The sequence below is a fragment of the Pseudochaenichthys georgianus genome, chromosome 17 (assembly GCF_902827115.2).
Source record: "Pseudochaenichthys georgianus chromosome 17, fPseGeo1.2, whole genome shotgun sequence".
NCBI lineage: Eukaryota > Metazoa > Chordata > Actinopteri > Perciformes > Channichthyidae > Pseudochaenichthys > Pseudochaenichthys georgianus.
In genome coordinates, this window is record NC_047519.1 from 4,005,490 (window position 1) to 4,149,668 (window position 144,179).

The 144,179-nt window shown below is 42.9% G+C and overlaps 2 protein-coding genes across 3 annotated transcripts; one reads left to right on the forward strand and one right to left on the reverse strand.

The window, feature by feature from the left end:
- Window positions 1-16,313: 16,313 nt before the first annotated feature.
- On the reverse strand, window positions 16,314-51,158 carry tmem68 (transmembrane protein 68). 2 transcript variants are annotated; one of them, XM_034104511.2, is made up of 9 exons: window positions 50,260-51,158; window positions 49,250-49,384; window positions 47,685-47,858; window positions 37,069-37,168; window positions 21,636-21,803; window positions 21,062-21,255; window positions 20,151-20,211; window positions 19,864-20,003; window positions 16,314-18,993 (listed from the first exon to the last, which is right to left on the reverse strand). In XM_034104511.2, exons 2-9 carry the CDS (start codon window positions 49,307-49,309, stop codon window positions 18,889-18,891), a joined length of 1,002 nt encoding a protein of 333 aa, XP_033960402.1. In that variant the 5' UTR covers window positions 49,310-49,384; window positions 50,260-51,158; the 3' UTR covers window positions 16,314-18,888. The 2 variants fall into 2 exon arrangements, with proteins under 2 accessions (XP_033960402.1, XP_033960403.1); XM_034104512.2 differs by lacking the exons at window positions 47,685-47,858; window positions 49,250-49,384; window positions 50,260-51,158 and adding an exon at window positions 43,517-43,857 and having other exon boundaries at window positions 16,315-18,993.
- Window positions 51,159-54,786: 3,628 nt separating this feature from the next.
- tgs1 (trimethylguanosine synthase 1) lies at window positions 54,787-87,575 on the forward strand. Its single transcript, XM_034104971.2, has 15 exons — window positions 54,787-55,027; window positions 56,776-56,840; window positions 60,488-60,627; window positions 60,744-60,825; window positions 61,119-61,187; window positions 62,505-63,014; window positions 63,459-63,579; window positions 64,123-64,290; window positions 66,656-66,812; window positions 78,724-79,054; window positions 79,157-79,321; window positions 82,765-82,911; window positions 83,792-84,008; window positions 84,995-85,073; window positions 87,235-87,575. Exons 1-15 carry the CDS (start codon window positions 54,915-54,917, stop codon window positions 87,349-87,351), a joined length of 2,481 nt encoding a protein of 826 aa, XP_033960862.1. The 5' UTR covers window positions 54,787-54,914; the 3' UTR covers window positions 87,352-87,575.
- The last annotated feature ends 56,604 nt before the right edge of the window (window positions 87,576-144,179 follow it).

Here is a 144,179-nt window from a genome sequence, read left to right on the forward strand (position 1 = left end):
TTCGTTTATCAACGCTACAACATAGCGTTTCGTGAGTCGGTTGTCATTGTTGGGGGGAAGGCAAACAGCTGTTTGCTGCTCGCGATGTGCTCCGCAGCAAACAGCTGTTTGCTGCGGAGCACAGCGCGAGCAGGCTCCCGTGAGCGGGAGGGCGCTCCTTCTTCACTACAGACTATCGCGCCACCTAACCATCAAACAGGTTTGTTTTCCACAGACCTTATTTCCAGCTATTTTCCAAAATCCTGTGGAGAAATTCCATTTCTTTTTGTCGAGGGAACCAGCAGCTTACTTCCTGGTTTCAGGACGCGTCACTGCACCTCTCAATATGATGCCAATATAAACAAGGTCTTCTGTCGGCTCTGTACATCAATGCCGACCTATGCTTACAAGTAAGTGAAGAGTAGACAATATAAAGGTATTGGCGAAATGTCCCAGCAGTTTAGGATAATGAAGGTTCTAATCAAATCAATTACATATAGCCATTACATGTCTAACTCCTAATGACAGGAAGGCAGAAAGTGCATTATACAAATAATAATACTCATAATAATAGCAGACATTTTTTAACAATGACCACAATATCATTGTTTTAATAAACCAAATATGAACAATTGAGGAAAATGAGGAAGAACTGATGATTAAAATGTTGTAGTACAAGTAGTAATGTAGTTAGTGCATAAATTATTGCAACAAATGTGTTAATTTTCTTCATTATTAGTCGATTTTTTTTTGGTGGACGAATGCTCCGGGCCAGTGGTTACAATGGTGGGGCCAGTGACAATACAATGTTACCCTTACTGTCTACCCCTGACTGACTTATGTGGTTTATGGCTGAACTTAACGTATACGTTTAAGAAACACTATTGCTATTCAGCCGTTTGTAAAACGACTGGTGTTGACGTTAGTGCTACACTTTTCAGTCATGTTGATTGACCAGCGTAATTTAACCAAACAGCCTTTGTGCCCTGTCATGTGGCCTTTGTGCCCTTAAAAAAAATGTGAACGGGAAGGCCAAATGGCCTTGCCCCTAAAATGACGAAATTCCAAGCCTGGTCCAGAGTTAAACAAGCTGCTACTTTTTGGCTTTGTTTAATTTATTTTTAATTGAATTTCCCTTTTGGTTAAGTACAATTACAGTTTACAACACTTTCTCAACAAGCCTTAGATTTCATGACAAACAAATGTGCTGCACTGCAGGGATACACCACACTCAGCAAATATTGTACGGGAAAGTCAAATAATTATTTGGAAACAGATATTGTTTACCTGTCAATTAGGGGAAATGGGGTCGGCGAAGACCCTATTGTAATCGCTCGCCAAGCGAGCGACTACCATGCAAAACACAGAATCACAGGGAAAACGCCACGACTCAGGACCACAGCAACAGGGACAGCCACGACTCAGGATGCACGACTCAGGATGCACGACTCAGGATGCACGACTCAGGATGCACGACTCAGGACCACAGCAACAGGGACAGCCACGACTCAGGATGCACGACTCAGGATGCACGACTCAGGATGCACGACTCAGGATGCACGACTCAGGATGCACGACTCTGGACCACAGCAACAGGGACAGCCACGACTCAGGATGCACGACTCAGGATGCACGACTCAGGATGCACGACTCAGGACCACAGCAACAGGGACAGCCAGGACTCAGGATGCACGACTCAGGACCACAGCAACAGGGACAGCCATGACTCAGGATGCAGGAGACGTCTTGAATGCTAACATTCTGCCAGGAAACAAGGGTTAGACAAGGAAGGAGGACTCTTTATACAGTTTGAAAATGAAACTACTCCATCATCATTGATGAAGTTATCAGAAAAATACAAGTACAACGCCTGTTGCTGTGATCCAAGGAACACAGCCACTAATCAGGCTGCAGGAGAACCTATTTAACCTACTCAACAACGCCAACAGTTGCTGGGTCGTTTTGACCTATTTAACCATGCCTTTTTTTTCTCCATTATATTTATCGGGTTTTTCAACATAGAAAGAACATACAGTCATACACATACATTGACACATGGGAAAATAACCCTTGGTACAAATGGGTCGGGATATATACCTAATATACAGAGCTTTGCGTCGAGAGGGATCTGTATAGCAGTTATACGTGCAATCAGGTTAACTATATCTTCTCAGAATGATTGGATTTGTTGGCATGCCCACATACAGTGCAGCAGAGTATCAACATTATCGTCACATTTGGAACAGTTATCAGGAATGTTAGGATTATACAGATTCAGTTTAACAGGTGTAACATAGGTTCTGAACAGCCATTTATATTGTATCAGTGCAGTGTATATGTTTGTGCCTTTAAACAAGCATTTTGCACTCAGTCTCTGTAATGTCTACTTTTAACTCATCTCTCCAAGCATTGAGTCTTGAGTGTGAGTGGTCCTTTGATTTGGACCGCAGCAGAACATAAATGACTGAGAGTTGGCCTCGAGCATCCATATCATTTAGAGTGGCCCTCTCCACAACTGACAAGAGTGGCTCATCTAAGCATTTAGTCTGTGCTCCTTAACTGCAGGAATCTAAAGAAGTGGATTCTAGGGATGGCATATCTATGAACCAACTGATCAAAGGACATACGTTTTCCTTCTGTATACAAGTCTTTTATTTTACTCAGACCCTTGGCAGTCCATTGTTTGAATCCCCCATCCGCTCTTCCGGGGACAAAGTTGTCATTACCCTATATTGGGGAGAACTGGGAGAGTTTGGGAGCATCTCCTATAGACATGTGCTTCATGCCAAATAGAAACAGTATTTTTAACAAATGGGTTCTTTGTCTGTTTTTTAGCATGAGCAGAGTAGATATATGACTGGAGGGATAGGCCCGGTGCTGTACTGCGTTCAATGGCTAGCCATGCTGGAGGGTCAGAGGAGGAGAAGTAAAACATGGCTATGCGCAGCTGCGCTGCCCAATAATACAATTGTAGATTAGGTACTTGAAGTCCCCCTCTATCATAAGGCAGATGTAAAAGGGAGAGCCGTAGTCTTGCAGATTGACATCTCTTTTTGACCTTTAGAGCCAATAGAATCGAAGGGGGATTTCCACACACACACACACACACACACACACACACACACACACACACACACACACACACACACACACACACACACACACACACACACACACACACACACACACACACACACACACACACACACACACACACACACACACACACACACACACACACACACACACACACACACACACACACACACACACACACCTTACCATTGAAAAATGAGAGCTATGCGCACCCAGGTTTGCATGAGAGCGAACCTCTCTCTCGCTCTGACATCTGGAAACGGAAAAGCAGGTTTATTGCTTATGGATTATCAGAAATCATTTCAAAGGGACACAGACACATTGGATTAACCTATGGATTAACTTCAGAAGCGTTTTTATCGTTTTAATGCCATTGAAGACCACTTTTGGCCAGACAACGACAAAGGTGAGCCATGTTGCCATTTTTAGCTACCTAGCGCCACATCTTTTGATGTCTGTTCTTGTTAATATCTTCGCGAGTTCTTATCATAGAGTGATGATGTATGTACCCATTGATTCTGTGTCATGTCACGATGTGAATTGCAGCTACGATAAGTAATAAGGGTGTTATGAGTGAGTTTCTGTGCAGTAATGCGTAGGCTCAGCACTAGCTTTGTGAGTTTTTAAAAAAAAAAGAAGAAAAAAAGATCAGTTAGCTGAGTTTCTTCCCGTTACATGGATATAAAACATTAACAGTTTATTGAATATTAAGATGCACTCAGACGCTGTTTCCTGCAGATGACGCGTTTTTCCCCCTGGGCTAGAACAGGTTAAACTTTCAAAATGGTTGAAGACTTTAATTCACAATCAGAATACTTTTTGTTATCCTGGGGAAATTGGGCTTCATTATAGATTTGAAAATATGTCACTGGAATATCAAATTCCTCAAACGTGTTCACATACTTGGCCAAAGCTCATTTTGTTGCAAAATCTTCAATACAGATCATTTGGTTTTGCAGCAAAATTATGTTTTTGATTGCTAAAAATAAATCAGGATTTTCTGTGTTTGTCAACCTGTTGTACTGTCAACACATTCTTAATATTATTACTGTCACTCAATCTGTTAATCATTTGATCATTAGAAGTGTTGATTATGTGACTGATACAAATGTATGGGTTTGAAATGTTGAGTTGCCACTAATTTTAATAAAAACACAGTATAAATAAAGCTGCATTTATTATTTGTTTGTTGAAAGAGACTGAATCAATATAAAATGCAAAACTAAGAGCTAAAAAGCTCTGATTTAACCATCTTTATTTACAAAATACTGAATGATGTAGGGACTTCACTGCCCACTCTTTGAAATAACTGTATTATTCCAGACTCATACACTTCTTTACCAAACACAATGAGTAAAAGTCAAATTGGATTTATACCAAAACACCACACTTCAGATCATATTGACACCCTACACACCTTACCAAACACATGACATGTGCCAAAACAATGACCAGATATTTGCATGCTTCATAGATTTCTAAAAGGCTTTCCATTCTATTTGGCACAATGGTCTTTTTTACAAAGTTATTGAATCAGGTGTAGGGGGTAAAACATGACATAATTAAATAAGTGCGCTATAAAAATTGGCGAAATGTGGCGTTACCATGCAAAACGCATCTCTCGCCATAAAACAACTCAAAGGAAAATCGTCCAAACAGCACCAGACTTCAGATGATGGTTAATGGTCCGGACCTCAACATGTCTATGTGCCACTTGTGAGTTTTCCTCAAAAGCCGTTGCCATGACAATGCATCCCTCGCCGTTAAACAGGATATTGCTATACCTCCTCTGAAAATTGTCATAATTTGGTCAAACTTCACATGTGTGCTGCCTAACAGTCCAGCCCATAAGACATATAAGTTTAATTTTTTTGATTTTGTCATATGCCGTTGCCATACATACAGTCGGCGTCGCGTCACAGTTGGGGGCGGGGCATTTCGAGGGGGGAAACAATCCTTTCCCCCTCGCCCGGAGCACTGTAAGCGCGCGGATTTTAAATGTTAAACAAACATGTCATACATTGATTCATTGCAGCCCATTGACAGGGATAGATACCTTAAAAAAATTAATTGAATAGGATCGGATTCTTGTCCATATCTTATTAAAGAGTGGACGAATGATCCGACTGAACGGCCTGAGGTTTCATTCCCTGATATCTTCTGCTACCTGGTTGAATCACCCGGTAAGAGGCAACATCACGTTAACTGATGAATTAAACCTCACATCATTTATATGTCTGACAAGGAAATTAGCGTTTTAGTGCATTTGTTCGTCACACAATGGTTGTTATTGCACAATAGCCATCATGAGCTGCATATACATATTGGTTATTGACGACTCGGTACTTATATCACGCAGGGATTTACACACACAGCAGCCTAAAGAACTAGAACTGCCTGATATTCAGAGTACAAAGAGATGAGGACTTCATCAGTGGTGCCATTAATGTGATGCAAACATTTTGGTCACAACACATACTACACAAACTTCGGGAGCTGAAAGATGCACAGGTAGGTGGTTGAATTTCCTATCAGTGTAAAAATGGCAACAAATAAGTCACTGTGACAGAGTTACATATTTATTTATACCAACCAGTATCAACATAGACTACTAGACTATATGTACAAAATCAAATATCACAAAGCCTATACATTTATTTACAACATGAAAACTATAGGCTACAAATAGAATGAATAATGGGCTGTACAATATTGGAGGAAACTGATGTTGCCATGTAATTCATCTCCATAACATCGCTGTGATATGAAAAAAACCACAGCATTTTATACTAGTTAGGGGCAGTTTTTATTTACAACCCAGGCCTGCATGGTTTGAAATATACTGTATTGTATGGCCCTGATTTACTTTAGCAAATTGTGTTTGTCTATACTTGTGACTTTGATACTAATCAGATAATAATGGTTGATATTGTGATGTTGATCAAATTGTTCTTGTGTTCTTTTCAAAGGGGGTGTACTCATTTATGATAAGCACTGTATATGTTTCTGCTAAGTAGGCAGAACACAGTCCAGTCGAAAGCAGCACAGGGAGTGACCCATCAGGCAACACAAGTGGCAGCAGAACATCAGGCAACAGAGGCAGAGCGTCAGGCATCAGAGGCAGGGTGACAGGCATCAGAGGCAGGGTGACAGGCATCAGAGGCAGGGTGACAGGCATCAGAGGCAGGGTGTCAGGCATCAGAGGCAGAGCGTCAGGCATCAGAGGCAGGGTGACAGGCGTCAGAGGCAGAGCGTCAGGCATCAGAGGCAGAGCGTCAGGCATCAGAGGCAGAGCGTCAGGCATCAGAGGCAGGGTGACAGGCATCAGAGGCAGGGTGACAGGCATCAGAGGCAGGGTGACAGGCATCAGAGGCAGGGTGACAGGCGTCAGAGGCAGAGCGTCAGGCATCAGAGGCAGAGCGTCAGGCATCAGAGGCAGGGTGTCAGGCATCAGAGGCAGAGCGTCAGGCATCAGAGGCAGGGTGACAGGCGTCAGAGGCAGAGCGTCAGGCATCAGAGGCAGAGCGTCAGGCATCAGAGGCAGAGCGTCAGGCATCAGAGGCAGGGTGACAGGCATCAGAGGCAGGGTGACAGGCATCAGAGGCAGAGCGTCAGGCATCAGAGGCAGAGCGACAGGCATCAGAGGCAGGGCGACAGGCATCAGAGGCAGAGTGACAGGCATCAGAGGCAGGGTGACAGGCATCAGAGGCAGAGCGTCAGGCATCAGAGGCAGGGTGACAGGCATCAGAGGAAGAGCGACAGGCATCAGAGGCAGGGTGACAGGCATCAGAGGCAGGGCGACAGGCATCAGAGGCAGGGTGACAGGCATCAGAGGCAGGGCGACAGGCATCAGAGGCAGGGCGACAGGCATCAGAGGCAGGGTGACAGGCATCAGAGGCAGAGCGTCAGGCATCAGAGGCAGGGTGACAGGCATCAGAGGCAGAGCGACAGGCATCAGAGGCAGGGTGTCAGGCATCAGAGGCAGGGTGACAGGCATCAGAGGCAGGGTGTCAGGCATCAGAGGCAGAGCGTCAGGCATCAGAGGCAGGGTGACAGGCATCAGAGGCAGAGCGTCAGGTATGTATTTGCGAGGCCCACAGCACATGACGGTTTTGTGTGCCCTGCCCTCCCATGAAAATCATATGCCCTCCCTTTAGATTTGTTCTGGCGCCGGGTCTAAGCCTATTATGTGGTGTCATCAAATGCTGTTGCCATGGTGACAGATCACTCGCCATCAAACACAATGTTTATTTTACTGCTTTACCTCAATTGTCCGATCGGCCTGAAACTTCCCATGTTTGCTAACGGCCGAGTCCGGAAACATCTGTTGACGTGCAGAGTCAAACAACAGCGAAACTGCGTGGAGCGTCGAAGACCCGCTCATCGCTGCTCGCAGCTTTAATTTTTCTTAAGATTCATTTAATTGGTATGCAATTGGATTGTTTTTTCTCCAAAATCACGTTTATGATACCTACACATTTTGCTTAGCAGGATAGTCTCCACATTATAACACCACTTTATGATTTTTGAAACGTTAATGCAGTATAAAATGAACGAATAAATGAACTATAGAGGCCACATCACATGAATTAACGTCACCACCGCTAAGCTAAAGGCGGCTAATGCTGACGTCGTCTAATTTAGACACTGTTTTCATGACACATAGAAGCTTCAGACATTGACCAGTGTGTACTGGTATTTACTGACGTATTTCATGTCATAGAACTCTTTATTTCTAAACTAACCAAAAACTCATCCAAGAAGTACTAACATGCTGACTCATTCCTGGATTACTCTTTTGTTGATGGCAACAAGATAAATATGCACATTCTATCTTCAATATAGGACTTACATTTCACTAACTTGTTTAATTGAATATAACCTTTTTTTTCAAGCGATTGCTTTTTTTTCTCACAAGGTTTAGATAAGATGGAGAGGATACCTCAAAGAACTTCCCTCAATACATTTAAAAAAAGTTGCTGTATATATTTTGAATATATTTCAATACAATCTTATTTACAATGTTGTGTTCTGATATACTCCTGCCAATAGGGGGCGCCGTGTAACCAGAGTAACCTACAATGTGGAGAGAATAAGTGTATGCCCGGGAGTTGAAGCTGTGGCGGAAAAGAAGCATGAACAACAGTAATGGAGCGTCCACACTACAGCTTCAAAAAAAGCTTGGAGCTGGGCGTGTCTGTAGCTTGGGGATTTTATTCAAGCAACACGACCAACAACCAATCACATGAATCTCCCGCCCCCGACATACAAAGCAAAAACCCCCGGGGATTTTATGGGAGCAATATATAATATAAACTCCCCAAACAGGCGAAAACCTACCAGTTTCCCCCACTGTCTCTGCCACCTCCCTCCATGCCTGGTTCCTCCGGTTTGTATCCAGGTAGGTGAAGAGGGTCTGGTCATACAAAACCGGGTGATTTGCTACGGCGATAATTAGTTTCTCCTCCATCTTTTTTTGAAATATAGAAATGAACGGCGGGATATCTCTCCCAGCTTAGACGCGGTTTGATTGGCTACGGCTTGAGCTGTCAGATTTTCAGAAACGGGATTTGATTGGCTGGCGCTGGCTACTATGTTCAACTTCTGACGCCGGAGACGCCGGAGACGGACCGCTCTGCTACCCACAATTCAGTTCGGTGAAAAAGCGAGGCAACGTGACGTCACCCCATTCAAAGTGAATGGGCAGATTGGAGTTGTCGACGCTGTCGACGCTGTAGTGTGGACGGGCCGTAACGGTACGTCTACACAGCAGCTTTTCAAAAATCTTGAAAATCTTGGAGCTGGGCGTGTCTGACAGCTTGGGGATTTTTTGCGAGCAATGCGACCAACAACCAATCACATGAATCTCCCGCCCCCGACATACAAAGCAAAAAACCCCGGGGATTTTATGCGAGCAATATATATATATATAAACTCCCCAAACAGGCGAAAACCTACCAGTTTCACCCACTGTCTCTGCCACCTCCCTCCATGCCTGGTTCCTCCGGTTTGTATCCCGTTAATAGTTCTGGTCGTAAAGAACCGGGTGATTTGCTACCGTAATTTCTCGTTTGGAATATGAGGAAATGAACTGCGGTCTGGTTCTCCCTGCTTACACGCGGTTTGATTGGCTAGCGCTTCTACTGTCAGATTTGCATAAACGTGTTTGATTGGCTGGCCATCTCAGCTTCAAAAGTTGAACATTGCTCAACTTTTGAATCCTGTAGATCCTGGACATCCTGGAAATCTTCGCTTCGCTCCCCCACAATGCAGTTCTGCGAAAAGCGAGGCAAAGTGACGTCATCCCCATTCAAAGTCAATGGGCAGAGAAGCGTTGGAAGATTCTTCTGAAGCTGCTGTGTGGACGTACCGTAAAGAGCTTAGTACCCGTATCCTCGGTCCCTTGCTTCATTAATGTTATTTTACTAATACACAACAAATTGATGACGAGGATGGCCGTGGCTTCTACTCCTTTACCTCCCACCTTTCTTCAGTGTCCGGGAGAACCTACTACTAGTGATGGTGAGATGAAGCCTTATGAAGCTTTGAAGCTTTCCAGCCAATTGGTTCGCAAAAGGGTTCATCTCATTCATCATGGGCTTCATTTGAACACAAACCCCCTGTTGGTCAAAGTGTGTAAAACAGGCAGATTGGACGTCTCAACAGTGTGCTCTTTCATACCGAGTTCCCAATGAGTAAAGCCTTAGAATAACTCTAAACATGTTCATTTTAACAATATTGTTTTTATTCCAGTTGAATGATTGTGATTGAAAAGCCTAAGGAGGCTGGTAAACATTGCAAAGAGGGATTTGTATTCCTTAATAATATTCATAAACGTAACCATGTTGTAGCCTGAGAAAGGCTAAACCATATCAAAGAATACATTTATTAACTACATTATCTCATTTAGCTGTAGCTTTTATAAACAACAAAAAAGACGTATTGTTCAGTCGTTGAACCAGGGACCCTGCGGTCGTGAGTCAACTGCTTTCCAGCTGAGCCACAAGCACACACACTAAAGCTCCCTGAAACACTGCAACATATTTATTCAAGTCTTTATTCATTTATTTGTTCATGTTTTTATTCCTACATTTATTCATGCTTGTATCTATTTATACTTATGACATGTTCCGACCTCTATATAAGTGAGGGTCTGAGCTCTTTTAATTCCATTCCATTCCATGGTTCTTATTATACCATGGGTATTATGAGCGTTGTGGTTCAACGGTTCAACCATGGGTTCAACCGATCGGAATCACTTTCTGAAGCAGTCACGTGGTATCGAGTGGCAGCGAGGCTTCTTTTGTCATCGATGACGTCACTGGCCCAAAACGATACAAGCCTCGATACATGCTTCACAAAAAGCTTCGGGGATTACTCGACACACGCTCCGAAGCCTCGGCGCAATACATAACATCACTACCTACTATGCCATTTGGAACATGGCTAAAAATGTTCGAAAACTACCTGCTAGTGATCGACGTGGAAGGAGTCAAGTGGCCGGATACCCGTATACGTGCTACGCTGCTACACAGCGTCGGAACCGAAGCACAGAGGATTTTCTACACATTGACTGAAACGGGAACTACATACAACCATGCCGTGACTGCACTACTGGCGCATTTCGTGCCGAAGGTAAACGTAATTACGGAGAGACACCAGTTCCGCCAACGAGCCAAGAGACATGATGAAATAATTGCACAGTACGTCTCTGCGCTACGTGAAATGATCGTTTTGTGTGAATTTGGAAATGCAGAACAGGATATGCTGCGTGATCAGATTGTGGAAAAAGCCTGCAGTGGACGCATACGTGAACGCTTGCTGCTAGAAGACAAACTGACCCTGGATAAAGCCATTCAGATTGCAAATCAGGTGGAAACGGCGGTGCGCAACGTGGCCGAGTTCTCCAACAGTGAAGTGCCTGTGAGAGAGATCAGGGCGCCAACATGGGAACAAAAACGTCCCGCTGCAAGTAAACAAAGGAAAGGTGAGAGAAAGTCTGAGCAAGCACGAAGACGTTACAGATGTGATTCAGATAAACATATGGCCAATTCCACACAATGCCCTGCTACAAACTAAATATGCAAATCCTGTGGAAAAACAGGGCACTTTGCCAAAGTGTGTCGTTCAGAACAAAAACGTGAGGTGAGGGAGGTCGTTATTCCAGAACTGACTGTTTTATTGCTGAATAATACTGCCCCAAAGGAGAAGAAAATAATGTGCACTGTAGATTTGGGACTTTCTCCTGCGAACCAGTCATTTGAGATGATAGTAGATACTGGTTCTTCAGTGTCACTGCTGCCTGCTCATGTGTACGAGACCTACTTCAGTCACATACCACTGAAACCTACACAGGTTCCTCTACTCACATACTCAAGACAGAGAATCCCAGTACTAGGGAAACTGCATTTACGTGCATTCCATGACGGAAATACTGCCTCAGCTACCCTTTTCATTGTGAAGTCAGGTTCCATACTGCTGGGCCTGGACCTGGTCATCATGAGAAACAGAGTGGTGTGAAGTCAGAGCAGACAGTCAGAGAGATAACAACCCCACCTGCAACTCCTACTACACCGACACCTACTGCACCTGCACCTGTTCATACAGCTTTACCTATGGGCTGTGTTAGGAACGTTGTACACAAAGTCAAAGTGAAAGATGATGTGAAGCCTGTGCAGCAGAGATTGAGAAGGCTTCCGTTCTCAGTCAGAGATGCTGTTTCTGCAGAGTTAAAGCGCCTTCTTGATGCTGACATCATTGAAAAAATAGATGCCTCTCCCTGGGTATCACCGATCGTTGTGATTCAACGAAAGAACTCATCTAAAATAAGGATGTGTACAGACCTCAGGGAGCCTAGCAAGGCCGTCATAATGGATTGCTACCCCATTCCACACATGGAGGAGCTCTTCTCAGAACTCAGAGGAGCTACCATATTCTGAACCCTCCACCTGGCTGATGCATACTACCAGCTTCCACTGCATGAGGACAGCAGAGATCTGACTGCTTCCATTACTCACGAGGGACTCTTCAGGCACAAGCCACTTTGCTATGGGCTAGCATCAGCACCCTCAGCGTTTCAGGAGATGATGTCCATGGTGCTGAAAGATTTACCTGGAGTGCTATCTGGATGATATCATCGTTTACTCCTCATGCTGTGCTGAGCATGAAACCCGCCTGAAAGCAGTACTGTACCGACTGCAGGAAGCTGGACTAATGGCACATTTCCACTGCAGCGGGGTCGCCCCGTTTAAGCGTCCCTAAGCGTCCTCGCTCAGGCCTCGGGCTGCCTCGCTGGCCGTCCGAGGCCGTGGCGCATTTCCATTACAGTTTAGGACCTGGGGTATCAACGCAGTGTAAGCGGGGCGTCGGCTTTTTGGGCGGAGCGACGCTGGGTAAAACTGCAGTGGCGTCATCTTCAATGCGACACAACTCACAAGACACACACAACAATGGAGGATGTGGAAGCGATCGTTTGACAGCTGACATGCTGTGCTCTGCATAACGTCTGCGAGAGTCATGGAGAGGACTATGATGATGGGTGGAATGCACCAGCAGCAGCAGAGCCTGGGGTAGCAGTGTCTCAAGGTGCAGAGGAGGAGGGCACTGACACCAGAGGGTCTGATGCGCTACCTGAATACCTACATATGCATTGTATTGATACGGAGCCCTGGAGGGTTAATTGAGAGAAAAATAAATAAAACGTGGCCATGCTTTAGTAACTCGTGCGCACGAGTTACTAAAGCGTGCGCACGAGTTAATAAAGCGTGCTCACGAGTTACTAAAGCGTGCGCACGAGTTACTAAAGCGTGCGCACGAGTTAATAAAGCGTGGCCTCGTTTTGTGTGTGTGTGCGTGTGTGTGGGCATTTGTTTATGATAGTATCGTTCGTTCCGGTGCACTCCGGCAGGACTATAGCACATCGAGATTAAGATTAAACGAATTTCTTTCACTTGGGACTACACATAACTATGGAGAACCAGATTTGTGTAAATTACTGTTCGTGGTAATTTGAAAACAAATGCCGGTGGTGTCGGACACACACAAACACACCGAACACGCACACATCATGCGCCCCGGTGACAGGACATCTCCTTCATAAAACGAGGGGAATACTCTGGTAGTTCAATGTGGGTGTGGTTGAACGTAGCAGCCTCGATCTCTATCCAGCGGTTCTAATGCAAGTGAAGAAACGCAGTGAAGTAAACAGTAAAAGGCACCGCTCTTTGCAGCTGGTGCTGCTCTTCTCAGATTCTGCTGAATTACACGTTACTGCCTCCAGTGCCCTGTACGACGAAGCCAGTTCAACAGACCATGGATATGTTTGAGTTACCCGGCTTAACTAACCCTAACAAACGCGATGTCGCTAAGCGGTCCTACAAGCTGGTTATCAACTCAGCAAATCAACCAGGGTTTCTCTGTCCGGTTGAGAGCGCGTTCACGTGAAAGGGACAGGGTTACCAACATTTGACCAATCACAAACATGGAGACGCGTGCTGACAGCGCAGCGTCATACTTCATGAATGAATAGTGTAAATAGCAAATCCTGCTTCGTAGTACAGGCCACTGGTGCCACAGAGATTTCATAAAGTGAAGGAGGTTCTCCTTCTATAAAACAGCTGTGGGCAGCAGCAGATTCTGTAAGTCACGGACAGGAATCCCTCAATTTAAATAAAACGAGGCCACGCTTTATTAACTCGTGCGCACGCTTTATTAACTCGTGCCCACGCTTTATTAACTCGTGCGCACGCTTTATTAACTCGTGCCCACGCTTTATTAACTCGTGCGCACGCTTTATTAACTCGTGCGCACGCTTTATTAACTCGTGCGCACGCTTTATTAACTCGTGCCCACGCTTTATTAACTCGTGCCCACGCTTTATTAACTCGTGCGCACGAGTTACTAAAGCGTGGCCAGGTTTTATTTATTTTTCTCTCAATGAACCCTCCAGGGCTCCGTATATTGAACATAAATACATCTTTTTTTTTTCATATACATGTGTTTGTCAAATGTTTTAAACAAATGTTATCTGAATTGAATATTTAGTAAATATTTGAATTTCAAGCACCAGTAAGTACTGCCCCATAATAAGAACATTTGAGGAAATATCAGATCATGAAAAGAAAATCTTTCTAATAAATTAAGCGAATATCAAAGCTAACTATAAACATAAATACTAAAGTGTAAAACACAGCAAAACTATATTCATAAATGCAAGTGTAAAATAGTGTGGACAATTGTAAACATGGATGGAGGCTAAAGTATCCACAACATAAAATAATATATTAAATATAACCTCAATCTTTCTTCTAGACATGTTAAAAGCTTGCTTGAATGGGTTATAGGTTTCTTCTTTTGTTCTCTCGTCTTTGAAATATATAAGGAATGTGTTGTTTGAGTCTAGTAGAACGAGGGTATTACAATTGAGCAATTTCTACATGTATTATGTATTTATCATGTATTCTTAATACTATTACAAAATAAATATGTAATAATGTTTTAGAGGAGGACCTCAAGCTAGCAAACTCAATTTCTTGCTTTAAATCTCTTAAAAGTAAGGGGCTTTTTCCTAACTGATGGTGTTTCTTATTGCTTTATAAATTCATGTATGTTTATATCTTCTCTAAATCAAGATTATGTGAATCGGATTTTTTTCTGTTGCGTGCAATTCATTATCAACAAGAGATGAGATATTTGCGATTCTGGGTTTTTTATTAAGATAAATAAAAAACCCAGAATCGCACATAATAAGTTGATAATTCCAAGATCAATGGGAGGTTTGGGAGTCCCGGATGTATTCCAGTATTATCTGTCCTTCAACGCAAAGTATCCGTTATCGTGGGCGTACCAAAGTGCCTCTCCGGTAGGCAGTTGGCAACGGCTGGAGCAATCCATCATGTCTGTAAACCAAAACATATCTCTGGCCTCAATGTGGTACTGCCCAAGACCACCACCCTCAATGGATGATACCATCATCCGCTTTCCATGCTCTAAAGCAACCGCACAGGAGACTCAACATAGAGGGGCTCTTTGCCGTCTTGCCCCATGTGGAGTAACCCCTGTCTCTCTGCAGGAGGAGCACCTTAAGTAATACTATCTGGCAGAGGGCTGGTATTACTACCACTGGACAGATATATAGAGACCCAACCCTTCCATTTCAACAACTCAAACATCAGTATGGTCTCTCAGACTCGTCTTTTCTATCATATGCACAACTAGCATCTATTATTAGTACAACATGTAAGGAGGGAGCCATGCCTGCTTCATGTATGGAAGAGGACCAGCGCCTCCAGAAAGCAATCCTATCATCCGGTGTGGTCTCTCACATGTATCAATGATTATCTAGGGCTGCCCCGAATACCTATTCTCCTGTCCAACTGTCCTGGGAGCATGCCTTGAATATCTCTCCGTCTGCTCTGCAATGGAACTCCATTTGGAGGTCAGCTATGTTCTCTTCTAAATGTGTAAGATTCAGGATCATCCAGTTCAGAATGCTCAATAGAGCTTACATCACCCCTGGTACAAAATCCAAGATAGACAATAAACACAGAGACTTATGCTGGCATGAATGTGGTAAGCGAGGTACACTGTTGCACCTACTTTGGGAATGCCCAGCGAGAAAAAAACTTTGGTCAGAAGTAATATCCTTAATGTCTGAATCTTTAAAAATGTATTTCCCTACATGTCCCATTGCATGCTGGGTCTCAAGCCAGATGGCAATGTTGCAAGGACTGCCGATCGGCTCTGGACATCGGGCTGTTTAGCCACAAAAAGACTCATCCTACTAAACTGGAAGGAACGCAAACCAGCCTGCTTCACTCGGGACTCGTGGCTGAGGGAGCATCTGGACCTGCTGAACATGGAGCGTGCAGCTTCTCTGCTGGGGGCTTTGAGGGGAGACAGGAGGATTGCGGTTCACTGTCCGCAGCCCTCCTATCTGACCCTGTACATATGGCATCTCCTGTGTAATGTATAATGTATTGTGTAGGAAATGTCCTATGTATGTCACAATCAGCTGTCTTAGGAAGTCATCCTTGCATCCCCCCCCCCGTTACGTTTTGTTTAGTTGTTTGTTGTTACATGTGTTGTTGTATGTTCTGTAAAAAAAATTAAATAAAAAAAAACAAGAGATAAGATAAGTCAAATAAGTACTTTATTGATGGCAGTATAAAAATACAAAAAAAATGTTGTATCAAAAAGGCATGCCATTAAACAATACAAATAAAAAATGTAAAACTGTATTGCAGCCAGCATAAATATACATGGCATTGTAAAAATAAATATAAAATTTACATTTTAGCGAACCAGAAAGCAGCCTGCTTGGATTGAGGACTATGTCACTTAAACTGTGGTTGAATTAATGTTTGAAAATGTTCTGCATATTGTGATATGTGAAGTTATTATTATTCCAGATGGTTACTACAGAAGTGTCTGTTTGAAATGCTAATGTTATGCGTACTGTTCAAGTGGAGAATAACTATTTTAAGAAAGGGGGAAATGTTGTGTTCTGATATACTCTTGCCAATAGGGGGCGCCGTGTAACCGGAGAGAATAAGTGTATGCCCGGGAGTTGATGCTGTGGCGGAGGAGAAGCATGAACAACAGTAAAGAGCTTCGTACCCGTATCCTCTGTCCCTTGCTTCATTAATGTTGTTTTACTAATACACAACATACTGTATATATAATTCATTCTTTATATTAAAACCATTCTCAGTCCTAATGTATTCATCTAACTTGGCCAAAAGTTACAGTATGATACAGTTGATGAAATAATAACAGCAGAAAATAATTGGCATGAAACATCTTAATAAAATAGATTTATTAACAGGTTAAAGTGGATCTGAATATTTAAAAGTGCAACATGTATATTGACATAATTTAAAAATACAAGTTAGATCATCTCAAAAATGACTATCAACATAAATGTGGAAAAAGGCAACCAGTTCACAAGTGAAGCAAACAGATAGACGTCACTAAGCACACTTGGTCTCACAGAAGCTTGTTGGCAGCAATACTTCGGACCGTGTGCAAAACCAGCCGTGGAACCACAGTATTTACATCTCCATAAACGCATCCAATAAAGTCTTCATTAGTAGATTTGGATATGATTTATATTTCAGCGAGAGGCTTGTTTGTGCATATTTATAACACGTTTTTTATCAAATGTTATCCCAAAACTCCACATGCAGTACAATAGAAAATGCAAACATAACTTTCCAATGATGCATAACGATGATAATGTGCTTCTGTTGAAGGTTTGACGTAGGGCTGTTTAAATCGGGCACATCAATGTTTAACTGGAGCGGGTTGTTTAAAATCATCTTTCTAAATCACAACTTAAGTCATGAAGCACAGTACCATTGTTTCCACATCCCCATCACCCGTTTACTCCAATAACTTGTATTAGTGAACCTCTTGGGTTCTATTTTCAATACATTATACTTTTTGATCTCAGCATGTGTTCATTGTTTAGTGCATAAGTCTCCATCTTTTACTTCAGCCTTTGTTTGCCACCTGAAGTTCAGCTGACTGATAATAAGCCATCTCTGATATCTTTGGCCTTTTGAGATGTATGGCACAGCCGCTATGTGTAGCTACTAACGGTGATGAATGTCATCATCGATTGATTCATTTACTTTCTCTTGCAATGTATTTGATGAATTATTAATGTATACAATGACGAATAAATGGTGTCCAGGGTAACGTCTTCAAATGTCCCATCTGCCCGACCTACATCCCGACATCAGCCTCACTTGGATTCATTCTGAGCTGATGGACTTTTGGAACAAGATGGTTGTTTATGAATATGTTAGAAGGTTCTGTAGGGTTCCATGAACTACATTTAGAGAAAGGACTACAACTGTAACATAAATGAGAGCCTGCATATTTTTAATTCATTTTTGTTTGATTGGGTTATCCAATAGAATTTAATCGGTTTCCTACAACATTTTAGCGAATAATTATAGTTGGATGAAGGGGGAAATAACCTTTTCTTTGTCCGAAACCTTTTCTACATCTATAAAACCAACCTAAACAGCCCGTTCTATTAACAGGGATAGAATTGATTCATATTTATTACATTTTTGGGTAAATTTCCAGGAAATTAGAAGAAAAGGAGGCCTGAGGAATGACGCGTTATCTGCCTGCCTATTTTCACTTTTAGGACAACAAGTGGAATTGATCAATGCAATGAACACCGTGCAGTGTCTATCAGAAAGAATGCGGTTCTCTTTTGTATGTTTGAGTCTATGTACAAGTTCATTTCATTCACACCACGTTGTGCTGTTGAACTTCAGTAGCTTTAGGTCGGTATGAACTATGGTCACCATCAGTTTGGTTCATACATAAAGCTTCAAATTAAAGACACAACATGCGGAATAACCACATGGATTAACTGTATGAATCTCTTGCTGACATAAATGTACCTTTTTCACATTTAAAAAAAAAGAAATAATTGTAAAGAAATGAATCCCATAAATATGAACTGAAAAATATCATCCTTCATTATATTTAACTGACCATACAGTAATTAATTAAGGCAAATATATGACAACATCAAAATCATTGTGAGGTAAGATTACTGTCAAGTCCGATGTCACAAAATCAGGAAGTGTAGATTCAAAGTGATTAAAAAGGGAACTGATCAAAAGGAAACGTGAGGAACCTGTGATAAAACTATCTGCTACAGGAACCTCTGCAGCTTCAGTCGGGTGGAAGCGGTGAAGACAGCTGTGCAAACATTCCAACACGTCAGGGTCCGCCCCAACGTGTGTCCTCGTGGTCCCTCACTGTCAGTGTGTCTGTGAGCTGTGGGGGTTAGTGCTCTTTGTGTTGGCTGTGGAATCTCTCCAGCAGGGCTCTCAGGATGTTGCCCGGGATCTGCTGGTGCTGGTCTATCAGAGCCTGCACCGCCTGCTGCACCTGCAGAGCAACCGAGCTGTGAGTGACAGACTTGCAAAGTACAGGAACTCACAGGACTACGTGGCCGACGGGTGCAACACGTGCTACAGCGGCCCAACACTCTTCCATTAAGAGAAACGCGCTGACGCTGCAGGAACTATGCAAATATAAAAACACAAATCTGCCAAAACACATGCAAATGAAAAACATGTTAACCAACTTGACAAGACATGCTCAGTATTTAGAAGACATTCACCAACTTGAGGAAACATGAGCAGCGTCTAAAAAGCGCAACAAATAAAAACCGCTGCAAGATTCCAAAACACAATGGGAACCAGGGGATAGTAGAAAGCGGCGCACACGCGGGGACCGGAGTGCATGGTGACGCTCAGGCCAACTGGTTCTGATGTTGGAAAGTTACGTTCCATCGGCTTATATTAACCGTGTGATCGCATGATTCCTTTCAACAACCGCTCGGTCTCAGCTGTGTGCGTCGCGTTCTCGCGTCTCCCTGGTCTCCGTTGTGTTTTGAACTTATTGAAGCATATTTTGAATTGCATCGTTTAGTTTATGCAGTGCTTTTAGTAAAGGCTGCGAATGTGTTGTCAAGTTGGTGAAGACGCGTTTCAGTTGCTGTGTGTTGGCACTCGTGTTTTCATATTTGCACCGTTTTTTAAGCGGAAGTGTTTTGCCCCGTTGTAATGCGTTTGCACCTGACGGCCGCCCTACATCTGCCGTGTATCATTCCCTCTGCGTGGCGGTCTCTTACAACAAAAGCACTTGTTACCCAGGAAACCATCATGGACTGGAAACGGCCATGCTCATATGATTGAACTGAAGAGATATTACACAGGAAGATAGAAAGAAAGACGACAGCTTGAGCTCACTGACTTTGTGTGCCAGCTCTGCAGCGTTAACATTGGGTTCGTAAGGAATGGGATCCCCGAGGAAGGTCCTAAACTTCACAGGAAATCCTCCGTACACAGGAGCTGCAGGGAGGCGGAACCTCTCGTACAGCCACCGGAAGAATCCTGAATGAAAAAAGAGAGATGAAAGATGTTTCACAACACATCTAAAAGCAACATGTGTGGAAGGAATGTCATGTGTGTGTGTGTGTGTCCATCAGTGAGACCATCATCTCGGGGTGCTATCTTCACTCGACTTTCTTCTACACTTACTGAGTGTTCCCAGAGATCTGAAGCCTTCCCGCACATTCTGAGTAAACATTGGAATTATAGGCTGAAAGAAAGACAGACAGAGAGAGAGAGGATTAGAGAGAAGGGCTTCCTAAACTGCAGAACTCTGACGTGGATAAAAAGATGCTACAATAAGACGGAGCATCGACATTTGTTGAATTTGATAAACCTGTCATTGTTGAAGCTGTAGCATTCCGGGTCATTTAGTCATTTAGCACATCCACACATTTTCATCTGGCTTTAAGTGTGACGCTACTATAGTCTCATTTAAGATGGGTGACGCTTCTTAAATGTGTGTGTGTGACCTACAGTGTTTTGTACAAGCCAGGTCTGTGGTTAAACAAGAAAAAAAACGTTTGTCCTACAACATAACATATGTCAGTAAATGCCCAAATTAAATGAATTTAATTAATTAATTAAATTAAATTAAGTACATTTACCCAGTAAATGGTGAATGTCTGAAGCTTCGATGTGTAATAAAAACAGTGGTTGCTGTGTCTAAATGAGACGACTAAATGTCATCACGCAGAACATTAGCCGCCTTTAGCTGAGCGAGGGTGAAGTGCGGCCATGTGACTGATGTCGATTGTTTATAGCCTAATGTTAGCTTCTTACTTCTGACTCCTGCATCAACCCTTAAAAAACGTAACCGTGGTGTAACTATGTGGATATCATCCTGGTGAGCAGAACGTGGAAGCACCATATACTACTGTTGCCATAAATCATACTTCCTGGAATCCTCAATGCTAACTTCCAGGTCGGCCTACGGCAATATGTTTGTACTGCACCACTCTATAGAGACACCCTGTATGTAAGTCACATCACTTGACATTTAGAATATGAATGTATTTGGACATGTTATGCCCTCCCTACTGAAACTAAGAGCAACGCACCACTTGGGAGTCGATGGCGACCTGTGCAAAGCCTCTGCGTTTGCCCCAGAGGAGGGGGTAGGTCTCGTCACTGAACAGAGCTTCCCGCACCCCCCCTGGAGAAATCCCCAGCAGGTGGCCGCTCCTCAGAGCACGCACACACTCCTCCTGAGGGCCGTGGATCACACTGAACACCTCCAGCAGTAACTTGAAACCTGGAGGAACAGGACAGGATGGATTCATTAGAACAGGAACTAGCCGAAGAGAAGGGAACACATTTGAGATACAGCTGCTATTTAACAAAGTTACATAAAAAACAATCCCAACTGTACCCCAAAGTATTCCATTTTAGTGTACAATATTTCATTTTATATCATTTTGTATTTAACTTATTCCTGCATTTCATATTGCACCAATATGGTTTTATACTATTTAAAGCTTGCACTATTTTAAATTGTTCTTGCACGTTTTATTTCTTAAGAGATGTAATGATATCAGTAGTAGCAGTACTTGTGAATATTAGTACTGTATTCATGTGTGTGCGTGCGTGCGTGTGTGTGTGTGTGTGCGCGTGTGTGTGTAACCATGTGAGTACCTGGGATCTTGAAGAGCAGGTGGTCAGCGACAGAGTGGCAGGGCCTTCCCTTCTGCAGGATAACTTTTGCCAGGAAGTAGTAGTAGTCGATGGGAATGGCTCCATGATAGTACACTATCAGCGCTGGGCCTTTGTCCGGAATCTTCTCCATCCCATGGATCTCATAACCTGGAGCACAGGACAGAGTACATGAGGAACACATTTTATTCCATGAAACGGAAGTGCTGAGGCTCTGACAGTTCAATACTTTGTTAAACATTTTTAAATGTAGGCCAATCAAAAAACATATTCACCAATTTGAAATCACATGTATATGATTTAGAGTACAGGGCTGTATATGGCCAGTGTATGTTTTGGTCTTTGGATTCTCTTTTCAGAAAAGGATATTCAAAAACTAAAAACGAGTGGATATTTCATTTTTGTTTTAAAATAAAAAAATGAATAATTGAAATACAAGGCGTTTCTCTTTTCCATGGTCAAAAAGGGATTTACTAAACTTAAAAAACAGGATGATTTTAATTTTCTACTTCTCAAAACAAAAAAACCCACTAGTAAATAGAAACGAAAAAACCCCTGTTTTATCATATTCTGCTACCGGAAGTTGTCTGAAAAGTTGTCTGACAAAATAAGAGCACAGATGAGGAGGGTCCTGTGTTGGCCGTGATTCGGGGTTCCGTTGTCAAATCAGCCCGCACCTAAAACATGATATTAATTTAACCCTCCGGTATCACTCTGGACATTTTTGTCCAAATGGGTAATTTTTCACGTTTCATTTGCCAATAACTTTGGTTGTGTTACTGCAAATGGCGTGATTTTGTAACGAGGTTATTTTCACCATACTTTGGAATTCCAATAAAACGTTTTTGAATGGGTCTATAATTATCTGTGTAATAGACGGTTCTCACATCTCCACAGAGGAACACTGGAGCTCTGTCTTGGTCAACCCTCTGACTAAGGTCCTTCTCCCCCGATGTTCAGTTTGGTTTGGGCAGCAAGCTCTAGGAAGAGCCCTGGTGGTTTCAAACATCTTCCATTTGCAAATAATGGAGACCACTGCAGTGTTTCTCCTAGGATGGAGTCATAGCAGCGGTGGCACGCGGGCCTAGCAAAATGTGAGTGCGGAGCGAGTGGAATTTTTGTGTGGGTGCGAAGTGCGCCCCGCCAATATGCGCCGCTGCTAAATGTACAGTGCGTCAAAAAAGTATTTAGTCAGCCACCAATTGTGCAAGTTCTCCCACTTAAAAAGATGAGAGAGGCCTGTAATTTTCATCATAGGTACACTTCAACTATGAGAGACAGCATGGGGGGAAAGAATCCAGGAAATAACATTGTAGGATTTTTAATGAATTCATTGGTAAATTCCTCGGTAAAATAAGTATTTGGTCTCCTACAAACAAACAAGATGTCTGGCTCTCACGGCCCCTACACACGGCGGCGTGCGTTGGTGCTTGGCGGTGGGCGTGTCTTGAGCTTGGGGAGTCAACGCGAGCAGCCCGACCAACAACCAATCACATGAATGTCCCGCCCCGGACATACAAAGCAAAGCATTCATGCTACATCCATGCTGGCTAAATATACTGTCTATGCTTGCTAGCTGTTCATTCAAACAAAGTACACTGGATATAAACTCCCCAAACAAGCGAAAACCTACCAGTTTCCCCCACTGTCTCTGCCACCTCCCCCCATGCCTGGCTCCTCCGGTTTGTATCCCTGTATGTAAAGAGGGACTGGTCATAGAGTACCGGGTGATTCCCTACCGCCACGATCATTTTCTCCTCCTTTTGTTGACATATGGGAAATAACTGCGGTCTGGCTCTTCCAACATACACCCGGTTTGATTGGCTACTGCTTGTACTGTCAGATTTACATACGAGGGATTTGATTGGCTGACGCCTCCGTCGAGGCGGCAAAAGTAGAACATTGCTCTACTTTTGCAGCGAGCACCTCGAGAGAAGCTATGCTTTGCTCCCACAATGCAGTTCGGCGAATCGTGACGTCACCCCATTCAAAGTGAATGGGCAGAAGCGTTGAAGCAGCAACGCACGCCGCCGTGTGTAGGGGCCGTCACAGACCTGTAACTTCTTCTTTAAGAGCCTCCTCTGTCCTCCACTTGTTAACTGTATTAATGGCACCTGTTTGAACTCGTTATCAGTATAAAAGACACCTGTCCACAACCTCAAACAGTCACACTCCAAACTCCACTATGGCCAAGACCAAAGAGCTGTCAAAGGACACCAGAAACTTGTAGACCTGCACCAGGCTGGGAAGACTGCATCTGCAATAGGTAAGCAGCTTGGTGTGAAGAAATCAACTGTGGGAGCAATTATTAGAAAATGGAAAACATACAAGACCACTGATAATCTCCCTCGATCTGGGGCTCCACGCAAGATCTCACCCCGTGGGGTCAAAATGATCACAAGAACGGTGAGCAAAAATCCCAGAACCACACGGGGGGACCGAGTCCATGACCTGCAGAGAGCTGGGACCAAAGTAACAAAGGCTACCATCAGTAACACACTACGCCGCCAGGGACTCAAATCCTGCAGTGCCAGACGTGTCCCCCTGCTTAAGCCAGTACATGTCCAGGCCCGTCTGAAGTTTGCTAGAGAGCATTTAGATCAGGCATCCTCAAAGTACGGACTCCGGAACCACAACTGTCTCTGGACTCTGAGCAAATTATACTTTTCATATGTATTATCTGTGTTATCTGCGAGACATCGCCACAACGCAACGAGTCAAAATGATCCGCTATGTCCATAGACTGCAAACGGCGCTCATCGGACATTTATGAGAGAAAGTTTCTAATGTCCGAGTGCAAGTGAATGCAGCACAAGATGTACGTCATGTAACCCCTCCCCCTGGGGTCCTGGCACGAGCGTGGACATATGATTGGCGGCGATTTCATTTGAACGGGACGGCGCAAAACGAGAAGCATTCGGACCCAAGCACTGAAGGAATGAGGTATTTGCGGTCTAGAGAAGAGACTGTCAGTGTGGCTGCACTCAGCATCGAATCAAAACGCACTAAAGCTGTTGATCTTAATACGTTTGTGAGGCGTTTTGCTGAACAAGATGGTAATCGCCGCATTCAGCTGTAATACACTTCAACTTGATGCTCTGCTCACGGATGAGCATACAAAACTATTAAGATGATGACCTTACGTGTGTAAATATATTTTTTTCTTTGAGGGGGTCTGCCCCCAAAAAACCGTTTTAAGTCCTGAGAAAGTCAAATAAGACGGTGTGTAAAACTACACTGCCCAGCCAAAACAAAGTAACCACTTTGATTTAACTAGGTTAGTAGGTAAAGACTTTCCACTGGATAATAACTGAAGTATAAAGAATGCATGACTGAAGTGATGGAGACCATGTTGAAGGCAAACAAAAAGAGGAAATAACAGGTCAGATCAAGCAAATCCCCCTCTCAGATTCCACAGCAACCAGAAGAACATAAACACTGGCTGGTGATTTGATTAATCAGCTTTGTGATGGAATAAAAAATGCACAGTGCATTTCCTTAGCTGTGGGTGAGTCCACTGACACCACTGACATTGCTCATTGTTTGTGAGTTTTTATGATGAGGCAAAAGGGGAGTTTGTTGAAGATGTGTTGGGCCTGACGAGGGGGCAAGACATTTATAAAGCAATAATGGGAATGCTGAATGAAAAAGAGTGCAGCTGCCTTTATTCATAACTGTGCAGCTCTTACACTGCGACTCTGAGGGAGCACAGACACAATAACAATGAAAACTGCTGCATACAGATTATTTTTTGCAACCTCGTGTTAAGAATCTTGTTGCAATTGTTTAAAAGTTTGAATGACCGTAATAAACGGACCTTTTTCTTATTGAAACATTTATTTTGGACCTTTAAGATTTGTATTTGAGTACCCCTGATTTAGATGATCCAGAAGAGGATTGGGAGAATGTCATCTGGTCAGATGAAACCAAAATAGAACTTTTTGGTAAAAACTCAACTAGACGTGTTTGGAGGAGAAAGAATGCTGAGTTGCATCCAAAGAACACCTACTGTGAAACATGGGGGTGGAAACATCATGCTTTGGGGCTGTTTTTCTGAAAAGGGACCAGGACGACTGATCCGTGTAAAGGAAAGGATGAATGGGAGATTTTGAGTGACAACCTCCTTCCATCAGCAAGGGCATTGAAGATGAAATGTGGCTGGGTCTTTCAGCATGACAATGATCCCAAACACACCGCCCAGGCAACGAAGGAGTGGCTTCGTAAGAAGCATTTCAAGGTCCTGGAGTGGCCTAGCCAGTCTCCAGATCTCAACCCCATAGAAAATCTTTGGAGGGAGTTGAAAGTCCCTGTTGCCCAGCGACAGCCCCAAAACATCACTGCTCTAGAGGAGATCTGCATGGAGGAATGGGCCAAAATACCAGCAACACTGTGTGAACACCTTGTGAAGACTTACAGAAAACGTTTGACCTCTGTCATTGCCAACAAAGGGTATATAACAAGGTATTGAGATGAACTTTTGTTATTGACCAAATACTTATTTTCCACCATAATTTGCAAATAAATTCTTTAAAAATCAGACAATGTGATTTTCTGGATTTTTTTCCCCTCATTTTGTCTCTCATAGTTGAGGTATACCTAGGATGAAAATTACATCCTCTCTCATCTTTTTAAGTGGGAGAACTTGCACAATTGGTGGCTGACTAAATACTTTTTTGCCCCACTGTATGTGTAATTCATGGCACAATTCAAACGGGATCGAAAGATAAGTTTTCTCTCTCCATTGACTTAAATACATAATTTTTTCCAAAATAAGGTCCCATGGACCGGAAGTAGATGTGAGTAACTTCAGTTACGCGTCCTAAAACCCAGAAGTAAGTTAGCATTTTTACCACTTCCGGTTCCTTTGTCAAAAAGCAATGCATTTTCTCCATAGGGTTTTGGAAAATAGCTCGAAATAAGGTCTGTGGTTGACACAAATTGAAGAGATAGATCACGTTTTGTTCTACGACATTAAATACATCAGCAGTGACTGGTGATTTTTGAAGAGTTTACGTGTCTGAAAAACGATGGTTGTTACCGAGTGGCTGAATAGGACTACAGAAGTTGTCGAAGCCGCTGTACGTAATTACGCCGAACACGTAAACACCCCCACTAAGTTTGTTTTCCACCGTGTTCTGCTTGAAAGCAAGTACCTGCCTATCTTTAGTATCTGTAGTATCTGTATATTTATATCTGACCATTAGAATCTGTATTTTTGAAATTGTCGTTTTTAACACCTTAGTTTTACAAATGATAGAATAGTTAATTACCAGTGTTTTCCAATTTTACTCGGCAGTTCGTTTCGTTGGCTAACGTTAGCTAAAGCTAGCGCTACTAGTTAGCTACGCAATGGTTTGTTGCTTTGCTCCGGGTTGCAGCCACAGGTCTTCTCATGAAACGTGCTCGTTCTATCGTTTCCCGGCCAATGTGTTCCAAAGGAGAGTCTGGATTCGTGCCATGAGGTAAGCTGACGTTACATTTTTGTCCATGTCACGGTGACATTTAAATGATGGGTGGTGACTGTATCGCTGTTTTAGAGATGGCGCTGCTGAAAAGACCGCAACATAAGTAAAGATAATGAATACATCCTATTAAAACCTGTGTGGCTTATATGATAAGTCTAATTAGTACAAGCAGCATAACGTTTCACCATGTGACTAAAGATTGTAGTCAGGGAAATCAGTTTGACATATTGAACTAATAACAAATCACCTCTGGCTGGCAGAGAACTCTGCTCCATAGCTTCTCTTGGACGTAACATGTACATTTTACATTTATATTCAATTTAATATTCCATCCCTCACATACTTTTGTATATATAATACAGGGTTCTTACACCTTTTCCAAAGTCAAATTCAAGCACTTTTCAAGCATTTTCAAGGTGCATTTTCCAGCTTTTCAAGCATCTTACAGCTGTTTATATACATATTTATATACACATACTCAAATGATTATTTCCCTACCTCACATTAAATCAGATGTTCTTTATGCTATAAACAACCAAATGTGTGTTTCGTGATAGCATTCTACACGAGGATGAAAAATTAAAGAAAAGAAAACTAAGTTTAATATTTCAAAAGGAGTGATCTGTACGTAGACTAGGCCTCCCATATAACCTGTCTGAGCCGATATACAACAATCAGCCAAATAACTTTTCAATACATTATTGATTAATTGTTGAGGTACTTTTAGGTTGGTAGTGAACGCAAGTCAGAGGTACATGGTGTACTTCTACTCCACTGCAGTTCAGAGGTACATGGTGTACTTCTACTCCACTACAGTTCAGAGGTACATGGTGTACTTCTACTCCACTACAGTTCAGAGGTACATGGTGTACTTCTACTTCTCTACAGTTCAGAGGTACATGGTGTACTTCTACTCCTCTACAGTTCAGAGGTACATGGTGTACTTCTACTGCACAACAGTTCAGAGGTACATGGTGTACTTCTACTCCTCTACAGTTGAGAGGTACATGGTGTACTTCTACTCCTCTACAGTTCAGAGGTACATGGTGTACTTCTACTCCTCTACAGTTCAGAGGTACATGGTGTACTTCTACTCCTCTACAGTTCAGAGGTACATGGTGTACTTCTACTGCACAACAGTTCAGAGGTACATGGTGTACTTCTACTCCACTACAGTTCAGAGGTACATGGTGTACTTCTACTGCACTACATGTATTTAACACCTTTAGTTACTTCACAGATGTGGATGAATGATGTGAAATATAACCAACTGTTGAATCAGACTTTAGTTCCACCTGGAGTAAATCCACCAGCTACCCTGCAGTCTACAAAGTACTTCAGACTAGCTACACCTTCACCAGCTACCCTGCAGTCTACAAAGTCCTTCAGACTAGCTGCACCTTCACCAGCTTTGAGAACACTTTCATGATCAATCATTATAAAACATATCATATATATTATTCTGAAATGGACCAATCTGCACAACGACTACTTTTAGTGTCGCTACTTTCACTATATTTTGATGATAATACTTTTATACTTTCACTTTCACTGTAACAGAGTATTCCTACACTCTGGTACTTCTACTTTTACTAAGTACAAGATCTGAGAACTTCTACTTTTACACAAGTACAAGATCTGAGTACTTCTACTTTTACTCAAGTACAAGACCTGAGTACTTCTACTTTTACTCAAGAACAAGATCTGAGTACTTATACTTTTACTCAAGTACACGATCTGAGTACTTCTACTTTTACTCAAGTACAAGATCTGAGTACTTCTACTTTTACTAAGTAGAAGATCTGAGTACTTCTACTTTTACTCAAGTAGAAGATCTGAGTACTTCTACTTTTACTCAAGAACAAGATCTGAGTACTTCTACTTTTACTCAAGTACAATATCTGAGTACTTATCCACCTCTAGTAGCGTATTAGCCTGAATTGTAGCCACAAAATCACGCAGAGCTGCATAGAAATAGACTCATAATGATAACAAGTGGAAAATAATATTTACAAATGTGCACAATGATTTTAGGTAATGCTGACTACTCAAGACACCTGACTTATACATCTGCAAAGGAAGACTGTGTTCATTCTACAATTACATGGGATTGAAACAAAATGTAGTTTTACTTGTATAATACTTCAATTTTATATAAAAGACAGTTTGTTTTCATCTGTTTTCAAATAAACAAAGTATTGGCTTTCAGAATATTAAACTTGTTTCGGCAAATTCAGATGATAAATACAACTTTGAAGCTTCGGCATAATTACAAGCGGAGAACGGACTAATGTAACGTCACAGCAGGCATAACAACAGCCGGTGTTTCTTGTGAGTGTTTCCCGGTACACAAACACAAACACACACACACACACTGGCGAGCTTCCCCCAGACCAGTAATACAAACGAAAATGTGTCTTCGGGTCAATGTGACTGATTTCGATAGAGCAAGTCACATTTGGTTTAGGCACGAAACATACTACCAGTAGAAATACATTGCTTTCAAAATCGCTCTGTGTCGAATCAATAGATTATATTTCATGACAAAAACACGAAATGCCATGAGTGCTTCATCCAGTTCATCCTCTGAACACCACAGGATGGCGACTGTAACGCACATACCATAGGTACGCTCCTCTGAAATGATTGTCCCCTGCAATTATTATTATCCCTCAATCGAGTTCGCTATTCAGCTAGCTAACGTTAGCTTAAACAAACGTAACATGCAACGTTAGCCTAATCTAAAATGCTCTTCTACGGCGTACCTTTCATGTTGCTCGTCAGCGCAGACTCTCGCATCGTTATTTGTTGCAAACTTTGCAGGAGGCTACTCGTGGGCTTGACCCTCGTCTCAGCCATGGCTTGTATTTGTCTTCTGCTAGCCAACGCTCGTTGAAACGGCAACCTCCTGGCACACTGTCATCTATCTCTCATCAGAATGCCCAGGTCACACGTAACACAAACACTTGCAGGTCGCGCCCATAGCGCGGGAAGGCCGCAGAGGAGCTGTTTTATGTAGAAGCGAAGCAATTCTTTTCTTTTAATCTAAAAAGCGAACTATTCAGTCAGACAGCAATTTTTTGTAAAAGTAAAGCATTTACATTTTCAAGCACTTTATCTGAATTTCAAGCACCATTCCCAAAATTCAAGCACTTTCCCAACCTTGAAAACAGCACGTCAAATTTCAAGCATTTTCAAGGATTTCAAGCACCTGTACGAACCCTGATAATAACTTATATTATGTTTTTCTTTTTATGCTGCTGCAACACAAACATTTCCCAAATTGGGATCAATAAAGTAATACCTTATCTTAATTCAGAAATAAAATTATTATAATAATTAGTGTAGCAGCTGACACCTATTTTCAATATGGATTAATCTACCATTTATTTCTTTAGTTCAATTTTGATCTATAAAAATGTCAAAATAGTGAAAATGTCCACGAGACTTATCAAAGTGCAAGGTTATATCTTTAGATGTTTTGTTTTAGCCTATGTACTGTATGTCTTAATGCTCTTATATGTGACGGTGTGACTTCCATGAAACTAATATTTTATATCTTCCCAACAGACGAGCTGACAGGAAACCTAACACTCACAACATTGCAAAGGCGAGTAAATGTAAATGAAAAACGATTCAAAATTTCAATTTCAGTACTATATTTGAAAATGATAGATTTGTGATCTTTTTCATCGAACATATGAACGACTCAAACAAGGATCGCAGCAGCTACAAGAAAGATCTTCAAAAAGGGAACCATAAGATCCTGAAGCTGAGTTTTCTCTAAAAATATTATTTAATTTTAACAGCAGTGCTCTCTGAACTCAGAACAAATAAATTAATATGCCTTTTTGTTTTTCTGTCTTTTTCAGAAAATAACCACAACAGTGACAAAGGTGATTATTTCGGCAGTGCCAGCTTTGGAAGCATGTGGGCCTTGAAAAAGTCCTCAAGAGCAAACAGGTTAGGCTGCCAATTGTTATCTTTGGCTATCGGAATGATGACTGTCTTTCGTAGTCCAGACCACAAAGTAGCAAGTCTCTCTTGCAGTGAGGTGAAGCTGACCTTGCACTTGGTGCCAGTAAGGATGTTCCTCACGCAGGCTGAATGTTTCTCCCTCCTTACTGACACAGAAGCCCTTGATTTGCAATGCTTCACTAATTGTCATAGTCCCCCACTGTACAGACAAAACACCATCAAGGGCCTGTTGTTGCCCTAGCACCCTGGCAATAAGGGAAGCAGTCACACGCTTTGACCTCAGGACAGCTCCAAAGTTGCTGGCAGTCAACCTTCCTTTCCTGAACAAATGCCAGTTTGGGTTGGTTCGCTGACCAGTGTAGCCACCTGAATTGCCCTCTGTTGCTCCTCAGACAATGCCATGCTTGCCACAATTGCCTCAGGTCCCTGATTTCCAACAGATTTGATAATTTCAGGAACAGTAAGTGTTTCCAAGCTGTAGTGTTCCTCTTCTGGCTCGGGGGAGAGAAGCCAAGACATTCCTGAGAACCTGCCCCCGAGTCTGTCCCTCAGCCAGTCACGATCTTCGGAGGTGGGCTCTCTTGTCAGCGGGTTGAATGACTTATTGGTTGGAGGAAATAGCTCCTCCACTGAATGCGTACGTGTAGCTGCCTTTGGCTTCTTCCACTGACAGGGGGTGTCAGTGCGGCTGAAATTGTGAATGGCAAAGATGGCTAATGCAGCTGCATTTCCATTCTCCACGTGGGCATTCACAATTTGTGGAGAGAATTCCCTCTTCTCCTGTAGATACCTGTGGTGGTGGGATTGTTTTATTATTTAAAATATATTTACATTTGTAATGCCTTCCCAATTATCCCTTTAATTGTTTATAGCCTACAGTATGTTTATTTCATGGATATTTCTGTGTGTTCTGGTGTGTAATATTTGTAACTAAAACTGTGGTCACAGACGTGTACGCAGTTGTGGGCGGGCCTCCGCGTCCGAGCGCCTGTCGGGGAGGGTCGCCGGTCGTCCCGGCGTCAAGCAGACGCACGCGAGTCATCCGAAATGAGCTGTTCGTGATTTCTCAAATGTTCGTGTCCCGGACTCCTCGGTCCTCCGGCAGCGACCCGGAAACGGATGTGGGCGCGCCTCCTTGAAGGAAAACAATTTTCTGTAAAGGCTCGTCAAGGATTGATTATCGCGGAGGCTGTCTGGAGGAGCAGTAACCGTGGTGTGCGGTGCAGTGGGTTGTGCAGACTTTCTGCCCTTGACCGTTTGTTTACTCAATAAACGCATTTCCTCTGGATATTAGGCTATGTATGTTTTTAATACAACTGCTTTAATTGTGAGCCGACATTTACAGTGAGAACAGCTGCTGAGGCCAGTGGAGAAAGCAGCACAGTGTGTATAATATATATCACTCAATAATATAAGTAACAGGCCGACATTACACACTTTATTTGTATGCTTTAGTAGATATCTACAAATAAACAGTTGATATTTGTCATGAAACCAAATAGTGCTTCACATCAAAACATATACATGGGCTGTAGCCTGATATATTTTATATGCTTTAAGGCGAGACACGGCAGGCAAAAACATCGTTTTTCAAGTACTGGTCAATTTTGAGATGTTGTGCTATTTTGATTCTATAACATGTTTTCTTTCAGGCTTTTGGAAGGAAAACGTACAAAATACACATTTAAGTGTTTATTTGACTATAGTTTGTCTATTTGTGTCCGTAGATTGCTCCTAAATTCACCAAAAGTTAGCATTCTAACGTAACATAAAGTACCGCGACCGCTGTGTGCACAATGTCAACAGAGATATCGCTGGAAAGCTCCGTCTCTCCTGCACAATCTCATCGGATCCAAATATGGTCATTTCCTTTGTATCAGCAACCAATCGTGAAAGCACAAAGGGGTCTTAAACCAAGAAACAAAATCTCATTGGCTGGTGTCAATTTCTGACTGATTCGTTCAGATGCGTCACGTGGTGTGCTAAAACACTTCCTGGTTAGCTTTCCGCTAGAAATTGAAATCTCAAAATGGCAAAAGAACGGCGAATAAAACTTTCACAGAGAAGACGACAACAATTGTCACTTGCACGAAGCAAGGTTATACAAAAAACAAATGACCCCGAACATGAAATACCTTCACTGAGTGCGTCGATGCGCAAGCTGTCATCGACAGCAGGGTTTAGCTAGCGCCTCACTGCAGTCTTTAAAGGTCGTTTTCTCAAAATGAGTTTTTTCTCCTACTCCGAGTTCGAAATTTCAACTTCAGTAGCACGTAGAGACACCACACCTTCCAGTTATATTCCTATCAATATTATGAAGGCTTTTACAGAAGGGTTTGTTCATATATCATTCATAGCCTGAATTATACAACATTGTATACCTAAAAACATGGCGAAAATTGATATTTTAGGGCTGTTGACAGTATTTTCTGATTTATGGAGTGATAAAAAGAGATATCCAATATCCCTTCTGTAAAAGCCTTAGATACTAATATGACTACAAAATTAAACAAGAATTTTGAACCTGGCTTTATCCAAAGTTCAGATTTAAATTCCTGAAATGTGTTAAAATATGTGCATATTTAATGAGATAATGGATAATTTGCATATTGAAACATGCTATTTCAGAAAACTTGTAATACAAAAAACAATTGCCTTATTGTAAGTAATTAACTGGAGAAATTTCTAGCTGATACCTTTAAGTTAAAAAAATTACCCTATTCACCTGGGGTGTCTCGTCTTGTATGTGTGTGTTATGGAGTGTATATGTGTCTGTTGTAATTGCATGTGCCGCCAGCAGAGGGAGCTGCTGGACTAACACTCAACATCATTGCCAGCAGTGTGTGAGTGTGTGTGTGTGTGTGTGTGTGTGTGTGTGCGTGTGTGAGTGTGTGTGTGTGTGTGTGTGTGTGTGTGTGTGTGTGTGTGTGTGTGTGTGAGAAAGAGACAGATGATGTGGAAGGCAGAGTAGCTTATCTGACATCTAAATGTTGGAAAATGGTACATTGCCCTTCATAACAATATATATATATTTTTGTTCACAGCCAAACATAACAGTATCTTAGGATACTAACAGAAACACAAAAAAAATACTTATTTCCCACTTGACGGTTAACGGAAAGAAACAACACCAAAACATCACATGTATAAGGAAAAGAATTATGAAATAATATCCAAATGAAAAGCTTCGTTAAAATATGCAAGCGCGCGAAAGTCAGTTGAAAGGATCTTAAGGTAGAGTGACGTTGAAGTCGTGCGACCCTGCTGCTGTACTAGCTTGTAGTTCGTTTATAGCATAACGTTAGGATTTTGCTTCTGGCGACTAGATTTATGATTCGAGAATTATAAAAGTAGGGTTGACATGTGGAGATTATCCAGCTGAACAAAACGTGATCACTCTCTTAAATGTGTCAACCACAGACCTTATTTCGAGCTATTTTCCAAAATCCTATGGAGAAATCTCATTGCTTTTTGACGAAGGAACCGGAAGAAGTTTACTTCCGGGTTTTAGGACGCGTCACTGCGGTTCTCTATTCCTCCACTACATCTCTCTGCTTCTCCTCTCTGCTTTGCTCTGAGCACGCTAGCTACGAATGACAACAAGTGTCTTAAAGGGGAAGCGTCACATTTCTTGTCGGCATGGTTCCAAGTAAACTATTGTCAAAACCATTATGAAATGACTCTTAACCAAATGAATTTGTGCATTTTAAGGGTTAGGGTTTTTTAACATATTTATGCATTTGAATGAATTATTTATATTTAATCATGTTATATTTTAATGTATGTTACACCTGCCAACATATATTTGGTTTGCTTACAGGCAAATATACCCAGTGGTGTTGTGGGCGTTGGACGCGGGGGTACGCCGTACCCCCACTTATTTGAAGCATGATTTTTAATAGTCTAATAAATATAAAATCATTGCCAGTCTTATCAGTTGCACGTGTGTATTTGTTGTAATAATGACAAAAACATAATACATTTCACAGTAATTATAATAAAAAAATTATAACGATTTCCTTAAAAAATTATGATTCGTGACGCCGCGGCGAGCTGGGGGTGTGTCAGTGACATACGCACGGCGAGCCAGCTCACCGTCCGCCGATTTTGCGGCAGCTCTTTCCCTCAAGAACGCTAACGAAAAAGCTCTATAATGGCAGCCAAACATTTTTTACTTGACTTCTTTTCTAAAAAGAATATAATTCACAAGAAGAAAGAGTCTAGCAGCACCGAAGCTACAAGTGAAGCTGCTACTAGCACTACATCATCAAGAGCCGCCTAAAGACGTGGATAATGCTAGCACTAAAGTTAACGTTAGCTGCGCTAGCAACGTTCCCCTGGCTAGCTCAAGCTCACCTTTCCCAGAGGTATGGACGGAGGAGATGTGGCGGAGGAAACAGGAGGCATACCCGTGGATAGACTGCAAAGCTGGGAAACTGGGCTGCAAAGTTTGTTCATCCATTTCGGATTTATCAATCTTCAAAACGCAAGGTGTGTGTGTGTGTGTGTGTGTGTGTGTGTGTGTGTGTGTGTGTGTGTGTGTGTGTGTGTGTGTGTGTGTGTGTGTGTGTGTGTGTGAAAAGCAGCGCTGTCTGCTTATTTGCAATGTAGGATAGGCCTCATCAGAATAATTTCAAGTCCAGATTCAATGGTGTTTCAATGGTAGGCTTTATTTTTCGTTTTGTTTATTCAATAAGCTAATTTCAGGACAACTTTGGGAATTTTGTTTGTTTGTTTGTTATGAGTTTTAAATAGATTTTGAAAGTGGAGATAGAGAGAGACGGCCCGTCCACAAGGCGGCGTGCATTGAAGCTTCAACGCTTCTGCCCATTCACTTTGAATGGGGTGACGTCACACTTTGCCGAACTGCATTGTGGGAGCGTTGCTTCGCTTTGCTCACGTTGCTCGCTTCAAAAGTTGAACAATGTTCAACTTTTGAAGCTTTGGCTGAAGCGTCAGCCAATCAAATCATATGCCAGTACAAGCTCTAGCCAATCAAACCGCTGCTTGTGTGTCCGGGGCGGGAGATTCATGTGATTGGTTGTTGGTCGAGTTTCAGACACGCCCGCCGGCAAGCTTCAACGCACGCCGCCGTGTGGACGCTGCGATAGAGAGAGAGAGAGAGAGAGAGAGAGAGAGAGAGAGAGAGAGAGAGAGAGAGAAGCAGCGCTGTCTGCTTAGTTGCAATACTGTAGCTTATGCAACTTAGGCCTATAAATTGTTTATGTAACTTATGTGCCAGTGTGTCCATGGTTTTGAGTCTGTGTGTGTGTTCAGCGCGGCGCCGTCTGCTTTTTGCAGTACAGTTACTAAAGTAGGACTAAGCATACCGGTAGTTTCTGTGGACCTGTCTGCCCGTTTTGTGAGTGCACTGCGCGCGTGCGCACTTGTGTGGCATTGTTTGGGATGACCTAACAGTAAAAAAAATCCCCACTACAACACTGAATATACCTTACATTCAGAAGGTCACAATACCAGAAATGTAGTGTCGGGTGCTTCATTAGCAGTACATCTATAGCCGCGTTCACACAGGAGTACTTTTCCCTGTACTTTTCGCGTTTACTTCCGTTAGTATCCCTTATGTCTCGTTCACACCAAAAAGAGTACTGAGTGCCGGGAACTTTTACCCCCATTTTTAGTGCCTGCTGAGAGATGGTAGTTTCCTGGGGGAAAAAAGTGCCCTAGTTCTGATTTGCTGGGCGAATTGCAAACCACGCCCCGTAAAACTCTGAAATGTTTTGTAGAGCCGCCATTTTATTATCCTCGCATTAGCATTCGCCCAGCGCACAAACGCAGAGAGACTAACTTATGGCAACACAAAATAAAACATGGGAGCGGTGGAGATGAGGAGGTGTCGGCGTTCTGGCGATTTACTCGGAATGCTTCAGTAGCAGCTGCTGGGAGTCCCAGCAGCTGCTACTGAAGCCAGTCCAGCAAAGTACTTGGTGTGAAAGCAGCTAATGGGGTCTTACCGTGCCATATGGCTCCATGTCCGTCCCACAGAGTAGCCAGGGTCTTCCTGGCTCCATCCCACAGGTTGTTGCAGTAAGCTTCCCTCAGCTGATTCTTTCTCTAAAAAAAATGTAAATGATACATTTCAGGCCGACTAATAGGACAATAAATCAGCAACAGATTTGAACAGTCCTTCAGTAGATTGGTTGCTCAGCTGCATGCTCTAATCAGCTGGCTACTTTACATTTCTTGTAACATTTTGGTGGCTTTCCTTTTCAGTCCTCACAAACTTGTCTTTCTGCTCATATACAAAATGGTCTGTCTAATTATATGAAAATATAAATTGTGAGTAATAGTTGAGTATCATGGCAATTATTAACATGGTAGCAATTTTACAATTACCAAAGAATACGACATAAAAAAATAGAACCAACACCGTTATCAGGGGCATTTAACAGTTTGGATATCAGTTTTTAAATGTATAGTTGGTTTGCTTCCATTGAATAAACATCCCCTGCAGTCCCAAACCATTGTTCTTGTTAAAGCTCTTTTTGCTTGCCTTCAAAAGATTTATTTTCATATTTGTTTTTATGCATAGCTTCTTATATGCTTCTACTAAGGCCCCGTCCACAGGGAGACGAAATTGAAAACGAACCGAAGTCGTATTCAAAAAAGTCTTCCATCCACACGGAATCGGCTCAAGAAACGTGTCCGTCCACACGAGACCGCTCCACCCGCTGGTGGCGCTGTAGTACATATGCCGGGCATGTAAGTGGCGCTGTGCTTCCGCCACAAAATACGAGAAGGGTGCAGCCGCAGCCGGTGGAGGTTGAACCTGTAGGAATTTGTAGGAAGTTGTACTTCCAAATATGAAGAGAGAAGAGAGCGCGCCCAACACGTGAGACGCTGACGCAAGGATATTTAATCAGACATGGAGGTTTACAGACAACAGACAATATGGCGCACCAAGTACAGGTAATTAACGTCGTGGATTTAGATATAATTACATACTATTTAGGTTCTCGGTTGTTTGTCGATTTGGCTGTTTTGCGCAGTATAATTGTGTTTATTTTGCTAATTTGTATTTTAAATATTCAATTTAAAGAAATGGAATACATAAATAATATATACAGTATGTGTATGCTAACTGAGCGAGCATGTCCAGTTAGCATACATGCTAACTGGATGAGGTCTGCCCCATCTGCACCACGGTGATGCTGCTGTCATCGCTCGCCTCTCCTCCGGTGGTACCCTCGGCTCCCTCCGCCGCCACACTGCCCAGCACACTGGAGATCACTATCCCGTCGGGGGTTGCCAGTCTCTGACACTGCTATTTTGGGGGTCGCGGGCTGAAAAATCTCATCATACTTAATCCTAGACAGTAGCACATGGTATATATTGTACGACTTTCTAATTTTTGAATGTTGATATGTATTCGCTCATAGCCTACTGTGCCTTTCACGCAGACAATAAAAGTACATTTTGAAATGACAAATAGGTTTATGTTTCAAGTTTATTTGCATTAAAAACGTGTCTTTAAACCCTTCTGTTCAAAGTTGATATTTTTTTTCTTTGTTTTTCAGGTCTCAGGCTCGAAAATGACATTTCCAGAACAAATGACCTTAACTACACTTCTAAAAAGGGGAAATTAATAATCGTTTTTCTAAAAGTAATGATACACCTGTGAGTTGGATGTGGAAAAGTCAGAATCAATATAGATGTTTTTTATTTTAAAGAAAATTCAGATTGAACATAGTTTTTTTTTTATGAATGACTCGAATGACTACCAGCATTGCCCCACTACTGGGCACCTCTGCTGTACGGCATATCATCCAACCTCCTCAATACACTCCAACATATCCAGAACTCTGCTGCCCGCCTCCTCACCCACACCCGCTCCAGAGACCACATTACTCCCTTCCTCCAGAACCTCCACTGGCTCCCCGTCCGTCAAAGAATCAACTTCAAAGTCCTCCTGATTACTCACAAAGCCCTCAACAATCAGCCCCCCCCCTACCTCACAGACCTGCTGCACCACCACACCCCCCTACCTCACAGACCTGCTGCACCACCACACCCCCCTACCTCACAGACCTGCTGCACCACCACACCCCCCCTACCTCACAGACCTGCTGCACCACCACACCCCCCCCCCTACCTCACAGACCTGCTGCACCACCACACCCCCCCCCCTACCTCACAGACCTGCTGCACCACCACACCCCGCTACCTCACAGACCTGCTGCACCACCACACCCCCCTACCTCACAGACCTGCTGCACCACCACACCCCGCTACCTCACAGACCTGCTGCACCACCACACCCCCCTACCTCACAGACCTGCTGCACCACCACACCCCCCTACCTCACAGACCTGCTGCACCACCACACCCCCCCCTACCTCACAGACCTGCTGCACCACCACACCCCCCTACCTCACAGACCTGCTGCACCACCACACCCCCCTACCTCACAGACCTGCTGCACCACCACACCCCCCTACCTCACAGACCTGCTGCACCACCACACCCCCCTACCTCACAGACCTGCTGCACCACCACACCCCGCTACCTCACAGACCTGCTGCCTTTCCCGCTGCCTCCGCTCATCAGAAGCCAACCTCCTATCCATCCCCACCCACATCAACCACCGGTCCTGGGGGGACAGAGCCTTCTCCGTCGCTGCCCCCTCCCTCTGGAACTCACTCCTCAACCCATCAGAGACGGCCCTGACCTCACCACCTTCAAAAACACTCACCTCTTCAATCTGGCTTTTAATGTGTGATTGTTTTTGTATTATTTGACTTTAACTATATATTTATTTGTTGTTCCTTTCTTTTCTTTTCTCTTCACTATATCTGTAAAGCGTCTTTGAGCACCTGTAAAAAGGCTAACAAATTAAATATATTATTATTATTATTATTATTATTATTATATTGCAAAATACACCAAAAGCAGCGAAGAAGACCCCCCGAGTATGGTTGCCCTTCTGGTTATTCTCCGCGATGGATTTAGCAACATGTGGTTCATGTAGTTCTCCATGTCCACTTGTTGCTGATGGTTGTGGTGGAGGAGCTGTAGATTTTGCACTAACATCTGTAGCATGGTCAGTAGCGTCTGGAGCATGAACGCAACCCTTTGATCCGCCATTGTTGTTGGCGAAACATATCAGCAATGACGTGGGGGTGAGCAGGAGAGGTGGGGAGAGGCGGGGCTATGATCGTTCAGGGCGTACACACGGTGCCGCAAGCGTTACGTTACCAGACCTTCCCACTTTAGGATGCGTTATCGTTTGAGGGCTCCGTTTCCGCGGTTCCGTGACGGCCTCGTGTGGACGAACCGTCCATACGATAAAGAACCATAGCGGATAACACCCGGGCCTAAAATGGTAATGCTTGCATTCAGATCAGATGAAAGATCAGTTTGTAAACATCTGAATACATCTCAACTTAGTACATAATGCAGAGATACCTTTCCCTGTCTATTATAATTATCCCTCCAAGTATGCAAACCAGCACAGTACGCTGCTTTTTCTCTCAAGTTTATATTTCCAAATGATTTCATTCTTTAATGGTTTTGTTGATCGCTTGCATGCTTAATAGTTTGTCTGTTTTTTGTTTTGGAATTTGGAACTTTCTCTTTTATCTGTGTTCTTCAAAACAAATAATAACAACATCTGCAAACGGCCAACAGTGTTCTTTTTGTTCTCTTATCTCTACTGCTTGAAAAAACGTTCTGCCTTATGTATGGTTCTGATTTATCCACAGTTTTTCCATTACATGCACAGCCAAGCTTTTACTGCGTCAGTGCTAATCAACACAGCATTAGTGTCTTTTATTTGTATGAGTTCTACAATTTCAAAAGTAATTTAACAATAAAACCAGATTGGTCTTTATTAATACAATCTGGTATAAAAGTCTCAAATATTTTACAGATACTTAAAGGGGACCTATCATGCTAAATGCACTTTTGCACGTCTTTTATACGAGTTCCCCGGTGTATCAGGGAACTCACCAAGTGTCAGAAAACACAACCCTCTCTCTTGTCCTCCATACCCAAATCTCTAAAAACGGGGCTGCAACGGATCTGATACAGACTGATCCAGATTTGAAATTGTTCTGACGTCAGAAACAAGGAGCTCCGCCTATATGGGCAACTCTCCACCTATCAGGGGAATGAGAGGTTGCGTGGCATGGTAACAGCATGGTAACAGCATGGTAACATGACGCTCACGCCTCGCCCCCCTCCTTTGCAGGGGGGCGTGGTCAGCTGCAGCTCATTTGACACAGAATCAGCCCTTACAAAAACAGGGCTGCAATAGAGCAAATAGAGTGAAATGAGGCATGGCTAAAATGCATGATCTGTTTGGTATTTTGAAAAACAAACTTGACATACATGTTTTATATAGGTATGGCCCTACAATATATTATTCAAATATAGCATGATAGGTCCACTTTAAGTTAAAGGTGGGGTAGGTAAGTTTGAGAAACCGGCTCAAGATACACTTTTTGTTATATTCCATGGAATGCTCTTAACATCCCGATAGCAATGAATATCTGAAGTGCTTTGACAAAAAATCCATAAAAAAATGTCATCTGTGGAAGCCGTAGCGCTGTAGAAAGCACGACCAATCATCTGAGCCGGCCCGGCTAAAGTAACTGGATGGCCTACCTGCCTGTCAGATTTCCATCTGTGCACAAACTTATCTTGTGCCCTCATTAGGCGCATTCACACTGCGGTACTTTTCCCACAAAGGTTCATGCGAACTCTTTAGTTCGCATGAACTAAGTACAGATCGCGTTCACACCGGAATAAGTCCCTGGGGGTGGAATAAGTCCCAGCGATCTGGCTGTGCAACATCAGAGCCAGACTCTGGCTGGAGCATCGTTTTTATAAACATATTGGAGACTTGGATGCTTTTAAACAACGTTGGTGTTATAATGATATTGTGTGTTCTGTGGTGAATGAGGATTTGCACTTTGCACAAGTTTTTAAGACATAGGTTTTAATGTACTATTTTAAGTGATTCGTTCATTTTTTTGCTCAATGAAGCACTTTATTGATCGAATGTATAACTGATCATATGTAAATAAAGTGTTTTTGCAAAAGTCAAAGTCAAAGTCTTCTTCTTCTTCTTCTTCATGCTGGGAGTTGTTGGAGTGTGACAGAAAGAGAAGAGCGAGACTTTTTTCGTTATATTTTCCGTTTATTTTTGTGTAATGGGTGTTTATTTAATATAGTTTATCGGTGGTGGTTTTGATTTTCTGTACTTTTCGTGCTTTTTGGTGGTGTTTTTGGGGTGTTTTGTGGGCTTCTCCTGCCGGTGTCTCGCCGGCCGGCGTCTGACGCCATGGTAAACGGAGAGTTTGCCAAACTCACGAGGAAGCACGGCATTAAAATCGCAGCCGGCTTCCCATGCACTGTGGAGGAGATCGGGCTGGCTGTGGGAGAGAAGGTCGGGCACAGCAGCATTAAGTCCCTGGCGCGGATGAACAGCGCGGTGGTGATCTTTCTGGATCAGGTGGAGAAGGCGAACCGCGTCATCGAGACGGGCATCGTGGTGAGAGAAATGTTTGTACAAGTACAGCCGCTGATGCTTCCCGCAACCAAAGTTGTACTGTCTAATATCCCTCCCTTCATAACTGATGAGTTCCTCAGTAGAGAACTGTCCAGACACGGGAAACTTGTTTCTCCCGTAAAAAAGATGCTGTCTGGATGTAAGTCTCAGTTACTGAAACACGTAGTGTCTCACCGCAGGCTGACGCGGCCGCTACGGTGGTAGAGGGCCCCCCTCCGGAGGCGGCCGCTGCTGCTGACGGCAACGCTGCTCCTGAGCAGTCGGCGGTGGCGTGCGATGTGCCGTTTCGGACGCGGGGCGGGCGGGGGCGCGCTGTACAGCGCGGTTCTGCTGCTGTGCCCGGCTTGCGGTGCGGTGGTGTTGCACAGAGTGTGGGTGTGGGTGATTATGTCCAGGAAAATGAGGTGGTGGTTTTGTGTGATGCAGAAGAAAAGGGCGATGGGAGAAAAAAAGATAAAAAAACAAATACAACTGGTGAAAAAAAACCTGGAATAATCAATGAACCACAAGGTGATTTGGCAAAAGAAAATGTAGGCACAGGTGAAGTCAGTAAAACACAGGAGGAAGATAGGGAAACACATTTGGACAAAACAAGAGAGGAGAAGAAAACATGGGGTGAGCAGGTGGAGGTTGCTGAAATGGAGGAAGAGGAGGTTGCAACAGAAATGATAAATAAGAAAAAGACTGCTACTAAACGCAGGAGAAGTAAAAAGGATGTACCAACCGTTGCAAAAAGCATTACAGTAGTGAGTGAGGGAAAGGAAGAAAGAGAGCAAGAACAGGCGGATGAGAGTTGGGATGATTGTGTGTCTGACAGCAGTGATGTGCCAGGTTTTATGAGCAGTAGCCAACAAAAAAAAATGTACTCGGCCAAAATGATAAAAAATTACCTGGTGCAGACAAAAAACCAACATAATGTAATCATAGAAGAATATTTCCCAGATTTGTCCGTTTTCTGTGCCTCAGCAAGACTCCACATAAGCCGGAAAGAGCAGTCTGTCCTGGATGAGCTGGAAATATACAGACTAAAAAGAATTGTTACAAAAGTGAGGAAGCAAATGGGCAGCGTTGATTTTAAAAACCTCGATGTCTGTGTTTAATTTATTTGTTTTTATTTTTGCTTTTAACATCTCACTCGAAATGGACACTTTTAGAGTGGGAAGTTTAAATGTAAATGGAGCCAGAGAGGAAAGAAAGAGGGCTTTAATATTTCAGACTGCAAAAATAAAACATATCGATGTCCTCTTTTTACAAGAGACGCACAGCGACGTTTTTAATGAGACTGACTGGAGAAAGGAGTGGGAGGGGGAAGTCATTTTAAGCCACAACACCTCTCTTAGTGGGGGGGGTGGGCTTCCTCCTCTCCAAGTCTTTTAGTCCTGTCTCTCTGGAGGTCGAGCATTTTATCAATGGGAGGTTGCTTTTAATAAAAGCACGGTTTGACCTTTTTACAGCTGTTTTTGTAAATGTGTATGCTCCAACAAACGGTACAGAGAGGAAGCTGTTTTTACTCAAAGTTAACGATGTTTTAAACGGTTGTGCCACGGAGGATTTTTTATTCTTGGGTGGGGATTTTAATTGTACAGAAAATGCATCTTTGGATCGCAACCATGCAGAGCCGCATCCAGCATCCCAGCATGCTCTGAGGCAGCTGGTCCACTCCCATGGCCTGGTGGGTGTATGGAGAAGGATGCACGCAGACACCAGGCAGTACACCTGGTCCCACATCAGAGAGAATAGAATCTCATCAGCTAGACTAGATCGTTTTTATTGTTTTAAGCATCATTTTAATATTTTTAAAATGTGCAGCATATCACCTGCTGGTTTTACGGATCACTCTTTGCTTTTATGTAATGTTTTTATTAGAAATGTTTTACCCAGAAGTGCATATTGGCATTTTAACTCGGTTTTAACATTTGATAAACATTTTAAAGAGGCCCTTATTTATTTCTGGAGTGTTTTTAGGCAGAGAAAGGGGGATTTTAGCAGTCTTAGGCAGTGGTGGGACCATGGTAAGACTGAGATAAGATTGCTCTGCCAACAGCACACCCTCAATGTCACACAAGACATCATTAGATCTATGAAAGACCTGGAGAGTGATATCGTGGAACTAGAAACAATAAGTGAAACCACAGGAGATCGAGGATATATTGAAATCCTCAAAGAGAAAAAAATGGCTTTAGCCAACCTGCTGGACGTTAAAGTTCAGGGTGCACTAGTCAGGTCCCGGTTCCTCAACACCAACGAGATGGATGCTCCCACTAGCTTCTTCTTCGGCCTGGAGAAAAAGAATGGGCAGAGGCGAGTGATCCACTCACTGCTGTCAGACACAGGGCAGGAAATAACAGAGCCAAGCCAGATCAGGAGGCGAGCTGTGAACTTTTATTCCACCCTATACACAAGCGAGTATGAGGAGGGGGAAACTCTGTCCGAGGGGTTCTGCAAAGAACTACCTCAGGTCTCCGAGGAGACCAACTCACAGCTCGAAGGGCCGTTAACGATCCAGGAGCTGCAGACCGCCCTGCAAGGCATGCAGGGACGGCGGGCTCCTGGTATCGATGGCCTCTCCGTAGAGTTTTATAAAGCCTACTGGGACGTCTTGTCACATGACATTTTAGACGTTTTTAATGAAAGTCTGGCCTCTGGCTCGATGCCGATGTCCTGCAGGAGAGCGGTGATCACGCTGCTACCAAAAAAAGGAAACCTGCTGGACATCAAAAACTGGCGCCCTGTGTCTCTGCTGTGTGTGGATTACAAACTTCTGTCCAAGGCTTTGGCCACCAGGCTGGGGAGGGCTGTGGAGCAGGTCATCCACCGGGACCAGACCTACTGTGTGCCCGGCAGGTCCATGGTGGACAATGTCCACCTAATTCGAGATGTTTTGGAGGTCTCCAGCTCATTGGGCATTGATACTGGTCTGATTTCTCTAGATCAGGAAAAGGCTTTCGACCGCGTTGAGCACAGCTTCCTCTGGAAAGTAATGGAGAAGTTTGGGTTCAGCGCTGGTTTCATAGCCAAGGTCAAGGTGTTGTACAATAAGATTGAGGGTGTGCTGAAGTTCAACGGTGGGCTGTGTGCTCCGTTTAGAGTGTGTAGAGGGGTCCGACAGGGCTGTGCTCTGTCTGGCATGCTCTATGCACTCTCCCTAGAACCCCTTCTCAACAAAATACGCTCCAAACTGCAAGGGCTGTTTTTACCTGGTTTTAGTGGAGGCATGGTTTTATCAGCATATGCGGATGACATCATTGTTTTTATTAGAGACCAAAAAGAGACAGACATTTTAGTTAACATCGTGAGGGATTTTAGTTCAGCATCGGCAGCGAGGGTGAATTGGAAGAAAAGTGAGGCCCTCGCTGTCGGTGAGTGGAGTGGCGGTCTCCCAGTTCTTCCCCAGAACATGCTATGGAAGAAAGATGGGCTAAAGTACCTGGGTGTGTTCCTGGGTAATACAAGCATAGTCCTGAGGAACTGGGAGGACGTCATAGGAAAGATAGAGGGAAAGCTGTCCAAGTGGAAGTGGCTGCTCCCTCAGATGTCTTTTAAAGGTAGAGTGTTGGTTTTAAACAACCTTGTGGCATCCCAACTGTGGCACCGTCTTACCTGTGTGGACCCTCCCTCGGGCTTACTAGCCCAAATACAAAAGAAGTTGGTGCGTCCATTTTGTGGTTTTAGAGAGACTGTTTTCCATGTTTTTACAGAGTGCAAGAGACTCACGGGTTTCTTCTCTCTTTTAACATTGGTTTTTAGTCTTTTTAGTATAGCTTTTACCGAGAGTGTTTTTATCATGGGGGCTCCATATAAAAAGACAAACAAGGAAAAGTGGCAGCTCCTGAATTACCTCTCTGGCGAAGCAAAAATGGCCATTTTGTTAAGTAGAAAAAACAGGGTTGAAAATAAGAAAGGGGAAGAGGCAAAAGCGATCTGGCTGTGCAACATCAGAGCCAGACTCTGGCTGGAGCATCGTTTTTATAAACATATTGGAGACTTGGATGCTTTTAAACAACGTTGGTGTTATAATGATATTGTGTGTTCTGTGGTGAATGAGGATTTGCACAAGTTTTTAAGACATAGGTTTTAATGTACTATTTTAAGTGATTCGTTCATTTTTTTGCTCAATGAAGCACTTTATTGATCGAATGTATAACTGATCATATGTAAATAAAGTGTTTTTGCAAAAGTCTTCTTCTTCTTCTTCTTCTTCTTCTTCTTCTTCTTCTTCTTCTTCTTCTGAACGCCGACACCTCCTCATCTCCACCGCTCCCATGTTTTATTTTGTGTTGCCATAAGTTAGTCTCTCTGCGTTTCTGCGCTGGGCTAATGCTAATAATGCTAATGCGAGGATAATAAAATGGCGGCTTCACAAAACTTTTTGGGAGTTGTACGGGGCGTGGTTTGCAATCCGCCCAGCCAATCAGAAATATAGCTCTTTTCTCACAAAAGAGCCGCTCGAAAGTCCCTGCTCTCTAGCAGGGACTTTCGAGGGGGTAAAAAGGTTCGCATTAACTACTTTTAGTACCGGCTCTTTTTGGTGTGAACGCGATCATGAACTAAGTTCCCATGAACCTTTGTGGGAAAAGTACCGGAGTGTGAATGCGCCTATTGGTCATGTGCACGTTCGTGTGTGTTGGAGGAGGGGCTCTGTAAGGAAGTGGCAGATTTGTTCCGACTGTGTATTTTCAAATTCTAGCGCACTCGAGCTGGTTTCTCCAAAATGACCTACCCCACCTTTAAGAGTATATCATCAATAGTTAGAGTTGAAATATTTGGATTAGATTCATTGTGATTTGACTCTGAGACATCCACCACCCCACTCTCACTCCCTTCCACCATTTCACTTTCCTTAGTGTTGATAATAAATAATCTATTCTAGGGTAGACTGATGAAGGGGTTGAAATTCCCTCCAAAACACTGACACTTCCCATTTCGGCACTTAATATTTTATATAAATAGATGACATTTGGAATCATTTGAGTGATGGTATCATTTGGTAAATGACATGACATGTAATGTACTGTTGCCATAATGCAAAAGAACATGATGGAAACTGTGTTTGCGTACCTTGTAGACATGAAGGAAGAGTATGGAGAGGTAAAGGAGGATGACGATGAGGAAGGGCAGGATGAAGACGATGATCAGAGGGGTGAAGACCCACAGCAGGTACTCCAAAACACTCAGATAGTCCTCCAACTGACCGAGGCCCGCCCACTCCTCCCACTGATGGAACACACACACCTGTGGAACAGCACACACACTGAAAACACTTGCAGCAGGCAGTATGAGAAAAAGAAATGCCTTTTGAACATTAAAGCATGTTAGGTCTTCCGGGGCCTACTAGCTCCCTCGCTCTCGGTTGCCTTTGAAGTAGTGGCTCCAACAGTATGGAACTCTCCCCCTACAGACATTCGGTCTGCAGTCTCAGCTTTTAAGAACAACTGAAGAGCCATCTTTTTGAATTGGCCTTAAGATGTGTGTGATGTGAAGTAAGATTCCTTTGTTGGTTCCTTTTGGGACTCTTACGATCCTGTGTTTTGTTTTTATGTTAATCTTAACTTCTGGCACACCTTTGTATTGTCTTCATGTTTCTGTGGTCTTGTTTTTTTACTTTTTTCTTGTGAAGCACTTTGTCAATTGTATTGTTATTCGTAACATTATTATTATATATTATTACACAGTAGAGAAACAAAATACTAATATGAACCTGAACCTGAAAATGAGCAGAATAGAGATGTTGATTTAGGGACAAGGATTCAATATGCATCCTACCTTGTAAGCAGAGATCAATAACTGACGATTTGTTAGAATAGAATGTCAAAGGTAGTGTAACATGCCCACAATTATTTCCAAGAGAGTCTTTAAATGCCCGGATTCAGTTTCCGTCAGATAGTAAACGCAAAGCAGCAGATCCTCTGCAACAGGGAGCAGCCAGTCAGTGTTGTTTGTTTGCAAATTCTATTAGATTTACAAAACAGTTGGTGAAGAATTCTCTGTCAATCATCTAATTGATTAACTGACTTATTAAATCAAATGTATTTACTACATTAAAAATACATGTGTATTACACCTGTATAACTGAACACATACAATGTCACCTTTTCTATTTCTTCCTCCCAACCTGATGTAGTGTTTGAACCAACTCAGCACCGTCTGGCAGTGACAATAGGCCCAGCATATGTGTATCCTTTGTACTAGTTGCATTATTTTTATTTAAAAGATGTTTCCTCTTGTTTTTTTTGCTCCAACATGTCAACATGTTTCCAGCAGCACTGCAATAAATAACAATTCAATTGAACAAACTGAGCTACAACTGGCACGTTAGTAAACAGTAGTCAAACCCCTGATACGATAAAATAATCATTAGCTTTTGCTCGAGTAATCAACCAATTCCTTTAATCATTTGATCAGAGCATTTTTGGAGCGCTGTCTGCTAACTCTATCACCTTTGCATCACTCCAATGCAAATGTACATGTGCATGTATGCATTACCTGTGTGTGTAAAAGAATGAACAGCAGTCATTATGCAAATATTGGCAGGTATCCCTTGAAAAAGAGATCAATGATCTCAATGGGACCTGCCTGGTTAAATAAAGGTTTGAAATGAAATGAAAAAAGGACAGGGATCCTACCAGGAAGGAGACAGTGTCCTCTGCCCCCCTCAGACAGGACTCGTTCCCGCTGCGGGACATCCTGCTGCAGACGCTTCAAACAGCTGAGATGAGCCTCACAGGCTGTGTGGAGAACATCTGCTACACACAGGTGAACTAAAGGAGGAAAACACCACGCGTTAGTCCATTAGCTAACATGTTGCAATATTGCAATTGTCTTGCCTGTTGTACTGATTTTCATCAGGTACATATCGGGATTTCAATAGCAATGTAGTAACGAGCACCAGCCTCATTCGCAGCATTGAATCACATGAGGTTAAATTGCATATTATTTCATGGAAGAAAGCTTTAATGCTAGACTTTGTTTACTTTCGTACCATAATGACATCACTGGCACTTCTATTGGCTAGCGCTCCAACACATTGTCCGTGATAGGCTAAGGGGCTGGCAGAGGGCGAAAAGAGGTGCTGCAGCACAGGCAGTATGAGAACAATAAAGAGCTTTTTGAACATTAAAGCATGAGACATGTCCCAGGAGAGACACTACATACTGATATACACCTGGAAATGAGCAGTTTCACTAGAGAAACTGAAACAGAGAAAAGTCATAGTTGTGTTTAGCAAATTGTACTGGTGACAAATACTCTATCAATCAACTAATGAATTAACTGACTTAAAAAAGCTGTACAATGATAACTGTAAAAATACAGTGACACTTTTTCCATAGCCCTGTAGTCACGAGCACCAGACGTATTTGTAGCACTGAATCACATGATAGTTATTTATTGGAGCATAGCTTTACTGCAGGGAACAATGTTAACGTTACACTGTAGCTATAAGAAGTAGACGGGTACAGTCAAAGCAATACATTTAATAACCTAGTAACCTTATATGAGCTAAGCTAAAACAGTGAGCTAACGAGTGTTATTGGCAGAACCAGAAGAATGTGAGTTGACAGCGAAGCCTTCAGCGTAAACAGAGAGCATCACCTTAAAGAACACCACACACAGAATACTGACAGGAACACGTTACCTTTGACAGTCGACTACTCCATGAACAGATCCATTAAAACAAGCTTATATATATTTAATATTACACGGAAAGAACATTCAAGTCCGTAAGCTAACAACTGTCCTGTCCCTGAACCCGGAACGCTTTGACGGTGACACGACAAGGTGTTAACCCTTAAGAGGCTTCTCAATTCTTAAATTTCCCCTCCTCGACTCCCCTCCTCGAGACTTAGTCCCGCCCACAGGAGATGCGAGTGGAGGACCGAGGAGGGGAACCGAGGAGAGAGAAGGGGAAACAGCAGACGTTTAAAGAAATGAGAACTCCTCTCCTCTGAGCGGTCATATTAAAGCGACATCCGTTCATTATTACGTGGAAACAGCTGCATCAGCTGTCGAGTGTTTTGTCGTAGCCTGTATTTTATAATCTCTGTTACATCAGCTGAACATTGTTCACCCAAATATTTACTTTGAATTCATTGAGAGTGCGGTATAATGAGACAATAACAGGCTACAGATGCGGACACACAAACACAAATATATTTATATAAATATATACAATTTAAAGTATGAGAGCTGTTCTCTCTGTAAACATCGCGACGCGATGAAAGCAGTTTCTAAAATAATATCCAGAGGATGCATGCAGAGCTGTCATTGGCTGAGATAAGTCCGGCCATGCGTCACGCCTCCACCATTCCCAGAAATGCATCCATGGAGGAACCATCAGTGTATCCTCGGTTATAGCTCCTCCAGAGAGCCTCCTCGACGCTCGATGCTCGGTCCTCGGTGTGCATTTAGAGAAATGAGATGTCCTTCAAAATGGCGCGCTGAAATTCATTTCCGGGTCACTACCGGAGGACCGAGGAGTCGAGGAAGGGAAATTTGAGTATTGAGAAGCCTCTTTAGGGTGATTCAGTTCCTGACAATACAATACTGGACCCACAGATAATTTCCGCTAAACAGCAACACAACAGACACTTCCTTCAAAATAAAAGTGCAAATAGGCCTACTGTGTGTTTGAATACAATACACTATTCAAAAATTCAACATGACACAAAATGAACACACACGCATACATTAAATAAAGAGCAACAAAGTTGATGAAAATGTGTTGTCATCAAATATGATTGCATCAATCCCTACTCATATTTGCACAACTAAACGACTAAATAAATGTAGGCTATAGATATGAATCCAACGATACAGTCGAAGAGTCTGTTACAGTAAATACAAGTAAATGATCTACATACATGAGCCAAATTAAATCGGGTGTATTTGTTGTGTTCTTGATAACTAAAAACACAAGTTCTGAATCAGAAAGTGTAGTAGGCCTACAGTAGATTGTTGATAGGCCTACGCCTTAGATGCACGAGTACACTCTTCCATAAGTGGGTCAAAAAGGACCCGTATTAGAATAATGTGTTTGTATGCCATGTTTGCATCACTTGCATAATATTTAGTATTATATTTTGGTTCACACTAGAAACATTTTATATTTAATTTTCACTATTTGGAAAAAAAATTATATTTGGAAAAAAAACGTTTTGAACATATATTGATGCAAAGATCTCCACTATTCTGAGACCCTCACAGTATTCCAGTCCCTTTTCAAAACTCATCTCTTCTCCTCTTGTCTACTCAAGACACTGCGGTACTTTTCCCACAAAGGTTCATGCGAACTTAAGCCGCGTTCACACTGCGGTACTTTTCCCACAAAGGTTCATGCGAACGTAGTTCATGCGATAAATACAGATCGCGTTCACACCAGAAAAAGTCCCTGGGGGTGGATTAGGCAAATGAAGCCGCTGACGTCACTTCTTCTTCTTCTGCTTTGGGTTTACTGGCAGGCCGCAACCCACTTCACGGCGTATACTGCCGCCCAAAGTCCCCGGCCGGAAGTCCCCGGAGTTGGAGAAGGCTTCAGTAGAAGCTGCTGGGAGTCCTAGCAGCTTCTACTGAAGCCTTCCGAGTAAATCGCCAGAACGCCGACACCTCCTCATCTCCACCGCTCCCATGTTTTATTTTGTGTTGCCATAAGTTAGTCTCTCTGCGTTTCTGCGCTGGGCTAATGCTAATGCTAATAATGCTAATGCGAGGATAATAAAATGGCGGCTTTACAAAACTTTTTGGGAGTTTTACGGGGCGTGGTTTGCAATCCGCCCAGCCAATCAGGAATATAGCTATTTTCTCAAAAAAGAGCCGCTCGAAAGTCCCTGCTCCCTAGCAGGGACTTTCGAGGGGGTAAAAAGGTTCGCATGAACTACTTTTAGTATCGGCTCTTTTTGGTGTGAACGCGATCATGAACTAAGTATGGAGTTAGATTTGGGTCAATATTCTAGCGCGTAAAACAAGCTACTCACGAGCGGAAAATGTGCTTTTACACGCGCATAAAATGACCCTCGCGCGCAGATTAAAACCCCGCGAGCGGCTCTGCGCCCGCGAGTGGCTCTGCGCTCGCTCGTGAGAGAGACAGCCTTCTTGCTCGAGTGTCAGCTTCGCGGAGTCTGTCTACGCGCGTGAAAAGTTTCTGGGATTTTGGAGCGGAGCCACTGGACTTTGATTGACAGCTGCAAGAAAACCCGGAGTTGCCAGGTTTGATAAATGCCTGCACTACCAAGAGCCGAGGAGTGACGGCAGCAAAATCAGTTGGACGAGATTGAATGGTAAAATTGTCCATAAAAAACTATTATATTCGTAAAGTGTACAGCTAATATATATATATATATATATATATAAAAATGTATTTTATTTAAAACAATATATTTTTGAGTGGGCTGTATCTGTCGAAAATTGCTAGCTACTGTCTGCTGAACACTCTTAGAAGGGATGTGTCAAATATGACACAACATGTGTTGAATTTCAACACACCTACAGAGTGTGCTCAGGGACAACACGTGTTGTGTTTATTTATGTGTAAATCATTTTTACACACAAAATGTGTTACATGCCCCTAACACACAATGTGCACATTTTACACATTGTGTGTCATAAATGTGTAACCAAGATGAACACACTCATTTGTTATTTCTGCACATTTTGTGTTATATTTCTTTAACCAGAATTAACATTTGATTGTGTTATATCTGCACATTGTGTGTCAATGACGAAGTACCAGGTGGTGGATATGGTTTTTATTCAAAAAAATTGAATGTAAGAATAAATTCATTGGACATTTATTTACAAGGATTTCATTAGCACAATATGTCATTAAGAAAATAATTGTTAACATTTAAAAACATTAATATTTTTCTAATTCATCAAATGTTGACAGAATAGATCATTCATAAAATCACACCTAAAAAAACCTTATACCTTGGTTAAAACAAACTTAATCTTCAGCAAACTATTGTTGTAAATGACTTTCAGCTGAGGGAATATAGTGATGAGACTCTTCACAAGGACCACCTTTTCAGTGTTGGATGGATAATTAAGGATTAAAATGAATGACAAGTGAGCTATTTATTTTTTATTTTTCAAAAAGAATACAAAAAGTTCTAGCATACAAATATTACAAATGCGTGATAATAAAGCAATTGGTTATAAAGAATGTCCTTTTGTATCAAGCAAATACATTTTTACAACCAATATATCACTTAAATGCAACAATTATATATACACATATGGACAACTTTACCATTCAATCTCGTCCAACTGATTTTGCTGCCGTCTCTCCTCGGCTCTTGGTAGTTCAGGCATTTATCAAACCTGGCAACCCCGGGTTTCCTTGCAGCTGTCAATCAAAGTCCAGTGGCTCCGCCCCAAAGTGCCAGAAACTTTTCACGCGCGCGTAGACAGACTCCGCGAGGCTGACACTCCCGCGAGCGAGCAAGAAGGCTGTTTCTCTCGCGAGCGAGCGCAGAGCCACTCGCGGGCGCAGAGCCGCTCGCGGGGGTTTAATCTGCGCGCGAGGGTCATTTTATGCGCGTGTAAAAGCACATTTTCAGCTCGTGAGTAGCTTGTTTTACGCGCTAGAATATTGACCCAAATCTGACTCCATACTAAGTTCGCATGAACCTTTGTGGGAAAAGTACCGCAGTGTGAACGCGGCTTTTGGTTCCCAGAGCATTCCATAGAATGCATGCGGGTAATTGTTGACCCACTTACTACCCGCTTGGGGTAGTAATACAAAAACTATTTGTAGTAAAAACTACAATTTCTTAAAATGTACAAAATGTCAATTTAAAATTTGAATGGCATGATATCCAAAACATGTTTTTTGAGGAATAGCTGGAATATGAAATGATACAATTTTTTAATTACAAAGATACTACAAGAAAACCACCTCACCGGGTCAAAAAATACCCACTTATCCATCTAAGGGTTAAAAGATTTGGGTTGTATTCAACATTTGGTATTTATAGGGCAGCAATTTTTAGAGAACGTTACAGTGTGTCTTACTCTTATTGTACAGATAACATAATGACTACATTTGAGGAAAACCTATTAGTTTTCCGATAATCATATTTTTGTTCACAGAAGACACCAACAATGTGTTTTTCTGCATTTGTCTCTTTTATTCTGAAAATGCATGAGCGGAAGTCTCCATGTTGTCACTGCCAGTCCTAGCGGAAGTTCCCTGAACGTGAGTTAGATGTTGCCATGCTGTTCTTGACACAGACTTGAAGAAACGGTTTGGACCGTATGAGCTCTTGCTGCTGTGTGTTAGAGAGTTGCTGAGTCATGATGCTGGAGAGGAACAGGGTGACGCTGCTCGCGGAGATCTTCTTCAGCAGGAAGCTGGAGGAGGAAGAGGAGGAGAGGATCCACTGCCTCTGCTCCAGAGCCTTCGTGCAGTAAGCATTCCACAGAGCCCTGTGTGTGTGTGTGTGTGTGTGTGTGTGTGTGTGTGTGTGTGTGTGTGTGTGTGTGTGTGTGTGTGTGTGTGTGTGTGTGTGTGTGTGTGTGTGTGTGTGTGTGTGTGTGTGTGTGTGTGTGTGTGTGTGTGGTGTGTGTGTGTGTGTGTGTGTGTGGTGTGTGTGTGTGTGTGTGTGTGTGTGTGTGTGTGTGTGTGTGTGTGTGTGTGTGTGTGTGTGTGTGTGTGTGTGTGTGTGTGTGTGTGTGTGTTCGTTCGTTCTCTGACTTTGTGTGTGTGTATGTGTGTTCTGACTGTGTGTGTGTGTGTGTGTGAGTGTATGTGTGTTCTGACTGTGTGTGTGTGTTCTCTAACTGTGTGTGTGTTTCTGACTGTGTGTGTTCTCTAACCGTGTGTGCTCTGACTGTGTGTGTGTTCTCTGACTGTGTGTGTGTGTGTGTGTTCTCTAACTGTGTGGGTGGGTGGGTGGGTGTGTGTGTTATCTGACTGTGTGTGCGTGTTATCTGACTGTGTGTGTGTGTTCTCTAACCGTGTGTGTGTTCTCTGACTGTGTGGGTGTTCTCTGATTGTGTGCGTGTGTGTGTGTGTGTGTGTGTGTGTTCTCTAACCGTGTGTGTGTGTGTGTGTGTGTGTGTGTTCTCTGACTGTGTGTGTGTGTGTGTGTTCTCTGACTGTGTGTGTTCTCTAACTCTGTGTGGGTGGATGGTGGTGTGTTCTCTGACTGTGTGTGTGTGTGTGTGTGTTATCTGACTGTGTGTGTGTGTTCTCTGACTGTGTGTGTGTTCTCTGACTGTGTGTGTGTGTGTGTGTGTGTTCTCTAACCGTGTGTGTGTGTGTGTGTGTGTGTGTGTGTGTTCTCTGACTGTGTGTGTGTTCTCTAACTGTGTGTGTGTTCTCTGACTGTGTGTGTTCTCTGACTGTGTGTGTTCTCTGACTGTGTGTTCTCTGACTGTGTGTGTGTGTGTGTGTGTGTTCTCTGACTGTGTGTGTGTGTGTTCTGACTGTGTGTGTGTGTTCTCTGACTGTGTGTGTGTGTTCTCTGACTGTGTGTGTGTGTGTGTGTGTGTGTGTGTTCTCTGACTGCGTGTGTGTGTTCTCTGACTGTGTGTGTGTGTGTGTGTGTGTTCTCGGACTGTGTGTGTGTTCTCTGACTGTGTTCTCTGACTGTGTGTGTGTGTGTGTGTGTGTTCTCTGACTGTGTGTGTGTTCTCTGACTGTGTGTGTGTTCTCTGACTGTGTGTGTGTGTGTGTTCTCTGACTGTGTGTGTGTTCTCTGACTGTGTGTGTTCTCTGACTGTGTGTGTTCTCTAACCGTGTGTGTTTTCTCTAACTGTGTGTGTGTTCTCTGACTGTGTGTGTTCTCTGACTGTGTGTGTTCTCTGACTGTGTGTGTTCTCTGACTGTGTGTGTGTTCTCTGACTGTGTGTGTGTTCTCTAACCATGTGTGTGTTCTCTAACCGTGTGTGTGTTCTCTGACTGTGTGTGTGTTCTCTGACTGTGTGTGTTCTCTGACTGTGTGTGTGTTCTCTGACTGTGTGTGTTCTCTAACCGTGTGTGTGTTCTCTAACCGTGTGTGTGTTCTCTGACTGTGTGTGTTCTCTGACTGTGTGTTCTCTGACTGTGTGTTCTCTGACTTTGTGTGTGTTCTCTGACTTTGTGTGTGTTCTCTGACTGTGTGTGTGTTCTCTGACTTTGTGTGTGTTCTCTGACTGTGTGTGTTCTCTACAGGGACCGGGAGCTGTACCGCTCTGACAACAGACTGCTCTCCTTTGATGTGACCAACACAGTCCAAGGTAACTATACAATTCACAACACACACACACGCACACGCACACGCACACAGACAGTCAGAGAACACACAGTCAGTCAGAGAACACACATACATTCAGAGAACACACACACACATTCAGAGAACACACACACACATTCAGAGAACACACACACACATTCAGAGAACACACACACACAGTCAGAGAACACACACACATAGTCAGAGAACACACACACACACACACACATTCAGAGAACACACACACACACACACACACGCACACGCACACGCACTCGCACACGCACACGCACACAGACACAGTCAGTCAGAGAACACACAGTCAGTCAGAGAACACACATACATTCAGAGAACACACACACACATTCAGAGAACACACACACACATTCAGAGAACACACACACACATTCAGAGAACACACACACACAGTCAGAGAACACACACACACACACAGTCAGAGAACACACACACACACATTCAGAGAACACACACACACACACACACACACACACACACGCGCACACACGCACACGCACACGCACACACATTCAGAATTGAGAGGAATTAAGTAGAAAAAAGAGAACAAATATATTACAATTTGAAAAGGCTGTATAAACAAATATATTATAAAACATACTAAAAAGAAGAACAACAAAGTATAAAAGTAATATATAAGTATATAACAAGGGAAGTAAAACAAGATGGTGTCAATGTACACCATTTATTTTATAATCAGTTATAAAGAAGTAGCATTGAACAGAAATGTGCAAAAATCTTTCCATTAGATTTGATGAAACGGTTTTGTTAACATGGAGTAAAACAAAATCTAGTTTGCATCCAAGCAGGAAGTTCAAAGAGTAGTAAAGTGCATGAGGCTTCAATGGATTCACATAACAAACAGTGTGTAGTTTGGTACGGTGCAGACTTATAAACATACACATATAAGCTGCAGGGATTAAGCATATATTAGTTAACAACTGTTGCAATGAATATCAAATACAGATGATGATAATAATACATAGTGATTACAGACATCATAAATGTGTCACAAGGAGTTAAGGTCGCTGAGTGTGGGGCGCTGTGGGTTGGAGCCCCATGACATTCAAAGGGGAGTGGTACTGTAGTTTGAGGACCATGGCTGGGGAGGGAGAGTGGGCCACCTTCCTCTGTATATCTGTGGGCCACCTTCCTCTGTATATCTGTGGGCCACCTTCCTCTGTATGTCTGTGGGCCACCTTCCTCTGTGTGTCTGTGGGCCACCTTCCTCTGTATGTCTGTGGGCCACCTTCCTCTGTGTGTCTGTGGGCCACCTTCCTCTGTATGTCTGTGGGCCACCTTCCTCTGTATATCTGTGGGCCACCTTCCTCTGTATATCTGTGGGCCACCTTCCTCTGTATGTCTGTGGGCCACCTTCCTCTGTGTGTCTGTGGGCCACCTTCCTCTGTATATCTGTGGGCGACCTTCCTCTGTATATCTGTGGGCCACCTTCCTCTGTGTATCTGTGGGCACCTTCCTCTGTGTGTCTGTGGGCCACCTTCCTCTGTATGTCTGTGAGCCACCTTCCTCTGTATGTCTGTGGGCCACCTTCCTCTGTATGTCTGTGGGCCACCTTCCTCTGTATATCTGTGGGCCACCTTCCTCTGTATGTCTGTGGGCCACCTTCCTCTGTATATCTGTGGCCACCTTCCTCTGTATGTCTGTGGGCCACCTTCCTCTGTATGTCTGTGGGCCACCTTCCTCTGTATATCTGTGGGCCACCTTCCTCTGTATGTCTGTGGGCCACCTTCCTCTGTATATCTGTGGCCACCTTCCTCTGTATGTCTGTGGCCACCTTCCTCTGTATGTCTGTGGGCCACCTTCCTCTTCATTTTTCACTTGTCCAGAATGGACAAAAATTGGGGCCACTGGAATCTTCTTCTTCGTCATCGTATTTTACACTTTTCCACGGTTTTTACAACACCGCTAACGTAAGTGAGCGGTGAGATTTTACTGCATCACACATAGGGTTGGGTATCGTTTGGATTTTAACGATTCCGGTTCTGCTTTTCGATTCCGGTTCTTTGAGAGGGTAAAAATAAGTCCCATGACAAACTGGGAGAAAAATATATTTATGAAAACATTAGGTCAAATCTGTATTCCTATTTACAAATCACTTCATACTGTTGCATTTCTTACGGTTATTGAAAACAATTATATAAAAATAATCTCTGCATTGTTTAGTTAGTTCTAAGTGGTGCAGTTTGAGAATGTACAAAGACTCCAGCTCATTCAAAACTCTGCAGCTAGACTACTGACTAATACCAAAAGGAGGGAACACGTTAGTCCTGTCTTAGCTACTCTACACTGGCTTCCTGTAACTTTTAGAATTGATTTTAAGGTGCTTCTCCTCATATACAAAGCTCTGAATGGACAAGGACCCAGCTACATGGCTGACTCTCTAATGAACTACACACCTGCCAGAACACTGTGATCATCAGATGCAGGTCTATTAGAGGTCACCAGAAAGAGTCCTAAGAAGATCGGTGATGCAGCCTTTGTAAACTACGCCCCAAAACTGTGGAACACGTTACCCACCAATATTACGGAAGCCAATACATTAGGCATTTTTAAAAGGCAAAGTATTTGACTGATTTTACACTATTATACTGCACTATTCTCTGTGATTGACATTGCACTATTTCTCTATGTTTTATTCCCCATGTTTTTATTTTTAATTATTTGATTCCCACTTTATGCTTTGCTCTTGCTGCTTGTTTTACACTGTTGAGCTGCAGCGATCAGCTGATACGGAGCATAGAGAGAGCTGCAGTCCGCGGGGCTCGGCCTCGCCTCCTGTCCTCACAACTCTTATTAATCCGAGGACCGGACAATTGTTATTCGTTCCTACTCTGAACCGAGTTTTGCTTCCCAACCCGGCCACTGTGCTACACTTCCCGCCCCGCTCCCGTCTAACTGTACAGAAAGCGGCGAGATGCATTTCCTTAGGAATCGACAAGCAGAACCGAAACTAACATTTCTAAACGAACAATGGCGGACACGGACAATTTGCGAATGAGTTCTGCCTTTTTGTAAACTCAATGTATCAATAATGTGTCAATAAATCGAAGCGAAAAACGTCACTTGTCCGCCGGACAAGTCAATTGAAAGATCTACTTGTCCGATATTGTAAATAACACGTCCCGGACGGTGGGACGTGTACTTTTTCGCACACTGGGGCCACCTTCCTCTGTATATCTGTGGGCCACCTTCCTCTGTATGTCTGTGGGCCACCTTCCTCTCTATATCTGTGGCCACCTTCCTCTGTATGTCTGTGGGCCACCTTCCTCTGTATGTCTGTGGGCCACCTTCCTCTGTATATCTGTGGGCCACCTTCCTCTGTGTGTCTGTGGGCCACCTTCCTCTGTGTGTCTGTGGGCCACCTTCCTCTGTATATCTGTGGGCCACCTTCCTCTGTATGTCTGTGGGCCACCTTCCTCTGTATGTCTGTGGGCCACCTTCCTCTGTATGTCTGTGGGCCACCTTCCTCTGTATGTCTGTGGGCCAGTCCTGAGGTTGAACTCTCAGACTCAGGACTGGCCCACAAATATACAGAGGAAGGTGTCTATGGGGGTGAATTGAGAAGCTGTGAAAACATTACCCCTCACCTCACAGAGGCAGATGATGGAGAGGAGGAGGAGGAGGATGATGATGAAGAGGAGGAGGAGGAGGAGGAGGAGGATGAAGAGGCTCAGCTGATGGCGAACATGGGTCTGCCCCTTGCCTTTGGAAGCTCCTCTAAACAGAGGAGAGGGGTGAGTCACCTGACACCTAGCCTTTAGCACCCAGTCTGTGCAGCTCTTCTTATTGTCAAACTGGCTGTAATGCGCACTTCCTGCTGCTGAATGAGCCTGTTGTGGTCATGTGACAGGGGAGGAGGTCCAACAGGAAGCCTGCCACATGTTGGGAAGAATCCACTGAAGAGGAGGGAGATCTGCAAGTTAACAACAAAGGTAAAATGCGACGAGTTATTGTGATTATTAATATTCATAAATATAAACAGGGCAGGTTACTGAGGCCAGCAGGATGGCTTCGTCCAAAGTAAATGGTAAAGAAATACACTGAGCCGGTTCCTCCCAGTGATCGGATCATATGCATCAGTTTATTACGTTTATTTCATAAAGTAACACTTTTGTCTATTCATGAAACAAGTATTTATTATACTTTTATTGTTTGCATTAATATTTAATAACAACATAATAATATGTGACCTTTACGTTGACTTACCTTTTGATTTGTGTCGCAGTGGCAGTGTGTGATTCAATGAAGGAAACCACTGAAGAGACCCAGGCTGCTGGCTGGGAAGCATACTGGGGTATGGAGGAGGACATCACACATGCACCCTGACACTGTGTGTGTGTGTGTGTGTGTGTGTGTGTGTGTGTGTGTGTGTGTGTGTGTGTGTGTGTGTGTGTGTGTGTGTGTGTGTGTGTGTGTGTGTGTGTGTGTGTGTGTGTGTGTGTGTGTGTGTGTGTGTGTGTGTGTGTGTGTGTGTGTGTGTGTGTGTGTGTGTGTGTGTGTGTGTGTGTGTGTGTGTGTGTGTGTGTGTGTGTGTGTGTGTGTGTGTGTGTGTGTGTGTGTGTGTGTGTGTGTGTGTGTGTGTGTGTGTGTGTGTGTGTGTGTGTGTGTGTGTGTGTGTGTGTGTGTGTGTGTGTGTGTGTGTGTGTGTGTGTGTGTGATGCAGAAAAATGTTATAATAAACATAGATACTGTGTTAAATGGATATATCCGCCTTCTTTCATTTATCTTTCCATTCCCACAACAATATACATAAATAAATGGCATATTTTGGACTTAGTTCGAATGGTGATTAATCATGATTAATTAATTTTTAAGCTGTGATTAATCTGATTAAAAATTGTAATCGTTTGACAGCCCTAATATATATATATATATTAGGACTGTCAGTCGATTAAAATAGTTAATCGCGATTAATCGCAGATTAATCGCACATTTTTAATCTGTTCTAAATGTATCTTAGAGGAATATGTTTCAAGTTTTTAATACTCTTATCAACATGAGTGGACAAATATGCTTTATGCTAATGTTTATTATCATTTGGACAATGACAAATATTCTCATGAATATTAAACACAACAACCTGAACATTACAAATATTCGCCTCAATTCAACCTGGAACCTCTCATAAACATACAATAATACAATACTGTGTGTGTGTGTGTGTGTGTGTGTGTGTGTGTGTGTGTGTGTGTGTGTGTGTGTGTGTGTGTGTGTGTGTGTGTGTGTGTGTGTGTGTGTGTGTGTGTGTGTGTGTGTGTGTGTGTGTGTGTGTGTGTGTGTGTGTGTGTGTGTGTGTGTGTGTGTGTGTGTGTGTGTGTGTGTGTGTGTGTGTGTGTGTGTGTGTGTCTGATTAAACACCACTTTTCACTATTTGTGTAGGCCCATTACATAAAAAACAAATACATATCAATTCAATTCAAGATTATTTGACAAAGAAAGGATAATGCCCAAAGTCTAATTATGCAGGAGACTAGCTTCCCAAGGGTTCCATGCACAGTGTGCTCAGCGGCACGGAGGTGGCCACGTGCTGTGTGACCTATGGATGGAGAGCAAATCATTTACTACCTCACATATTAAATATTGCTTCTCTATTTCGATGTATTTCCTGTAGCTGAACAGGGTGAAGCTCTGCTGTGGAGCAGCTGGTTGGAGAAGCTTCCAGAGACTGACCAAGCATCAGGGACTGCTCCTTGGGAGGACCCACACTCTAAAGCTGCCTGGGACACACACGCTGCAGAGACCTACTACTCATACTGGGACCAGTACTTGTACTGGGCAGCACAGGGCTGGAGTGCAGAGCAGCCTGCCTGGGAGGGGAACACTGGGGGGGTGGGGGGCACAGAGACAGAGGGAGGGAGGGAGGGACAGACTGAGGACCAGCAGAGAGCAGGGGAAGAGGAGGCTCTTGGTGATGACGCTGGGGATCTAAAGGATCTGTTTGCACACAGCTGCACGTTAGCTGTGAGATCAGAGAGCGACTCAGAGGCGGAGTGTGTGAGTGTGTGTGACATCAGACAGCAGGCAGAGAGAGAGCTCTGTGTGTCTGATCGCCCTTCTGATGGGGGGAGTGATCCCAGGGGTCATGCTGCCTCCTCACAGGGACCTACAGCTCAACAAGCAGGTAACACATGGACACACACACACACACACACACACACACACACACACACACACACACACACACACACACACACACACACACACACACACACACACACACACACACACACACACACACACACACACACACACACACACACACACACACACACACACACACACACACCTTGTGTTTGTGTGTCAAGGCTGCACTATTCTTCAAAAGGTTAATATTCAACCTGCAGAAAGCACACTCTTGATAAGGGATTAATACCACATTTGGCTTCAACCCTGATTCTACAATTTATTTGTATATTATTATTGTGATTTCTTACTATTGTTTTAGTTTCTAATTATACAGTTAGTAAATACATTCAGACTTAGTGTCACATATTAGGGTTGGACAAATGTTAATTAAATAAATGTGTATGATGTGCTGGTAATATCTGGTACGCTTGTGACTCAGATTCCCAGCATGCACCTGGCGGCGCGGACAGACAGAGTGGCAACAGCAAAGCAACTTCTAATGGAGAAGACGATGACGATGACAAACCCCCAGCAGGGGGGGGGGCTGGGGTGAAACGCAGGTGAGATTCTGCTGCATGCTGGTGTTCGGGGGGACTGGATGGAAAGAGGGACCCTTCCCCCGGCCAGAGGGCCCACATGACCTCAGCCAATAGCTGAACATCAACAGCTGGCAGCAGGAAAGCTAGTTAACGCCATCCTTTTTATAAAATCCAAGTGAGAAATAACATCGAGGCACACGTTTATTCATGAGAATACTTTGACCCACGGTAAAAACAAATGGATTGCTGGGACAGTCATGACTCCAAAGAGAAGATAAATGTTGTCATGCCACTCTAATGCTGGTAGTTCCATTCCAACCCCCACACGTGCTGAGCCTCTGCAGACCATGCACACAGCTATAGAGCGCACGACAGGAAAGGGAAACCAAAGAGCATAATAGGGCCACATTTTCTGAAGGATTAATTCAAAATGATTTACTGAAAGTAAGAAGAAATGCAACAGAATTACCGTCCACAAGAAAGGGCCATCGGGTGGGCCTGACCTGCTCATAGTCAGAAGATGTTATCATACGCACATTGTAAAGCATTATGTTCTGTTTACAGTCATGAGCTGGATGAGGAGGAGAGCCCGAACCTGACCCCTGAGGAGGAGAGCCCGAACCTGACCCCTGAGGAGGAGAGCCCGAACCTGACCCCTGAGGAGGAGAGCCCGAACCTGACCCCTGAGGAGGCCTGGAGCAAACTGGGCCTTAAGCACAACCCTGAGCCTCAGTGAGCGTGACCGGCCTTCACACACACACACACACGCACGCGCACACACACGCGCACGCGCACACACACACACACACACACACTGCTCCATCATTCACACACCCTCTGCAGTGTGTGAGCAGACAGTGTCCTGCAGACACACTGATGTTTACAGACGGTTCACTGCATGTTGAGAACAGCTGTGTTTTGGCTCTAATATTTTGTTACTGTAATATTTATGCAATATTCATTCCTGGATAGTCTCTCTTTTTCTTCTCACCTCTTTATTTGAATCCTTCCCTCTATTCACTTACAGTAAAACACTATTGCATTAGTAAATGAATGAGTTCTCAAGTGAAGAAGGTGAGCTAAGGTCGCATTTGGGCTGCACAAAATAAAATGTATTGTAAACATACAGGAATAATAACAGAAACACTTTAAAGTGAAATGCACCAACATGAAGAGGCTAGGGGTCGGCAACCTTTTGGATATGATGCCGTTTAAACAAATTCAAATAATTGGTTTAAACGGCAAAACAATAATGACGAGCGTCCGTTCTGTGATTCTCCAGAACACAGATGGCCGGTCCGCCCTGTGTAGCGTATTCTCTCAATGAGTGGTGAGCAGATCGCCACTGGGCTTTCAACTACAGACACAGCCACGCAGACACTGCGGCATGATCCTTAGGGGTACTGCAGTTTGCAGTGCTGGGGCGCTCCGGCAGCACGACACTCCTGCGTGTAGTGCTGCGTACCTGGACTCACATTCAGGTTCAGGTCCGGACTCAAGTCCAGAGGTTCAGGTTCAGGTCCGGACTTATAAGTCCGGACCTGAACCCATGGCTTGTGTCAAGTTGTGTGAGTAACTAAAGTGAACTTATTGTGAGCTAATTGAAAATTAACTCATAATCAACTCAAATTCAAACTCGTCAGATTTATTGTGCTCCCTTCCAACTCGTGTCTACATTTCTCTACAAAGTACAAATGTAAAAAAAACACTTTTTGCCACTTAGTCTACAAATGACGTATGACAGCAACTACAGGGAACTACTACAAAGTTCAAACATTTATTTCATTTACCAAACTAAAGTAACCAAACAGTCCCTGAGCTGACTGAACCTAAATCCATAAAACGTTGCTGAAAGGTAGAGTGTAGAGTAGACTATACGCATTACACTGTTACACACCTACTATACAGTATAGGCTACACTGTAGTGACTGTACAGTCAGAGTGTACTGTACTGTCTGCACACCATGTCTTTTCTACAACTCTACATGTGTACATTATACAGTACATACTACATACATAGTGATGTACATACATACTGTTAGAAATTAAAATCAATGTTGATATGGCGTAATTTTGAATTAAATACACTATTTAATTTAAATCAGTTTTATTCTGAAAAAAACGGAAGTTCACACTATTTACTTACTACTTTTATTCTGAAAATTATTCACTTCCGGTTAGCATTAGCATGTGGCGAAATGCTACGTTTTCAAACCGTGAGTCGAAGGTGAAATGACATGTGATGTTGTACACTGGGATTAGCACTCATTTATTGACGCTGAATAACGTTTATCAGGGAATGTTTAAATAACCACAGACACCAGAATATACGTAAGTGCTAGTTTTTTTGCGAGTCCAAGTACCGGTTCCTGACGTTCCGGTTTTAACCGGACTTGAACCGAAACTTTTTACAAGTCCAGTACCGGTTCGGCGTACCGGTACGCAGCACTACCTGCGTGCATGCTTCCTTCTGCAGGCAACGGGGAGACGCGCTCTGGCGGTGGTCTCGTTCCGAAAATACAATTTAAATATTTTTCACACTTATTCCACTTATTCCTAGTGTGCCACTGGTTACGGTCCCGCGTGCCACTGGTTACGGTGCCGCGTGCCACTGGTTACGGTGCCGCGGGTTGCCGACCCCAGGGCTAGATCAATAGTGAAGCACTGGATGCGGTTAGCTCCAGCAGGACTTCATTTATATGCAGCGGTGTATTCTATGAGTTAAGCATGCCATTTAAACACATTTCTTGTAAATATATACTTTGTTGAAGACGTGCAGGGCTAATACTTAAGATTGTTGGCCTATGTGCCGAGGCTTGGAGAGCTCCGGCCCAATGTAAGCCCTGGTTGCAGCATCACCACTATGGGATGCTGCTGTACGTACAGGATCGCTTCTCTTGTTATCTGCTTTGTGATGATGTTCACAAAGTAGAGACAACACAAATCTGTTTACTAACTATGTTGACTTTAATGTTGACTTTAAGGAACAGATTGTGCCTGGTATTATGTCTGTGCAGACTACTTCTGATTTAGATGACTGCCACTCAGTCTGATATGTTGACCTGATGGAGCAGCTGCTCATGTCTCTGTGTCCCAGGTTCCAAAGCGTGTTGAGCTTCAGAGGCGGCGCTGCTCAGAAGCGTCCGAGGCAGTGGCTCACTAAAGGAGCAGTCCGCAGCGTCAACAAGCACACCAGGTTCTCTGAGGCGGGAGCAGACCACACACCGCCACAGAACAGAACCGCCCTCCACAAGGTACCTGAGCCGCAGGTCTCTGAGAACACATTGCTGTGTTTCATTACCAATGTGCTCCAGCTAAGTGACGTGATGATGAACACATGCGAAGCTGAAGTAAATGGTTACAACCCCACGAAACGGTACACTCACTAGTCTGCTGTTGCTGCCCTGAAACAGGCACAACCTGATATCTTCTGGATCGGTGAAAAAGGGTCCACCCTTTTCCCCCAAAAAATACAAATGAGATTTTTAGGACAAAATGTCACTTAATTGAAATGGTATCAACCAATTCAAAGCTGGCTCTGTATGAAGAGCTGTCCAAAGATTATAGATGTGCTCGGAAATACGTTGAACAAATATTTATTTAATTAAAATTATCTTTTGGTTACAACTTGCACAAAGTCATTTATCAGAATAATCACAGCTGGTGCCAGTGTGTGTGGCATGCGAGCGGTGTGTGGCATGCCGTCCGTCTCTTTTATTAATAAAGTCACTTCAACTAGGACTCAAATCACTGCTCCATCAAACGACACCTCTGTCTCTGCCCCCTGCTTTGCTGTTTGACCGTGTTGAGCCTATGACTCTGTCCCCTGTGCAGGAGATTGTCTCCAAAACAAAGCCTTCTGGTTCTCCAATCGACCCTGTCCCTCCTCGATTTTTAAAAGAGGTATTCCCCACTATAGGACCTTTAGTCCAGCAGATATGTGAAATATCTGAAAGAATGGGCTTTTGATGATAAAAGCACGACATTTGGCACACTGTTAGAGCATGCCCTAAGGAAGATGCGTGGTTATAGGGCCATCGCAAACATTGGCGCCATTGGACACATTTTGGACAAACATCATCTGTCCCCAGCAGTGACCAGCTTGGAAGGCAGCTCTCTTTGTGTGCTGAATCAATGCTGCTTGTGTTGGGGGGAGTCCCTCAATTGTTCTACCTTTCTGGGTGAAGAGTTGCTTGCGTGTCTGATTGACTGACTCCTGGCTGCTAGTGCGGTCATACAAAACCAGAGAGCAGTGTCACGCTCACTTCTCTACTTCCCCTCTTCTACGAACAGGCCAAATATGTGGCCATGATTCGTCATTCCATCGATGAGGTAAGGCAGGCATTAGAGATTCTGAATCCTGGTCAGACCACTCTGGATCAACCTCTGTACGCTGTGGCTAAACAAATCCAGTGAAGCTGGCCAGCAACTCACAGTGAAGATCATTGTATTGTGATGTTTGTTGGGTTTCACATTGAGATGGCAGCACTCAAGGTACTTGGCGACCTCCTGGAGGGGTAGCGGGTGGACAAGAGCAGTGTCGTGTTCCCAGTTCCACTTCTGGTCTATCATCCTGCAGCTGGAAATAGAGTTGATGATCTATGTGCGATCAATAAGAGGGGCCGACTTCCTACTCTACATAAATGCCTTGACCAAGAGTGTGCCTTGGTTCCTTTCTCTGGGACTGGTATCCATCTCTATGCTGGATGGATACCAGTCCACTTATGTGACATGATTGTGCTAAAAGATAACCATCCTGATGTCCATGGGCCGTTTCTGAGAGGAAACGTTGCTGTGAAGAAGACGACACACAGCTATTGTCATTGACCAGGCCCACGAGCAGAACAATGCCTCTGTGAAAGGTGATGGCGGTGCTGTAGGCCTGACAGAGAACCCTGCAGCTCTGCGACGCTGGATGGTGTCTGGCCTCGAGGTGGCACGTGTGGTTGGGGAGTTTGAGGCCTCCACTGAGAAGAGCAAGAAGACTGACACCCGGCACCATGAGCAGACCAAACATGCGCAAATGGCATTTGCACAAGATGTTAAAGCACTAATTGGTGCTATATAAGACATGGGCAATCCATTCTGTGAAATAAGCAGTGAATATCTTCTTGTACTGGATACTAGAGACCTTGCAGATGCAGCAGTCATTGACACTCTGAACCAGATTGAGAAACTCGGACAGGACGGGTATGACACCTACAGTGGAGGAAATAAGTATTTGATCCCTTGCCGATTTTGTAAATTCACCCACTTACAAAGAAATGAACAGTCTATAATTGTAATGGTAGGTTTATTTTAAAAGTGAGAGTAAGAATATCAAAAAGAAAATCCAGAAAATTACATTATATAAAAGATAAACAATTATTTAACTGTGGGAAATAAGTATTTGATCCCCTTGCAAAAAACAAGGATTCTGGCTCCCACAGACCGGTTACATAAGTGCATTTCCTTTAGGAAGGCATCCCTCGTATCAACTTGTTACCTGTATAAAAGACACCTGTCCACAGAATCAATCAATCAGATTCCAACCTCTCCACCATGGGCAAGACTAAATAGCTGTCTAAGGACCTCAGGGACAATATTGTAGACCTGCACTTGTCTGGGATTGGCTACAAAACCATCAGCAAGCAGCTCGGAAAGAAGGAGACAACTGTTGGTGCGATTATTCGGAAATGGAAGGGAAAAAAATGGACATCAATCAACAATCAATCACCCTCGCTCTGGGAATCCACACAAGATCTCGCCCCTTGGGCTATTGCTGATCATGAAAAAGGTGAGGTATCAGCCAAGAACTACAAGGGAGGTACGTGTTAATGATCTCAAGGCAGCTGGGACCACAGACCCAAGAAAACTATTGGTAACACACTACACCATAATGGATCAAACCCTGCAGCGCCCGCAAATTCCCCTGCTCAAGAAGAACATGAAAGGCTCGTCTGAAAATTGACACTGAATGATTCAGAGAAGGATTGGGAGAAGCTGATGTGGTCAGATGAGACCAAAATGGAGGTGGAAACATTATGCTTTGGGGTGTTTCTCTGCTAAAGGGGACAGGACGACTTCCCTGCATCGAGGAGAGGATGGACGGGGCCATGTACTGTAACATCTTGGCCAATAGCTTCCTTCCCTCAGCCAGGACACTGAAAAAGGGTCATGGATGGGTCTTCCAGCAGGACAATGACCCTGAACATACGGCCAAGGCAACACAGGAGCTGCTAAAGAAGAAGCACATTTAGGTGAAGGAGGGGCCTAGCCAGTCTCCGGACCTTAATCCCAAATCTGTGGAGGGAGCTGAAGTTTTGAGATGCCAAGAATCAGCCTCAACACCTTAAGGATTTGGAGAGGAACTTCAGAGAGGAGTGGACCAAAATCCTTCCTGAGATGTGCACACACCTGGAGACCAACTACACAAAGTGTCTGACCTCTGTGCTGTCCAACAAGGGTTTCTCCACCAAGTACTAACACATGTTTTGCAAGGGGATCAAATACTTATTTCCCACAGTTTAATGCATATCAAATTGTATCTTTTATATAATGTCAATTTATGGATTTTCTTTTTGATATTCTTACTCTCACTGATAAATTAAACCTACCATTACAATTATAGACGGTTAATTTATTTCTAAGTGGGTAAATGTACAACATCTGCAAGGGATCAAATACTTATTTCCTCCACTGTATGTCAGTGAGCGCCTGGTCAAACAGACAAAGCCCATCAAAGATCCCATCAAAAGGAAAAACTTCCCTCTATTCAGCCGGCCTCCAGTCCGAGAGAAGTCCAGGTCCCACAACAGCTCTCATCTCTGAAGAATGACTGTTCTCTGTTCTCTAGGCTGTATCTGAGATACGTGATGGAAGTCTGGATGAGTTTTTTGGGATTAATTATGTGAAATATAATAAACTTGAAAACCAGGCATTTCATTTCATTTCAAACCTTTATTTATACAGATAAATCCCATTGAGATCATTGATCTCTTTTTCAAGGGAGACCTGCTCAAGTAGTTCCACATGAAACATAAAAACATAAACAGAACAACAAAAGGACATCAGACAGCATCATTTACATAATTATCCACATAAGCAGGTACCAATAGCTTCCGATTGACAAGCATCCAACCGAGCTTTAAAAACCTTTGGTGGCACCAGATTGTTCAGTTTCCATTTAATTTGCAGACTGTTCCAAGACAGAGGAGCTGCACATCTAAAAGCTGTCTTCCCTAAGACAGTCCTAGCAGTTGGCACATTTAATAAAACCACAGCATGCGATCTCAGGCAGTAGCCTCTTACAATTCTCCGAGAGATCAGGGAGCAGATATAAGATGGAAGTTTCCCTAACATGGATTTGTATATAAAAATGTACCAGTGACTGAGCCTCCGTACAGTTAGTGAAAGCAAACCAGCCCTTGCATACAGGGTACAGTGATGGGTTAATGCTTTACAGTTTGTCACAAATCTTAGTGCGCTGTGATACGCAGCATCTAACTGGACCAGGCAATGGGCAGGTGCATTCATATAGACCAGATCCCCAGAGTCCAGCACAAGTCAAAGGTCACAGTGACTAGCCTTTTCCTGGCCTCAAGCGAGAAACAGGACTTGTTCCTGTAGAAGAAACCTAGCCTAACCCTCAGCTTTTTAAGCAGGTTATTGACATGAAGTTTAAAAGTAAGATAATCATCAAGCCAGATACCAAGGTATTTGTAACAGGTAACCACTTCAAGTTTTATTCCTTGCGTAGTTACAATATCTAAAACAGGCTCTGGTGTCTTTTTAGCTTTTGAAAAGAGCATTACCTTGGTTTTAACAACATTTAAAAGAAGCTTTAGTTCAGAGAGCTGAGTCTGAATAATGTTAAAAACAGCCTGTAATTTAACAACAGCCTCCTTAATGGAGGGACCTGCACAGTACATCACGGTATCATCCGCATACAAATGTAAAGTAGCTTCATCCACATTTTCACCTAAACTGTTGATGTAGATGGAGAATAAAAGTGGACCTAAAACAGAACCTTGGGGAACACCATTTGCAATGTTCAACCACTCAGAAGACAGCCCATCAAAGTGAACACATTGGGACCTTTCAGAGAGGTAGTTTACAAACCACCCACTGCATGGCTGGATATGCCAATACTGGCTAGCCTCTGCTTTAAAATGTGATGATCGACGGTATCAAACGCTTTGGAAAGGTCAATAAACAGAGCTGCACAACTCTGCTTATTATCTAAAATACTCGCCACATCATTCACCACTTTCATTGTGGCAGTGATGGTGCTGTGCTGCTTTCTGAAGCCTGACTGATGTTTAAACAGGATGTCATTCTTACATAAAAACTCCTTTACCTGTTCACTCACTAAGCGTTCAAGAACCTTAGCCAGAACTGACAACTTAGAGATTGGCCTATAGTTATTTAATAAGGTGGCCTCCCCTCCTTTTAGCAAAGGCAGGACATACGCTGACTTTCACCATTTTGGAATTGTGTTGGTGCTGAGGGAGAGGTTAAAAAGAGAAGTGAGAGGTGGAGCAATAAAATCTGCAGCTATCTTTAAAAAGAAAGGTTCTAAGTTGTCTGGGCCGGCCGGTTTCTTAGGATCTAACTTGGTTAAAGCTTCACGAACAACATCAACAGTAAAAGGGGTAAAACTAAAAGGGTTTTCCAACACACATTTTTTAGAGTCACATACTGTAGTGTTTACAGAAGCAGAGTTAGTGACATAATCAAACAGAGAACCGCAGGACACAAAATGCTCATTAAAGCAATTTAGCATAGTAGCCCTGTCCGATATAGAGCCAGATGCTGTGGTAAGGCACGGAGGTAGCTCATTACGGATATCGCCGGTGGATAACGATTTAATGGCTTTCCAAAATTTTCCAGGATTATTCAGATTCTTTGTGGTTACTGACAGATAGTACTTTGATTTAGCACTTTTGATATGAGAAGTGAAGCTATTCCTTAGCTGCCTAAAACGCAGCCATTCTACCTCTGAGCCTGATTTCCTAGCCTTTGCCCAGGCCTTGTTTCTCTCATGAAGGAGACTAGACAGCTCAGCAGAAAACCAAGGATTGTCTCGTCCTTTTACTCTAAATGTACGCAGGGGTGCATAAAAATAAGACCATGCGGTTTCCACATCAGCACACAGATCGATTTTACCCCAATCAAAATCAAACAGATCATGCACAAAACCCTGCTCCACAAAATGTTTTTTGTCTCTCCTCTGACACTGCAGTTAACCAGTCCCAGTTAAAATCTCCAAGTAGCACTATTTCCGTGTAGTCTAGTTGTGATAAAAGATTTGCTAGTGAAGACAAGGAGTCTTTGACAGCTGAGGGGGGTCTGTAACAACTCACCACCATGACCTGTTGACCCTTTGCCACTTCTATATTTATGGCTAAAAATTCAAATTGCTTACTGATCGATTTGGAAACTAATGTGGTTACACTGAACTTATTCTTAACATAAATGGCAACGCCACCACCTTTATTAGGCCGGTCGGTACGATACACATTAAAACCATTTAAGGCAATGTCAGAGGCCAAAATAGATTTATTTAGCCATGTTTCTGATAAAACAATGACGTCAGTGTCAGTCAAGCTCGCCCAGATACGGACAAAATCTAGTTTACCTAACAGACTGCGCACATTCAAGTGGATGAAACCCAACCCAGACCTAGCTTTAAAATCAGCAGGAGTAGCGATCTGACTACTACTACTGGGCGGACCAGGGTTAGGTTGTACATTTCCTGACAGTAATAACAACAACAACAAAAACAGGCATCTTTTCCTCTTAAACGACACACATACATTGTCATCTAATTTAGAAACACCGGAAAAGTCTGTGAGAGTGTGATTAGAGCTTAAGAAGCAGTCCTGAAGAACCATCATCGCAGGAAAACAAAAAAGACAAACATATTTTGTCGAGCAGATTGTCTGTGACAAGGCAACCGGTAATTGTTTGAGCAACACATCCGAACCTTTGCAGGGGATTCCCACCGCGGGTGGCAGAACAGACCTGAATCCAGTAGACTTCTCAGAATGACTAGAGATCTTCTCATAGTCCAAAACAGTTAACAGGCACAGCAGAATCCCGATATGGGCCATTTTGCCAGACCAGCACACAGTATCCGCGATGTTCCTGGAGCAAAATCAGCACAGCAGCAAAGGATAGGTGAAAACAGCAGCGTGGAAGCGCTCCGGTCCCTCCGTGGTATCCCCGGGGTGAAAGCAGGCCTCTGCAACAGCAGAACCAGGACAGGTGGAAAGCAGGCGGTGGTAAAATCCTCCTCCGTACAGCAGCACACGCCCGGTGGAAGCAGGCCAAGCCCGAAGCGTTGATCCACTCCGTCTCTCCGCGACGACTCCGGGGTAAAAACCTCTCCAGTACAGCCATATTCTACAGGTGGGAGCAGGCCTCCGTAGATCGCAGGCAGCAACAGGTGGAGCCGCTCCGTCTCTTCGCGACGAGCAGGCCTCCGTAAATCGCAGATCGCATGCAGCAACAGGTGGAGCCGCTCCGTCTCTTCGCGACGTCTCCGGAGGAAAAACACCTCAGTACAGCCGTACTCGACAGGTGGGAGTAGGCCTCGGCAGATCACAGGCAACTAAAACTACTACTTGTATAAGCAGGGATGGCTAAAAGTTTGTAAGCAGGAGAGCTAGATGCTAACAGATGCCAGATGCTAAGAGTTAGTGCGAGCCCGTAGAAATTGCGACTGCCTCCAATGACAGCATAGGATCAATGTCCATCATCATTGTCACAAATGGCAAGCTCAGAACTGGTACCAAGTCAGACTTGGTGGGCTGTTTGGAGGACCTGATTTCTTTACAAGAGAGCGCATCCCACCCCACAGTTAAGGCCTCATCCTTGATGGGCCTACTCTTGTGAACATGCTACGACCTGGTGCTGCTAAGACGTTTTTTTATTATGTGCAGAAAGCGTTCTCACCATACATCCTGTCTCAGCTGGAGCATGTCAGCAGAGTCGATGTCGTGTGGGATGAATATTTCCCCAAAAGTCTGAAGGCTGAAACACGCAGCAAGAGAGGGAAGGGTGTTCATAGACGCGTTGAGCCATCCAGTGTCATTCCTGGAAACTGGCCAGAGCTTCTGCGCATTCAAGACAAGAAGGCTGAACTGTTCTTCTTCCTGGCAACCAGTGTGGCAGCCCTCAACACTGGCAAACAAATAATCAGTACTTGCAACATGCACACATGAGGAGGCTGATACCCGCATCCTACTGCACCTTGGAGATGCTGTGAAGGAAGGGTATAGCAAGGTGTCAATACGCACAGTTGACACGGATGTGGTAGTACTGGCAATCACAGCAGCCCAACCCCTCAACATCACTGCTGTGGGTTGCCTTTGGAGCTGGGAAGAGTGTTCTGCATTTAGCAGCTCATGAGAGGGCGAGGTCACTAGGTCCAGATCGATGCATAGCCTTACCAATGTTCCATGCATTTACTGGATGTGACAGTGTCATATTTTGGTGGCAGGGGCAAGAAGACGGCGTGGGATAAATGGATGACGTTTGATGATGTCACTAGAGCCTTCTGTGCCTTGGCTGCCACCCCAGACTCCGTACACAACTGGATGGAGCCTCTGGAGCGATTTGTGGTATTGCTGTATGACCGCACTAGCAGCCAGGAGTCAGTCAATCAGGCACACACGCAACTCTTCACCCAGAAAGCAGCATTGATTCAGCACACAAAGAGAGCTGCCTCCCAAGCTGGTCACTGCTGGGGACAGAGGATGTTTGCAGCCCCTGAACTCCCATCCCCAGGTGACTGGGGGTGGAAGAGGAAGGCCACAGGTGGATGGGAAGTTTACTGGACCACATTACCAGAAGGCCAGACCCAGGCCTGTTGTGAACTCCTCCTGAATGTGTCAAGGTAGCAATTCAGTACACTGCCCTTTGCCACTGTGGTGGATTGTTTTAAGAACTAAGTCTGCATTTAGTTGAAAACCTGTAATATTTCATATACATTATGTAACATGTATGACTTCACCATAATAAATATGTTAATAGTTTACTGTGTATTCTGTTCCCTGAATACCAGATACATGTAGTTAGCTACATTCTAGCATGTTTTAAATAGTACCAATGCATTCTCCATCCTTGAAAATGTAGGATTAGCCACCAGGATCAAGATCCTAGGTGGTCTAGATCCCAAGCTACTGGTAAAATAACAACCAATGGCGCCATTGGACACATTAGCGTGATTCTCCCTGTATTTGCTCCCTCTTGGGTCCATTCTTAGGAAACACGGTATCGCTTTCCATTGCTATGCCGACGATTGCCACTTTAAAAGAACGACTCATATGTGACCCGCTCTATCGAAATCAGTCGGAAGTCGCAACGGCTCATTTCAAAATAAACGTGGATTTACGTAAAAAACTATTTTTTCGGGGTTCGGGTGTTTTGTTTGATTTTAAACAAACCAAGTCTTGGCTTTCAGAATATGGAACTTTTATTTCCAAAATAAATACATTTTTGAAGCTTGTGAAGGGACGAAGACAGGCACCACTCACTCGCAATCTGCTCTTCCGCAGCTCTTCCGTAGGGAGTAAAACTAACGCAGAGAAGACCTCCCCAAAACGCCTCGTTGGAGATTTCTCATATTCCAATGTTTTCTTCCTGGGTATCGTGACGTAGGGATGCCCAGTAGCCACGCCCAGAGCTATGGCCGCACCCTCTGCCAGCATTTCACGAAAACAAAGCTTCCCAAACCTTTCAGGATGCATGCCGGATATGCACAGCGTAGGGCACTGAAGCTCGTGCTGTTCCTACTTTGTTTGGACCTGCGGGAGATTCGGGTACACAACCTATAAGTATTCATTGTTGTTTGTGTAGTTATGATGTTTAAAACAAGCAAGGTATCTACCACGACTGTTTAAATGGGTAAACGTTTCTCGCGCTACTACATTGGGATGGTGGAGAAATGCTCTCCGCAGACCCATTCTCACAGCGTTATAAACCTTTTTCTGACTCAATATCAAGCCACACTTATTGTTTTTACTTCGGCTGTGAGTTTGTGTGTGCTGAGGATGAGTTTTGCTTGTTCTCGCTGTATCGCTGAGACGCCAACACGGAAAGCCTGTCTGCTCCTGCAGCAGCTCACACAGCAGCAACGAGCCTCTCAGCCAATCAGAGCACACTGGGCTCACAGGGAGGGGGCAGGAGCTCCAACAAGCCGTTTAGGACAGAGAGTGAATACACATACTTTACAGAGATGCTGTGAGAAACCAATGTGAGTTTGGAACAGTGCACAATGTAAATGTATTTTAGTAGACCTCATCAATGGAATTATGATCAGTGGAAATGGCACATGGGATCTTTAAATCCTGGATGTCATGCAACTTTTTAAAATTAAATGGTGACAAAACCGAAGTGATGGTTTTTGGTTCCCCTCAGACCACTCCTATAGACCTAGGATCCTTGGGCCACTCCACCAGGCCTACCATCACACATCTTGGGATAAAGATGGACCCTGAACTCCAGCTGTCAGCCAGATCAAGGCAGTTGTTAGAAACAGCTTCTTCCACCTCAGGCAGCTAGCCAAAATAAAGGCTTTTTTAAATAGTGACCTCTTTGAAACTGTAATCCATGCCTTCATCACCTCCCGCTTGGATTATTGTAATGCTCTATATATGAGGATAAGTGCGTCCTCCCTTGCTCGCCTGCAGGTGGTGCAAAATGCAGCAGCACGGCTACTAACTGGCAAACACGAGCACATTTCCCCCATTTTATCTTCGCTCCACCGGCTGCCCCTTCATTCGAGGATTCATTTTAAAACTCTTTTATTTACTTTTAAAGCCCTCAATGGCCCCGCCCTACCTCTCTGAGCTGTTACACAGCTACATGCCAACTCGCACTCTCAGGTCAGCTGATCAGTTGCTCCTGAGGGTGCCACAAACAAAGTCTAAGCCAGAGGGGACCGTGCTTTCTCTGCTGCCGCCCCTAACCTGTGGAACGACCTGCCCTCGCTCATCAGACAGGCTCCCACACTGTCTGCTTCTAGATCCCGTCTTAAACCCACCTCTTCTCCTTAGCACTCGGAAACAAGTAGATTGTTGCTTTTATTTGCTTTCAGTGTCTATTGTTTTTATTATATGGCTGTTTTTAATTTTTTTATTGTTACGTTTATTCTGGTTTGTTTTGTGTTTGTATCTTTTATTTTAAATGTATTTATTTTATGTTTTGTGAGCTGAGCTGTGTGATTTTATATTTTATATATCTCTCTGTAGTACAGCACTTTGGTCTGGAGGTTTTAAAGTGCTATATAAATCAAGTTGGATTGGACAGCTATCAAGTGGCGGTCAACTAAAATATACACACACACACACACACACACACACACACACACACACACACACACACACACACACACACACACACACACACACACACACACACACACACACACACATCCATCCATGTGACCCAACTAAAACAACACACTGCAATCACACAATAATACATGATCATATTTAAAACACTAACCAATACAAACATAAACCAAGACAAACCACAGTGGATCCTGCTGACAAATGTTTTTATTTTGAACCAACTTTATTGTCATTGTGGATATTCTTTCTACTTAAAATCAGATAATATGAAGGCCACTTTGGTTGGTATTTCTGGTTGATCAAACATCCGGATACTCTTTAAAATAGATTCATATATATATATATATATATATATATATAATAATATATATAGAACAAATAATCAGTTTAAATTGATAGTGCTGGGGCCTCGGAAAAGCAGATGGTTTAGGTGAGAATACAATATTTACCTCAAATGTATTGAATAAACAACATTGCACATTTGCAATGTGTATATCTAGCCTTTACATGAGTCTCCAAAATCCATACTTTGCTTTCATACCGAAAATAACAGTCTTTTGTGAAATGAAGCACGTGTTTATTTCTGACAGATAATCATTGCCCTGGGGTTTAAAGCTACAAACACAATATTTCAAACTGCATTACATTACAACCACATTAGAGAGTTTAAATCACATCCTGCTCAAATTGAAATGCAGAAGAAAAGGACGGTTAAATATGGGGTAATCAATGTCAATCCAAAATTAAATGTGGCTTCTGTTTTTATTATTTATCCCTTTCAATGTTACAGAGAAGACTAATTAAATGAAGACTGTTTTTTTCACAGGTGAAAAACTTCCTTGAAAAGAACAGGAAGGAGACTCCGGTGACTCCATGTGACCGATGTGAGACGGGAGGAGGGAGCACGCAGGAAGCAAGAGCTGAGGGAGGAGACGAGGAGGCTAAGGAAGGAGATAAGGAGGCTGAGGAAGGAGAAAAGGTGGCTGTAGAAGAAGAGGAAGAAGGTAGTTTAGATTTGATATCCAGTTTGGATGCAGAGAAAACCCTCACCTGTGGGACTGTAGAGAGTGAGAGGGAGGAGGAGCAGCCTGACACATCCTTAGCATGTCTGGAAACCCCTGATCGCCTCATGGCTGATGCTCCTGAAGGCAACACTGGTGAGCCAAACATCCGATGAGTCCAATAGAATACGATTTCGGTTTTCTGGTGGAAAATGTTGTAGTCTTATAATGAGTCTGTATGTATGAATGAGTGTTTAGAGTCGGCTGTGAGAAACAAGAAGAATAAGAAGAATAGGAAGAGACAGCGAGGCAGGAAGCAGCAGGTGCCGGCAGAGATGGCCGCCGAGCCGCAGCTGGCCAAATACTGGGCCCAGCGCTACAGACTGTTCTCTCGCTTCGACGAGGGCATCCGGCTGGACCGAGGTCAGTTCACTCTGCACTCACTGATTAGTCGTTTGTAGTGGCGAACCGTGTCTATCACAACTGGACCTTCTGTAGACACACACACCCCCCGCCGCCCCTCCCCCCCCCCGTTTTGGGGGTGGGGGGGGGGGGGGGAGTCCGTTGTCCGACTGACGGACAACTTCTCACTTCAAAAAAGAAGAAGAAATCTAGACCGCAAAAACAATTAAACAAGCGAGTACCTGTTTTTCCTGGCCAAGGACAGGTTCCTTGAACACAACACGAGCGTAACGTGTCTTCACGTGGTATATGTCTCGTCTGAAAGGAGTATGAGGTGTGATTTGTGCCAAAGAACGAACTCACTGAGCAGACAGTCGTGTCGATCGTCGCCTACCATGCCGTGATTATGCCGTGAGAGAAGTAACGTGACACTCTCATCGCCACCCCTCTCGTCTGAGAAGCTACGTGACGTCTGCGTCTGAAGTTACTTTACTTTACTTTACTTCTATATAATGAATGTGAGTATTAGGTCAACGTCATGTATTTTGGTGTCTGCAAAAGTAAGTGACGGCACTTCCATCTTTTCTGTAGAATTACCCATATATCACACTAATTCATAAAGCAACTTAGACATTTTGATGTTCCGGATCTTTGCATGGGGAGATTTTCTCTAACTGGACCTCGTTGAATTTTAGTTGAATACCCCTGATCTAGATCCTCTGCCTCGAGCCAGTTAACTAGCGGGCCTTCTAGAGGACCCTGGAACCGAGGGAAACTCTGAAAGAACACGCCCATTGCCTACAAATCAATATATGATTGGTTGATCAAACTGTCAGTCCAAACGTACGCTCTCATTCAGTGCAACGGCAAGGGCATTCGATCAAGGATGTAGAATACCTGGTTGAAGGATATTCTTCCCAGAGACCCAGAACAAGATCTGATTGGTTGCTTTCTTTTCTAACACAAAACCACTGAAATGCGTAGTGCATGGTCCGAGAAGGACAAACAAATCAACGTAACACTGTAATATTACAGATCAACAACACAGATACGATTCTCATTTATTCATTTTATATACGTTTTATTACATTTTATATACGTTTTATTACATTTTATTTATATAGTTATATCGATTTTTTGTTTGTTTTATCTGAGTGTTCCAGGGTATTCTCTGAATACCTTGAAGGCCCTGACGGTTCGCCACTGGTCGTTTGTAGTAAAACAGTAATGTAAGTATATTACCTCGCATATTAACATGGCATGTAAAAAAAAAGTTTTATATGGTAACGGTAGGGGTGTAACGGTTCACAGAATTCACGGTTCGGTATGTACCTCGGTTTGGGGGTCACGGTTCGGTACGGGTTCGGTCCAACAAGAAAAAGCAAAACAAATCCCAAATGCATAATTCCAGGTTTGTTGTTATTTATTTTTGAACAGTAGTGCAAGTTTCAGTTTAAAAATAAGGAACTCTAACATTTTGAATAATTAACTGTATTAAACAGTTAAAAACAAACCACAAACACTCAGATGGCCATATTATCTATAATGGCTGATGTCAAACGAAAAGGTTTCATCAAGCTGTAAAACTAAAAAGAATGTCTTGCAAATATTACATCATAAATAATAAGATAGTGTTTCAATCACAATCAATAAAATCCGGGGTCGTCTACTATTGCATAAGGGCGCAGCATAGCCGTTGAAATATATATGCCAAAAGCTTCCGTTATTTATTTTCATGTCTATTGGCTTCTTAAAAACAGCGGGGATCAGCTGTTGAACAGCTGCTGTCTTTTGCCGGGCTCCGGTGATTGGCAAATCTGGGTGATGCCTTCTGATATGATTTAGCATGTTTGGCGTGTGTTTCCATTAGCATACCGCACCGCTATCGAACAACGCCGACACACCGTCCTCGTCCGATCCACCACTCGCACACTTCATCGTTGTTGTAGTCCACAGGGAACCCGAAGTGTTCCCACACAGCTGATTTAAAAGAAGCAGGTGGATCTTCTAGCTCCTGTGTGTTATCTGAGTAAGTTAGCATTTTACCCACAACCGTCCTCTCCACCTTTGTTTTAGCCATTTTAAGCCTGTCCTCAGTTTCACTCGTCGAGTGCGATTTCACGGCAATTTTATAATTCCAATGTCCTATATCCTTTGCCATTACTTCACAGGAGGGCTGGAGAGTGATCCAGACGCAGACACAGATGATTACCCGGTCCTGTGCTGCAGTTTAGAATGTTTTATTTAGCATTTTACATACCAAGGTTTCATTATGCTGTGTCAAAGGTTGTGGTATGAGCATCTGCCGGGCTGGTGGAATCGGTATAGAGTGCCACAGTGTCCTAAAACCCGAAAGTAAACTCCTTCCGGTTCCTTCGACAAAAACCAATGGGATTTCTCCATAGGTTTTGGAAAATAGCTGGAACTAAGGTCTGTGTTCGACACATTTAAGAAACGGATCACGTTTTGTTCTACGACCTTAAACACATCAGCAGTGACCCCAGCAGTGGTGTTTGAAGAGTTTACATGTCTGAAAAACGATGGTTGTTAACAAGTGGCTGAATAGGACTACAGAAGTTGTCGAGGCCGTTTTACGTCGAACACGTAAACACTCCCGCCAAGTTGGTTTTCCCCTCTGTTCCGCTTGAAAGCAAGTACCTGCCTCCGGCACACTGTCAAAACAAACGCTTCAACTCGTACCATTTTGAATCTGTAGTTTTGAATATGGATCGTAAGTTGGCGTGACGTTGAAGCAGACATCCCTCCACGACCTGCACGTCTCCAGGACCCTGAGGCGGGCAGGGAAGATAGTGGCCGACCCCTCCCACCCTGGACACAAACTGTTCACCCCCCTCCCCTCCCCATCCATCAGGACCAACACCTCTCTCCACCTGAACAGTTTCTCCCCCCCCGCTACCGGCCTCTTGAACAAGGCCCAGCCCCCCCACTGACACTTAGCTCAGCCACAACGTAGTCTCTATTTGCATTACAGTAATGCACACAATGTTCATACTGCTTACTGCACATATTTCTTGTTTCATATTTTATATCCTATAATTCATTCATAGCATTCTATTTCCATGTAAATTCCATGTAGATCATTGCAGCATCCCATAATCCCCTCTGTTTCAGCCCTGTTTCAAAAGTGCTGATTCTGTGTCTGTAGCTTTAAATGCAAATGAGCTGCTGCTGGTCACGCCCCTCTGAGGAGTGATTGGTTTAAAAAACACAATGATGCTCTAGGAGGAGATGCAGGTGATACGGTGGGGGGGGTTACCTTGGTTGGTTATTCGCTAATGGTTACACAAGCCAAAAAACATTGTGACATCACAAAGTGGCCGAAATCTGATTAGAAACTGTCAAAATGTCTCATATGTATGTATAAAGACATGAAAAGAGGACTGCAGAATAGGGACCTACACAGCGGATGCATTAGATCAGTGACATGTGGGGGTGTGTTTCAGAGGGCTGGTTCTCTGTGACCCCGGAGAGGATCGCCGAACACATCGCCCTCCGGGTGGAGCACAGCTTCCCAGACTCTCAGCTGATCATCGACGCCTTCTGTGGAGTGGGAGGAAACGCCATCCAGTTCGCCCTCGCTGGAAAGAGAGGTGTGTGTGTGTGTGTGTGTGTGTGTGTGTGTGTGTGTGTGTGTGTGTGTGTGTGTGTGTGTGTGTGTGTGTGTGTGTGTGTGTGTGTGTGTGTGTGTGTGTGTGTGTGTGTGTGTGTGTGTGTGTGTGTGTGTGTGTGTGTGTGTGTGTGTGTGTGTGTGTGTGTGTGTGTGTGTGTCAGAGTTGTCCATATTTGTTTGAATTATTATCTGTATGTATATTTTTCTTACTGTTCTTCATATACATAACATATAACCTATATTAATCAGAATGACAATACAAACTCCCAATAGAGTATGGAAGTACATTCGACTGCTTTCATGTCACTGTCCTCTCCATCCAAGTCGTGGGTGGGATGTACTCTTAATTTAAAGGTACAGTGGTGGTGATGTAGCTGAAATGTAAGAAATGTTCTAAAAGTACTACAAATAGTGCATTATCATGGTTGATAATGCCCAACACTAACAAGTTAGTCTCTATTATCTGATTGAATTCGATCAGAATATATCTGGAGTGTATATGTCAGCTGAACATTAATTGAAAGACAGTTAAAGATATGAGAAGTTGCAATATTATGTAAAGCTTCAGCTCTTAAAGATAAAGCAGCATTCTCCTTCAACCCTAGTTCTTTTAACCATGTATTAAGAAATCAAGTAAAAAGGTCATTATGATACCATGTCAGCATGAACTGAGTGAATAGGGGGCTTGTATAAAGATAATAGATCAGAACGTTGTGTGAAACAGTTAAGATGGCACCATGTTTGCAGCCTGTGATGGACTGTCCAAAAGCATGATTAACATGTTCCATTGTCTATAAGCATCCTTCAGTCAGATCACAGACTCTGTATCTCTCCTCTTCCTGTCCTCGGCCTCGTCTCAGTCCTGGCCATCGATATCGACCCGGTGCGGCTGGACTTGGCGCGCCACAACGCTGTGGTTTACAACGTCGCCGACAGAATCGACTTTGTGCAGGGGGACTTCCTGGAGCTGGCGCCCCATCTCCTTGGAGATGTGGTCTTCCTCTCACCACCGTGGGGAGGGCCGGACTACCTGACTGCAGAGGTGTTTGACATCAAGACCATGATGCAACCTGATGGATATCCTTTTAAAGCAGATGAATTATTATTCACCATTTCTATCTGTTTATCTAACATGGTTACAGTTTGTGGTAAATATGTTTCTGGTCTTAAGTTCACTGTGATGTTTCAAGTATATCATATAGGTGTGTTTTTGACTTGACAAGATTTTATTTAAAAGCAAGATTGCCGCTAAATATTCCCCTAGCGAGTCTAGCAGGAGCAGCGTTAGGAACAATCTGTTATCATTTGGACGACCGACCGTTAACACTGTGACAACTTGGTGCTTTCACAGAACCTGAGTATGTATTTAAGAACTCTACTGGTTCTCTGTGTAGATGGCGTTGCTATGGGGACAACAAAGGGTTGTAATAACTCTCACCAGAAGGGTAGAAAAAGGTCCAGTAATGACAGAGTGGGGACACTTTATGCATTTCTCTCAGTTACTCAGAGACTCTTCAGACAAGACTCATGCTTATATATTAAACTTACAAATGTGTGCCAATTACCCATACCATTTAAAGATGAGTATATATGACACATTACATTACATACATACATTTGAAAGGAAAAAGTCAGATGTTGCAACAGACCCCAGTCTCCCCTACTAGTTCATTTGGAGGCAGTGTGCTAGTTAGATAGCCAGCTTGCTAAAGTTATCTAGCTAGCTAACAGACTGGCTAGCTACCCTCCTGTCATGTGGTTTGTTATAAAAGACACTCAATATATTATCTAATCTAATACACACACACACACACACACACACACACACACACACACACACACACACACACACACACACACACACACACACACACACACACACACACACACACACACACACACACACACACACACCGATTGCCATGCCTTATGGAGAAATGTTACCTTCCTTGTGCAGAATGTAGGAATGGGGATCGAACTGTTGACAGCTTAACATTCAAATATTTAGAAGTCAATTTTGTTTATATCATTAAATATAATCTTTCATCCTTGACATTTGACACATTTCAGATTTTCCGCCTGGCCAAACTGATATCAGACAACATCGTGTACTTCCTGCCTCGCAATGCAGACATGGATCAGGTGTGTACGCTCACTCTGTGTTTCGTGCAGAGTAAAGGCCATATGTATTGCACAAGGACACTAACCTCATTTACTTTGTAGTTAAAGGCTGCTTGGTTTATAGGTCACAGAGCACATTAACTACTTTGAAACGGTGTTGCACGATTCACAAGACGACCTGCACTGGACCTATAAGCAGGTACACTGTGGTCCGAACACCTGATGGAACTCTGAGTTAGGCATGGCCATCTCTTTTCTCACAGTGAAATACATTTGCACATAAAGTGGATTTGTGTATCAGATTCATTTTGAATTTGGTAATGTAGTAAGTTAAAGGTGGGGTAGGTAAGTTTGAGAAACCGGCTCGAGATACACTTGTTATATTCCATGGAATGCTCTTAACATCCCGATAGCAATGAATATCTGAAGTGCTTTGACAACAAATCATCTGTGGAAGCCGTAATACTGTAAAAATTGGATTGCCGCCCTGTCTGTCAGCCTTCCATCTCGTGCACGCACAAATGTATCTCGTGCCGTCATTGGGCGAGCCGTCATTGGGCGTGCCCTCATTGGGCGTGCCTAGCAGCAGTACTTAAATGACTCGCCAGCAACAGGCGGCCACTTTCACCAGTCTGCTGACGTCATGTGCACGTTCATGTGTGTTGGAGGAGGTGCTCTGTGAGAAAGTCTGAAGGAAGGGGCGGATTCTTTTCGGCTGTGTACTTTCAAATGTTAGTGCACTCGAGCCGGTTTCTGAAACGTACCTACCCCACCTTTAAGTTTATGGCTTCAAGGATATCTTCCTCCCTTGAAAATGTACAGTTGTTTCTTCAACAGCTTCTACTACAGAGCCAGTTTCAGCTTCTACTACAGAGTCAGTTTCAGCTTCTACTACAGAGCCAGTTTCAGCTTCTACTACAGAGCCAGTTTCAGCTTCTACTACAGAGCCAGTTTCAGCTTCTACTACAGAGCCAGTTTCAGATTCTACTACAGAGCCAGTTTCAGCTTCTACTACAGAGCCAGTTTCAGCTTCTACTACAGAGCCAGTTTCAGCTTCTACTACAGAGCCAGTTTCAGCTTCTACTACAGAGCCAGTTTCAGATCATATTTGGTGGAAATACAATAATAATAATCTGAACAAACAAAACATCATGACCGAAAGAACGAGATCGCGGATACAAGCGGCCGAGATGGGTTTTCTCCGCAGGGTGGCTGGTGTCTCCCTTAGAGATAAGGTGAGAAGTTCGGTCATCAGGGAGGGACTCAGAGTTGAGCCGCTCCTCCTTCGCGTCGAAAGGAGCCAGTTGAGGTGGTTCGGGCACCTAGTTAGGATGCCACCTGGGCGCCTCCCTAGGGAGGTGTTCCAGGCACGTCCAGCAGGGAAGAGACCAAGGGGTAGACCTAGGACCAGGTGGAGGGATTATATCTCTTCGCTGGCCTGGGAGCGCCTTGAGATCCCCCAGTCAGAGCTGGTTGATGTCGCCAGGGAAAAGGAAGTTTGGGGCTCTCTGCTGGAACTGCTACCCCCGCGACCCGACCACGGATAAGCGGGAGAAGATGGATGGATGGATGAACAAACAAAACATTTAGGAGGCTTGTTTGATATACGAGATGATTAGTGACATGACAGATGGATGGAACAACACAACGATCTGTGTGTCACCTTTCCCTCAGGTTTCACATTATTAGCTGGTGGGAAGCAGTGAAGTCATATACTGTGTTACTGTACTTAAGTACTTTTTTCTTGTTTCAGGACTTTACTCCACACTTTTTTTTCCTACAACTTTTTACTTTTACTTTCTCCTCCACAAATACCTGTTCTTTCTACTTCTTCGATTTTCAAAACGGGCTCGTTTCTTTAGTTTTAATCCGCATTTGGTGGCGTGATCATTATTATTTAGATTCATTCTGCGCCTATTTCAACCTAATGTCTTCCAGAAAACTTGATGTGTTTATGTAAGTTATTTAATGTTCTATTAATATAAAGTGAGGTGCAGTTACCAGCTTGACTCTATAAGACAGTTGGTAGTTATGAATACTTTTTATTTGGGTACATTTCAAAGCACATACTTCTTTATTTTTACTTGAGTAAAGAAGTGTAGTCAGTACTTCTTAAACATGAGTATGTGTACTTCTACTTGAGTGTAGGATATGTGTGCTGATGATATGTCTGTGTGCACAGATCGCCTCTCTGGCTGGTGCCGGAGGGAAGGTGGAGGTGGAGCAGAACATCCTGAACAACAAGCTGAAGACTTTGACGGCTTACTTTGGCAGCTTGATAAAGTCCGACAGCGACTGATGGACCGAACAGGATTTACTCTTCCTCTTTATGAACAAGGGACAAAAGGGAACTTCTAATCTGTTTCTCGATGTCACTAGGAATCCATTGAAGTACTAAAAAGTACAACCATTGAATTACTTTTTATACTTTTTGTCATTACACTTTGGGATATGCAAGTCAGAAAAATAGACTAATTATATATTTTAATGTACATTCGAGCTAATAAATGTTTTTTTTTAGAATTGTGTCGGTTGTTGATTTGACATTACTCATTACTCGTGACATTACTGTCTTGACACTTACTTCACCTAAATGGATTATCATTAAGTAGAAGAACCTAGAATCTAAGCAGTTTAATTTCTCTAGATAGGAAGAGAGGTAGATAGGAAGAGGGGTAGATAAGTACAGAGGTAGACATTAGCTGCAGTGATGTTGCCCTTGTTCATGTGCCATCCAAACCATCTTCTAACCAGAAGTTCCATTCTTCATTTTCACTTAGACCTTTTGTTATATTTATTGAAAAAGAAATGTAAGCATTGTAGAAATGTACTCAAAAGTTCAATATAATTGTAAAGATGAATATAGACCTAACCATGCCCCAGTCACACAAACCAAATTGTCAGGCTGTACCACCCCCCTTGCGCAGTGGTATAGGGATTGTGCTTTTTTATTATAATCATCCCTATACCTTAACTTGATACAGGAAACAGCTGTATCAAAGGACGAAGATAGAAACTTGCTTATTATGGATTGACAACTTTCATGTACTCTGGAGCTAGACGAGGACCACCCCTTTTGTTGTGGTTATCACCCCCCTAGGCTCTGTGCACAAGATGGCGTCTATCAATTTACGGTGTTCCGGTTTAACTGGTTCCCCGATCAACTGGTTGACAGATGTGGAGGCGTGGCCTTCGACTGAAATACACATTTCGATCGCTTCTTCTGTCGTTTACATACATTTTTTTGTATATTTGGCTGGATAGGAACACTTTGATGCACATTCAGTACCAGTGTGTGAGGTTGTGGTTACGATGGCGATATCCGGACGCGAACAGCGAGGACTACAAAAAGAAAAACGAGTTGACTGGGGATGTCTGTTCAAAACATTGCGAGCTCCAATAAATCATTTAAACCAGCTAGTGTTGCCAGACTTATGACTGAATATCGTTCTTAATGTGATACCAAGTCCACCTGAGACCTGTGTACACCTTCAGACAGCCTCCAAGTGAAGCACACGTTGTTTACTCACAGTTTGAAAGCAGCGTGGAGAAGTGTTCAGCTGTGTTAAGCTGTGATCCTCAGGTAAACTGTGATTCGCCCAGATTAAACTGTGTTACATCTTCTGTGGCTATCTACCAACGATCATGTTTAATATGAAAGACACACATACATCCCTTATAAAAACGGCATTCTGCAGCACTCATCCAGATAAGATGTGACTGTTAACTCGTTTTGCAAAGATAGCAGCAGAAATGTCATTGCTGCATGTGCAGGGATATTTAGACTTTAAAATGCTGATGGGTCATTAATCTTGGTCTCGGCAAACAATATTAGGAATCCTCTATTCAAACTACATAATATTCAGTGTCCATCGACATGAAAATAACAAAAGAGTTCATGCTGGACTCAAACCCGAGTCCCAACAGCAAAAGTCACTCCAGCCCTGCACGTTATGAAAGGCTAAACCATGTCAGGTTGTCAGTCACATCACATACGCAGAAGTTCTGCTGTTTGGAATACTGTAATTTAAGGACATTCAAACAGATACGCTTGTATAGCCTGTCTCAGCTCTCTCCATGTATTATCTTATATTATAACTACATAAAATAGTGTTAGTAGAACGTTGAACAGCTTAACATAGATGTAGGGTACACAACCAGCACTTACCTAACACTGGCCAACACAAATAACTGGACCCTACATGGATGATACTAACCATTCAGTAAAGAACAGCAGCCGTCACAACCAGTTTCTGGGGTTTCCATGAAAGCAGAGGCGGTTTTCAACCTCATTAAGAATCTTTGATGAAAGCTAAACTTGGGTTTAGCTAATGTATTTATCATTTTACACGAGAGGGTTACACAACGAAAATCAATCTGTAGCCCCTTCATGCTACACACACATAGCTAGCTACCAGTTGATGTGAGCACATGTATTGTCACTATGTAATCTGTTGCAGCACGTCAGCTAGCTGGGCTGATTTGAATCCTAAACCACAGGTTACCTACTCTAGCCACATCAAAACCCCAGAACATGAACCTGACTGAGGCTTTGAACCGATTAACACTTTGTATTGTCCTCCCTACTCTGAGATCGTGACGGCCCGTCCACACAGCGGCGTGCGCTGACGCTTGCCGGCGGGTGTGTCTGAAACTCGACCAACAACCAATCACATGCATCTCCTGCCCCTGACACACAAGCAGCGGTTTGATTGGCTGACGCTTCTGCCGAGGCGTCAAAAGTTGAACATTGCTCAACTTTTGCAGCGAGCCACGCCAGCTACGCTCCACGTCGCTTCCCACGATGCATTTCGGCTAAAAGTGACGTCACCCCATTCAAAGTGAATGGTGAAGTGTCAACGCATGCCGCTGTGTGGACAGGCTTTTCATGCTTTCTCATGGACCTGTAACAGCTAGCCCTGACGCTCACTCTCCATGAAGGTAGATCTTTGTTTGAAACTGTGGGGAATTGGATATCATTCATGTTATCCAAAAAAACGTAATAGTTCATCATTAAAACGCTTTACACTGTATCAAGACTGTCAAGTTGTCAAAGTTAGCCAGTAACTACAGCTTTGTTTGTCACTTACCTTCATAATTGTCGACGTAGCTGGATATGTAGCTACATCTTGAACCCCTTTTCTCTTTTGCTCCTCGGGGCTGAGCCTGCCGCTTGTACCAGCCGATGTACATCACTGATGTTAACCTTCGGTAGGTCTTGGAGACATCGAGTGTAAGATAGTGTCTATATAATATCTCTCTCGCTATCTATACGCTATCTATCGCTCTTCCCTCTACCGCTCTACTGTAGACCGGAAGTTTACAACCGCACACCCAGCCGCCGGAAGTTGATAGACGCCATCTTGTGCAACTAGCCAATACCCAGAGCCATAGAGAGATAAGAGTTACGACACTCTTTGATGTCGCCGCCAGCCGGTCACGTGGTTTATGTATGCCGGGATAGTTCAAAACGCACTTCCGTGGCAATGCTTCTCTATGGCAAACACAGCACAAACATGGTCAAAATAGTCATAGATTAAACCAACGCTGTTATTTTTTAAAGATTGCTTTCATATTTACATGATGTGGTTACACTTTGTATGGATTGGCACTATTTACAAGTTTCGTTATTTAACGATATTTTGAGGGGAAAGTGTGGTAGCACACGCAGGCTATGTTGCTGTCACTGCCAGGGCGTCACGTCCGTAGTATAGTTGCGCTGCGCTGTCATGTTCTTCTATGGGACAGACAGACAGCAGCATACTTTTTATTGACAGTTTTGCATTTGGAGAGGCAGGGTGACGACGGAAAGCTTGGTAGCCTATTACTTAGATACGTTTTACATGTTTGGAGGGAAACGCTTGTGTTCATGTTAGCATGGGTAGCATGATCATGTTAAGAATATGAATATCATTTGACCACAACAGTGGATGAACAATTGATATATGTGTTTGAACAAGAACAACAGGAAGAACAAAGTAAAAGGGACAAACAAATGTGTGAACAAGTATTAAGAACAGTGTATGGAAAAAGTGATGTGTGTTAGAACAAAACAAAGTCAAATGAATGACAAGGAGAACAAAGAGGGTTAGGGTTCAACAGAAAAAGATTAATTCAGCCAAAAAACACAATTTGATTAATCTAAAGTGTAAAACAATCTTCAACACAGACCAAATTAGTGCCCTTGGACAACAACACATGGTGGGGCAAAGAAACGATAAATTAAATTGAGAGAGTGGGAGACTGAAAATGATTACTATGATAAATATTCAAACTATTTACAAAACTATTTACAGAAGCTCCTGTTGAACCATGGTTCAGCAGAGCAACACAAACAGGTTTGTCAATAATACAAAATTAAAATGACGAGGCCACTTTGCCAGGGGGAGGTGATCCAGCGACGAGACAATAAAGCAATTCATATTAAGTTCTGTTGAGACACCACAGGATATAAAACCTTCCAAGCGATGACCTCTCCTCACCTTTCACCTGTATTTCCTCAGGAGACTCAGGTCCTTCAACGTCTGCAGCACTATGTTGCAGATGTTTTATGACTCGGTGGTCTCCAGTGTGATCTTCTTTGCTGTAGTGTGTTGGGGCAGCGGGGTGAAGACAGCTGATGCCAACAGACTCAACAAGCTCATCAGGAGGGCAGGCTCTGTCCTGGGAGTGGATCAGGAGTCGTTGGCAGTGGTGTCGGAGGGGAGAGCCCCTCAAGCCTGAAGCCACAGAGCTCTTCTGTTACTGTCCTTTCTTCTTAGAGGAAGTACAGAAACACGTAACTCTGGATTTGTTTTAATGTTTGAGGTGCAATAAACGACACAGCAGCTTTTTGGCATGTTAAAACTATTATTGTCTGCCGCTCCGTTGTATGAGAGTAACAGCTGGCGAAATTACAGCCTCGCCTACTGATTTTAATTTAACCATATATCGAGCCCGATTCTCGATTTCAAATGTGTGCTCTAAAATGATATTTATAAACGACTATTATCATTATTATAAGCAAGACAATAAATGGCAAAGATATGTAGAAAATAAATGTATTTGAGATACGTTCATAACAAACGTAACGTCGGAGAAAATACGTTTCTAGCTAAACGTAATTGAGAATGCAGTTTAGTTCTGTGGGAACGTAATTTTTAGGAGACAGGGTTGAATTTTTGACAATAAAGCTGACTTTGACTTCCGCGTGCTTGCATATTCTAACAAGGCTTTTCATTTGAGCCACACTGAATTCAACTAGAAGTCATGGCTGTGTCAATTACCAGTCTGATATAGTTTTACAAAGATGACAAGAAGAGTGTAGATAGAGGAGAGAACCACTACAAGTCACGACACGTACAGCAGTGCAGCCTAGATGAAGGTTTTGTCAGGGCTAGCATGAGGGACAAGGTTTATAGTGTCGGTGAGTAGTGATAGCAAGAGTACCGTTAACCTAGAGTTAATTTATTCACATTAATTCCCATCAACAAATCCATTTGATGTGTCACATGAAATCTTTATTAGGCAAGGCAAGGCAAGTTTATTTATATAGCACTTTTCAACACAAGGCAATTCAAAGTGCTTTACAAAAAATGAAAGACATTAAGAAAATGGCATTAAAAATCAGTCATTAAAAAGAAAAGCTAATAAAATAAACATTAAAAGAAAAAATACATGGATAAAAGTTACAGTGCAGTTTAAGATGTGAATAGTTCAATTAAAAGCAGCGTAGTAGTTTTGGTAGTAGTCCGAGTAGTACTGAATCCAACAGTACCAATTTCATTAAGAACTTATTGCACAAAATCATTTTATCTCTCATCAAAGATGGCAGAAAACATGCATTATTGTACTCTGGAGGGGAGTTTGACAGGGGATTACTCAAAAAGTACACAGTAAAAGTACTTTATTGTACTTTTAGTAGTAGTCCAAGTAGTACTGAATCCAACAGTACCAATTACATTAAGAACTTATTGCACAAAATTATTTTATCTCATCAAAGATGGCAGAAAACATGCATTATTGTACTCTGGAGGGGAGTTTGAGGGGAGTATTACTCAAATAGTACACAGTAAAAGTACTTGATTGTATTTGTGGTAGTAGTCTAACATGTACTGAGTCCAACAGTACCAATTGTATTAAGAACTTATGGCTAAAAATCATTTTATCCCTGTGCTACGTCATGTGCGTAAATCAGCCGCTGCTGGCATTATTCATACTACGCAGGATCCTATCTCTGGAACCCATTGGTCGATTTGGGTGATTGACACCTTTTTTTAAACTTTAGAGCAAGGCTGTGCGATTATGGCAAAAATCATAATCACGATTATTTGGGTCAATAATTGATATCACGATTATTTTAACGATTATTCATTGACCATTTATTGAACTTTAAAACAAATACTATTTTACCTATAAACAAGATCAACAAATATGTTGGAGCGCACTTCCAAACATACTAAACATATATTATTAATATGATAAATAAAAATAAATTAGACCAAAATAAATTAAATCAAATATGATGCAGTGCAAGGCAAGGCAAGGCAAGTTTATTTATATAGCACTTTTCAACACAAGGCAATTCAAAGTGCTTTACAAAAAATGAAAGACATTAAGCATTAAAAAAGAAAAGCTAATAAAATAAACGTTAAAAGAAAAAATACATGGATAAAAGTTACAGTGCAGTTTAAGATATGAATAGTTCAATTAAAAGCAGCGACAAAAAGAAAAGTCTTCAGCCTGGATTTAAAAGTAGTAAGAGTTGCAGCGGACCTGCAGGTTTCTGGGAGTTTGTTCCAGATGTTTGGAGCATAATAACTGAACGCTGCTTCTCCATGTTTAGTTCTGACTCTGGGGACAGAAAGCTGACCAGTCCCTGAAGACCTGAGAGATCTGGATGGTTCATCATTTAGCAGGAGGTCAGAAATGTATTTTGGGCCTAAACCATTCAGTGCTTTATAAACCAGCAGCAGTATTTTGAAATGTATTCTTTGACACACAGGAAGCCAGTGTAAAGACTTCAGAACTGGAGTGATGTGATCCACTTTCTTAGTGTCAGAGAGGACTCGAGCAGCGGCGTTCTGAATCAGCTGCAGCTTTCTAATAGATTTTTTAGTGAGACCTGTGAAGACACCATTGCAGTAGTCGAGTCTACTGAAGATAAAAGCATGGACAAGTTTCTCCAGATCCTGCTGTGACATTAGTCTTTTAATCCTAGATATGTTCTTTAGGTGATAGTAGGCTGATTTAGTAACTGTTTTAATGTGACTGTTGAAACTCAGGTCAGAGTCCATGACTGTCAGTGTGCATCTTGACTGGGACATTACCTATTGACGCAGCAACCACTGTAAGTAATATTCTTGTTTAATTAGACTTCTCTATTTCATTTATTCTACTCTGTATAATTGTTCTGTAGTTATTGTAGCTAAATCGGCGCTTTTGAGAGATTTTAAATCTAAGATCTGCTCACGTGAACCTGTTACACAGGGCTCAGTAGGCAATCAAGCGTGCATTAAAATAGGCACGGCCTCTCAGCTGTCGCCCATCAGCTGTAGAGAGTTAACTAATTAGAGGGGCGTGGCACCACAGCTGTGAGAACTCAGCAATCAGGCGTCCATTTAGGTAGCTCTTTCCTTCAGCGTCAGACAGCCGAAGACATTGGAGTCCTGCGGGAGTAAGACTGACAAAGACATTGGAGTCCTGCGGGAGTAAGACTGACAAAGACATTGGAGTCCTGCGGGAGTAAGACTGACAAAGACATTGGAGTCCTGCGGGAGTCCTGCGGGAGTCCTGCGGGAGTCACGAGGGTGGCAAAGAGGAGGCAAATCCTACTCTGATTGAGCTAAGTATCGCTGGTGTTTTATTTTTATTTTCTTTCCTTGCTCTCACTGAGACCTGGATTACTCCATCCAACACATCCACCCCAGCAGCTCTCTCCACAGCATATTCCTTCTCCCATACACCCAGACCCACTGGCAGAGGAGGTGGCACTGGTCTCCTGCTCTCTCCCAAATGGAGCTTTTCCCTCTTTAAGCTTCCTAACTTCGCTCCTTCCACCTTTGAACTCTATGCCGTCACAGTAACCCATCCTATACAATGAACCATTGTTGTTCTCTACCGTCCACCAGGCGCCTTGTGGGACTTCTTGGAGGAATTGGATAATCTCCTCTCACACATCCCTGAAACTGGCCCTCCCGCTGTACTTCTCGGAGACTTCAACCTCCAGACGGGGAAGATAGACGAACTAACATCTCTGTTAACCGCCTTTGCTTTCTCACTGTCTCCGTCCCCACCAACTCATAAAGCTGGCAATGTCCTTGATCTCATATTCTCAAGGAACTGCTCTACTTCTAACCTCTCTGTAAACCCGCTCCACACCTCCGATCACTTCTTCATTTCATTCTCTCTACCCTTTTCCAAACATAACAAACTAATCTCTTCTCATCCTGCACCTGTCCGCTGTAACCTCCGTTCCCTCTCCCCCTCTACCTTTGCCTCATCGGTGCTCTCAGCCCTCCCTTCCTCTGACTCGTTCCAACTCCTGCCTCCAAACTCTGCTACAGAAACTCTCCTCTCTACTCTCTCATCCTCTCTGGACTCTCTCTGTCCTCTCACATCTCGGCAGGCTTGTCAGTCAGTCAGTGCTAATAGAACCGTCCTTCGGGCAGCAGAGCGGAAACGGTGGAAATCGAAACACCGCGACGACCTCCTAACCTATCAGGCTCTCCTCTCCTCTTTCTCTGCTTCGATCTCTCAGGCAAAAAGCACTTTCTTTCAAGATAAGATCCAATCTTCCTATTCCAATCCCAAAAAACTATTTTCCATCTTCTCCTCCCTCTTGGACCCTCCCAAAGCCCCTGAAAACAAGGTTGATGATATTCGCTCTTCTTTTTCTGACTCACCTTTACTCACCGCTGGGTCACCAGACCCTCCTTCCACCCACACACTGACCTCATTTTCCCCTCTCTCTCCAAGTGAGGTTCTTATCCTCATTACCTCTGCCCGCCCTACCACCTGTCCTCTGGACCCTATCTCAACACTTCTCTAACTTCTGGTCACTTTCCAAACAGTCTCAAGGAGGCAAGAGTAAACCCTCTCCTAAAGAAACCCACTCTCAACCCGTCTGATGTTATACACTACAGGCCTGTCTCTCTCCTCCCGTTCCTGTCTAAAACACTTGAACGCGCTGACTTTAAACAACTCTCCTGCTATCTCCATCAGAACAACCTTCTGGATCCGCACCAGTCTGGTTTCAAGGCAGGTCACTCCACAGAAACTGCCCTCCTTGCTGTCACTGAGGAACTGCACACTGCCAAAGCAGCATCCCTCTCCTCTGTCATCATCCTTTTGGACCTGTCTGCTGCATTCGACACGGTACACCATCAGATCCTCCTTCGCACTCTCCAAGAACTTGGAGTTTCAGGCTCTGCACTTTCCCTCCTCACCTCATACCTCAAAGACCGCACCTACAGGGTTACTTGGAGAGGGTCGGAGTCCGACCCTTGTCAATTAACTACAGGGGTCCCTCAGGGCTCTGTTCTTGGTCCCCTCCTCTTCTCCTTGTACACAAACTCGCTCGGATCTGTCATTAGCCCGCATGGTTTTTCATACCACTGCTACACTGACGACACCCAATTCATCCTGTCCTTTCCCCGCTCAGAGACCCAGGTCGTCGCACGCATCTCTGCTTGTCTAGCTGACATCTCTCAGTGGATGTCTGCTCATCACCTCAAGCTCAACCTTGACAAAACTGAACTGCTTTTCCTTCCGGGAAAAGATTGTCCCACTCTTGAGCTGACTATCAACATCGGCACCTCTGTTGTTTCCCCGACTCAGACTGCAAGGAATCTGGGTGTGATCCTAGATAACAACCTGTCCTTCACTGCAAACATCGCTGCTACAACCCGCTGCTGCAGATACACGCTTTACAACATCAGGAAGATACGTCCCCAGCTGACCCAGAAAGCCACGCAGGTTCTGGTCCAGGCTCTCGTCATCTCACGCCTAGACTACTGCAACTCCCTCCTGGCTGGTCTACCTGCATGTGCCATCCGACCTCTGCAGCTCATCCAGAATGCAGCGGCTCGTCTGGTCTTCAACCTTCCTAAATGTTCCCACACCACTCCGCTCCTCCGCTCCCTTCATTGGCTTCCGATAACTGCTAGAATCCACTTCAAGACACTGGTACTTGCGTACCATGCTGCGAATGGATCTGGCCCTTCCTACATCCAGGACATGGTTAAACCGTACACCCCAGCGCGTGCACTTCGCTCTGCATCAGCCAAACGGCTCGCTGCACCCTCGCTGCGAGGGGGACCCAAGTTCCCATCAGCAAAAACACGTGGGTTTGCTATCCTGGCTCCAAAATGGTGGAATGAGCTCCCCATTGACATCAGGACAGCAGAAAGCTCACACACCTTCCGGCACAGACTGAAAACTCATCTCTTTCGACTCCACCTCGAGCGATAGAATTACTAACAAATAATTGCTAACAAAGCACTTATATACTAATAAAGGACTGGCTTATCTATAGCCAGTTGAGTAGCACTTGAAATACTTGGCTCTATGAAACCTGATGTACTTATATGATTCTGTTTTCTTCAAGGTTGTGTCTTCCTGGTCGAATGTACTTATTGTAAGTCGCTTTGGATAAAAGCGTCAGCTAAATGTAATGTAATGTAATAATGACTACACCTAGATTTCTGGCTTTATCTGTTGTTTTGAACATTGCACACTGAAGCTCAGCGCTAACTTTTATACGTTCTGACTTGGCTCCAAAAACCATTACCTCAGTTTTATCTTTGTTTAATTGGAGAAAGTTCTGACACATCCAGTCATTGATTTGTTCAATGCACTTACTCGGTGTTTGAATTGGAGCATAGTCTCCTGGTGAAATTGTTACGTAAATGTGTGTGTCATCCGCATAGCTATGGTAACTTATTTTGTTGTTCTTCATTATCTGAAGTGCACTGTCACAACCTACTGAAAACTCCTTAACATATAGCCAACATTTTGGTAAAACATATTCAACATATTCCACTCAGTTAAACGTTGAAGGCTGGCCAACCGTCATGGTCCAGAAGTAACAGGAAATAAATGTTGAACTACAATTTAAGACCAAATAAAAATGTTTATGCCACCGTGGCAAATGCTGGTTGGGCTGCTCATGTCATCTCTTAAAGATTTTTTGCATGAAACACCAGCCTGTTGACATGGTCTGGTGGTTTCAGAGATGAGCGCAGGCAGGTGACCATATTGCCACCTGTACTGAAGACCCTCAGCCACGCTCCGACACATGGGGTGACGCCGGCCAATCACAAAGCTTTGATGCGTTCAAGTGCATTATTCTGGCACAGGAAGATTATGTTATAGGACATTAACGATAAAAACAGAATATTGTTATTCTATTTTTAGACACATCTCGCGATCGACTGGTTGAGCACCCCTCGGCTAGACCATAGGTCTGTTGTGGTAGAAAAGTAGTCAGCTGAAGCCACATCTCTCTCAACTTCCCCATGGCATTTGTCATATAGTGCAGGCAGCGCAGACCTGCTGAAATAATACCGAGACGGCATTGCGTAGCTTGTCCAACTTGTTGACAAGTTGCTGACGATAAAAACAGAATATTGTTGTTCTATGTTTAGACACATCTCGCGATCGACTGGTTGGGCACCCCTGGGCTAGACCATAGGTCTGTTGTGGTAGCAAAGTAGTCAGCTGAAGCCACATCTCTCTCAACTTCCCCACGGCATTTGTCATATAGTGCAGGCAGCGCAGACCTGCTGAAATAATACCGAGACGGCATCGCGTAACGCTTGTCCAACGTGTTGACAAGTTGCTTAAAGCCCTGGTTGCTAACAGTGCTAACTGGGCACATATCTTTAGCGATGTGAAATGTAATGGCAAAGTACTTGCAAATAGTGGAAATAGTTGTACCCTTCTTTTTAACGAGTTGCTGCTCTTGTTCTGACATCTTCGCTCGTGCTGAACACTCACAACACATGTCACTCCCACGTGGCCGAGTGGGCTTTTAGGGAGGGGCGAAAGCGCACCCAGCAAAATAATCGTATTTTGTCAATTATGCTGTTTTCATAATCGTCGCAAGCCATAATCGTAATCGCGATTAAAATACGATTAATTGCACAGCCCTACTTTAGAGCCAATAGAATCGAGGGGGAGTTAGTAAATCCCGCTTTACACGTACGTCAAGGAGAGAGAGGCTTGCGTAAACAGCATGTGAGAAAGAGATGTTGGATTAACCTTGAGCATCGTTTTTATTCCCTTGAACACGACTTTTGATCACAAAACAGCAACGGTAAGACATAATTATTGTTATGGTTTAGAACACTTGTTGTTGTCTTGCTCTGTTCTGGCTGCTAGCTCAGTGAGTTCGTGTCCTACAGTGATGATACTTATATCAAAATAATCTGTGGAGTATCAGCTTTCAGATGATATGTAGTTCTCATCCATAACACTCCGTTCGATGTCTCACTATGGGATGCGCCCATAGACTGTATATATAAATGGACGTAGTGTCCGTGACGTCACCCATAGGATTCTGCAGAGTTGCCGTGAAGCCCTTAGTAGGCGGAGTCGGCCACTAACGGCTCGACTGTGATGTCAGAGTCTAATCCCGCCTTCTCCAAATAAGGGCAAAGAGGCGGAGCCGAGGCGGGACCTGCTGCCTCCGAACTGGTATTAAACAGAGCTAGCTCAGGCTAAGAAGCTAAGCTAACATGACATACATGTATACCAAGTTACTGCTAACAGTGTAGTTCCCCTATATAAACGTTACATTCATAATCAAATGAGACAATCTGCAAGAGAATTAGCTATATTTTGTTATTCTTAATGCTTGTCATTCACACGTTGAGAACACGCCAGCTAGCCAAGCTAGCCTGTCGGGACGGGACCCCTTCATGTCCGTTTATTCGCCGGCCGGCAATCGGGACATGGTGGCGACCGCCGCGGAGATTGAGCCCCGCGCTGTGTCAGGCTGGGGCTCAACAACGGCGTTAGCCGCGGAATCGGAGCCGCGTGAGCGGAGCTCCGTGCTGTGTCAAGCTGGGGCTCCCAACTGGACCTCACCGTGGTTCCACCCGCGGAGGATGTCCTACAGCTGGATTGTATGGAGGAGGATGAAGAGGATGCCTCTGAGTTCCTCTTATCCGACTCGGATGAGCACGAAGATGACATCTTCTTTTCATCTGCCCAGGCTTCCAAGCCGGAGGCGATGTCCGCTCCCCCGGGGGAAAGCACACCAGCTTTGCCCTGCCTCAGTATGGACTTGCAGACCGTGTGCCAACGCGCTGCGTCCAGGCTGGACATCCCCTGGCCTGAAGTGGCCAAGGAGACCTCCAGATCTCGGTATGAGGGGAAGAACTTGCCCCAAGCAGCGAGGATGAGGAAGCAGCTTCTCCCAGTCTTTCCAGAGATGCTGGACGAGGTGTCGGTCTCGTGGAGAGACCGCCCTTTCAGCAATAAGGCCCCAATCCAGGGTGCCTCCTCTTTGGACTGTGTCGACATGGAGAAGCTCGGCCTGCTCCGCATGCCGCCCATGGAACCGCTGGTGGCAGCCCTCCTCCGACCGCGGCTGGCTTCGGCACCGAGCTGGAACCCCACGCTACCGGCAAAGGTAGACCGCTTCCAGTCAGCAATGACCGAACGAGCCTATAAAGCCGCAGCTTTGTCCGCCAGGGCGCTCAACGTCTCCTCGCTGCTACCAGGCGGAGCTCTGCGAGGATATGACGATCAAACCTGAGCCTGCCGTGTGGTAGCGAAATCGCAGCGATCACGGACATTTGCCTCCGTGTGCAGCGCTGTGCAGTCCAAGCCACGGGCAAAGCACTGGGGATAATGGTGGTACAGGAGAGAGCCAGGTGGCTTACCCTGACGAACCTTCCAGACCAGGAACAAGAGGACGTCTTGGACATGCCTATTGTTCCCGAGGGCATATTTGGCTCCGCTCTAGCTTCGAAGAAGACACGAGGTGAGGACGGGCTGGCCAAGAAAGTCTCCCGTTCCGGCAGCAGCCGCTCAGGCACAGCCGGCCCAGACTTTCAGCCACCAGACGGGAAGAAGAAGAGGGCGGCCTGACAGCCTCCTCTCCTCTCCCCGATAAAGGAGCTGGAAGTTCCCTGTTCTCCAGCTCCAGAACACGTTCCAGTGTTAGATGCTCGTGTGTTTCTGGGGTGCAACCATGCCCCCATCTTCCCGCCACCTCGAGTGATGTCAGAACGTCATCCTCAAGTTCACGCCATGAGGGAAATGGACTTAACATCAACGACAGCAAGCTCCGCTGCTCGTTTAAGTCACACAAACACATGTCATCACTATTGTCTTTTAATAAATGAAGACGCGATAGCCCCATTAAGACGCGATAGCCCCATTAAGACAACAGGTTATTCGCCTGGCAACTCATCTGGACGATTGTCTCCTTCTCGCACAGTTGGAGCAAGAGGCTATTACGCAGACGAATGTCCTCGTAAAACACCTGCTCTACCAGGGTTTCGTAATAAACACAGAAAAGAGCATGTTGTCCCCAGCCTATACTATACTCTTCCTGGGCCTACGCCTGAATTCGGTGCCCTTTACAGCCCGCCTGTCAGCAGAGAGAGTGAAAGCCTTCAGGGCTTGCCTCACTCATTTCCAGCCACGCTAATATATTCTCTTCAGATCATGTCTGCTGTTACTGGGGCTCATGGCGTCAGCCGTACTGGTGGTACGACTGGGACGCTTACACATGAGGGAGTTTCAGCGCTGGGTAGCTGCCCTCAGACTGGACCCCGTGCGTCATGGCGCGCGGAGAGTGATGGTCACTATGAAATGCGTAATGGCACTGCGCCACTGGCTGCACCCGACTTTTCTAGTACGGGGAGTGCCTATGGGTGCTGTCCTATCGCGGAAGGTGGTCACCACAGACGCATGTCTGACGGGCTGGGGGGGTATATACGAAGGTCGACCTGTGAGGGGTCTCTGGAGCAGAGACCTCCAACGGTCACACATAAATTATCTGGAGCTTTTAGCGGTGTTCCTCACCCTGAAACGCTTTCTGCCTTTTCTCAGAGGACATCATGTCTTCGTGAGGACAGACAACACGACCACAATATCGTATATAAACCACCAAGGGGGTTTGCGTTCTCTCCAGTTACACATGCTGGCACGCAAACTGATCTTATGGAGCTGCGGACGTCTCCTCTCTGACAGCGACGCATGTACCACGAGTGATGAACTTCGGGGCAGATCTGCTGTCCAGAGGTGCACCACTATATGCAGACTGGACTCTACATCCAATAATTGTGAGTCAGCTGTGGGTGCGTTACGGCCGGGATCTGTTCGCATCAAAAGAAAACGCTCAATGTCAGCTGTTCTTTTCAATGCGCGATTTCAACGCACCGTTAGGCGTGGACGCGCTCGCGCATGTTTGGCCTCCGGTCCTTCTGTACGCGTTCCCACCATAGGCTGTATATATAAATGGATGTAGGGTCCGTGTCGTCACCCATAGGATTCTGCAGAGTTGCCGAGAAGCCCTTAGTAGGCGGAGTCGGCCACTAACGGCTCAACAGTGACGTCAGAGTTCAACTCCCACCTGCTCCAAATAAGGGCAAAGAGGCGGAGCCGAGGCGGGACCTGCTGGAAGTTCCAGAGCTAGATGAAGCTACCAAGCTAAGCTAACATGCTCCCCATCTGCACACTGCCGTCGCATTTTACGTTTCTGAGGTAAGTGGACATGAAACTATTCAGCAAAACTATAAATAATAATCTAAGTTATTGAGTTTTTAGCATAATACTTCAGAATCTTAAAACCCCTTAATGTTTGTATGCAATTGTGCTAAATTCAACACTGGAATCAAGCAAATATTAATATGTTTGCATGACATTAGTTATTTATATTTTGATATCACTTAATTATACGTTTAATACATTTAAGTCAAGCTAAGGTACATGTGATGGTAGCTAGTTAGTGCTCTTACCTGTGAGGCCTCCTCCAAACAGCATAATAACCAGACTGTATCATTAAAACTAAGTACCAGTTCTAGATCCTTGACTTTAGACAAACAATTCAAAAGACAAAATGTATTTAAAGACCAATCTTTATTTGAATGTGCCTCTTAACCTGAGATATTAGTTATACAGTAATAGTATTGACAATCTAAAAAAACTGAGCAACTCAACTTTATATTTCTTATTGTCTAAAGCATTTATTATTTTCATTTTTCCCCTCTCATATTCAATGTGGACGGATTGAGACAGCGTGGTGTCCAGAGAGCAGCAGAGACTTCAGGGAGAAACCTCCGTGTGATGGACGTCCTGTCTGTTGGTTTGGAGAGGACTGAGGGTCTTTCCTCAACGAGGAGGACCAGGCCTGATGGAGGAGCCCATGCTGGGCAAAGCTGATACCAACTGCACGTCTGTCACGTTATTTGACTAAATGTGTTTACTTATACATTTATTAGGTTTACACCTTCTGTCCATATGTGCTTTTTATTTAAAACATTTGATTAACTTTTGGTTCACATTTCAGTAAATTGTATTTGCACTCCTTTTTCCATTATTCTTACTGAAAATGTTAGATTACACATTCACATCTAATTGAAGATTGGCCCCATTTATTTGTGACGTTGCAAAACTCTGCGGTACAAGGCACAAGTGATGTGAAACTCATAAAGCGAGGCAAATAGAAATAATCAGCTGATGGAGTGTAGATGTGGAAATAGCTGCATCCGATCAGCTGACTCTGTTTTCACAATACAAGTAATTTCTTAGTGAATGTACTGGTCTTAAAATCTCATAACATCAGCTTTTAATGTTCCTCTTGGATGTTCTTCTTGACCCTCAGAGAAGGAGAAGATGTCGTGTCTTTCAGGCATGTCCTTTCCTAACAAAAATGACAGAAAACATAAAACATATTATTGCAGAACAAGTGTGTTATTTATGAAAGTGGTGTGTTTGTGTGTTTAGGGGCTGTAGATATAATTATTATGTAATTGTAATGTTTTTATTTTATTTCAACAGAGCTACAAAGACAATCAGATTATGAATGAACAGTATGAAGTTCATCAACATTGAAATATATGTTATTATCAAAATAATATTTAACTGTTATCAAAACGTAGTGCAACTGTAGAAGCTTGCTCTGTTGTCTCACTGAAATACTAACTAATAACAGACAATATTGAGAGATAAATAGTAGCAGTTCTCACTGTGTTAAATATCTTTGCCTTCAATACATTAAATTAGAAAGCTGACAAAGTCATATTGCTAAATATCTAAACATGTAACTTTTTGCATGGAAAAAACCCTCAACTTAACTGATGTGTAGGTGATCTAGTATTTAGTATTGTTTAATGGAATATCAGTGTATTAAAGTCAATACTTCATTCATTTAAACCAATATCTTTCTTGATTCTTTGTACAGTATGAGAAAAAGTATTTGTATTTGTACCTGAGCTGAAGTTCACTGCTGTCACTGTGAGGAGTCCAGTTCTGTCTCTCACTCTCTGGTCCAGCCTGTCTGCATCACCTGGACACCTTAAACAAACATATATATATATATGTAAAGTACCATGTGTACAAACAATATAACTGATTATCTTCTGTTGAACATGTTGGATTGTGTATTGTCCGAGTCAGGGTCCTTTTTATTTTACTGTAACTTTGGAAGTTGGGTTACCAATGCTTACTGTTTATTTGATACCCATTTGGTAATGCAATTAATAAAAACAACAAGGTTTGGGTTCGTTCTTCAGATGACTGTGACGTTAACGTGTAAGCTCAATAATGAACTCCAGCTCAACCAACCATATTGTAATATCTAACTAATCATCTTGAAATATGACATTAATAATTGTAATATACACACATATTATTGTGAGGTTGATTTCACATACACTACTTTGACGTTAGCTTGTCTACATACTTGAGCATAGCCAATTTAAATTAACCTTAGCGATGCATACAGTTCCTACCTACATAATAAAATATCTCTCTAAGTTACAAGGATGACCTTATTTTATCAACCTCAAACAGAAGCCGTTTGTTCTACAGTATTATCCCACTTAACGCTTAGCACTTGTCTATTTCGTTTTAACCTTTATACAGTCTATGGTTTTAACTTGGAGGCTACGATTAGCATCGTTAGCACCGATGTAGCTACCACTCGCTTACACACTAAACCAAGGCTTAACATTCATTACGTAGCTGATTAAAATCATTAACACATAAATAAGTACTCGATTTTCACTTACCGCAAAACCGCATTTATGCACCGTCTGTTTTAACCGCAGAGCGAGTCACAATAGTCCGATATATAAGCATGAAGAACAGACAACCACGGCCGGCTTCAAGTTGTGTTCCCTGGATGAGCTGAGCAGGCAGAGTCCCTGTAGCTAGCTTCACGGAGCAGCTAGCAGAGAGACCAGAAGCTAGCAGCAGCAGTCACTTGACAGAGCCGTCACTCAATGTGCCCTAATTTATGCAAAAACGTTAAGACCTAATATAAATAAAAGGGTCGTGTTAGAAAACAATTCACTCACAGATCCATAATCATGAAGGTGGAATCTAACTATGTCGATAATAATATTTATTGCATCCATGGACAGAAACATGTTTTTTTCTGCTGTAAAGTTGGGCATTTTAACATGGGGGTCTATGGAAATTGCTCCTTTCTGCAGCCAGTCCCTAGCGGCCCATGTATGAACTGCAGTATGTCGCACTTCCGTATTGGCGTCCCGGCTGTTCCCCAGAGTTTGCCGCTTGGTTCCCACCCCTGGCTCTGATACCCCCAACTCTGGCCAGAGTGAGAGAACAACGCCACACACTGATCCTAATAGCTCCACACTGGCCTGCAATGTACTGGCTGGCGGAGATATATCAGCTGCTGTGCGGGCAGCCATGGCAGCTCCCGCTACACAGGGACATACTGTCTCAGGCGGGGGGGACGATTTTTCACCCACACCCAGAGCGCTTGGCACTATGGGCCTGGCCCGTGAGTGGTATAACCTGAATACAGTGGGACTCCCTCAGAAGGTGATAAACACTATTCAGAGTGCGAGAGCTTCCTCCACCAGGTCCCTCTATGACTGTAAGTGGAGGGTGTTTGAGGAGTGGTGCCTTCAAAAGGACACATCTCTTTTCAATGTCCTGTCGGGGTGATTCTATCATTTCTACAGGACCTGATTGATAAACACAGAGCTTTCTCTACGATCAAAGTGTACCTGGCTGCTATTGCCGCATGCCATGTGGGCTTTGAGGGAAAGGGGCTTGCAGGCTCCTCCCTGTTTCCAGGTCACTCAACCTCCATTTGAACCCCTGGAAGAAGCTGACATGAAACACCTATCACTGAAGACAGTGTTGTTACTGGCTCTGGCCAAGTGAGTCAGTGACATTCATGCGCTCTCTGTAGATCCTTCATGCACTCAGTTTGCCCCGGGGCAAACGAGAGTGTTGCTGAAGCCCATTGACATTGAGGCATTTCCTCCGCCACTGTGTTCCTCTGAGGAACAGCGGCCGAATTTGCTGTGCCCAGTCCGTGCTTTACGCACCTATATGGACAGGTCAAAAGAGTTTCGATGTAATGACCAACTCTTTGTATCCTGGGCTAACCCTCATAAGGGCAAGCCCGTTACCAGGCAACAGCTCTCCCACTGGATTGTGGAAGCGATTGCTCTGGCTTATACGAGTCAGGGTTTGCAGGCACCAACGGGCCTGCGTGCTCATTCTACTCGTGGACTGGCTACATCCTGGGCTTTGTTCAAGGGTGTTTCCATCCAATACATTTGTGCAGCAGCGAGCTGGTCCTCACCGCTCACTTTTGTCCGCTTTTACAGGCTAGATGCCTCTGCTCCAAGTGTGGCCCGCGTAGTGCTGGGCCCCGTGTTGAGACAGGGTTCTACCTGTTAAGTTCTGGTTGTTTTGGTGATTTTTGAGATAAGCATGTTTAGCAATACGGGAGTGTCAATATCCCATAGTGAGACATCGAACGGAGTGTTATGAATGAGAACTATAGGTTACTTACGTAAACCCAGTTCTCAGAGTAACATGAAGTGAGATGTCTCACCAGACGGCCCTTCTTGCTAAGGCGAAGCGAGAAGAGGTGCTTATTTTGAATGACGCTGCGACATAGCGCAAGCTACTTAAAGGGTGGGTGGAATCCCTGACGTAGATGTCAAGATCACCAGCCAATCAGGATTGGCGTAATGAGATTGATGCTTCTGTTTGCATACGCGTTGCGGCGCATCCCATAGTGAGACATCTCACTTCATGTTACTCTGAGACTGTGGTTACGTAAGTAACCTATAGTTGTGCAGAACATATTAAGTTTTAAAGATCGTTTTTGCTAGTTAGCACCGGAAGTAGCATCAGCCTGTTTTCACTAAGGGCTAATGCTAACGCTTCTTGTGAGACTCCTGTTTTGTTTCGGTAAAAATGGCTCATATCGTCAGGTTGCTGAGTTTTTCCCCGTTATTTGAGTATAAGACATTCATAGGTTTTTAAATATTAAGAAGCCCCCAGACGCTGTCTCCTGCAGTGACGCGTTTTTCCCCCCGGTATCGGGGTCCGGGCTTAGTAATGGCAGACCATGAGCCTGACGCCAAGTTTTGTGCTAACCCTGTCACTTCAACCAGCAGGAAGGAAGAGGTTGAAGACTCAGGGACTTGGCTCGGTTCTTAAGGAGTTGTAGCATTTATTCAGCAATAAATAAATACATTACATTTTGACCCCAGACATAAAAACAACGCACATATTAGGCAGATTTTTCTCTCTGACAATAATCATGTTTTCTCTCTCTTGAATGTGCACCTTCTCAAAATACACAAAGCAGGTACCTTTTTTAAATATCCCCAAAAGAGAAGCAAAGGCACTTGTATTCTCATCCCTTATCTTTAACCCCCCAACACCACTTTAAGTTTGCAGTCATAGATCTTATTGCTTTGGAAGGTCCCTAATGACCAGGAAGAACCTAAGTGTGAGCCATGATGAAAGCTGTTTTAATATTGTAGTGCGGCTAGTGACAAATATATTAGGTGGGGCTGTGGAAGATGGTTACCGAGAAATACTAGGGGGGGTCCGGGGGTTTTGAAAAAAAACACTTTCCACCGGGGAGGAAGGGGGTGCGGCGCCCTCTATTGACCAGCTGCCACCATCAGGTAAACCTGTGGTTCTGAGATTCTTTTTCAAAAGCAACAATAGCACCATGTTTCTTGGTTGCTAAATCTCTTGGTACACCTTCCCCAGCTTGAGACCTGGGCGGTCGGCTGTTTTCTGAGACAGGTCCGGATGTGTGCTACTGCTGAATATTTTTATATTTGGCATTTTGGTCCGGAGAGTCGTTCGGTTTGACGAAATAGACAATTTTAACAAACAAGTTCTAGATCAGAAATCACTTCGCATTCTCTACCGTTAACCAGTCTTACATTATCTGAATTACTGTGCTGAAATCTGGGGCAATAACTACAAAAGTTCAATACATTCAGTATCTATTTTACAAAAAAAAGCCATACCAATCATTCACAATGCCAAATGTCTTGATCACACTAACACATTATTCCTGCAGTCAAAATTGTTAAAATGTACAGACCTGGTGGAATTCCAAACGGCACAAATCATGTTTAAGGCAAAAAATAACGTTTTAACAGGAAATATCCAAAAAGTATTCATTCAACGAGTGGGGGGATATAGTTAATCGAGACCATTTCAATTCGAAATTCATAGGGTCCGTACAACCAGAAGAAAATGTTGTATCTCAGCCTGTGGAGTGAGACTATGGAACAGTGTGAATGTGGAGCTAATGCGATGTCCAGACATCAACCAGTTCAAGAGGAAATTCAGAGAAATTATGTTATCCAGGTACAGGGATGGGGAAGGTGTTTGACTGTATGTATCTATGTATATGTATGTGTCTGTGTATATATATATATGTGTGTGTGTGTGTGTGTGTGTGTGTGTGTGTGTGTGTGTGTGTGTGTGTGTGTGTGTGTGTGTGTGTGTGTGTAAAAATTTACATCCTCAATTTCTGAGTCACCTTGTTGTTCAACCACCCAGTCTGTCCAGGTTTTTTTTTTTCCTGGCTCACTGCTGCCGATGTAATCTCACCTGCAGTGCTGGTTGACGACTGTTCTGGTGGGGGGTAAGCTGTCGGTAACCGAGAGAGGGCGTCTGCATTTATGTTCTCCCTCCCAGCACGTTACTTGACCTCGACGTTGAAGGATGCGAGCTGCGCTACCCAGCGCTGCTCCACTGCACCCAACCTTGCAGACTGTAAATGAGCAACAGGGTTATTGTCTGTGTATACAAGGATGGTTCGATTAGTCTTTCGCCCCTATACCCAGGTCGGACGACCGATTTGCACGTCAGGACCGCTACGGGCTACGATAATTACTTAAAATGCTGTTACAAGGAACCCGCAACTGCATGAGTGAATGTAACAGTCTAAACATGGCTGGATTTGAAGTCGGAGAGGTTAAAGATGGTCAGATAATCTTTGAATTTCTCTGTAATCGCCCATTTCAAAGCAAGGAGTTCCAATTTGAAAGAGCTATAATTAGCATCGTTACGCTCTGTTGGGTGCAAGCTCCGACTGGCATAAGCGATCACCCTCTCCTTACCTTCCTGGACTTGAGCCAATACCGCTCCCAACCTTTTGTGACTGGCGTCTGTTTAGACAACAAACGGATCACAGAGGTTGAGGACTGATCACGGGTTTGTCAAGCTAAGCACATGGTGTAGTCCCAAACGATAGCTGAGGATTCTGGGTAGTGTATTGTCTTCGGCCATCCTAAAACTCCGAAAAAACATTTGTTTCTCCGAATCGAAGGGGGAAAATACTAAAGCATTGCACACAATTCAAACCAATCTATGTTGTGTAATTAACAAGGATAATCTGGTGTTTTTTAGTGGATGAGTACTGCAGATATCACTGTCAAATCAATCGACAGTAAGGAGAATACTTACTTCCGGGTGTACAATTCTCCGTTATCCAATGGGAATGGACGCTCGTAATACAATACAGGGGACATGATCATTATCTTTTAAATAACGTTAACTAAAGGGAACAATCTATTTGACACAGCTGAAGCTCTGGCCTTCCTTAAAAACGAACTAATTTAATAAAAATCACAGTTGCATTACACACAATGCACTGTTTTTTGAGAACACAAATTCGTAACTAATGTAATTTTTACATTCTGACGAAACATTTAAATTATTATGAATACAAATAAAATAAAAGAAGCCTCCCGTGAGTTACTACAAGCTATAAAGTAGATTTAAAAAAACGTTTTATATAATAAAAGCTCACGTTGTAGAAATGCGTGTGTGCACCACGACAAAGGAGCCTCATTCACTTTACATTGGGGTTGTTTGCGTGGTGCCGACATGTAAATGTAACAAAGTTCGTGACTCCACCACGCATTGTGGTGTTAAGAAGTCGTGGTGGAGTCACGCATTCTGGTGAGATCAGGTTGGTAATAAGGGAGCTAGGAGTGATTTTTGGTGCAGTAATAGGTTAGCATTTTTCGCTCGGGGCTAATTCAGAGGCTCACTGTGAGAGGATAACAGAGTAGGCCTATGTTTTATTTTATTTTTTATTTTTTTCACAACAGTTGTATTTGGATGGAATGAATACCTATAGTGATAATTCAAAGTAATACAATTATTTTTACAGTGAAAAAGTTCAAATGGAACTGATGGTTCCCAAATTACCCAGAGGTGAGTCCGCTTGGACTTTATTTTTCTAAACCTATCTAAAAAGGTCACATTTCACTTGTTTTGCATCAATCTTGATACAGGGTACTTATTATATGTTATAGTTTGGATTCCTAAAGCTTTTAGTCTACTAGCCCATCATTCAATGGTGGTTTTCACTATAAGTAATGTTTTTTTTTAGGCGGACATTAGAATTTACATGTTTTACTGTGTTCCATCTGAATTTACTTTAAAATAAAAACATCTATATTGATTCTGACACTTCTACATCCAACTCACAGATGTAACCTTGCTTTGAGAGAAAGGATTATTAATGTACCCCTTTTAGAAGTGAAGATATAGTCTTTGTTGTGTTAGTGGCATTTTCGAGCCTGAAACCTGAAAAACAGGCTCAGGGCTTAAGAGTTTAAAGGAGACCTATCATGCTATATTTAAATGATATAGTGTATGACCATACCTATATAAGGTATATTTATACATTTTCTTTTTCAAAATACCAAACAGATCATTTTTTAGACATGCCTCGTTTCGCTCATTTTCGCTTTATTCCAAGCCCGTCTTTGAAAATTCTGAGCAGCAGCTGACCACGCCCCCCTGCAGAAGAGCAGGCATGAGCCGGCGAGAGTCACGTTACCGTGCTTGCTGTCATTACGAGTGTCGAATAAACATGTCACCTCAGAGCAATGCATGTGTTCAAGCATACTATCAATTTGATCCAGAAACTGACCCTGAAGCAGCGGAGGTTTTGGTGGAGGTGCAAAAATCTCGGTTGCAGCAGGACGTTTCTGAATGGTTAGCTGACAAGCTGTTGTCCCTATTTATTTTACTCTGTTACGATGCTTGCTCCTTATTCCGTTCATATTTTGGCTAATTAGCAAGAATGCAATGTGTACAGTTTGTAACGCAAAAACAGCGATATATATATATATATTTATAAAGGGAGACATTCATATTTTCAGCATATATACAATGGCCTCATTGCGTTTAATAGTTGACAGTCCTTTTCTTCCAACATCCTGCAACAACCGTTGGAAAGTAGAATAACTTAGGATGATAAAAAGTATAACTCCAACAACACCTCAGTTGTCAGCAATGTGTGTAGTTTCATATGTTTTTAAAAGCTCAGTTATTGACTTCTTTGTGCAAATTGCGCCACGATGCCTTCTGAACTGAGAATGTGTGCTGCATGGAGATACCGCAGGTAACATTTTTGATAGCTTTACTAAGTTGTCTGTTTAAATACATTTTTCACATGTCATTCAATATATGTTTATCACAATGTGTCAAGACGGATGCAGTAACCTGTATGGTGGACCATCCTGGATTGGAGCCTGTGTGCCTGAATGTGTTCTCCCTGCAGAATGCGTTGAATATTTACAGAGCAGAACATGGTGGACTACAGTTGAGACAAATAGAGCAGTGAGTGGTTTGTTTGTTTTGACTGAAATTGTAAAACGAATGCTAATATTGTTCATGGAAATAAATACTGGTGTATATGGCTTTATGCAATCTTTCATTCTGTCATTGTACTATTATATTATATACTACACAGCAATGGCATAACACACCCATGTGTACGACAAAAAGGTCCACATACAAACAACCTTATGCTTTTGAAATCAGAATATTCTTTACCCATCCAAACATGAATAATCACGACACATTTTGATATCAACTCGGAACTTTATTGTCAAAATCAACGGTTAAAAAAACCCATACAAAAAACTAAATGTAGCCTACTTGTATTTTGTATAAATGACACTAAATATTTTTACAGAAGCTTTGTGAGCTGGTGCTGGGGCTTCCTTGGACGCAGGATCAGAGTGGTGATTCCGGCCTGCGTTGTCCTCAGGATACGCAGGGAGTTTCCTGATCCGTGAAATGTCGATGTTGGGTTCAGACAGCAGCCAAATTGAACCGTGTAGCATACCCGGCGATGACCTCCTCCCTCTCAGGTCGCTCATAATGGTGCAGGGTCCACAAAGACTTGGTCGAAGATGAGGTCCATCAAGTTGGCCACGTAGGGCTGTGCAATGGTAAAAAAAAGCACAACAAAAAATGTGGTTTAGATTAGTATATGCATGTAAAAAACTGAAACTTCTTTCTAATTTTTTTATTTTATATTTGTAAATAGTTGTATAATAAATATTTTAAACACTTACGGAATGTGGGGTCAGTCTTTACTGGTTTTGCTCTGCATTCTCCCTTCCTGGCCTTTGTCACTAATTAGTAAGTATGTGAGGTGCTGGCCTGTAAAGAAGAACACATAGTTAGAACAAAATCATCTCAACTTAGTATTCAGGATGAGAAAATACTATTTGGATAAATATAGTCTGAAATCCCAAAAGATGGGGCTAAAACTCTCTATTTAGCAAAACTCTCTATTTAGCAAAGCTCTCTATTTAGCAAAGCTCTCTATTTAGCAAAGCTCTTTGCTTAGCCTTTTCCAATCTGAGTTAGTTTTGAACCGTAACGTGCATGCTGTGTTTCTGACTCAATGCAGGTGATGTGTTGGAGAGGGGCTGAGCTCAGTAGACTGACTGTAATGAGGCTAATTAGCCTGTTGCTAGAGGTAAGGCCTTGTCAACAACAACAGAACAGACCGACGGGGCTTTAGCTCAGTTTTACTCGTGGTGTGTGTGTCCCCTCGCATACATACAGTGTTGTATCCTAACACACCCCCATTTATATTCATGTGCGCAAACAAGTAAACACACAAAAGCTTTTACATATAACGCTGCAAAACACGGCATGTCTCATTAGCGTAGCGTAGCTTACAGATCGATGATATCTGATCGTTCTTACAGACTACAATCACAAAAGCGTTTACATATAACGCTGGAAAAAACGGCACTTGCCTACAGAAGATTACGTTTGTTATTATAACTTACTCAATATGATTGTAGAGGATACAAAATACTAATAAATAGGAGAATAAATACTTGTGTTATCGCCTAGGGCGTGGCTTTACAGCCTTCACACAGATCGCCATTACGGCAGTATGTCTGAACATGTTAGCAAATGCCTGATAATTCAAATGACAAAGCAAAGACTGCGGAGCGTACAAAATAAAATGCTACAAAAATATATAAACACTTAACCGATTACTATTTGGGTTTGAGGCAACATTGATACGGCGATGCTACATGCTACAAGCTAGAGATAGCTTTATCGGGAAAAACACCGCTAAATAAAAACTTACAGCTTCAAAATTGGATGTGTCCTCACTGGCCTGGTCCCGGATGGTTGGTATTGATCCCGGGTTTAGCATTAGTTTGGAGGCATATCCGTGTTGGACTTGAGAGAAGTTAATAAACATGTCCGTGGTAAAATGTTTGGAACACACAAACAGAAATCTTCCGTGGTCTTCTGGCACATGTCCCTTGTAAATGAAGTCTAGCCACAGATTCATTTCTTTTTCCACTGATGGCATTGCATGCAGTCCCCTGTCCCGAGTCTTGCAGCCAACAACAGCACAACGTTTAACTGGCTTAGACATCCTGGCAAGAGCAGGCAAAAACACAGATGTGACTGGGGTGTTGATTATTTAGCCTGCCGATAGCCTATATGCGAATGAGAGGTTTGGCAATGCACGTGGCCGTGGCTCATTCCCCTGATAGGTGGAGAGTTGACCAATAAGCGGAGCACTTCTTTGTGACGTAGAAAAGTATTGGAATCTGGATCCGTTTTTTTCAGATCCGTTGCAGCCCCTTTTTTAGAGATTTGGCGAAGGAGGAAAATAGAGAGGGTTGTGTTTTCTGACACTTGGTGAGTTCCCTGGAACACCGGGGACACATATTCATGTATAAAAGACGTACAAACGTGCATTTTGCATGATAGGTCCCCTTTAAGGGGGGTGAAGCTTTTCCTCCCAAATCAGATATGCTTTGTTTTTCAACAAAAGTATACATTTACTGCATAATATATGTTTCTCACAATTAATTTTTGTAAGCTGCGCACAGGTGATACTGAGTCTTCTCGAGTAATGGATTATAATCTATACCATGCTTACATGGACTCCTAAGTTTTATTTCATATGTAACATAAGTGAGAAAAGAGAGGGATGGGGAAGTGAGAGAAGAGAGAGATGGGGAAGTGAGAGAAGAGAGAGATGGGGAAGTGAGTAAAGAGAGAGATGGGGAAGTGAGAAAAGATGGAGATGAGGAAGAGAGAAAAGAGGGAGATGAGGAAGAGAGAGAGAGAGATGAGGAAGAGAGGGATGAAGAAGAGAGAATAGAGAGAGATGAGAAAAGAGAGATGATGAAGAGTGAAGAGAGAGATAGAGAAGAGATATTTGCGAGTTGCATACTGATACGGAGTCTTCTCGATTAATAGATTATAAACTACACCATGCTTAGATGGACTCCTAGGTTATTATTTCATATGTGACATATGTAAGAAAAGGGAGGGCAGAGTCAATTATATTGAGTAATTGCTTTTATATTGGAACATTTATTTCTCAAACCTATGTTTTATGGAAGAGGACATTTCTAAACTAATATTTTATCAAAAGGTAAATGGTGAAGTAATATAACATTTAGAATCATTGAGAAGGGGTTATATCCACAGGGACAAGCTCACCTTTAACTTAAAATAACATTTCTCTGCTTTGGACTGATGAGTATATGATTCTTGCATGTTAAATGACTAACACAAACCTTACATTTATGCATGTGCATGTGTCAGGAAGGCTCCCAAATAATTCTGAGGGGCCTATCCTATTTTTGTAATTAAATGATAATGTGCTAATCCATTACCTTGAGTTGTCTTCAATAAGGAAAACATCCCTATCAAGTGTTAACCCAATAACTAGGACAGCTCTGAAGGCCAAGGGTCAGAGAGAGAGGGTCACACTCTCCGGCTGCAGAGGGCACCCCCAGCCACGGGCAAGGAAGCACGAGGTCGTTCGAGATGAGGATTATAATCTTCAACTTTCTGAGGAGATGGGATGCTTCTTCATCTTTCTGCTCGGTGGGCTCAAGCAGACAACCCTGCAGGACGAGCGAGGGCTTCAGAGGCTTCTATAATACAAGGTTCCATGTTTCTTGGAGGAGCAGATGTCTTCCTAACCTCTCCCATCACGGGGAGGGCATCTGGATGCCACTTGGAATAGGCAGTTGCACTGCTCTCAAGCAGATAGCAGAAGGAATGCAGGCAGATGAGCCTCCATGTCACTGGGGGATCATAAAGTGCTCACTGAATGAGCCACACAAAGCAGAGCAATTGGGGGGGTTGAAATATGGCGCTCTGATAAAGAAGAGTTTGAGCCAATCAGCACCTCAATGCTAATCTACAGTATCAGGATGCCTTTACATACCAGACATTCTGTGTCATAAAGAGAGGAGGAGAACGAGTCAGGAGGACATGTTCTTCCAGCTCTCGTACAAAGATAACATTTGAATTGAATGACCTGATGTTTACAGATGTACAATTAATGATTGTTTTTATATTTCCGATGAACAGACATGTAGTAGTGATAGTAATAGTGGTAATAGTGGTGATAAATATATTTGTCAGATCAGATTACACTTTAACACTAAACAAAATAAATTAATTGATATTTTCAGTTTATAAGGTATTGAACAATAAGGTACTTCTAATATTATAACAGATAATGTTAATATCCTTAATTGTCCAGCAATCAGGCTTAACAACACTACTCTTCAATGTATTACCCATGCACAGACAGACCTAAAATCATGTTTCAAGTTTTAACAATGTTTAATCCTTCCTTTCCAGGTTTTTACAAAAGTCTTTGAATATTTGCCTAACGTTTCCTTTCAGATTGTTAAACATTTTGAGAATTGTTTGATTTTCCCTTCAGATTTTTAAATGACATAATGATTGATAGTTGAAGTAATGTAATTACTAGTGACAATAGTTATCATGCCATAGTCTTTTGATTTAATATGTAATGAAGTAAACGTAAAGTAATCCTAAAATTGAAGACACTGCAATTTTGCAGATTACAGATTGATCAAATCACAACTGTGAATCACAACCTTAGCTGAATCTCTTATGATCCTGAGTTTAAAAATGCTTTTGACTAGTGATTGCCTTGAAGTAAATCTTTAAACTGCAAGCTGGTTTTGATTTTATAGTTTGATAAAGGAGATTAACTAATGGTTAATTGTTAAAACATATTATTTTAAAATAGATGTTTTTGCTATTATGCATCTGTGTTTTATATGTGTTCATTATTGTGCTTTTGTAAGAGCTGATTTTTCTATTTTGGTTGGTTGTATCAATCATTGTGATTGAATGTTTCGAACTTATTCTACTTTGTGATGTAATTGATGTTGTGTAAGACCACACTCAAATCTGAAGACGCCAATTGATTTAGGTATTGACCAAATTATTATTAGACTAATGTGTTAAGGTTATCATAAATGATAAAAAGAGAGGATCTGTGAGGGAATAGTTCTGTCTTTACTCCTAGATATTCAACCTTTTCTGTGTGTTGACGTTTACGACCAACCCTGAGTCTGGTATCTGTCTTAAGGAATGGGAAGTCTCAGCTATTGTTGACATTACCAGTTTTATGGCCTGACCTATCGGTCATAGAGGGTTTTAGGACTGAGAGAACGCTGGCTTCTAAGCACCACAGACAAGTGATTCAGTATTTACAGATGTTGGCGATATCTCCAGTGTTCCTAGGTGTTTACGCACCATCCCTCAATATGTGGATTCACTCTGTTTAAACTAGTTAAAAGGTCTATCTAGAGAAAGGCTGGGCAAATTTGACATGGCAACCCACCAGGGCAGTCAGAATCTCTGGCTGCTCTGTGACTTGTGATATGAATTCTCCGGCCGATACTTGTGAATAAACATCAGTGTTTGACATCAAAGCTCCAACTCTCCTCGTGTCTCTCTGAGTCCTGACTCTCCATTGCTGCAGAAGTTTCCCTTACAGGTATCACCGGAATTTGATTTGTCTGCGCCATCTTGAGTAGCGTCCCAGTGGCCTTATTTGTGCCAGAGGACCGAGGATCGAGGAGCGATAATAGGGGAGCGATAATGGAGGAACTACCTCACCATCCTCCGGTGAAATCCTCAGACATTTGCCCTGCCCCCCTTACTGTGTATCACTCACTGATTGGACGATGCAGCACATGCACATGCACTGATCAGCTTCTTGACATGAGAGCAGTTTCCCAGCGGAGTGAAGAAAACACATGAACCTCACGGGAGTCACTCCTCAGTTTATACCGTGTTTTGTTTCAATTAATGTATCATTTAGTTACAAATATGTGATATATCTGAACAACAAAGTGGTCAAAAATCATTTTATTCATTTATTGGTAACATTTTCATGATCACTTTTTTCATTTTACATTTTCATTTATTGTCAATTACATTCAGTCAGTCATTAAGTACTATTAAAATGTTAATGTGCTGCATATCCAAACAAACAAACAAACAAAGTGTGCAATCCAATGAATGTTAATCTAACTGGGTTTTGATAGATAACATATCTCTTTTTCTTCTCTCAATTATTTTATTTCTTTTGTGCACTCTAATCAATATTAATATTTTTCGATTATACATTTTAAGAATGGCGTTTATCTTTTTTGAGAATTTGTTCTTATTTCATTTAATATATTTGGGTCTACAACAGATGATACAAATGTTTGTGAAAATAACGGGGACAAAGCTGGCTCCTGTCAGACGATTAGCTGTGCGGAGTCATCACAAACGGACGTCGCTTCACGTGACACTCCGGAGGAAAGGACGTCCCTGACGTCATAGAGTGGCCACTCGATGACGTAGTATACTTGAAATAGTTGCTCTGCAGCAGTCTTACTTGCGATTGAGAAACGGCCACAGTCACTACCCGATCTGTCCAGTGGCGAGCCGTGACTTTTATACCTAGGCCCTCTGACCCCCCTTCCCTCGAAAAAAAAGAAGAGATATTACGTCACAGCGGAATATCAAAACAGAGGCCCGGGGTGCAAAACGCATCAATGACAGCGACCCTCTACCACACAGAACAACACCATTTATATAAACACCTATCATGACAGGGCACCCACAGCCAAGTAACAATTACAAATGAATTAAGTCAGCACGGCGGCCCACATTGAAAATGACTTAGGCTTACCTTTGATGATAAATCACTGAAACACAAAGTCCATCCTCCTGTCCTTTTGGATGAAGCACTTGCGGGTCATTCAGCTGATCCTTTGCCACTCCAGTTTATCATTGTAACTCAATCTTGAAAATGACTCGGTTAATAATTTTGCAACGATGTCATCACTATCACTGAAGTGAGCCATCATGAACGAACTTATGCTAATTATAAATATATCGATCATAAATCTATCGTTTATATTTATGATTCGAAAATAATAAAAGTAGGGTAGACATGTGGATATTATCCGTCTGAACAAAACGTGCATTTATCTAACAGGTTCGTTTTCCACAGACCTTATTTCCAGCTATTTTCCAAAATCCTCTGGAGAAATGCCATTGCTTTCTGTCGAGGGAATCCAAGCGCGGCTTACTTCCGGGTTTTAGGACGCGTCACTGCACCACTTGCATAGACCTCACAGCGGGCGGAACTTGTCATAAAGTCCGCGAAAAGAAAGCCCGCCCATTTAGAGGGAAGATATGATTGGTCAATGGTACTGTCATTTGACATTACTCTCTCGTTGAGTTACTATAGCGAGCCCTCTGTGAATGTAGAGAGGGACCAACCTCTCCCGTCTTCACATAACTCGCAGTGACGGCATTTAACCCTTCACATTCCAACAGAAACTGAACAGGCAGATTTGAAGGATTTATTTCTTTGAAAATATTATTTTACATACAATTAAATCAAGTTATTTTGGTAAAACTAATGAAAAATATAACAACAAAAACATATATATTTTTTAATGTTTTCAAATATTATTTCTTAGAATATCTTAGGCCCTCACAGAGGGCCTAGAGGGCCCTGACGGCTCGCCACTGGATCTGTCCCCCTGCCCGATCTGTACTGCGCATGTGCGAGATGGTCCGCCATATTGGACAACTACATACGGCAACTCCAATAGGACACTTGACACAGTGGCTTTTGGCAAAGCAGAAAAAGAACCAAGAGAGAGATGAGTTATTGTTATTGTTTATTGGGTTCTTTTATTTGGGGTTAAATATATTGTCAGAATAAGTGAGAAATGGATGTAACTTCTGGTAGACAGCTACTGTCTAACAGAAGCTACTGAACAGCTACTGAATAAATATTTACTGTGAATGTATGCAAAAATGTATGGCATATAGCTGTCTAAGGGTTAGGGTTAGCCATGCGCAGTACAGATCGGGCAGGGGGACAGATCGGGTAGTGACAGTCCCATTGCTTTTAAAACTCATTTCCCTGCTTCTCGTGGTTTCCTTGCATCTCTCCATGCTTCCCTGGTGGGAGGGACTAAACGCAGGGAAACAACGCAAGTGAGGGACGCAAGGATTTAATTTAACCAAAGTGAGATGCAGCCTATTGTTGATTTGTGTTGGTTCTCTCGCGTCCCAGGAGAGAAGTTCAAATGAAGAGACTAATGGAGTCTCTGAAAAGGTTCAATTTGGTACTTTAATTAAGTTGAAACAAACAGAGCATAGTGGGACAAAACAGCTGTGAGTCCCGAGGCTGCAGAGATGGAAAGAGCGCGAACAACCCTCCTCCGCTAGCTATATATCTCATCCGTGACTCCTCCTCACATGGCTCCCGTGGCGCCGGGATATCGCGTAAAACAGAGGATTTAGACGTTGTGTGGTCAGGTATAACTCCACCCTCCTTATCTCCTCATACACTCTTTCATTACTTTTTATTTAATGCATTTTTTTTTTTCACAAGTATTTTTATTGGGCCATCAATCTTAAACATATAAACTGTTGACATAAGATCACCCGATTTTACATTTTTTTTACAACAAACATGGCATAGTAACCATCCCCCCACCCCCCTATAAAACAAAACCGAAAAGCGTCACAATACGATATAAAAGAGGAGCAAAAATAATTAAATAAAAAATACAAGAGGATATCATAAAAACACAGAAATACAAAGAAACACTGTGTTGCACAATGCACATTGGTCTTCATGACCATTCACATGCCAAGGGAGACAATCACTTATCATTGCATTATAACCGTCCAGTCTCAAAATAGCGGCGTACATTAATGAGTAATAGGATTATCTAATCCCCTAAAGAAGGAATATAATTAACAAAAGAGATAATAGGATCCCAGGTTTTGCTAAATGTATCAGAGCATCCCCTTATACCAGTGGTTCTCAAACTTTTTCTGTCATTCCCCACTTTGAACAGGTGGGCCTTTTCAAGCCCCACCTGTTCCTCATCGCTCCAATAAAATGGTAGGCCAAGCTTAAAATTGTCAAATGTATCGTTCTATGACAGGGGTCTCCAACTTTTTTTAGGATGAGGGTTACTTTCAAAAAATAAAACAAGTCGTGAGCTACTTTTACTCCTCTTTTTTGTTTTTTTGCAGTGTATATATTTAGCACATTTTAACATTATTATATGCTACCTTTAACCTTTGAGTGCTGTTTGGGTCTGTGGGACCCGTTTTCAGTGTTTACTAAAATAAAATGTATGCAATTTAATTATTTTAACCTGCTTTATTTGGTGGTGGACGTCACATCCTCGAGGGTCCGGGGGCATGCACCCCCAGGAAGATTTTTTTTAAATGTTGAAGTTGAATGCATCAATCTGGTGCACTTTGAGCTAGGGCTGCTCAATTAAATCGTATTTTAATCGCAATTACGATTTTGGCTTGCAACGATTATGAAAACAACATAATCGAAATAAAACGATTTTATTTATTTTTTAAATAGGTTTTTCAGTTGAATTATACTTAAAGTTCAGGGTAATCAACTGTTAAAAACATAATTTTCAAATTATTTTCTTCAATAAATTGATGTTTTTCAAAGTAAATGGTTAATCGTTTATAATAATCGTGATATCAATTATTGACCCAAATAATCGAGATTATGATTTTTGCCATAATCGAGCAGCCCTACTTTGAGCCCAACATGAATTTATGGATACAGCTCTCAACACTCAGATGAAAGGGAGCTGTATACTTTTCAATAATCCAAACATCTTTAGAATATCATCACAACAAATCATTTAAACTCGTTTATTCTTATCTTATGTTACCTAGTTAGCATTCTTTCTTTTTATTTATGCATATTTGACTAATCACTCCCCTTTTAAACTTTTTACTGCCCTATAGTACACATTGGAATGATTTCTTACTTTATTTTGTACAACTTTATTAAATAGATAAAGGTGTGCTTTCTCTCTTGCTCTCTCGCTCTCTCGCTCCACATTGCTTTTCTTCCCGACTGCAACGCTGTTGTGTGTGTCTGTGAGAGCGTTTCACACGTGTGTATGAGAGATTTTTACCAGTGGCGAGCCTGTCTCTGAGGGCCTAAGATATTCTACAAAATAATATTTAAAAACATTAAAACAAATTATATTTTTCTTTATATATTTTTTTTTAAATATGTTTTTAGTAATATTTGTCAATAGTTTTACCAAAAATAACTTGATTAAATTGTATTTAAAATAAAATTTCCAAAGAAATAAATACTTTGAATCTGCCTATTCAGTTTCTGTTTGAATGTGAAGGGTTAAATGAAAGAAGCTCCTCTCTGCGAGTCTGTGAAGACAGGAGCTGATTGGACGTCCAGCTATGAATTCACAGAGGGCCAGCTATAGTAACTGAACGAGAGTAATGTCAAATGACAGTACAATTGACCAATCATATCTTCCCTCTAAATGGGTGGGCTTTATTATCGCGGACTTTATGACAAGTTCCGCCCGCTGTGAAACGTTTCTTGTTTCCATAGCAACAACAACAACTGTCAACAGCGTAAACTTGCCTTCAAAATAAAAGCATGCCAAATTACACTTAAGACATACAACTGCAACGAAAGTAACAAACACAATGCAATATCCTTTTCAATTTCAAAGAACACAAATTGGGTTATCTACAGGTGTTGTTTTGTGTGGTAGAGGGTCGCTTTTCAGTGATACGTTTTGCACCCCGGGCGGCCGTTGTTTTGATATTCCACCAGTGTATAAATGATAAATTTATACACATAAATAAATGTAAAAAAAAAAAAATTGAATTTTTTTTTTTTAAATAACTTTTTTTTTTGTTCGTGACCCACCTATCACATCTCACATCTCGCCCCACACTTTGAGAAACGCTGCCTTATACTATACTTAATCTTCTGAGAAGATGGAGGTTTCTGGTCCTTCCACTGCAGTAAAATACGTCTGCGGGCTACAAGTGAAGCAAAAACAATAACATTGCTCTGCTTGTTAGTGAAACTAGAGAATTCCTCAGGGACACCAACAATAGAACTTGAAGGGCTAGGAACCACCGGCTTATTGAAGGCCTTCGAGAGTGTATCATAATAAGAGGACCAGAATGAACCCAGCTTTGGACAGGAGAAAAACATGTGTGTGTGGTTGGCCGGAGAGAGAGAGCATCTATCACACATCTCACTTGTGTCAAACAGTTTGCTAAGTCTAACTTTGGTCAGGTGTGATCTGTGTAGGACCTTAAACTGTATCAGTGTCAGTCTGGCGCAAGATGAAGTAGAGTTGACTCTGTCGAGGGCCCCCTGCCACCATTCTTCTGAAAAGGTAACCCCAAGCTCCTTCTCCCAGGTGTTCCTAGTCGCTAAAGGAGACGATAATGCTGATAAGATTAACTTCCCCACGGCTGAAATGACTCCACGTACTACAGGGGACAATATAATTGTATCAACGAGAGAATTAGGTGGTTGATGAGGAAAATTGGGGAAGTTACAACGAGCAAAGTCTCAGATTTGAAAATATCTAAATAACAGAGTTTGGAAGGTCAAATTTAATCTTGAGAATATCAAAGGAGACAAAAATGTTATCAACAAAAAGTTGTTTGAAATAAACCAACCCTTTCTCCTTCCACACAGAGAAAACTGGGTCAAGAGATGAAGGAAGAAAAATATGATTATTACAAATGGGCATTAGCAGGGAAAGGGAAACAATTTTAAAGTGGCGTCTAAATTGCCTCCACATCTTTACAGTAGATTGTACAATTGGATTGGATACGCATTTAGCAGGATATGATTTTAGGGGGCACAAATGAACGCCGATAAAGAGATAGAGCCACAAGACCGCGCTTCCATCTGGCACCAGTCTGTAACGGGGGAGTTGTGCCAAGTGTGAATCTTTTGAATATTGGCCGCCCAACAGTATGCCAGAAGGTTAGGTAGAGCAAGGCCCTTTAGTCCTTTGTAGGACATAGTCTTGTCTAAGTCCTTAAAAAAGGATTTGGGGAGGAATAATGGTAAACATTGAAAAAGGAATGAGAATCTGGGAAGCACATTCATTTTGATTGAATTTATTCTACCTACAGTCGACAGAGGGAGAGAGTTCCAGCGCTGTAGGTCAGATTTAACCTCCTTCACCAACTTCAAAACGTTATGCTTATGAAGTGAGGGGAGACTATGCGAAATATTAATGCTCAGGTACCGGAAACCAGAGGAGGCCAAATGAAAAGGCAGACTCTGTGCCGGAATCTGTTTTGCCGCAAGATTCGCTCTTACTGATGTTCAACTTGTATCCTGAAAAGGAAGCAAACGTTAGTCCCATTAATACTGGCCGTAGGGTTCGAGACATAGAGCAGCAAATCATCCAAACCCCATTCTTATAGATACCTCTGAAAGCTGGTGAGTTTCTAAGAACGATGGAAAGTGGCTCGATTGCAATTGCGACAGAGGACAGCCTTGGTGGGAACCGCGTTGTAAAGGGAACACTTTGGATTGAGTGGATTTGGTAGTCACACTAGCTGAGGAGCACTATACAACAATTGAATCCATGAAATATATCTTTGACCAAAACCAAACTTGTCAAGAGCTGAAAATAAATAACGCCACTCCACTCAGTCAAAAGCCTTCTCCGCATCCATAGAGATTACCATTTCAGCCTCTTGTGTGCTAGACTTAGACATTTTAATATTAAGGAGGCGACGAATATTTGAGGACAACTGTCTACCCCTTATGAAGCCAGTTTGATTACCCAAAATAATGTTTGGTAGACAGGGGTCCAGACGGCTAGCCAGGGTCTTAGCTAATAGCTTTATGTCAGAGTTGAGCAAACCAACAGCTCTCCAGCTGCTACATTCTGCTGGATCTTTGTTTTTCTTTGGAATGAGTGAAATTGATGCTTGAGTTACGGATGGAGGAAGGGAACCACGCTCTAAGGAGTCGTTGAACATATCCAATAGCAAGGGAGCGAGTTGATCAGAGAATTTCTTTTAAAAGTCAGCTGGGAAGCCGTCCGGGTCGGTGCCTTGCCATTCTGTATTAATCTGAGACTGTCTGTAACCTCCTTTAAACTGAGTGGAGCATCTAGATTCCTTTTACTTGTTTCGTTGATCATAGGGAAGTCCAAATTATCCAAAAATTGTTTCATTAAGTTGTAGTCAGGTGGAGCCTCTGATTGGTAAAGATTAGAATAGTACGAAGCGAAAACATTATTTATCTCCTTTGGGTCTGTAACTATTGTATGGGGGGATTTGCGAATTTGTGTAATAAAACGTGAGGCAGATTGATGCTTTGGTTGTAACGCTAGCAGTCGGCTGGCCTTGTCCCCATATTCATAATAGGTACTCTTTGTGCGCCTTAAAACAAACTCTGCTTTGTTCGTGGAAATAAGATCAAATTCAGTTTGGAGCTTGAGTCTGAAGAGCGGGACTAGGAGATGAGGGGTTCTGTCTGTCAATTTGTAGAATTGCTTCCATCAGCTCAAGTTTGTTATGAACCGAGATACAGGACGCAGGACCCAAAAGCAGGATTCGGAGACAGATGTCAAAAAATAGAATGTTCTTTAAAGGGAAATGGAAACACTTTGCAAACTGCTTTCCATGCGACAATATTACCATTAGGAAATGTATTTATCTAGTCTATTTCCAATGTAAACGATCGAGATACGCGAATTTACTTTTTGAAATACGTGCCTAATGACCATGGGCGCTTCCATTGCTCCGGGACTTTTCCAGTGACGTCACTGATTGGGTACGGCTTCCTGGGCCAAAGCTCAATAACAAACAACATGGCGTGCAATGCACCAGTAGTTTACATTACAAGAAAACGGTCGTCGTCAGGAGTTTATTGTATTGCCCCAGGCTGCACAAATGGATTTTATACAAAGAAGGAAGAAGTACATTTCCATAGGCTGCCACTAAAGGATGAGAAGCTGCTCAAAGTCCAGTCTGGATGCCTGGTTCAATACAAAACATTGGATTTGAAGCCAGGATCTGTTCCCACAATATTCGATTTCTCAACGTATGCAGTCGGGAACACCGACCGTCCCAGCACGTCGGCCGCGCAAGACAATGACAGTGTCAACAAACGTGAAGTTCGAGCCACCAAACGAGTTGCTTCAGCTGCCGAGAGAGAGGTAAATATTGCAGCACTACCAGATTACTAGCTCACACATGTATTTACTGACACAGTGTCACCTTATTAATTAACGCAATCGCGTCCAAACTAAATGGTAGCTATTATTATGACGCACAATAGAGAATTGGGGGTGTTCTATAGCTCAACTAATTAAACTGGCATACACACGCTCATCTGTCGAAAACAGCCCTAAAAAGGCTAGTATTGCTATTGATGGATGGTATTGCAGGACCCAGAGCGCACGGAGCACAGAGCGGACAGCAGATAACGGAATTGCAGTTGTATTGCTTATAGATTATCAGAACATTTCAAAGGGGACACAGCCCCATTGGATATTAACCTATGGATTAACTACATCATCGTTTTTATCGTTGTAATGCCATTGAAGACCAGTTTAGACCAGACAATGAGGAAGGTAAGCCGTTATCCTGGCGTATGTTAGTACCTAGCGCCACTTGTTTTGATGTACGTTTTTGTGGATAACCTCGCGAGTTTGTATCTTTCAGTGTTGAGGTGGGCACCGTTAGATTCTGTGTCTCTTTGCGATCATAAACGATGTGTTGGATGTGCGGCTAGGATAAGTAATAAGGGAGCTATCGGTGCAGTAATAGGTTAGCATTTTCGCTCGGGGCTAATTCAGAGGCTCACTGTTAGCATTGTGTTTTTTTAATTTTTTTATTCCGGATCGTATGCCACTCTATTCGACCGAATCGGTTCATAAGCATAGGCCAGGGGATGCCTGGTAACTGTAGATGCTTCCACATCAATGTCATCTCCCGACGAATAGTCAAATTCATCGTTCAAAACGTCGATCTCATTGCAAAATTCCTCCATCGCTGCCATATCTGCTACGTTGTGTTGACTTCCGGTGGAGCGAAAACACAGCCAGTGACGTCACCATTTGGGACTCCCCTAATGGCGGCGGCCTGGTCCCGGAATTCCCCACCCGGCCGGCGGATAATTAATTTTCTTTTGGCGAGTAATATCATATACAATAAATATTACGATCAATATCCATTGTAAAATGAATAAACTACCGGAATATTATAACTGTAATTGGTGTTTCCTTTCCCCTTTAATCACAAGCTAAATCGTACTTTCACAAAAAATAGAAAGTAGTTAAAAAGCCAAAACAAAGTTGTACAGCAACACAAAAACTCACTTGACAAAAGGTCTACATCACAAGGTAGGTATCAGGAGTCAAAAGGCCTGGGTGCTCACGATATGAAACATAACGAACTGACAAAGGAACAAAGAAACAGAGCAGCAGACTGATGACGTGGTCACTGGAGTTTAACAGACTGTTTCAGCCTATTCTTTCTGTCTGATGGAGACTTCATACTGACTTCAACATGTTCCACATATTTTAGACATTATTGGTGACGTATGCTTTTAGTTCTAAAGTTTTCAGTTGAAATATTCAGCTTTTTCATGCATTTAGACTTTTATTTTCTTGTTCTTATTTCACATTCAAGTCAGAAACGCATCCCTCACCATAAAAGACAATGTCGCTATAACTCCTATGAAAATGTTCAAAAAGTGCTCAAACTTCACATGTGTGCTACAGTCCAGCCGTGAAACACGGTTTTCTCATAACTTCAGTGAAAATGCTCCAATTGGCCCAAAACTTCACAGGTTTGGTAACGATGCAGCCATCAACGCATCTAAGCGTATTATGGGATGTCATCATATGCCATTGGCATGGCGACAGATCATTCGCCATCGAGTTAGTTCAAAAGTTTGCAGTTCAAATATTCTGATGCTTTTCCAAGCCTTTTTACTTTCTTTTCTTCTCTCATCACACATTCAAGACCCCAGTGTTCATGTATCATTTCAATCTAAATTCTTCACTTTCTTCTTGCACATTACATTTCAGCATAGCAGTTTAGCGTCAGCTTTTCAGCATGAAGCATTCCCACTCGCAATTTCTTCAGGAATTTCATTCTCTAGTTATTATTATTGTTATTATATTATTTTTGAAATAACGCTCCTCTTGTCACTTTTACGGTTAGTGTAGGAGCCATTTTATGGGTGTTTGGTGTCTCAGTTTATTTAAGTTATATGTATAGTGCAATATTATTTTGGGGGTTTAGCTGCACCGGGTGTATATAAGGGGTCATATGTGACAGGAGAGGACGAGGACACAGGAGGAAGACCACACCGATTCTACCAGCCAGCAGATGCTCATACTCCAACCTTTTGACACAGTGTACTTAAACCTTGGTATGTAAAGCAATAAACATCATTCTAAACTGCAGCAAAAGACCGGAAATTCTGTTTGTGTCTGCATCAGGATCACTCTAAACCCTCCTGTGAATTAATGGCAAAGGATACAGAACATTGGAACCGTTAAAATTACATTCTGTAGAATCGTACTCTACGAGTAAAACTGGACAGTGTAGAGCCGATGAAAGGGAGTCAGAGGTGGTGTGTTCAGTATGGAACTCCACACTTTATTCTCCATTAGCATAAGGACAAGGTACGTACATCTGCTTGCTACTCATGTGAAGCTAGTAAAACAAACAACCCCGGTGCGCTTGCTTGCGAACTCTGGAGCGGTTCATTGCTGGTGTGACCGCAGTCCGCACCAAAACATAGGAAGCGTAGTATTTATGTGTCACAAGAACACGGATGTCTTCAAAATCTTTAGCGAAAGAGTCTATCAAGACATCCGCGGTTGTTTAGTTAAAGAGTGAAGCTGAATTAAGTGTTGAACAGTGTCGTATAAAGTAAAAACGCTCCATCCACTACATACAATTAAGAACACCTGTCATCGGTGAAACGCCCCTCCTTACTGCAGAACGTCTCTCATTTTATGTGTTATAATTAGGGCTGTCAGTCGATTCAAATATTTAATCGCGATTAATCGCATGATTGTCCATAGTTAATCGCGATTAATCGCAAATTAATCGCACATTTTTTATCTGTTCTAAAAGTACCTTAGAGGAATATTTTTCAAGTTTTTAATACTCTTATCAACATATGAGTGGACAAATATGCTTTATGCTAATGTTTATTATCATTTGAACAATGACAAATATTCTCATGAATATTAAACACAAATATTCGCCTCAATTCAACCTGGAACCTCTCTCATACAATACAAATGGAGTGTGTGTGTGTGTGTATATGTGTGTATATGTGTGTGTGTGTGTGTGTGTGTGTGTGTGTGTGTGTGTGTGTGTGTGTGTGTGTGTGTTGGAGCTATGTGCAACTCAAGGCATATGCTCGAACGAGAGCTGCCTGGACGCTGCAATCATGAGTGTGCTGACTTCTCCTACAATGTCCCACTGTCTGCTTCCTGCATAAAGTCAAGTGCTCGGTGCAGTTGTGTCACACACACACACACACACACACACACACACACACACACACACACACACACACACACACACACACACACACACACACACACACACACACACACACACACACACACACACACACACACACACACACACACACACACACACACACACACACACCCTCCCGGTCCGCACGCAAATGAGCCGCTGACGTCACTTCGTCTTCTTCTGCTTTGGGATTACTGGCAGGCCGCAAACAACTTCATGGCGTATACTGCCACCCGAAGTCCCCGGCTGGAAGTCCCCGGAGTTGGGGACTGGCTTCAGTATAAACTGCTGGGACTCCCAGCAGCTTATACGTAAATCGCCAGAACGCCGACACCTCCTCATCTCCACCGCTCCCATGTTTTCTTTTGTGTTGCCATAAGTTAGTCTCTCTGCGTTTGTGTGCTGGGCGAATGCTAATGCTAATAATGCTAATGCGAGGATAATAACATGGCGGCTCTACAAAACATTTCAGAGTTTTACAGGGCGTGGTTTGCAATTCGCCCAACCAATCAAAACTGGGGCACTTTTCCCCCCCAGGATAGTACCACCTCTCAGCAGGCACTAAAAATGGCAGAAAAAGTTCCCGGCACTAAGTACTCTTTTTGGTGTTAGTACCCCGTTTAAGGGGTACTAACAGAACTAAAGGGGAAAAGTACGGGGAAAAGTACTCCGGTGTGAACGCGCCAATTGTCACCACAACAGTAAGAATCATATCACAATGGATTAAGGATCGTTTTCACCAGACAAACAATTGGATTATTACACAACCGACATCGTCATCCCGGATCAGCTGGACAACACGCCACAATCAGCAGGAGATTGTTCCCACCTGCGCTCATCAAGACGGCGAATTGAGACGCCGAGAGTCAAGGCTTTGAAAGCGGCCGGGTATGTGCAGCATTAAAAGGTGGATTGTATTGGAGACATTAAGCTGTATTGGACAATGGCTTGGATTTAATGTTGCAATAATGTCTGTCGGCTAACAGACAATTCCTGAAAAACGAAATTTAAAGTGACAGCATTAATCATGTCTGAAATCTGACGCCACGTCACAAGAGGGCGCTGTTGGACTGCAATCTGTGAGAGAAAAAAGGATTATCATTCACACGCCTAAAGGATTGGAATTGCTTATTGTAAACTGTCAAAAAGCAAGAAACTTCAAATACAAACAAGTAAAGAAGTTAATGGAAAGACTGAAAGAGCTTATGAACTCAAAAGACAATGCAAAAGAAATACAGTTAAAACTGGTTGAATTTATGAAGTTGTGTGATGAATTAAAGGAAGTTCATGAATCATTAACCAACCCTCAACTGCCTGAAGAAGAAATGGAATAAAAACAGTGGCTGCATATTTGAAGGATTTATACAAGATGCAGGTCTGAGGGTGGACAGTCAATCACACACTCTATTGTTGGAAGTGCCATACAACAAAGTGTCAGCTCAGATGACATCAGACCTGATGACAGCGTTTCAAAGACATCACACCCTCAGTCAAAACACAAAACTGGTTCAAAACATGCATCATCTACATGCAACAACATCTGCTCGAATTAAAGCTCAGGCAGACAGGGCGGCTTTAATCGAAAGGGCTGCAGCAATGAACATTCAACATGAGCTTGACGTCCAAGGGGAACAATTGAAACAACAAGAAATGAACAGTTGAAATGAAAGAAGGAACAATTGGATTCACAAACTGAACTGGCAGCAGCAAATGCCAGGATAAATGTGCTCAGCATGGGATCAAGACACACCTCTAGAGCATCAGATGGGATGAGCTCTTACTTTAGAAACCCTACAGCAAGATTTAATCTACATGCAACTGAATTCTCACCTCATCAAGCCCAAACCTCTATTTCCGGACAAAGTATACAGACACATGTGCAGGGACATGTTAACGTCACACCACCTGGAATCAACAATGGTAATCAAGGTGACATCTATAACCTAATCCAGAGGCAAAATGACATCACTGCTATGCTGGCTCAACAACATCTCACTTCTACTTTACCTCCAAGAGACATTCCTGTTTCTGACGGTGACCCGTTGCAGTTTGAAGCCTTCATCCGTGCATTTGAAAGAGGAGTAGAAAGAAAGGCTGATGATGAAAGTGACTGCCTGCATTACCTAGAGCAATACACTAGAGGACAACCAAAGGACCTAGTGCGCAGCTGCCAACATCTGCCTCCAGCTCAAAGCTATCAAAGGGCAAAACATCTGCTTAAAGAGCACTTTGGTAATGAACACAAGATTGCCACTGCATACATGAACAAAGCATTTACCTGGACAGTGATCAAAGCCGAAGATGTGAAAGCACTGCAAGCCTTCTCTTTGTTCCTAAGAGGTTGTTGCAATGCAATGGAACATCTCACCAATATGGATGAAATGAATGTTGTTTCAAACATGAAACACATACTTCAGAAACTACCCTACAGACTCAGAGACAAGTGGAGGAATAGAGCATGTCAGCTGCAGGAAGAGCGTGGGCATCGAGCTACATTTCCTGACCGTGTCAACTTTATAGAAAAGCAAGTGAAGATACTGTCAGATCCTCTGTTTGGAAGCATCCAGGATGATAAACCAACTGCAGCTATCAACACTGTTATCTCTACCTTTTCAAAGGGAAAACCACACCTAAGAGCAAGTAGTTTTGCAACAACTGTTACCTGCCCAAGAACACCAGCGCTAGAACATGCAACAATAAATGGAATGAAAATACCTCCATCAACCACCAACTCCCTACATTTGTGTTTGTTCTGCAGAAGAAGTGGTCACTCATTGGGGCAGTGTCCACACATCCTGACGAAAACACACAGAGAAAAAATTGACTTCTTGAAAGGAAAGGGGTCTGTTTTGCATGCTTAAAAATAGGACACATGAGCAAACACTGCCACAGTCGTTTGACATGTTATGTGTGCAATGAAAGTCATCCTGAAATACTCCACATTGAACAAAAAGGCAAAAGAAAGGAAGCAGAACACACAGAATAGAATAGGAAACCAATTGAAAATAATGGTGTCATCTCACCTCATACATGTGGGCACATTGCAAACGTATGCATTTCTGGACCATGGACGTTCATCTACCTTTTGCACAGAAAGTTTAATGAGGAGGCTAAACCTTACAGAACAAAGGACTAACATTCTCTTAAGGACAATGAATCAAGAAAAGATGGTGTCTAGTCGTCATATCTCTGGGTTTGGAAATATCGAGTCTGGACGAAGACAATTTCCTTAAACTATCTGATGTTTTCACACATAAGATCATGCCTGTTTACAAGCACAATATTCCTCTACAAGAAGATCTGGAAAAATGGCCTTACTTAAAGGACATCAAAATTAATGAAATTGCTTTTGGCATTGACCTACTCATTGGGACAAATTCTCCTAAGGTATTGGAACCTTGGGAGCTGATCAATATCCAAGGAGAAGGACCGTATGCTGCAAAGACCCTACTGGGGTGGGTCTTATATGGTCCCCTAAAAGGAAGCAGAGATGCTAATGGCCACTCTGCTGCTGCTGTCAATCGGATATCCATTGTACACCTAGAGGAGCTATTGGTCAAACAATACAATCATGACTTCAATGAAAATACAAGCAAGGAAACAGAGGAAATGTCCAGAGAAGACAAACAATTCCTGAACATTATGACTCACTCTGCAAAAACCACAGATGGACACTACTGCCTAGACTTACAATTTAGACAAGAAAATCCCAGGATGCCAAATAACCGATGCATCGCTGAACAGCGTATCCAAAGCCTGAAACGCAAGTTTGGAAAAAATGAGAAATTTCATGATGAATACACTTCCTTTCTCACAGAAATAATCAACAACGATTATGCTGAAATGGTACCAGTGAACCAGCTGAATCAAAGTGATAACAAGCGCTGGTATATCCCTCACCATGGGGTATATCACTCAAAGAAGGGAACATTCAGGGTGGTCTTTGACTGTGGTGCTGTCTTCAAAGGAACATCACTTAACTGCCAACTGCTTAAGGGTCCACATCTAACAAACTCTCATGTGGATTCAGATATCTCTGATAATGATCCAGAAATCAAGCAGGACATCACCATGAACGTCATAGTCAAAGATTCATTCCCAAACTCTCTAATAAACCAATTCTCATCATGGAGAAAACTGAAGACTGCTGTAGCCTGGCTTCTTAAAGTAAAGATGACACTCTTGGAGCTGATTCAAAGGAGAAAGGAGATTCAGACTACTTTGAATGGCTCTGAAAAGGATCATAGAAGATTCAAGGAAAAGGTTGAAAGGAAGATACAGGCCTTTAAAAGGAACACTCCGCAGACAATGTTTATGTCCTGAAGATCTTGTTCAAGCAGAAAATGCAGTCATTTCTTTTAGTCAAAGGCAACGGTTCAAAGAAGAACTATCTTTACTAGAAGCTGGTAAACATAATGTGAAAGGAAGCAGTTGCTTGTACAAACTGGATCCAATATTGGATCATGGACTTCTGAGACTGGGTGGTCGCTTGAAACGATTAGCAATGCCTGAAGAGCCCAAACATCCGATCATTCTCTCAAAGGATCTTCACATATTATATTGTTACGACATATTCATGAAGAAGTTGGATATGGAGGAAGGAATCATATGCTTTCTCGACTCCGTAAAAAGTACTGGATAATCAAAGCTAACTCTGCGGCAAGAAAGATTATATCACACTGTACTGTGTGTATACGGCAGCATGGAAGACTTGGAGAACATAAAATGGCAGACTTGCCCTTGGAAAGGATTCTACCAGATACACCTCCCTTCACAAATACAGGAGTAGACTACTTCGGTCCTATTGAGATCAAGAGAGGACGAAGTCTTGTCAAAAGATATGGCGTAATCTTCACTTGCATGGCAAGCAGAGCTGTACGTCTTGAAGTTGCATACACACTTGACACAGACTCCTGCATCCATGCACTACGACGATTTATTTGTCGGCGAGGTCAAGTTTTCTCTTTAAGATCAGACAATGGCACACATGTTGTCGGAGCAAATAGGGAAGCTTAGAGAAGCACTCAATGGTTTGAATCAAGACAGAATTCAGCGAGGAATAAGGTGGTATTTTAACCCCCCAGCAGGAAGCCATCACGGCAGTGTTTGGGAACGATTGATCCGCACGGTTCGGAATGTGCTGCGTTCTGTTTTAAAACAACAAGTTCTGGACGACGAAGGATTGCAAACCTTTCTTTGTGAAATCGAAGCGATTCTGAATGATCGACCAATTACAAAATGTTCTGATGATCCGATGGACCTGGAGGCTCTCACACCTAACCATCTTCTTCAGATGAAAACCAAGCCGAAACTACCATCTGGACTCTTTGCAAAGGAGGACTTGTATGTCAAACGCAGATGGAGACAAGTGCAATATATGGCAGATCTCTTTTGGAAAAGGTGGACACAGGAATACTTGCCTCTAATCCAAAATAGACATGGTTAAAGGACAAAAGAAGCTTTTCTCCAGGTGACATTGGAGCCACGTGGAGCAGTGGCTGATTCCACGTGGCTCCTGGTTAATGGGCAGAATACTGGAGACACAACCAGATGCACAAGGTCTTGTACGCACAGTTCGACTTCAAACTAAGAGCAACATCTTAGTGAGACCAATAACGAAGACATACGTAAGTACCACAATGACTAGTTACCCTTAAAATAAGGGAGAAGAAAACTGAATAATCATTAGGAATTAAATACCAACACATAGAACACACCATTTTTTATTTTCCATAGCTCCTTTATTATTTATTGGTAATTTTTTTTTGTTTCATACTAACGCCAATTAGGAGCCATTTTATGGGTGTTGTTGGTGTCTCAGTTTATTTAAGTTATATGTATAGTGCAATATTATTTTTGAACACTTGGTGGAGGGGTTTAGCTGCACCGGGTGTATACAAGGGGTCATAGGTGACAGGAGAGGACGAGGACACAGGAGGAAGAGCACACCGATTCTACCAGCCAGCAGATGCTCATACTCCAACCTTTTGACACAGTGTACTTAAACCTTGGTATGTAAAGCAATAAACATCATTCTAAACTGCAGCAAAATACCGGAAATTCATCTGTTTGTGTCTGCGTCAGGATCACTCTAAACCCTCCTGTGAATTAATGGCAAAGGATACAGAACATTGGAACCGTTAAAATTGCCATTACAGTTAGAGTAATTTGTGGCATGTTCGAAGTAAGAGAAACAATTATTTTGATATTTTTTACGTTTGCACTTCCTGTCATTTATAGACAATAACAAAGACCGCAAGCCCAAACGGGAGATCATTGCAAAGAACAAGCGGAAACTGGAGGAGGCGATTGCAGCTTACAACAACCTTGTGCCAGACACAGAGGCTGTTGATACAGCAGATGAAGTCCTAAGTCAAGACTTCCCTATTTGGCCATGGGATTCTGGGATATGCATTTTTCTGCACTTATCAAAGCGGGTCTTTTTATATCTTTGCTGTTTTTAATACAGTTTTTGTTTGACATGATCAGTCATGCAGTCTGTTTAAATCTTCCACACAATTTTCAACATGCTATTTTGTCACTTGTTCTTAAGGAGTAATATTAGTTTTAATTTATTAACAACTATGGAAGTTTGTTTTCATTACTGGTAAAGAAACTCAACATAATCACTTCGTTATAGCATCCACAGTCCCCCTCGAGACACAGAAAATGGCCTTTGACAAAGTCATGCCGCTACCTGACAGGATCTCCAAGAGCTGTGCAAAGAGAGATCCAGCAGATTGAGAAGGACCTGTGCAAACAGAGTAGGTATTTCACTGGAATATAAAGATCATTATCAATACAATATTACCCATTTCCGCCTTGTAGGCTGTCCTTTTACCATGTCCTTGGAAGCATGGCTGAAGGATTTATTGAAAAAAAAGCTCCAGGGCCCAGGAGTTCAAAACTTTTAATCCCTATCTGATCAAATCAGATTTGGATTTTGGGGAGTTCAAAACCAAAAAACAGGATTAGGATCACTTTGATATCCGATCAGATCAGGAAATCCAATCCAAGCTTTAATCTGGATCAAATCTTCAAAACGGGTAGTTCAAACCGACAACACAGGATTGGAATCAGTTTGATCCCAAACAACGGCATTATCCTGATCCCACCAGAGGGGTGGATTTCCAGTGGATTACCAGAGCAAAATGTACTGTACAATTTATTTTAAAATATGTTTCAATTTAAATTAGATGGCAAATTTTGTTAATTGAAATAATACACAATTTTTAGGCTTCATGGGAAATACATTTTATTTTTCCATTTTTTGCTCACGTTTGTGGTGGCCTATTTTGTTTTCAACCAAATGTTGATGACATAAATGTTTATGCTCATAAAAGTATCACAACAAAGATTGTCAATCACAAATGTAATTTAGATTAAATTAAAAATAAATTCAACAAAAAAAAAGTCCATCATCTGTCATCACCTTTCAAAAGTAATTGCGGACAATAGATGTCTCTGCAATGTGGTCTTTTGTCTTCCATGTATTATTTTTCATATCCACTAGATGGTGATTGGTAGGATTAAAGCACTGATATTCAGGATCTAGTCATCTTGAAAATTCGTAATCTGGATCAGGGTGAATTGCTTTGAACTCCAGGGACAACATTTGTCCGATTTGTCTGATCCAGGATCACAAAAAATGGGATTTCAAAATCTGATCGGATTTGATTGAGATTAAAAGTTTTGAACTCCTGGGCCCAGGAGATGGAGAAACAAATGGAGGAGGCCTTCAGCACACACAGGTGAGTATTTCTTTTGGAGAAATACACTGTCTTAAGTTCTTGTATTGAGCAGTAGCGTGGCGTGGGGAAAAAATTAGGGGAAGCCAATAATACGTCCTTTCTTTTGGGTCGGGAGGTCTGGTGGTCAATGTAATAACGTAACCAGATGAGTGATTACAGCACCCGGTATCGTTTTCCACACATTTGTATCATACAGATGCAGGACTTACACACACCTGTTATCTAACCGACAGGTCCGCACGCACTCTCCAGCCGAAACTCTCATAAGCATTCACTCACAAACTAAATCAGGAGACCTTTAACGTTTTACGTTCGATTCGCTCCTTTTTTCCTCGCTGTACACAGCTCCAGTTTGGGCATTGGCCTGTCATCAGATTGTATTTGTTGTTGCTGCTGAAGCTTAGTACAATTATTTTTGATTACATACTCCAAATCTCCACCCTCCATAATTACACTTGCTTCAATTGCTTGCTACTTTCTAACGGCGGTGAGAGTGGTGCAGTGATGCTATCTATCTTCTATCGATTAGATTTATGTTTCGAAAATTATAAAAGTAGGGTGGACTATTATCCGACTGAACAAAACATTCATTTATCTAACAGGTTCGTTTTCCACTGACCTTATTTCGAGCTATTTTGCAAAATCCTATGGAGAAATCCCATTGCCTTTTTGTCGAGGGAAACTGAGCGCAGCTTACTTCCGGGTTTTAGGACGCGTCACTGCCACACTAAATTGATGCGATTTGATTGGATTGTGAGGCAAGGGAAGCCAGCCGCCTCTGGCTTCCCTTGCCTCACAATCACTACCGAAACCAAACAAAGTGTTTTTATTTATTTATTAAAATTATAACCACAATCCGAAAAAACAGGGGAAGCCTGGCTTCCCTTGGCCTCCAGGAGAAAACGCCACTGGTTTTGAGTAGAATTAAGTTAATTGATTGATTGATTGCAATCTATCTACACATGATGCGCATATACCCACCTGTTCAAATCTGCTTACTCACTGTAGTGCTCCCCATTATATGTTTCATTTGTGTCCACTTGACTGTCTCCTCCATGATTTCCTGTTTGTGTTTTTATCTTGTTCTGTTGCCTATTAGCTTTTATTTTTAATTTAGTTATTTATTTTATTTTTTATTTTTAAATCGTACGGTGTCCTTGGGTGTCATGAAAGGCACCTAAAAATAAAATGTATTATTATTATTATTATTATTATTATATAGATTGAATGGAAACAGTACCACATTAATAACTTCACATCAACATAAAACAACATTGATGTTTAATATTGTACATGGTTCCAACTATGCTAACCTACGTTTGCTAGTTGTTCAGTGTAATATGCCAATCTACTATGAACGACAGCTAGTGATTCATATTAGACTAGCAAGAACATGTTTACAATTGCAATCTTATACGGGTAGTCTGCTACGTTCGGTCATTCATTGTAGCTGGCATAAAAACCATGTTTTCCCTACCATGTCTAGCTCTTGGTAGCCTTCTTGTTTAGCTCGGTAGCATACACGCTAGGAACGCCAACTATAATGTAATTAAGTTTTGCGACTGACCGTATGGTAAATCACCCGGAATATACTCTCTATATTAGTATTTCGTGTGTGAATGCAGACATTCTCCTGCTATGAGATACATGTAAGGCCATCTGCTGACATTGGAGTTGATATATGGAAACGCTAGCAACTTAGTTAGCCCAGTTAGCACTGTATCAATGGCTTAGCAGCCCGAAATACGTTTACCCATTTCAACTGTCGTGGTAGATACCTTTTTTGTTTTAAACATCATAAATACACAAACAACAATGGATACTTACAGGTTGTGTACCCGAATCTCCCGTTGGTCAGAACAAAGTAGGAACAGCATCGACCTTCAGTGTCCTACGCTGTGCATATCCGGCATGAATCGCTGCAATTTTTGGGAAGCTTTGGTCCGTGAAATGCTGCGCACACAGTACAATACCGGCTCGAACATCTGAAGGAACAGTGTTAACAAGAAATGTCAACCACTGACTTTGTCGTGGTTCTGCCCTGGGTAAGGCATACATTGAAGATTTTCCCTCACAAGACAGGAAACAGACCCTCGTTGGCATGACTGGATACAGTTTTGAACTGAACCTGAGCTTCCAACAGTATATGTTCAGCTGACTGGGCATCCCTACGTCACAATACCCAGGAAGAAAACATTGGAAAATGAGAAATCTCCAACGAGGCGTTTTGGGGAGGACTTTCCTGTGTTAGAGTTTTACTCGCTACAGGGTGTACTTTGAGGGTTTTTGACGCAGACCATTTACATGCATAACACACAAGGGGACGGGTAATCGCCGGAAAAGCATGACATGGGACCTTTAAAGCATGGGCTGGCTTGGTGAATAATGTGGGAATGCAAATAGTGGAAGAACAGGCTTTGTACATTTTCGTCTGAGTGTGGCGCTACTGGTTGGTATATTTTATGGAATTTGGACCAAGCATCTGCATCTGTAACAGTTCTGTTTAAAACTTTAAAATATGTAATTGCATTTATCTTTAAAAGACTACTTTTATTGAATGAGAGTTTGACCTAGCACAATGAGCCCGGGGTGGTGGGAAGGGAGAACTGGGACTCGGCATCGGCAGGGGTTGTAGTATTAGAAAGGCATAGAAAAACCCTGAAATATGTACTGACACAAAGCTAGAACCCTCAATTTTGTAAGTAGTAGTAGTAAATAAATAGGTATATACAATATACAACAATACTCATAGTGCAATTAGCAGTACCAGTAATAAAATAACTGAATAAATAACTGAGTTGAATGAAGTAACATGTGAAAAGTAAAATTATAGTGAAATGAAATGACAGTGCCATCCTCACCACTGCCATCTGGTTCCTCTGTCCTAGTGTCTTTTGGGTCTGATTCAAGATTCAAGAAATGTTATTGATCCCCAGGGAAATTAAGGTGCAACAGTTGAATACAGGAGAAGAAATGTAGCCTACACTAAATATAAACTAAATGTATTAACAGAACACATTTACAGTAAATACGTAGGTATGTACAATATACAACAATTGACATGTGAAAAGTAAAATTATAGTGAAATGATATGACAGTGTGTTCCTCACCACTGCTATCTGTTTACTGTGTCCTAGTGTCTTCTCGTGGGTCTGATTCCTCACCACTGCCATCTGATTCCTCTGTCCTAGTGTCCAATATTGAAACCCTACTTGGCCTCTCTGCACTTCAACACACCTTTAATAAATAGCCAGACCCGACAGTCACATCCTCCAGTTACTCCACTTCACCCTCACCCGCAATGATTTTGTTTTTAATACTAACCAGTACCTTCAGCTGTGCGGTTGTGTTATGGGCCGCAAGTATGCTCCCGCGTATGCGGACATATACCTGGCCCATTGGGAAGAAACGGCCATCATTAAGCTCACCCTTAAACCCCTCCTTTATGTCCGGTACCTGGACGACATATTCGGCCTATGGCACCACTCCACTGACGACTTCACGACTTTCATGGACACAGTCAACTCTCATCACCCTAAAATAACACTCAAACATACTCTTCAACCCCTCACAGTAGAGTTCCTGGACACCTGCGTCTTCTTCCGTGAATCCAGCGACCTGACCAAAACACTGTCCACCAAAGTGTTTTTAAAGAAAAATCTATACCGCAATATAATTAAACAGGCAACTGCCTGTTTTTCCCTATACATCCATGGTTTTTCCTGGTGAAGGTCAGGTTCCTTGAACACAACACGAGCGTAACGTGGCATGTCACGTCTTCGAGACTTCAGTGTCACTATCATTAATAGCAGCGGACTTAATATGGCGAGTATTAAAAAGAGAAAGGTGGATGCGGAATGTCGGATTTTCCAGGGGAAATGGACGAATGATTATTTCTTCGTCAAAATAAAAGGCAAGCCAGTGTGCCTCGTTTGCGGGGATGCGCTTGCTGTAATGAAAAAGGCTAATATCGAGCGGCATTACAGCACGAAACATGCACAAATGGACGATCTGAAAGGGCAAGCTCGTTTGGATAAGCTCAACGCTCTTCTGCGGAGTTTGGTGTCCCAACAAGCGGTTTTCGCAAGACCACAGGATACAATTCATAAAAACAACAAGGTTTGGGTTTGTTCTTCAGATGACTGTGACGTTAACGTGTAAGCTCAATAATGAACTCCAGCTCAACGAACCATATTGTAATATCTAAGTAATCATCTTGAAATATGACATTAATAATTGTAATATACACACATGTTATTGTGAGGTTGATTTCATATACACTACTTCGACGTTAGCTAAATAGCATGGATAATTTACAAAGGCTTTAAAAACACAGCAGGAGCCCAAGACAATTATAAAACGTGTCATTATTTCAGTACAGTTCAATTGGTTTTATTTTCATAAACGGTTATCAACCGTTAGTGCCAAAGCAGTAGGCTATAATATATTAATTACTGCTGTAGACTACAACCACTGCTTGTTTAGCTAGCATAAACTCAACAAAGCTAGCGTTAGATGGCTAACTGACGTTATTTTTGCCGCTAAACTGCACGATATAAAACGGTGGTCTTCAAAGCGGATTTAATCCTCAATCACAATAATAATATTCAAAGTAATACTGGGCAAGTAATGTGCAAAACTTACCGTTGATTGATGCGCCATGTCAGCGGTAGCGACAACCGTTAGCCCCGCAGTCATCCGGTTCGACCTGACTGTGGCTGTGACTGTGGGACTGACCCGAGCCTCGTCGTTCTGATAGCTCCGCCCCTTCGCTCCAACCCCCCCCCTCCCCCCACATCTACAGGTGAAAATTACTTTTGCGACACATTTATCGCAAGAAGTGTAGCAAAAGTCAAGACCGCAGATTCGTCGATTTATACTGCCACAGGGCAGATTCGTCAAGTTGTACATTTTTTTTTCTTCTGTGACTTCAAATTTGGTTCACAGTTACGTATTTTATACAAGTGGATATTTTATACAAGTGTAAATGTATGCACACAAGCTCAGATTTTTTTTCTGCAAGTGCTCACATCAGGTTTTACACGCTCTCGCATTTTGCACTTTTGCACCATACACCCTGAAATAACCCCTTAATAAAGTATTTTTAAACATCATCCGAGGCGTGTCCAAAGTCTCACCTGCACCACCTCTCTAGACCTCGGCCTGGGTTTTAAACACTTTTAGGGACACTTGGTTGACTTTATTTTAAAATATTTCCCCTCCCTGTTTGCCTACTAACCCGTGTGTATTTTATATTTTACACATTTGTTTTATATAAATATTTTAACATTTGGGTTGATGTGATTTTTATTACCAGGACTTATTTTTAAAAGCACTTTTATATATTTATTTTATAATTTTTGAACACACATTTTACCTACATGCCAATTTTAAACAAAGTCAACCTCGGTCCTTTTAGCCAGATGTTTTTAACCCACTTACCAGGTCTTTCACCAGATGCTGTGGGACGCAGCCTCGGACACTCCACCGGGGGAGACCCCCTCGGGGGGGGGGCAGGAGTACAGGTTTTAACCCCACCGCATACGCTCTGTGCCGCAGCCGCTGCTCTCTTTTATCCCTTTTATTACATTTTTTAAAACCTTTTTAACCCAGACCAAACAGGGCTTTTATAAAATGTTATTGGTTTTACTATAGGAGTTTTTAGATCTTGACTCCGTGCACCACGCTGCGCTCCTATGGAGCGCCGCACGTTCCCCAAAACTCTAACCCTAACGGACCGCCCACACAGCGGCGTGCGTTGACGCTTGGCGGTGGGCGTGTCTGAAGCTTGGGCAGTCAACGCGACCAACAACCAATTACATGAATCTCCCGCCCCCGACATAGCAAAAAAGGAAAAGCCTGGTTCTTCTCCACTATTGCCAAAATGGATGCCGGTTTTGTAGCAAGGGTAGCACGGGCAAGTGTAGTAGCAAGGGTGGCTTTAGTGTATGCAATGTCTCACAGGAGGCCATGTAGTGTGCGACAACCTGCTGCGTCCATTCCCTGGACCTCACCTCACACGCGAAAAGAGGATGTTCAACTACCGCCTCAGCCGGTCCAGGTTGGTGGTTGAATGTGCGTTTGGCATCCTCTCATCTCAGTGGAGAATGTTCAGGCGAGTCATCACCACCAGCCCGGAGGTAGCAGAGTTGTGTGTGAAGGCCACCTGTGTGTTGCACAACTTCCTCCGCAGGAAGACGATAGGAAGGATATCACACACACCTATCGCAGAGTCCACGGATGAAGCTCCAGCTACTCCAACCAGCTTTGACGCCTCCGTCGAGGTGTCAAAAGTTGAACATTGCTCAACTTTTGACGCCAGCTACGCCAGCAACGCTCCACGTCGCTTCCCAAAATGCAGTCCGGCTAAAAGTGACGTCACCCCATTCAAAGTGAATGGGCAGAAGCGTTGGAAGCTTCAACGCTGTGTGGACGGGCCGTAACTGATATCCAAATCAGATAAATGCAATGTATTGCAAGTACAATTTTTTTAGGCTACTAGGCATGGCCGCCATCTTGAACAAATGTATTGTCATGACCATCGACTGTATATATAAATGGACGTAGTGTCCGTGACGTCACCCATAGGATTCTGCAGAGTTGCAGAGAAGCCCTTAGTAGGCGGAGTCAGCCACTAACAGCTCGACTGTGACTTCAGAGTCTAATCCCGCCTGCTCCAAATAAGGGCAAAGAGGCGGGACCTGCTGCCTCCGAACTGGAAGTAAACAGAGCTAGCTCAGGCTAAGAAGCTAAGCTAACATGAAATACATGCATACCAAGTTACTGCTAACAGTGTAGTTCCCATATATACACGTTACATTGATAATCAAATGAGACAATATGCAAGACAAATGTAACATTTGTGATATTGGGCTATATAAATAAA

What these genes read in the sequence shown, in the direction of transcription:
- tmem68 (XM_034104511.2), bottom strand. Translation starts at nt 49,309, where the DNA reads ATGTCCCGCAGCGGGAACGAGTCCTGTCTGAGGGGGGCAGAGGACACT. An exon ending in TCGCCATCGACTCCCAAGTG is followed by an intron (nt 20,212 to 21,061) that starts GTGCGTTGCTCT and finishes TCTTTCTTTCAG; the next exon opens with CCTATAATTCCAATGTTTAC. An exon ending in CTGCAGAGCTGGCACACAAA is followed by an intron (nt 18,994 to 19,863) that starts GTCAGTGAGCTC and finishes GTTGCTCTGCAG; the next exon opens with GTGCAGCAGGCGGTGCAGGC.
- tgs1 (XM_034104971.2), top strand. Translation starts at nt 54,915, where the DNA reads ATGATGCTGGAGAGGAACAGGGTGACGCTGCTCGCGGAGATCTTCTTC. An exon ending in TGCTCCAGAGCCTTCGTGCA is followed by an intron (nt 55,028 to 56,775) that starts GTAAGCATTCCA and finishes TGTTCTCTACAG; the next exon opens with GGACCGGGAGCTGTACCGCT. An exon ending in GGGCATCCGGCTGGACCGAG is followed by an intron (nt 79,322 to 82,764) that starts GTCAGTTCACTC and finishes GGTGTGTTTCAG; the next exon opens with AGGGCTGGTTCTCTGTGACC.